The 144,179-nt window shown below is 41.8% G+C and overlaps 2 protein-coding genes, 1 non-coding gene and 2 pseudogenes across 4 annotated transcripts; 2 read left to right on the top strand and 3 right to left on the bottom strand.

The window, feature by feature from the left end:
* Nucleotides 1-39,597: 39,597 nt before the first annotated feature.
* Nucleotides 39,598-58,382, bottom strand: RWDD4 (RWD domain containing 4). The gene is made up of 7 exons (XM_050792547.1): nt 58,093-58,382; nt 55,071-55,151; nt 50,413-50,522; nt 50,179-50,326; nt 48,703-48,820; nt 45,799-45,848; nt 39,598-41,410 (listed from the first exon to the last, which is right to left on the bottom strand). Exons 1-7 carry the CDS (start codon nt 58,114-58,116, stop codon nt 41,378-41,380), a joined length of 564 nt encoding a protein of 187 aa, XP_050648504.1. The 5' UTR covers nt 58,117-58,382; the 3' UTR covers nt 39,598-41,377.
* LOC126955824 (U6 spliceosomal RNA) lies at nt 52,769-52,874 on the bottom strand. The gene has a single exon (XR_007726115.1). It is a non-coding gene; the product is annotated as a U6 spliceosomal RNA (small nuclear RNA).
* Nucleotides 58,383-58,432: 50 nt separating the features above from the next.
* Nucleotides 58,433-112,867, top strand: TRAPPC11 (trafficking protein particle complex subunit 11). Of its 2 annotated transcripts, none has more exons than XM_050792545.1 (30): nt 58,433-58,609; nt 62,627-62,851; nt 65,392-65,561; nt 66,176-66,246; nt 67,113-67,227; nt 73,456-73,555; nt 73,909-73,982; nt 76,224-76,320; nt 78,110-78,243; nt 78,888-79,035; nt 81,171-81,264; nt 82,429-82,508; nt 82,599-82,677; nt 82,758-82,812; nt 83,147-83,292; nt 83,542-83,603; nt 83,727-83,859; nt 85,065-85,195; nt 89,837-89,992; nt 91,523-91,710; nt 92,165-92,313; nt 92,493-92,614; nt 93,183-93,302; nt 96,125-96,190; nt 96,301-96,457; nt 100,039-100,150; nt 104,307-104,398; nt 105,838-105,971; nt 107,431-107,598; nt 111,566-112,867. In XM_050792545.1, exons 2-30 carry the CDS (start codon nt 62,648-62,650, stop codon nt 111,608-111,610), a joined length of 3,402 nt encoding a protein of 1,133 aa, XP_050648502.1. In that variant the 5' UTR covers nt 58,433-58,609; nt 62,627-62,647; the 3' UTR covers nt 111,611-112,867. The 2 variants fall into 2 exon arrangements, with proteins under 2 accessions (XP_050648502.1, XP_050648501.1); XM_050792544.1 differs by lacking the exon at nt 58,433-58,609 and adding an exon at nt 61,843-62,172.
* On the bottom strand, nt 74,357-74,469 carry LOC126955772 (uncharacterized; annotated as a pseudogene).
* LOC126955817 (uncharacterized) lies at nt 105,268-105,368 on the top strand (annotated as a pseudogene).
* Nucleotides 112,868-144,179: the final 31,312 nt, after the last annotated feature.

The raw sequence follows: 144,179 nt of genomic DNA, 5'->3' as shown, positions 1-144,179 counted from the left end.
ACTGCATCTTTTTATCATTGTTAAAAATTATGTTCGCATTAATAAATATTACCAATCTGATCATAATAATTCATGGCTTGGAGTTATTTATTTATTCTTCAACAAATCTTTATGATCCCATTATGCGCAAAGTGCATGGGGCTGAGTGCTGTGGACACACAGGGGAGGAAGAGGATTGCCCTGATAATGCTCTTTAGCTGGGCACAGTGGTTCACGCTTGTAATCCCAGCGCTTTGGCAGGCCGAGGCAGGCAGATCACTTGAAGTCAGGAGTTCGAGACCAGCTTGGTCAACATGGCAAAACCCCATCTTTACTAAAAATACAAAAATGATCTGAGTGTGGTGGCACACACCTGTAATGCCAGTTACTCAGGAGGCTGAGGCACGAGAAACACTTGAAACTGGGAAGCAGAGGTTGCAGTGAGCCGAGATTATGCCACTGCACTCCACTCTGGGCAACAGTGAGACTTTGTCTCAAAAAAAATAAAAATACAAAAATACAAAAAGTAGCAGGGCACAGTGGTGCATGCCTGCAATCCCAGCTACATGGGAGTCTGAGGCAGGAGAATCACTTGAACCCAGAGGTGGAGATTGCAGTGAGCTGAGATCACTCCACTGCACTCCAGCCTGGGTAACAAAGAGAGACCCTGTCTCAAAAAATTTAAAAAAAAAAAAAGCTCTTTGATCTTATAAATCTGCATGGGTTTATTCCTGTTTTCATTGTCATAACCATTCCTTGGATAATAGATGAAATCATTAATGAAGATTAATACAATTTACTATAGATTTACTTTAAAAAATAAAACCTTTTAGAAGTTTTGTCTCTGATCTTCAAACCTATCATTTTTTTTTTTTTTTTTTTTTTTTTTTTTTTTTTTTTTTTTGAGACGGAGTCTCGCTCTGTCGCCCAGGCTGGAGTGCAGTGGCGCGATCTCGGCTCACCGCAAGCTCCGCCTCCCGGGTTCACGCCATTCTCCTGCCTCAGCCTCCCGAGTAGCTGGGACTACAGGCGCCCACAACCGCGCCCGGCTAATTTTTTGTATTTTTAGTAGAGACGGGGTTTCACCGTGGTCTCGATCTCCTGACCTTGTGATCCGCCCGCCTCGGCCTCCCAAAGTGCTGGGATTACAGGCGTGAGCCACCGCGCCCGGCAAACCTATCATTAAAGACAGTAATATGAACCTTGAAAACAAACTTGGGCATGTGACCTAAACTTTCTGTGCCTTAGTTTCCTTACTATAAATGGGATATTGGTGATAATAACACTACTTCATGTAGGATTGTTGGAAATAATAAATGAGTTAAATCACTTTAAGTGCTTAGGCTAATACCTGACACCCAGAAAGCACAAATAAATGTTAGTTATTGTCATTCATTTGTGAATTCACTGAGTACCTACTATGTCTTTCCTATTCATATGAAAAAACATACAAAGACTTTATGCTTTGCTAATTGTTTCCATCATTTCCAGCAAAATTTCTAAAAAACAAGTCTTCCATAATTGCCATCTCTGCTTTCCTACTGCTGGTTCTCACTTAAATCCTCTATACTCTGGATCCTGACTTTGGTCCCCTTCAGGACCTGTATTCCTGAAAGTCCTTAAAGATCCCCAAAGTCCCAGCTGGGCTCGGTGGCTCACGCCTGTAATCCCAGCACTTTGGGAGGCCTAGGTAGGCGGATCACGAGGTCAGATCAAGACCATCCTGGCCAACATGGTGAAACCCCGTCTCTACTAAAATACAAAAAATTAGATGGGCATGGTGGTGTGTGCCTGGTGTCCTAGTTACTTGGGAGGCTGAGGCAGGGGAATTGCTTGAACCCAGGAGGTGGAGACTGCAGTGAACTGACTGCAGCCACTGCACTCCAGCCTGGCGACAGTGAGACTCCATGTAAAAAAAAAAAAGATCCTCAAAGTCCAGTAAGACATTCACGAGGACCTTCTTTGTCTGGAAGTCCGAATGGAAAGCATCTGATGTCTGACATGTATCATTCTTGTGGTTTCTCTGATGCAGTGGTGGCAGTTTTTTTTTTTTTTTTTTGAGATGGGGTTTTGCTCTCGTTGCCCAGGCTGGAGTGCAATGGCTTGATTTCGGTTCACCGCAACCTCCGACTCCCAGGTTCAAGCGATTCTCCTGCCTCAGCCTCTCGAGTAGCTGGCACTACAGGCATGTACCACCATGCCCAGCTAATTTTGTATCTTTAGTAGATGGGGTTTCTCCACGTTGGTCAGGCTAGTCTCGAACTCCCGACCTCAGGTGATCTGCCCACCTCGGCTTCCCAAAATGCTGAGATTATGGGTGTGAGCCACTGCTCCCAGCCTAGAGTTCTTTTATCTCTTACTCTTTTTCTGTTTCCTTTGATCTTACTTTTCTCCCACTGAGGCAGGGAACCTAAGGACTTCCTACAACTAAATCAAATGGAAACACTTCGGCTATGACAGGAAATGTCCTCTTCATTTACATAGAGCATACACCGAAGAAAAACGAAGTGGTATTGGAGTGTTATAGGGTTATGGAGAATACCTTCAATTATCAATTACAGGTTTTAAATTTACCTTGGCTTTTAAAGGAATAGGGTACACTGTTTTTTTCTTAACTAGTTGTATATCTCTCCCTTTTTTTTCTTTCTTTTTCTCTTTGACTTTGTCTCTCTCTTTGACTTTCCTTTTGCCTCTGTCTCTTCCTCTCTGTCTCTGTCTCTCTCGCCATCTCTCTCTCTGTCTCTCCTTGACTCCCTCTTTGTCTCTGTCTCTTCCTCTCTCTCTGCCTCTTTTTTCTCTCTCTCTGCTGGTCTTTCCTTGCCTCTGCCAGCCACTTATGCTGCTGTTCTCTCAACCACTGTGGGAGGGGTCTAAAACCAGCTGTAACGAAGTATCTATGTACGGGAACTGGTCTGGGTGCCCTGGCTTACAGGTTACCCTGTCCCATACCTTTGAAACAAGGGACCTGTCCAGGCTTCCTTCTCATGGCCAACATACCTTTAATGCTGGCCAGTCTATCTTACACAAAGTTTCAAGTTTTCCTGGTGTCATAGTAGTCCATAGTCTCCCTTAAATCCTTTCTTGAAAATTTTCAACATAATTCCTAGTGGGGTGGGCTTACTTTGTGCCTCACCCATGTTTCCTCGAGACAAAATACCGCGCTCACACCACATGCACACCACAAAAGAAAGAACGGGTAAAAAGGGCACACACACACTTTTACAGTTTATGCCAAACCAGAATCAAAATCGAAATCAGAGTATCAAGAAATCCAAGCCAGGTCAAAATCAAAACCAAAGCATCAAGCAATCCAAGTCAAGTCAAAAACAAAAACCAAAGTGCCAGTACAGGCACACCGTGGGTGATCAGGCCACGCTTCCCCTCAAATGGAGTAGGCAAGTTCCCAAGACCAGTCCTGTCAAGCAATTCAAACCAAGTCAAAACCAAAACCAAAGTGCCGATAAAGGCACGCCGTGGGTGATCAGGCCACGCTTCCACTCAAACAGAGTGGGCAAGTTCCAAAGACCAGTCTTACCAAGTTTTAGATGTCTGACTCCAAGTGCCAGTTCTTTCCCGGTGTTCAGCCACTGTGTTCATCCTGCTACACACAGCTCTGGCAAGGCGTCCCACCGGGGCAAACGCCTACCTGGAGCGCTCTCAGGATCCGCGTCACTCGGGCTGGTTGGAGTCCCCCGCAGGGATGTTCCACAGGGCAGGCCTGAGCCACCTAAGGAGCTGCCTCGACCATCCGCCATTCACCTCGCTTCCTGGTCAGGGAACAAAGAAAAGTAGCAGGACAAGCCACACACAAAACTCCTCAGACACCGAGTTAAAGAAGAAAGGGCTTTATTCAGCTGGCAGCTTCAGCAAGACTCATGTCTCCAATAACTGAGCTCCCCGAGGGAGCAATTCCTGTCCCTTTTAAGGGCTCACAACTCTAAGGAGGTCCGTGTGAGAGGGTCGTGATCGATTGAGCAAGCAAGGGGTACGTGACTGGGGACTGCATGCACCAGTAATCAGATCGGAACAGAACAGGACAGGGATTTTCACAGTGCTTTTCTATACAATGTCTGTAATCTATAGATAACATAACGGATTAGGTCAGGGGTCAATCTTTAACTACCAGGCTCAGGGTGTGGTGCCAGGCTGTCTGCCTGTGGATTTCCTTTCTGCCTTTTAGTTTTTACTTCTTCTTTCTTTGGAGGCAGAAACTGGGCATAAGATAATATGAGGGGTGGTCTTCTCCCTTAGTCCTACAATTCAATTCCATTCTGACACTAACTTCAGTAGTTAGTGTCAGATTCCACAGATTTAAGGACTCAGCCCTACCATACTGCCTCCATTTCAAACATCAGCTTCAAGTCCCAGCCACGTGTACTTCTGACAAACCAGCTGTAACTTGGGGTTTCCCAGGATCCTGTCTTCAGTTTTGACAATTTGGTAGAACAGCTCACAGAATTCAGGGAAACACTTTACTTCTGTTTACTGCTTTATTATAAAGGATACAACTCAGAAGCAGCCAGACAGAAGAGATGCATAAGTCAAGGTATGGGGTGGGGGTGCATGGAGCTTCCATGCCCTCTGGGGCAGGCCACCATCCCAGCACCCCCATGAGCTCAGCACCCTGGAAGTTCATCAACTCTTGTTCAAGAGTCTTCAGAGAGCTCGTTTTCCAGTGAGTGGGGCTGAAAGTTACAACCTCCTAATCACCTGGTCTTTCTGGTTACCAATCCCATCCTAAGGCTATTTAGGGTCCCCACCCTAAGTCACCTCATTAGCATAACTTAAAGGTTGCTAGAAAGGGACTCTTTAACATGGACAAAAGCCACTCCTATCATTCAGGAAATTCCAAGGGTTTGAAGAGCTTTGTTGCAGAAACCTGAGACAAAGAACAAATATATATATATATATATATATGTATTTTTTTTTTTTTTAGACAGAGTCTTGCTCTGTCATCCAGGCTAGAGTGCAGAGGCGTGATCTTGGCTCACTGCAACCTCTGCCTCCCAGGTTCAAGCGATTCTTCTGCCTCAGTCTCCTGAGTAGCTGGGATTACAGACACGCACCACCATGCCCATCTAATTTTTGTATTTTTAGTAGAGACGAGGTTTCACCATGTCGATCAGGCTGGTCTCGAACTCCTGACCTCGTGATCTGCCTGCTTCAGCTGCCCAAAGTGCTGGGATTACAAGTGTGAGCCACTGTGCCCGGCCAAATATATTTCTTGTTATACCATAGTGCAGAGCCAAAGGGCTTGGATATGTACTCAAGCACCATGACTTAGGAGCTGTGTGACTTGGGTGCCTTAAATAATCTCCATGAATCACAGTTTCCTCATCCGTTAAATGGTGATAATAATAAAACCTACCTAATAAGCTTGTTGTGAGGATTAAGCAAGTTAACAAAAGTATTTAAAATAATACCTGGCACATAGTAAGCAATTCGAAAGTGTTTGCTCACTATTCACTCACTGGCTCACTCCTTCGTAAGATAACATTCTAACTCTGCTCTTCCCTACAGGTTAAGTTCCCAAGGGCTTTCAAGGCTCTCTATTTTGCAAAATGTTAAATTCCATATTATTCACAGCAAGTAATTTAATAAGTGTTAAATAGAGGTGAGACTGGCTAGAAGTGATCTTCATTCTAAATGAAAACCTTGGGAAGCAGTGTGTGTGTGTGTGTGTGTGTTTGCGTGTGTGTGTTTATGAGAGTGCATGAGTGCATTTGTATTCTAGAACTCCACCTTCTGGAATATGAATATTTAGGAAGAACATATCTAGGCTTTCAGTACACCTACTGAAATGGGAGAGTTCCCTTACCTCCCTCACATTGCGTGTGACTGGCTTCTTTGGTGCCCTGCTGCTCAAACCCCTAGGGGAGCATGCAGACGGGCAGGTGCAGAGGTCGTGGGGAGCGTTTTTGGGCTCTGACCCCAAGGCAGGGTCTGGGGGTGAGTGTTTACGACTCCTGAAGCCCAAGTGGGCGTGTGTTACAGTGTGTTCCTTCAGCTTTGCTGTCTGCTGACGGCTTGTGTTAATCAGCTTGATAGACCCTCTGCCTTACTGCAAGGGCAGAGGGCTTCCTGTATCCTGAGTTCTTGCCCAGTGTACTGGAAAAATCGTATCACACGTGAGCTCAAAGGATGAGTGCAAGGTTTTATTGAGTGGTGGAGGTGGCTCTCAGTGAGATGGGTGGGGAGCTGAAAGGGGGATGGAGTGGGAAGGTGGTCTTCCCCTAGAGTCAGGATGCCCAGCGGCCCCCAGTCAAACTCCCCTCTGTGTCCACGTAGTTCCACCATCCCTGGTCTGCCGGTATCTGCTGGTGTGTTCCTCTGCTCCTCTTGATGCCCAGCCACTTGTGTCTGTGCCTGCTAAGGTCTCGGGTTTATATGGGCACAGGCTGGTGGGGGCATGTCAGGCCAGAGAGGTCTTGGAAAATGCAACATTTGGGCACAAAATCAAAACAGGAGAACCTGTTCTCATTTAGGTCTGTGAGCACAGGGCCAAGGGTGGAGCTCTCGCCAGGGACCCTGCCCTTCTCTACCCAGCACTTTCCTGCCCCTGCTCCCGTATCACTATCAGTATAGTAATATATACAGATAAGTATCAAACCCTTGCTTGAAGAATGAAAATCTTTTCAAATCAGAAATTAAGTGATTTTTGGCAGAGGCATTGAAATAAATTATGTTCCTGGTTGCTGGTGGAATGTATTTCCATTATAAATGTCAATTCAAATTCAGATGCCACAGGATGGAGTTCACTGTGTTCCATTAAAGCCTTTGAATTCAAGGATGTGTGTGCCCTGATTCCTTTCAGGTTATTATACAGTTTTCCTTGAAACATGGATAAAATTGGCTGATTCATTAAACTCCTCATGACATTATTCTAAGTAATAAATTCAAAGACAAACCCATACAGGAAAATCAGGTCGCAAAAACTAACGATCTTTCTTACACATCCACTTGTTTCATTTGCAGCCATTTTTATGTACTTCAGTTTAATTTATGAGGAGTTCAGTTTAATTTATGAGGACTCCTAGAATCTTTTGAAGGATCTGCTAGGAATTTGTTGCTCTGTGCAAGCAAAGACCTATGCTTCCTTTAAGACCCAACTCAAGTCACACCTCCCATTAATCTTACTTAACCCGAAATCTTAGGTAACTCTTCTTATGGACTGTGTGTTGTGTTCCCCAAAATTCGTATATTAAAATCCTAGCCCCCAATGTGATGGTGTTTGGAGGTAGGGTCTCTGGGAGGTGATCAGGTTATGAGGGTGGAACCTTTATGAATGGGATTAGCGCCCTCATGAAAAAGACCCCAGAGAGCTCCCTCGTCCTCTTTCTGCAAGTGAAGATACAATGAGAAGTCAGCAGCCTGCACCCAAACAGAGCCCTCATAGGAACCCAGTCATGTTGGCACCTTAATCTCGGACTTCCAGCCTCCAGAATGGTGAGAAATACTTATTTATTGCTTACAAGCCACCCAGTCTATGGTACTTTGGTATAGCAGCTTGAACTGACTAAGGCATTCCCTGGCCCAGTGTTTCCACTGGTTCATCATCATAATCACCTATGAGTTTTTGAGAAAAAAAGAAAAAAAAACCAAACCCAGGCCAGATTTCTAAAGATTCCCATAGGTAAATCTGGAATAGGCCCAGTAACAATTGTAAAAGTTCCTTTGGGGATTATGATGATCAGGCAGATTTAGAAGCCACTTGTCTATCTCAATCTTCTAGTACTTAATAGGTGTGCAGTAGATGAGTTTAGAAATACTGAGTTCTTGCAGACCTGCTTTTCTGAGAACTATTTCTCTATCCACAAGTAGTGGGTCCTGACAAGTTTAATTTTGGTACATTATTTTCTTTTGGGGCACGGTGATTTGACCAACAGAAGGTATCTGACGTAAGCTGAGCCAGACTTTTTTCTTGCTTTATTTGAATTGAGAGATTGAGCCTGAAAGAGGTGGGAACTGTGTCACTTAGAAGAGCATCAGACTGAAGGTCCACAGCGCCCCTGCTGGGCTTCTGGGGCTTTTCTGCTTCCCGCCTTTTCTGAGGCCCATTGTCATCGACTCTTCCTGGAGTTCCTGTGGAACACTCTGTATTAGGGCCCTAGGACTGCCATAAAAACTACCGCCACCTGAGTGCCCTCAAACAATAGAAACGGATTCTCTCACAGTTTAGGAGACCAGAAATCCAAAATCAACGTGTTGGCTCACGCCTGTCTTCCTAGCACTTTGGGAGGCAGAGGTGGGTGGATCACCTGAGGTCAGGAGTTTGAGACTAGCCTGGCCAACATGGCGAAACCCCATCTCTACTAAAAATACAAAAATTAGCTGGGTGGCAGGCACCTATGATCCCAGCTACTCAGGAGACTGAGGCAGGAGAATCACTTGAACCTGGAGGGTAGAGCTTGCAGTGAGCTGAGATCACGCCACTTCACTCCAGCCTGGGCAAAAGAGTGAAACTCCATCTCAAAAAAAAAAAATCAAGGTGTGGGCAGGATTGGTTCCTTCTGGGGGCTTTTAAGGAGAAACTGCCCCAAGTGTCTCCCCTAGCTTCCTTCTGGTGCTGCCAGCAATCCTTGGCACTCCCTGGTTGCAGACACATCACTCCAATCTCTGTGCCCCTCGTTTTTTTTTTTTTTTAGGACACCAGTCATTGCATATAGAGCTCATCCTAAGTCCAGGAAGAGTTCATCTCAAGATCCTCAACTAATTACATCTGCAAAGACCCTATTTCCAAATAAGGTCAGATCCTGAGGTTCTGGGTGGACTAGATTTCAGAGGGACACTATTCCATCCCCTACATGCTCATTTGCTTGAGTGAGTTGCCAAAGACAACATGCTCAAAATCTCAAAGAGAGAGGGGATCTTTCTTCCCCAACATTTATATCAGTCCCATAAGGAACTCAGGAGTCAGCTTGGGTCATGTGACCACCCTTGGACTGTATCAAGGGAGGCGGGCACTCTGATTGGCTGGCCTGAGTCACATGGTCATGTGCATTGGGGAAAGAGGAGTCACGTGACTGACAGCTTCACCAGAGTCACATGGGATGGAGAAAGGAGTTTTCCAAAAGGGAAGGAATGCTGGGTAGATATAATTGCAACTCATCTGGTTTCAGATTTGAAGGAAAAATAAAATTGCAATTGATATTTCCATAGTTCATAAAATTTATAGCAAATTGGCCCCCAAACACTCCCTCTTTCCACAGACGTAGCAAGCTTTAGTTATAGGGTTCCTACTACCTATTAATAAAAGATAAAAATTCTCAGATAAAGGACTTAAACCTTAGTCTCTCCATCTCAAAATTGTTATCCATAAAATCACTGACTATGTTCAAAGAAGTGATAGTTGTTCACATTGACACAGTACTTTGCACGTTCATATCTATTATCAAAATTGATGAGCACAGTGACTCCGGGAGACAGGCACGTGCTATTATCTCCATTTTGCGGATCTGGAAAACGGAGGGGCAGAACACGTAAGACATTTACCTGAGGTCACATGATCAGCTTGTGCAGAACCAGCCTCAGAATCCAGACCCGCCTGATTCTTGAACAGCCTCTGCACTTATTATAATGACCCGATTCTGGGATCCCTTGAAAGCCAGGAGAGCACTCTGGAGAACACTGTCTTCCTCTCAAGCAGCTTCTCCATGACACAGGGTTGCTCTTTTGCTGGGAGACAAAAGAGCTGGGAGACGCTGACAAACTTTTGATCTCACAAACACGTTTTTCTTCCTCAGAAACACACATTCTCATTCCGAAGAAATGCAAAGCTCAGAGGTTGTGGAAGAATCAATCTTTGCTCTCTTCTAGAAAATGAAAAAACACAGAGCTTTGATATTGTCTTCTCCTCCTTATAATAAAACAACAGGCCGGGTGTGGTGGCTCATGTCTGTAATCGTAGCACTTTGGGAGGCCAAGGCAGGGGGATCACTTGAGGTCAGGAGTTTGAGACCAGCCTGGCCAACATAGCAAAACCCCATCAACACTAAAAAAAATACAAAATTAGCTGGCGTGGTTGAGTGCCCGCAAGCCCAGCTACTCGGGAGGCTGAGGAATGAGAACCGCTTGAACCTGAAAGACAGAGGTTGCAGTGAGCTGAGATCACGCCACTGCACTGCAGCCTGGGGGACAGAGTGAGACTCTATCTCACACACACACACACACACACACACACACACACGTATGGCTCCATTCTCCTCTAGAACGTTGAGGACTGAGGCTTAGGGTGCTGGGCTTCAGTTGTGACAGGTGGGACTCGTCAGGACTTGGGAAGATATCTGTGCGTAGGTGTGTCCATGTACTTCGTGGGCATATGCATGTGTGTGGCATGAAGTAACAATGTTAATTTTCCCGCAGTGTGATTAGTTCCCAGGCAATAACAACAGAAACCAGACAGCATTTCTTCACTATCTGCAGAATTGCAGGAATTTGCGCCATCTGCCTCATCCCAGGCCTCCTGAACAATTGAAAAGGAACCCAGAAAAAAGGGTGGAGAAGAGGGTTAATTTTAGGCGTCAGCTTGGGTAGGTCATGGTACCCACATATTTGATCAAACACCAGTCTAAAAACAAACAAACAAAAACAAACACAAACCTTTGTTGTTTGTTTGCTTGTTTTTGAGTCAGAGTCTCACTCTGTCACCCAGGTTGAAGTGCAATGGCATGATCTCGGCTCACTGCAACCTTCCCCAACTGGGTTCAAGCGATTCTCCTGCCTCAACCTCCCTAGTAGCTGGGACTACAGGCACTGGCCACCACACCCGGCTAATTTTTGTATTTTCAGTAGAGACGGGGTTTCACCATGTTGGCCAGGCTAGTCTCAAACTCCTGGCCGCAAGTGATGTGCCCTCCTCGGCCTCACAAAGTGCTACGATTACAGGCATGAGTTCCGCACGCAGCCTCAAACACCTTTGTTGCTGCAAAGGTTTGTTTTTTTGTTTTAGTTCCTTTTACGTTTTTTGAGACAGGGTCTCACTCTGTCACCCAAGCTGGGGTGCAGTGGTGCAGACATGGCTCACTGCGACCTCCGCCTCCTGGGCTCAAGCGATCCTCCCACCACGGCCTCCCAAGTAGCTGGGACTGCAGGTGAGCATCACCATGCCCGGTTAGTTTTTGTACTTTTTGTAGGGGAGGTTTCCTCATGTTTCTCAGGAGGTGCAGAGGTATTTTGCAGATGAAATGAACATTTACATCACCAGACTTTGAGTAAAGTAGATAGTCCTCTGTGACGTGGGCGGGCCTCACACAAGCAGTTGAAGGCTTTATGAGAAAACTGACTGAGATTCCCCTGAAGAAGGAATTCTGCCAGCAGACTGTCTTGGGGTTTGACCGGCAGCGTCAATGCTTCCCTGGGTCTCCAGCCTGCCGGCCTACCCTGCGGACTGTGGGCTCACCAACAACACTGTGTGAGCCTCCAACAGGACTGTGTGAGCCAATTCCCGGGCACGAATCTCTGAATATAAATCTCTACACGTCCTATTGGCTCTGTTCCCTCCCACACATCCTTGCACACACGCTTCTGGCCACCCCGGGATGCCTGCTTCCCCCCTTCACTGGTCACATGGCTGCTTTGTTTCCCTGTCACCCACCCCGGGCACATGGGCTCTGCTCTATCTTGTCTCTTCCCATGTGGGCCGGTCCTACCGAGTACAGGGGTTGTTTTCACACATGCCATCATTGTCTCGTATCTCTCCATCCCCTGCTCAGATACACTCTGCCCCTTGGGCTGTCCTTGAGCTGATGACTACCAAGCATCGCTGCCCAGGGACGTCAGCATCACAGCTCCTTCTGGTTTCCTAACTCCTCTTTGAAAGGCATTTCTAGGGGAAGCCATCGTTTCTAATTACCTTCAGAGGTTATCACCAAAACCTCCTTTCTGAAAAAAAATTAGTACATGTATACAGTAAGTCCTCACTTAACATCACAGGTAGGGTCTTGGAAACTGTGACTTTAAGCAAAGTGTATATAGCAGGTCCTTGAATAACGTTGGTTATAATGTCGATGAGGGAAAAAAAGCTGTTTCATTATACATTGTTTTGCTTAAAGTTACAATTTCTAAGACCCTATCTATGACGTTAAATGAGGACTTCGTGTATATTCAAATGAATTCTCTGAGTCTCTAGATACAGACTACAATGTGAATTCTAATCATTACGTTATTTCCTGAGCTCCTGTACACTCAGTTATATGCCTTAGCTTTGATTTTGGATATGCTAATCCTCATGTTAAGTTCACCATCATTTGGAAAGTGAAACATCAGATCCTCTATCAGCAGCCTAGGGATGCTCACATTTAATTAAATACAACTGGGAAGATACTTCTTTAACAATTGTTTAGTCTACTACCACTTATCAAGCAAGTATATAGCAGCTCTCATCTTCAGGAATAAATGATTTTCACCTGCCTTCTTTTCTGTAAAATGCACAAATTGCCATGAGCTCTTCTTGGTATTGGAGCTACTTTTCTTTTGAGGGTGACAATCTGTTTCTTTACTACAGTACTTGAAAACTTGTCCTTGAAAATGACCCAAGAGACCAGGGAAAAATGCAGTGAGCCTCCTCTTTGAGGATGACACGGTCAGTGCTTGTCTTTACCTCCCCCCCTAGCTCCCAAGATCTAATGAAAAGGATATACAATATCTTTTCTTAAGAGAATCAATCCATTCTCCATCACAGAGATGGGAAGGAAGAAAGGCTGCCATCATTAAAGCAGAATTTGGTGGGGGGGGGGGTTGTGGTACAGATTTCTGGAATATTGAAAACAAATGGCCTCAATTTAGAAAGAAACTAAGGCAGAGAGTTCCACCACTAAACACAGGCATTGTCAGAGGCGTGCCATTCTCCCAAACAGAGACCCAGAGAAACTCCAAGCTTAGGGTCAACAGTAACGAACACAGACCTTAGTTACTGACTGTAGATTGTCATGTCTCACTGCCACTTTGCACATAAAAATAGGAAAACATAAACATCAAATAGAGATGTGTGTAAAGGATACTAATAGAGAAATACACATGGCCCTTATGCACATAAAAAGATGCTCGAATTCTCTAGTACTCTAGTAGATAAGTGCAGAAAGAATGACGACAATATACCATATTTTACTCATTTGAAATTGATACTATCCTGTTTCAGTAAGTGTATGGGTGAATGGTCTCTGCCTGTTGGTAGGAATGTAAAGGTATAGTTTTTTCTTTTTCCTTAGCTGCTCCAGAGCTAACTCCTAGGCAGTGCACCTAGAGTGAGTCTAAAAGTATAGTCTTTTGGGATAATAATTTGTCATCATCTAACAAAATGTCCCATGTCTTCATACAGCAATTCTTCTTCAACTTTACAGAAACATTGACACATGCAGAAGAATACAAGTGCAGGAATATACCACCTAACATTGTTTGCAATGGCTAATGATTAGAAACAATCTATACAGAAATGGATAAATTACAGTTTATTCATAGTAAGGAAAACTGTTTAAAAAATCTGACATGGAAAGACCCTCAAGATATATTGTTTAAAAAAATAAGCAATGTGCACCCGGGATAATCCCAGTGAACCCAAGGTACTCACAAGTGTCCTCACAAGAAGGAGGCAGTGGAGTTAGGGTTGGGGAGATGATGTGAGGATGGGGCAGTGGAGTTAGGGTTGGGGAGATGATGTGAGGAGGAGGCAGTGGAGTTAGGGTTGGGGAGATGATGTGAGGATGGGGCAGTGGAGTTAGGGTTGGGGAGATGATGTGAGGATGGGGCAGTGGAGTTAGGGTTGGGGAGATGATGTGAGGATGGGGCAGTGGAGTTAGGGTTGGGGAGATGATGTGAGGATGGGGCAGTGGAGTTAGGGTTGGGGAGATGATGTGAGGATGGGGGCAGTGGAGTTACGGTTGGGGAGATGATGTGAGGATGGGGCAGTGGAGTTACGGTTGGGGAGATGATGTGAGGATGGGGCAGTGGAGTTAGGGTTGGGGAGATGATGTGAGGAGGAGGCAGTGGAGTTACGGTTGGGGAGATGATGTGAGGAGGAGGCAGTGGAGTTAGGGTTGGGGAGATGATGTGAGGAGGAGGCAGTGGAGTTAGGGTTGGGGAGATGATGTGAGGATGGGGCAGTGGAGTTAGGGTTGGGGAGATGATGTGAGGAGGAGGCAGTGGAGTTACGGTTGGGGAGATGATGTGAGGAGGGGCAGTGGAGTTAGGGTTGGGGAGATGATGTGAGGATGAGGCAGTGGAGTTAGGGTTGGGGAGATGATGTGAGGATGAGGCAGTGGAGTTAGGGTTGGGGAGATGATGTGAGGATGGGCAGTGGAGTTAGGGTTGGGGAGATGATGTGAGGATGGGGCAGTGGAGTTAGGGTTGGGGAGATGATGTGAGGATGAGGCAGTGGAGTTAGGGTTGGGGAGATGATGTGAGGAGGGGCAGTGGAGTTAGGGTTGGGGAGATGATGTGAGGATGGGGCAGTGGAGTTAGGGTTGGGGAGATGATGTGAGGATGGGGCAGTGGAGTTAGGGTTGGGGAGATGATGTGAGGATGAGGCAGTGGAGTTACGGTTGGGGAGATGATGTGAGGATGGGGCAGTGGAGTTAGGGTTGGGGAGATGATGTGAGGATGGGCACAGAGGTCAGAGAGACGAGACGATGCTTTGAAGATTGAGGAAAGGGTCTTGAGCAAAGAAATGCAAAAGCCAGAAAAGGCAAGGAGACAGAATCTTCCCTGTAACCTATACCTCTTTTGTTGCTGTTGATTTTTAAACAATTACGAACATACCGAAATTTTCAAGTATAGTAGGACTTTTTTCCCTGAACCATGTAAGAGTAATGCTGACACAATGCCCCATCATTCTGAATTCTTTAGTTTGTGATTCCTACAAACAAGGAGATTCTCCTACACAAGCAAAAATACCACCAGCAAAATCAGGAAATTAACAATGAAATCTTCCTACCACCTAACTTTACAGATTCCACCCCAGTTTTTCCAATTGCCCCAGTCATATCCTTTATAGCCAAAGGATCCAGGGCAGGGTCTCCCACTGCGTTCACTGGTCATGTCTCTACCCACCTTCAATCTAGAGGCTGTCTTCTCATTCTATCTATCAGGTGGCACATGATTCCGATTTGTCCATTTCTGCTGATATCAACTTGATTAAGGTGGTATTTGTCAGATTTCTCCACTGTGCATGACTAGTCTTTTGGAATCAATAAGGAAATGTGAGACTATTTAAATATCCCATTTCTTTCTTTCTTTTTTTGAGATGGAGTCTTACTCAGTTACCCAGGCTGGAGTACAGAGGCGCCATCTCAGTTCACCGCAACCTCTGCCTCCTGGGTTCAAGCAATCCTCCTTCCTCAGCCTCGTGAGTGGCGGGGATGACAGGCGCCTGCCACCACATGCAGCTATTTTTGTATTTTTAGTAGAGATGGGGTTTTGTCATGTTGGCCAGGCTGGTCTGGAACTCCTGACCTCAGGTGAGTCGCCCACCTTGGCCTCCCAAAGTGCTAGGATGACAGGCGTAAACCACTGTGGCCGGACTCAATATCCCATTTCTTATCAAACATTGACTCACTGATTTTAGCTTCCATTGATATTTTTGGATGAATTAATTATCACCCTATTAATCACCGAACAGTGCTTTTTCTAATTGCACCATTTTTTTCTACATTTACTTGTTGCCACTTGCTTGAGTGTCCTATTGTATGTCATATTGCATTCATGCTGCTATAACAAACTACCATAACCTTAGTGGGTTAAAACAACTTAAATGTATTATTTTATAACTCTGGAGGCCAGACGTTCCCCATCAGTTTCAATAGGTTAAAATCAAAGCATTGGCAGGCCTATGTTCCTCTTGAAGGCACTAAGGAAGAACCCATTCCCTTGCCTTCTAGCTTCTAGAGAACGCCTGCATTGCTGGGCTGTGGCCCCCTCCTCTACCTTCAAGCCATCAGCGTAGCACCTTCTCTCCTCTCTGATCTCTGCTTTCATCCATTTATCCTCTCTCTTAATATGCTCCTCATGGCTGCCTTGTGTAAGGACCCTTGTGACCACATTGGGGACCTCTCCCCCATAATCCAGGACTATACACACTCATCTGCATTTAAATCTACATATTATGCATAATATAGACATATATTTATATATGTATTATATCTATATTTATCCATATAATTTTTTTTGAGACAGGTGTCATTCTATCACCCAGGCTGGAATGCAGTGGCACGATCTTGACTTACTGCAGCCTCAACCTCCTGGACTCAAGCGATCCTCCCACCTTAGCCTCCCAAGTAGCTGGGACTACAGGTATGCACCACTGTGCCTGGCTAATTCTTAATTTTTTTGTAGAGAAGGGATCTCACTATGTTGCCCAGGCTGGTCTGAAACCCCTGGCCTCAAGTGATCCTCCCACCTTGGCCTCCCAAAATGTTGGGATTAAAGGCAGGTGTGAGCCACTGCACCCAACCCTTATCTATGTATTCAAAGTCATGAGTTTGCACCAATGCCTTTAATTCCAATCCAACACCATAAGGTTCAGATTAGTTGTCTTATTCACCCTGCAGGTCATTTCCAACAGTGAAAAGTCTGACTCCTACCACTTTCAGTATCTTTCACTATTGGACTAATCCCTCTTGTGTGTGTTCATTCTCCCTTCCTGGCCAGACTCCTCCACTCTCCTTACCCTATGCGGCCTGCCCTGGTGAAAACAATACAGAGACTGCCACTAAGCCCTACTTCTTAAATTTTATTTTTTTCCCTCCCTCCTTCCCTCCTTTCTCTTTTTCCTCCCTCCCTCCCTCCTTCCCTTCTTTCTTTCTCTTTCTTTCTTTCTGTCTCTTTTTTTTCTTCCTTTCTCTTCCCCTCTCCTCTTCCCTTCCCTTCCCTTCCCCTCCTCTCCCCTCCCCTCCTTTTCCTTCCCTTCCCATCCCTTCCCTTCCCCTTTCTTTTTTTTCAAGGTTGGTCTGGCTCTGTCACCCAGGCTGGAGTACAGAGTGACCCAATCTTGGCTCACAGCAGCCTTGACCTCCCTAGGCTCAAGCTATCCTCCTGCCTCAGCCTCCCGAGCACCTGGCACCACAGGCCCGCACTACCACACTGGGATAATTTTTGTGTCTTTTGTAGAGACAGGGTTTCACCATGTTGCCCAGGCTGGTCTCGAATTCCTGAGCTCAAACGATCTGCTCACCTTGGCCTCCCAAAGTGCTGGGATTACAGGCATGAGCCACCGGGCCCAGCCTGTTTTGTTCTTAAATAATACTACTTATTTAGAACTAAATATGAAATCATCCAAATTTCATAGTATCCCAAATTAGATGAAGATGATTACTGTTGACTGGAAAAGGTAGTATTACATGTGGCTTAATTCCTTTACTGTGTAGTCCACAGAGATTGAGACTTTAATCTTCACATTGAGTGGAAAATAAGAGCAAATATGTTCAGATGACAATAAAAGAAAGATTAGACTTTCAGACAAAATTACATTAAATATATTTTGACATCAAAACTAGTGACCAAGAGCAGTTAAGGAATTTCCTTGACTCGTGACCTTTACAGTAAGAGTTAACATAGAATCCAGGCACAGTGGCTCACACCTGAAATCCCAGCACTTTGGGAGGCCCAGGTGGGCAGATCATGAGGTCAAGAGATCGAGACCATCCTGGTCAACGTGTTGAAACTCCGTTTCTACTAAAAATACAAAAATTAGTTGGGTGTGGTGGCACACGCCTGTATTACTAGCTACTCAGGAGGCTGAGGCAGGAGAATCGCTTGAACCCAGCAGGCAGAGGTTGCCGTGAGCCAAGATCGCGCCACTGCACTCCAGCCTGGTGACACAGCAAGGCTCCTTCTCAAAAAAAAAAAAAAGAAAGAAAGAAAGAAAAAGAAAAACTCAGCTGTTAAACATTTCTTGCTCAAATAACTTCTGTAAAATGCTTAATAGAATATAATCGTATCAGTCAGGGTTCTCCGGAGAAACAGAACCAATAGGAGATACATATGTGTGTGTGTTTGTATACATACACACACAAAGAGAGAGAGGGGGAGAGAGATTTTAAAGAATTGCTCAAGTAATTGTGGAGGCCGTCAAGTCTGAAATCTCTGGGACAGGCCCACAGGTTGGAAATTCAGGTAGGAGCTGATGTTGCCATCTTGCATCCGAAATCTGCAAAGGGGGGGGGTTGGGGGGGTGCGGGGGGGGCGGCGGGGGGACGGGGCGGGGGGAATCTACTTTCCTCAAAGTCAGCTGATTATACATATCAATCACATCTACACAATACCTTCACAGCGACATCCAAGTTAGTGTTTAACCAAGCAGCTGGGCCCCACAGCCAAGCCACGTTGACACATAATGAACCGTCACCGTAACTCTCTCTCTTTTCAAAGAAACATTGATTTTCTTTCACAATCACTTCCATAAGTTTGACTTACTATTTCCTACGCACTGTTTAACTAACATTGAATTAAGTCTTAGTTCCTAATAAAGTTTTGTTAACACAGACATACAAATCTTATTAGAAAATTGATTTGCATGTGTTAGAAAACATATTTATTGCGTTATTTTGGAACAGTTTTTAGTTTTTGCATTTTCTCTTCTGTGATCATATATTAGATTTTCTTTGATGATTTTCACTGATGTCAGCTATTTGGGGGAAAATATAGATTATTTTTACAAAACATGTCACTGAAAGGGTTTGGGCAAACAACAGTGGGTCTTTTGGTGCAGGCTGGCACTCACACGCAGAGATGCTGCAGCTCAGTCTCCAACCCTCAGACCTCTGCGGAGGGACACTTGGGTCTGGCTAGTTGGACTAACACAGCCCCGGACTGTAAGAGAAGGCCTCAGGGCCCCCACCCTCACTCAGTTGCGTTCTCTTTTTAAAGAGCAAACCCGAGTGGCCTTGCCAGGGGGAACAAAATGTCTGCTTGGGCATCGGGCAGGCTGGGCTTAGGTGACAGCTGTTCAGGCAGTTCGCTGTCTGGAGTGCCTGTTGCCAGCACCTGTTGACCTTGTGGGAAGTTCCATCTGGGCACAGCCCCTCCTGCGAGGGGAGGGGGGAGGTTCTGGTCCCATTTAGATTGTTGCCAGGCAACCCATATCTTCAGGGTCAGACTGTCCTGTTTGTCTTTCCACAAAGTATACAGACAACCATAAACAAAGCGTAGCTTAAGTAACATTTAGATTGTTGAGGGAACATAAAATAGGGCTTGTTTTTTCCGTCCCCCTCACTCATTGCCCAAAGATGTTACTGATTTGAAACAACTTTTAGATGATCTGCGTGCAAGAAAAAACACAGGGATGGCCAGGCACGGTGGCTCATGCCTGTAATCCCAGCGCTTTTGGAGGCGAAGGCAGGCGGATCACCTGAAATCAGGAGTTCAGTTCCGGCCTGGCCAACATGGCGAAACGCCGTCTCTCCTACAAAATACAAAAATTAGCTGGGCTTGGTGGCACGTGCCTGTAGTCCCAGCTGCTTGGGAGGCTGAGGCAGGAGAACTGCTTGAACCTGGGAGGCGGAGGTTGCAGTGAGCCGAGATGCTGCTACTGCACTCCAGCCTGGGTGACAGAGGGAGATTCCGTCTGAAAAACAAAACAAAACAAAACAAAACAAAAACCAAACAAGGACAAATATCCCATAAGCTAACGCTGTGATGATGTTGTCACAGATTACGAATGGCCTCAATGGAGTGTGGTAGTTTTACAATTTACTGTTTAAATAATGCAACAAATACAAAATACTTAAGTGGTGTATGTTCAATAACACCATAGAACTATTTAATTGTTTAATCATTTAGGGTTACATTTCATTATTTTATCTCTGTTATATTTTAATCCATCCTCTATCAACACCATAGCAAACCTTCCCTCTAGACCTATGTGTCCAATAAGATAGCCACTAGCCACGTGTGGTTATGTAAATGAAAATTGCAATTAACTAGTTTAAATGAACAGTTAGTTCCTCCCTCACCCTAGCCACATTTCAAGTGGTCAATAGCCACATGTGGCTAGTGGCTACTTTATCAGGTAACACAGCTAAAGGACACTTCCATCATTGCAAAAAGTCACACTGGACAGTGTTGCTGACCTTTGGCAGGAAACAAAGTCTTGAAGTGTCTGGTGTTCAGGTTTCATAAAAAAGCTTGTTTACACCAGAAATGGGCAGAATAAAAAAGAAAAAAAAATGCCTGCTTAGGAGAAGCAATATTTACGGACGATTGGTGGAAGGGTGCCCATCTCCGCAATTTATTTGAGTTTTAGCTTTGAATCAAGCAAGCCATAGCAGTGTTTCTGGATCGCAGAGTCCTGGCGCTCTAGAAAACTTTTCTTGGAGCCACATTTTAGGATTTTGTCCAAGAACTCATTAAGAAATAACCCTGTGAATATTGCTGTGCAGAAAGTAAAGAATTAAGCATGATGGGGACCTGTCAAAGGACAGATGTGCTAGCCTGATGTGGCATTTGCTGGACAAATCTGAGAGAAATTGAGCAGCAAAATAAATAATGATGAAATGGATTACAGAATTAACCCAGCAAGAAAATAGTCTGTACTGGCCGGGCGAGGTGGCTCACGTCTGTAATCCCAGCACTTTCGGAGGCTGAGGTGGGTGGATCACTTGAGGTCAGGAGTTCGAGACCAGCCTGGCTAACATGGTGAAACACTGTTTCTACTAAAAATACAAAAAAGTAGCTGGGCTTGGTGGCAGGTGCCTGTAATCCCAGCTTCTTGGGAGGCAGAGGCAGGAGAATCACTTGAACCCGGGAGGCAGAGGTTTGTAGTGAGTCGAGATCACGCCATTGCACTCCAGCTTGGGCAACAAGAGCGAAACTCCGTCTCAAAAAAAAAAAAAAATTGTCTGTACTGACGTAAATTAATACGTGGAGGCGAATGGGAAGTTGTTTCTAACCATGGAATGTCAACAAATGAATGCCGAGGGAATAATAGAACTCAAACATCCCCACTTGGCTATTGTTGTAGACATAATTGTTTTCTGGAAGAGTCAGCAAAGAAACTAGTGGGTTGGATATGAGACAAGAGATTTTTATGACATCAAAGTGTCTCCTTATAAGTATTTATTAATTATAAAGGTAAAAAATAGTAACTTTACAGTGGAGAAACAGCAGACGCTAACTTAACCAAGCATTCAAAGGTAACGTCACCAGTAATGGGAAAAGTAGGTATCTCATGCCCCCTGACGGGATACACTGAGGACTCACTACTACTTCTGAGATGTTCCTGCCAAAAATACTGAATCTGGATCTAATGAGGAAGCAGAGACAAACCCAAACTCGGAAATACTCTACAAAGCATCTGGCCTGTGCTGTCCAAAATGTCAAGGGCTTGCAAGACAAAGAAAGATTTAGGAAGTGTTCCAGATTAAAGACCAAAGAGACATGATAACAAATACAAATTTGAGCCTAGATAAGATCGTTGAGCAAAAAAGAACCTCTTTTTTTTTCTTTTCCCGTAAAGGTATTTAAGAAAAATGATAATATCTGAAAAGTCCTATATATTAGGAAATACTACTGTATTCATGTTAACTTCCTGATTTTAGTCATTGCACTATAGTTACAGAAAAGGACATTCTTGCTTTTAGGAAGTATGCACTGTAGTGTTCAGAAGTAAAGGGACACAGTGTCTTCAGCTACCTCTCAGATGGTTCAGAAATATGTAATCCCCCACTTACAGTCCAAGGTCTCCAGCAGATGTCTGAAACCAATCCACGTGTATACCGTATTTTTCCTATATGGGAACACCTATGGTAAAAGTCAGTTTAGAAACATGGCACAGTAAGAGATTAGCAACAATAGTTAATAATAATAAAAAAAAGAACAATTATAACAGTATACTGTAATAAAAGTTATATGAATGTGGTCTCTCACTCTCTCTCAAAATATTTTCAAACCCCTATGATGCAGGCAACTGAATCCACAGAAAGTGAAATCGCCGATAAGGGAGGATTACTGTATGTATGTACGTGTATAGAGGGAAACAGAGAGAGAAATACATTGGGAGAGAGGCAGAGAAGGAGAACAGTAAAGAAAATATATGGGAGGCCGGGCACGGTGACTCATGCCTGTAATCCCGGCACTTTGGGAGGCTGAGGCAGGCAGATCACCTAAGGTTGTTGTAACCAAGAGAGTTATAGAGAAACGCCACACTTTGAGACAAATTAAGGAGTCCTTTATTAGCCAGCGACCGAGAGGCAGCGACCAAGAGGCAGCTAACGCTCAAAATTCTCTCGGCCCCGAGGAAGGGGCTGGTTTTGTTTTTATACCGTGGTCTAAATAGGGGAGGGGGGAGTTTAGCTGAAGCAATTTTTACAGAAGCAGAACTGGCAAAAAGTTAAAAAATTAATTGGTCACAAAAGCGTTACAAAAAAATAAACAGTTTCAGGTGTAGGGGCTTAAACTATCACAAAGAGATAAATGCAGCGGCTTTGGGTGCCATCCACAACGCACATCCCCAGGAGCTGCTGGTGCAACTTACCTCAGTATCTTATCAGTAAGTGCATTCCTGGACGTGCTTTGAGTCAGTTTACACTAGTTATGCCCTTAAGGGAGGGAGGTAAAGGGCGCTGCAAGTGAAGAAACGAAAATGGAGTCTGTCTGGCTCTCTTTCTGCTAGGAGAGAGTCACTCAGGTTAAAACAAGGTAGGGTATCACAAGGTCAAGAGTTCAAGACCAGCCTGGCCAACATGGTGAAACCTCATCTCTACTAAAAACACAAAAATTAGCTGGACGTGGTGGCGCATGTCTGTAATCCCAGCTACTCGGGAGGCTGAGGCAGGAGAATCGCTTGAACTCAGGAGGCAAAGGTTGCAGTGAGCCAAGATCGAGCCACTGCACTCTAGTCTGGGCAACAAGAGTAAAACTCCATCTCAAAAAACTAAAAAAAAAAGTGAATATATGGGAAAGTACAACAAATATAACATTGGGGAATCTAGATGAAGAGTATTAGCAACTTCTTTGTACCTTTTTTGCAATTGTTTGTGGTCTGAAATTACTTCAAAAATGAAATGAATACAAGAAATAATCTTATGAAATCCGTTACTGTACTTGTGGGAGGCTTAAACCTCTGCATCCCAATTGTGAAACTTCATATGAGCAAATTCTTACAATTAAAAGCTATAAAAGCTTTAAGTTTTTCCAAAGATTGTACATTTTCTCTTTTTGCCTGTTAGAAGTATGGAACTGTTTCCCTTTCATCCTTTACGTTCAGAAAGCTCAGGGCCAAGTAGCATCTGTAGTTCCTAGGTAACTGCAGTGACCACGGAGGACCCTATAGAAAACGCTCTGTGGGCCGGGCATGGTGGCTCACGCCTGTAATCCCAACACTTTGGGAAGCCGAGGCGGCTGGATCACCCGAGGTCAGGAGTTCGAGACCAGCCTGGCCAACATGGTGAAACCGTTTCTACTAAAAATACAAAATACTATACATAAAACCCCACCAGGTGGCGACTCATGTTCCTGTCCCCACTTTACAGATGGTCAAACTGAAGTACAGACAAGTTAGGGAGCACACAAGCTCACCAGCTTAGAAAGCAGGAGAACCAACGGTGGAACCCAGGCAGCCAGCATTGTTAACAAACTGAAACCACGCTGCCATTCAAAGGTGATAATCACAGAGGGAGGGAGCTCACTTCATGTTTGCATGAAGATCTCAGAGCAGATCTCAGCGCAGAGTTGACAGAGGCAACAGTTAAACAGTGTTGAAAATAAATACACGTGCACATTATATTGTTAAATTTTTTTTTTTTTTTTTTTTTTTTTTTTTTTTGAGGCAGCATCTTGCTCTGCTGCCCAGGCTGGAGTGCAGTAGTGTGATCTGGGCTCACTGCAGCCTCAACTTCCTCAGGCTCTAGTGATCCTCCCACCTCAGCCTCCTGGGTAGCTGAGATTACAGGCGCGTGCCACCATGCCCACTAAATTTTGTATTTTCACCATGTTGGCCAGGCTCGTCTCGAACTCCTGGGCTCAAGCCATCTGCCCACCTCGGCCTCCCAAAGTGCTGGGATTACAGATGTGCACCACCGCGCCCGGCCTATTGTAACAATTTTTAAATTAGCATGTGGAAATGTCTAATAAAATAAGAATTTTAGCAAAATACAGGGTATTTTTCCTGAAATTTTCTTATAAATAATTGAAACCCATTGCATTTATTTTGGGGGTTTTATTTATTTTTACAGAGTCTTACTGTCACCCAGGCTGGAGTACAGTGGTGCGATCAACCTCTGCCTCCAAGGTTCCAGTGATTCTCCTGCCTCAGCCTCCTGAGTAGCTGGGATTACAGGTACCCATCACCATGCTCATCTAATTTTTGTATTTTTAGTAGAGATGGGGTTTCACCATGTTGGCCAGGCTGGTCTCCAACTCCACCATGCCTGGTCTCCCGTATATTTACTTTACTGTTCTCCTTCTCTCTCTCCCTCCCAATGTATTTCTCTTTCTCTCTTTATACATGTACATATATTACAATAATCCCCTCTTATCGGCGATTTCACTTTCTGTGGATTCAGTTGCCTGCATCCACCCATCTCGGCCTCCCAAAGTGCTGGGATTACAGGTGTGAGCCACCGCGCTCTGCCCCCATTACCTTTATTGATGATGCTCTCACGTATGATCCCAGAGAAGAGCTGGGCCTGGGAGGGGAGGACTTCCAGGCTAGAAAAATATTGTTTGGGAGTCGCAGAGAAGGCAAAGGTATGTGGGGGAGTGGGGGTGTGTGTGACTGAGGGGGAGTGTGAGCAGGTGGGAGTGAATGGGGGTGACTATGAGTCACCCGAGGACAGGAGGGTGTTCTGGCCAGGGGGGTCCCACCTGGTGCCCTAAGCTGCTGTGAAGGACTGTGTGGCCACTCCCGACCCTGAGCTGGAATAAGCAGGTAAGTTTTTATCTGACTTGTTTCGATGAATCCAAGATGTGAAAGGAGTAGGAAAGCTGGCTGTTTCTCTCCATTATTGTTGTGTAGGAAAAAAGAAAAAAAAGACCAATATAGATATAGTAATCCCTCAGTATCCACAGAAGATTGGTTCCAGGACCCCTTCAGATACCAGAATCCAAGGATACTCAAGTCCTGATATAAAATGGCTTAGTATTTGCCTAGAACCCATACACATCCTCCCATATACTTTAAATCATCCCTAGATTCCTTATAATACCCAATACAATGCATTGCTATGTAAACAGTTGTTATATTCTATTGTTTAGAGAATATTGACCCTCCCAAAAATGTCTGTACATGTTCAGTACCGGCACAATTTTTTCCGAGTATTTTCGATCCACAATTGGTTGAATCCAGCAATGCAGAACCCGTGAACATGGAGGGCTGACCATATACGTATGTGTGTGTGTATATGTGTGTGTGTGTGTGTATATGTGTGTGTATGTGTGTGTGTGTATGTGTGTGTATATATATGTTTTTAAACATACATATGTATATATGTAAAACTGTTTAAACTGTTTTTAAACATATGTATATGTATATACATATTTAAACATATGTATATAAATGTTTTAAACATTTGTATATATGTGTATATATGTATATACATATGTACATATATACATATATACACACACATATGTGTATATACACATATACACACATTTAAAAACATATACATATATACACACACACATGTTTAAATATGTACATACATATATATGTTTAAAAACAGTTTAAAAACTGTCTGCGGGGGAGAGGCTGAGTAGAGAAATATGGTCTTTGGGCCAAACACAAGTACTCACCAATGATAATAAAAAAAGCAGGAGTAGGCCGGGCACAGTGGCTCATGCCTGTAATCCTAGCACTTTGGGAGGCCAAGGCGGGTGGATCACTTGAGGTCAAGAGTTGGAGACCAGCCTGGCCAACATGGTGAAACCTTGTCTCTACTAAAAATACAAAAATGAGCTGGGCGTGGTGGTATGTGCCTGTAATCTGTAATCTCAGCTACTCGGGAGGCTGAGGCAGGAGAATCGCTTGAATCCAGGAGGTGGAGGTTGCAGTGAACCAAGATTGCACTCCAGCCTGGGCGGCAGAGCAAAAACTCCGTCTCAAAAAAAAAAAAAAAAAAAAAAGTATTTACTAGCTGACTTGAATGTCTTACGTACCATCCCAGGCTGGCCTGGTCTGGCCCAGCTGGAGTCCCAGAGGCCTAGGCAGGACGCTGCCTGCCTGGAGCAGGGACGGGGGATGCAGAGGTTGGCTACAGGCACCTGGCTCCCTTTTCTTAGCATGAATTGTACCTACCACCTGGCTACTGCCAAACAAGTGTGGGTTCTTCCCATCAATCTAGCTCATAAAACCCTGTATTTTCCTTCATAAAATCTACTGTAAGTTGTAATTATAAGCAAATGTACTTCTACTTAACTTTTAACAGAACAGCTTGCACAGATCCATCAAAGAAATTAACCAAAGAACCAAAGAAATTAACATCATGAACAGAGGCTGGGCACAGTCATGTTGAGGGTGACCAACTTGTCAGTAATTTTCTCGTTCTATCACTGAAAGTCCTGTGTCCTGGGAAACCCCTCAGTAGCCTTACTATTGGGTGGTTTATCTTGGCTGCAGGATAACTGCTGGGACACACAGGCAGCTTTGTGCAAACTGGGAAAAGAAGACCCATCCTTTTGGCAGACCAACCAGGAAAAAGGTTTTCTTTGTCCACATTGAGACTGTCTCAAGCCTGGGCACACAGCTCGGTGATTCACGTGAGCCCCTTGAGCAAGTACAAACACAAAGTACAAAAAGGATGGCCTTGCTTTGCTGGGATCACAAACTCATGGTCCAGGGGCTGAATTCTAGCCCATGGCCATATTTTTTTAGGCCTGTTTTTACAAATATTTTAAGTATACCGGTGTGTAAAATTCAGGAGAGTCTACATAAAAACACAACTTTTAGGCCAGGTGTGGTGGTTCATGCCTGTAATCCCGGCACTTTGGGAGGCTGAGGCAGGTGGATCACCTGAGGTCAGGAGTTCGAGATCAGCCTGGCCAACATAGCAAAACCCTGTCTCTACCAGTAATACAAAAACTAGCTGGGTGTAGTGGCACATGCCTGTAATCCCAGCTACTTTGGAGGCTGAGGCAGGACAATCGCTTGAACCTGGGAGGTGGAAGTTGCAGTGAGCTGAGACTGTGCCACCACACTCCAGCCTGGGAGACAAGTGTGAAACTCTGTCTCCAAATAAATAAATAAAAATAGAAACACAACTTTTTGTCTACTCTTTAAAAGATCTAGTAATACTCTACTTTTCTTTTTCCATGGCACCAGCAGGCTGGAGTCACATAGCAGCGGCTAACTTTGAACTCCACAAATCACCATACTCCGCATTACCCCTGACTGTCACTGACTTGGAGGCTGAGTAGAAACTCATCATTCCTTAGTCCTTTGTGTTGTTTTTTTTTTTTTCTCTAAACCGAACCTGCTTACGTTTTGTGACAGCCCAGCCCCTGTAGGCTTTGTGGTTTTCGTCTGTTTGAGACAGGGTCTTGCTTTGTCACCCAGGTTGGAGTGCAGTGGTGTGATTATACCTCACTGCAGCCTCAAACTCCTAGGCTCAAGTGACCCTCCTGCTTCAGCCTCTTGAGCGGCTGTGACTGTAGTTTGAGCCACTGTGCCCAGCTCCCGGGCGTTTTTGTAGCATTCAGTCCCTGCTACTATCTGACTCTCCACGGATGACAAGGTGAGGCTACAGCAAGTTCAAACCTTACAGCCTCTTGGCTTAAGCCAGAAAGCAAGAGCATCCTCCTTGGAGTCCTGCCAAATCTCATCGCATACTACTGGTTCGTAGTAAGTCCAGACCAAACCTTCCTTGTTGGTTTTTGTTGTGGCGGTTGTAGTTGAGACAGAGTTTTGCACTTGTTGCCCAGGCTAGAGTGCAATGGTGTGATCTTGGCTCACTGAAACCTCTGCCTCCCGGGTTCGAGCGATTCTCTCCTGCCTTAGCCTCCTGAGTAGCTGGTGTTACAGGTGTGCACCACAACGCCCGGCTTATTTTGTATTTTTAGTAGAAACACAGTTTCACCATGTTGGTCAGGCTGGTCTTGAACTCCTGACCTCAGGTGATCCACCCACCTCGGCCTCCCAAAGTGCTCGGATTACAGGTGTGAGCCACTGCACCCGACCCAGACCAAACCTTCCAACAGCACATGAATGTTGTATTTTTGCACTTCCATTTGTTTGCAATCTCAGATTTGTCATGCATGTCTTTAGGGTTCTGGTGGCTTGGAGGAAGGATCACATATCTACTGTGTTTGTGTTTAGATTTCAGGGAGAGTAAGGCTTCCAGGAGGACATTGCTCCGGAGCCAGATTTTGAGGAAGGTAAAGGACAAGAGGAGCGGGATGAGTATTTCAGATTGAGGATGTGGGCCAAGGGAGAACCAACCGCCCATAGCGAGGGAGAACAAGCTGCCCTGGGGCTCCTTGCAACTTTCCCGGCTGTCTTTCTCCCCCTTTCTGTAGAGGCTGATGCTATTTGTGATGCCCATCTTCTATAAGCTGTCAGCCAGAAACATCTGCTGAAATAAAAGCCATCTGTTCAGAATGCTGAATGCGAGGTTGTTGGGATCTCCCAAGAAACACACACACACAAATGAACTTACTCCAAGGAAGCCAGACTTGACATGGACCCTCTGGGGCTTTGACAGCCCTTGGCCTCCAGTGGATGTCCAGAATCAGGGAAGACATTGCTGTGGCCTTCTCGGTACACCACGGGCTCCCATCAGGCAGAGGCCGCGCTGTGTGAGCTGGTGTCTCCCTTTGGACTCAGGGAACATGCTTGCTTGTCTGCACTGTAGTGAGTCCCCAGTGAAGTGAAACGGCAGGTCTTCAGAGGCACAAAAATGCCAGCCGTTGTGTGTCATGGAAAGACACACCAGCCTAGGCGAGTCAGAGACAACCCAGAATAAATGGATCCACTGTGAAATGGGATTAACACCGGTTTCTACCCCATGTGGAGATCAGAGACTGGGCAGTTACATTAAAGTGGATCTTTGCTGTGCAGGTCAGCAGAAAGAGGGGTAGTGAGCTGGGACGGGTGGGAGATCAACCAAGGGCTTCCATTTTTGTTAGCTGAGAGATACTAGAGCATGCTTGTTTGCTGAAGGGAATGATCCAGTAGATAGAAAGTGGATACAAGAGAGAAAAGGTTGACTTGTGGAAGCCTTTTGAGAACATTAGAGGCAATGGGGTTTAGAACCCGAGTGGGCCTCAGGTAAGAGCAGAGGCGTTTGATCCTGTGCACCAGGAAATCGAATATGGGTACTCTTATAGCCAGGATGTAGCTGTGGTGCTGGGCGGATGAGTTACTTAAAGCAAAGAATTTTCCTCCAAACATAGAGTGGCACTTAATTAGAGGCATTAATATGAGTTTCATGGGGAAAGGGGACGTGAACTTAGGATATGGTTGAGAGAGGCAGGTAAGGGGATGGGACATGAAGTTGGAACTCTGGGGTTGTACCGTAGCATGTGGGCTCTGAGCGTCTATGGAACAGTGCATCTATGCCGGGACAGGGAAGAGAGATGGGAAACAGAATTGCCATTCTTTACAGTTTTGCCTAGGCTGTCTATGGTAGTGCCGCAAGTTTTGAGTTAATGACTCTTCACCAAAATCTTTTACTTAAGTGTCCACTGATCTACCTATTCCTGATTTAAGCTGTAAATCCAAGAAACCAAATTCTGTTGAGCCAGTCAATGAAGATCAGTTTCAGCCGGGCGCAGTGGCTCACACCTGTAATCCCAGCACTTTGGGAGGCCCAGGCAGGCAGATCACTTGAGGCAAGGAGTTCAGGACCAGTCTGGCCAACATGGCGAAACCCCATCTCTACTAAAAATACAAAAATTAGCCGGGTGTGGTGGTGTGGTCCTGTAATCCCAGCTACTTGGGAGGCTGAGGCACAAGAATTGCTTGAACCTGGGAGGTGGAGGTTGCAGTGAGCCAAGATCATGCCACTGCACTCCAGCCTGGGCGACACAGCGAGACTCTGTCTCAAAAAAAAAAAAAAAAAAGTTTCCACCACAGGGAAGAGTTAAGAAAATTGCTAGGGAAGCTGCCCAGCCCAATAGCCTCAGAAGAGGGACAGAATTCCCTGGAGTCAGATTTAGACATGGGGTCAAGTGTTTACTTTGCAGCTAGACCTGGGCCCATAGTCTAAGTGGAGATGACTGCCAGGTCTTCCCTTCTGAAACACTCACTCAGCATTTCTTTCAATAACAAATAAAATCACTGAATGTGCGAAAGGGAAATGATTTAAGGGTGACATTTAGAAAGATGAGGAAATTTTAAACTGATTATCAGCTTCTTCAGAATGATGTTTTCTCCTTTCACATAAAGAATCACAACATGGAGGCTGGGTGCGGTGGCTCACACCTGTAATCTCAGCACTTTGGGAGGCCGAAGTGGGTGGATCACCTGAGGTCAGGAGTTCAAAACCAGCCTGACCAATGTGGTGAAACCCTGTCTCTACAAAAAATATAAAAACTAGCCGGGTGTGGTGGCATGTGGCTGTAATCCCAGCTATTTGGCAGGCTGAGGCAGGAAGAATCACTTGAACCCGGGAGGTGGAGGTTGCAGTAAGCCGAGATCATACCACTGCACTCTAGTCTAGGCGACAGAGCAAGACTCTGTCTCAAAAAAAAAAAAAAAAAAAAAAAAAAAAAAAATCACAACATGTCAGTTAATAGGATTGCAAATAAAAGAAAAAAAATCACAACGTAAGTGTAGAAATTGAGTATCTTTTTGGTTTTTAATCACTGACACAATGCAGAAGTAAAGTAGATGTTCTGATTTCAAGCATGATGCAGTTGGAGTGACAGGTACAGCTCAGGAGGGAAACAGTGTACAACAAATTCTGCAGCTTATTAAGAAACAGCAGGCTTGCCGGGTGTGGTGGCTCATGACGGTAATCCCAGCACTTCGGGAGGCCGAGGCGGGTGGATCACTTGAGGTCAGGAGTTCGAGACCAGCCTGGATCAACATGGTGAAATCCCGTCTCTACTAAAAATACAAAAATTAGCTGGGCATGGTGGCGGGTGCCTATAGTCCCAGCTACTCAGGAGGCTGAGGCACTAGAATCGCTTGAACCCCAGAGGCAGAAGTTGCAGTGAGCTGCGACTGTGCCACTGCACTCCAGCCTGGGCAACAGAGCAAGACTCAGTCTAAAAAAAAAAAAGAAAGAAAAGAAAAAGGAGGCTTAAGTAAAATGCAGGATTTTGCTCTATATTATACTTTGCTCCATTGTATAGGTAGAAAAAAAAATAAAATTTTAAAGATGTTATTTACTAACAGTGGAAAGTGGTCAGGTTTTTTTTGCGTGTTGTTTTGTTTTTTCAGTCTCAGACTGGACTCTCTAGGACATTTGCCCTGTTAAATGGGTTGGTGCTAGAGATAAAACACTCTGGACACTCCAACTAGTGGATTGTTAGAATTCACCAGACTGACTCCCTGCCACCTTTGGCCCAATCTAAGCACTGTTCTGGTTCAATTCAAGGTCAGCTGATTTGATTCCACTGAAACCCTCGCAACCATTGAAGTCAAGCAGCAACTTAAGATTTAGAAAAGTGGTTTTCAATTTTTTAAAATAGAACTCACAGATTTTATGTCACAACCCAGTACTTAAACATACACACACTCATTCTAAAGCAAGCCAAAAATGTTTCACAAACAATATCTACTCTTAGACCACGTATTGCATTCTGATCAATATATTCTATTCAACTCTATTCTGTTCATTAAAAAAGATGTTGCTAAAAATCTACTACATTGACATTGATTTTTTTTTTTTTTTTTGAGATGGAGTCTTACTCTGATGCACAGGCTGGAGTGCAATAGCACTATCTGAACTCACTGCAACTTCCGTCTCCTGGGTTCAAGTGATTCTCCTGCCTCAGCCTCCTGAGTAGCTGGGATTACAGGTGCCTGCCACCACGCCAGGCTAATGTTTGTATTTTTAGTAGAGACGGGGTTTCTTCATGTTGTCCAGGCTGGTCTCGAACCTCTGACCTCTTGGTGATCTGCCTGCCCCGACCTCCCAAAGTACTAGGATTACAGGCGTGAGCCACCGCGCCTGGCCCTAAATTGAATTTTTATCCACTAATGGGTTACAAACCAGCCTGCCTGAAAAACACAGGTTTAGAAAATGTATTTTTCTCTAGTTTAATCATTTATGTATTAGAATAACAGCCAAGATTTTATAAACTGGAAAACATTTGATATTAATATTCAAGGACATCTGATTAGAACCAAGGTGACAAAGGTATTTATTTTAAAAATAATGACCACCACTTATTGCCTACTCTTATAGTATTAGGCTCTTTACAATATAATATTTTCTCGAATCTCTGCAACAACCTTGTAATTTAGGGTACATTCCCACCAAGGGATGAACCCCAACCTCACAGAGGATAGCCAGGAGTAACAAGACCCCAAAGGAGACGACCAAGCAAGCAAACAGAGGGTCCTGCCACAGCGCATGGTTGCTGGCAGTAGATGAGACTCGGTGGATCCGAGCGAGACAATTCATGACTCTCAGCACAGCACGCGACAGCAGCTCAGCGTGACAGAGCTTGGTCTCCTGACCCCAAGTCCCGTGGCATAGGCCAGGCTCTGCACCTTTGATAGCAAGTGGGAAAAGCCTGTCTCCTCTCCGTGGGGCAAGCAGTGGCCTGGCAGTCATGCTGTGGTTGCCTCTATGAGTAGCTCCACAAATGGCTACTGGCCAGAGGGTGGAGGGCCTTGCAGGTTGGCACAGTCTGCAAAGACACGCAGGGTCCCGGGGCCCGTGTGGACTGACTCTCTCAATAATTCTCCATTTTATAGTGGAAAGACACCATTTTCTTCTTTCTTTTTTTTTTTTTTTTTTTTTTTTGAGACCGAGGCTTGCTCTGTCGCCCAGCCTGGAGTGCAGTGGCGCAATCTCAACTAACTGCAACCTCCGTCTCCCAGGTTCAAGCGATTCTCCTGCCTCAGCCTCCCGAGTAGCTGGGATTACAGGCGTCTGCTACCACGCCCTGCTAGTTTTTGTATTTTTAGTAGATACGGGGTTTCACCATGTTGGCTAGCCTGGTCTCGAACTCCTGATCTCAGGTGATCCACCTGCCTCGGCTTCCCAAAGTGCTGAGATTATACAGGCGTGACCCACCTTGCCCGGCCGAAAGACATCATTTTCTTAAATCTACACAAATAATGTGGCAGGGTATCCATTCTCATACATTCCCCTTACTCTGATGCAAATGCTTTTCTTTGATCCCCTATCTAATCTGACGCCTTTGACCCAGGACATACCTGAAGATACTGATGAGTCTGGGCAAGTAATGACACAAGACTTTATCCCTTGTACATGGATCACTTCACACAGACAAGCATAGACGTGGAAACAATTTCTAGAAGTGGAATTTCTGGACCAAAGGCCTTTGTGATTTTGATGGATATTGCTAAATTGTCCTTTTTCAAGGTTGCATCAGCTTACACTCAAAACAACTTGTGAGAGAGAACCGGTTTCCCCACACCTTTGATACGCCATCAAGCTAGTCTGTCTTCGCCAATGTCACAGGAGAAAAACAGAATCTCTCTGCAGTTTTAATTTCTCTTGTGATGAGGGTGTGTCCTTTTGTTTAAGAGAAATTTACATTTCCTTTTCTGAAACTGTCACATCTAAGAGTTTGTTATGTATAAGGATACTAAAAGTACTTTTTCTTAGGTTTATTTATGCAATCTTTTTCCACGCACAATTTTTTACATTTATGTCATCAAACGTAACATTTTCTTTATGGCTTCAGAGTCTTGTGTCATACTTTGGGAAGGTTGTCTCATCCTGAAACTATTTTTAAAATCTCCTTTTCTTTTTTTTGAGACAGGGTGTTGCTCTGTTGTCCAGGCTGGAATGCACGGGCGTGATCACAGATTCACTACAGCCTTGACCTTCCCAGCTCAGGCGATCTCCCACCTCAGCCACCTGGCTAGCTGGGACTACAGGCGCATGCAACCACACCAGGCTAATTTTTTAAACTTTTTGTAGAGATGGGGGTCTCACTGTGTTTCCCAGGCTGGTCTTGAACTACTAGGCTGAAGTGATCCTCCCATCTTGGCCTCTCGAAGTGCTGGGATTACAAATCCATTTTATTTTAAAAGTTTTTTTCAGCACTCTGAATTTACTGTAATGTTAAGAGTGAGATAGAAGTACCTTTCCTTTTTCCCCCAGTGGTTGGTTGGCTGTCCAATACCACACACTGAAGAAATTGCATATTAAATTTTCTCATTTATATATATATGTCTATTTCTGGGCTCTATTTTCTTTCAGTGATCTGGGCAGGTGTCAGCACAGTATCATTTTAATTCCTGCTGCTGGAAATGTTTGACTAATTTTTTTTTTGAGACGGAGTCTTGCTCTGTGGCCCAGGCTGGAGTGCAGTGGTGTGATTTTGGCTCACTGTGATCTCTACCTGCCGGGTTTAAGCAATTCCCCTACCTCAGTCTCCCAAGTAGCTGGGACTACAGGTGTGCACCACCACACTCAGCTAAGTTTTGTATGTTAGTAGAGACGGGGGTTTTTGTATGTTAGTAGAGACGGGGTTTCACCACGTTGGCCAGGCTGGTCTCGATCTCCTGACCTAGTGATCTGCCCACCTCGGCCTCCCAAAGTGCTAGCATTACAGGCTGAGCCACCGCGCCCGGCCATGTTTGGCTAATTGAAAGAAATAAACTCACATCATAACTGTTTTTGAACTTTTTTTTTTTTTTTTTTGTCTATTCTGGTATGCTTAGTTTTCCTTAAGAACTTTGGAATCAGCTTTTCTTTCTTTTAAAAATCCAGTTGCATTTTTGCTGGGATTACCTTATTTATAGGATTGCCTTATTTCTAGGATCAGTTAAGCAGAACTAATGTCATTATCAATTGATTTTTTTTTCAATTGCTTAGGCCAAAAACCAATTTGGAGTTATCTTTGATACCTCTAGCTCTCCCATATCCTTCATCTGATTCACCAGCAAGCCCGACAGCCATTCTTTCACTATATATCCAGAAACTGACCGCTTCTCACCCACTCCCACCTCCCACCCTTGTCAAGGAATCGTCATTCTTCACCCACTTCCTCAACAGCTTCCTAACTGGCCTTCCTGCCTTCCCTCTTGCTTGACTATTCTCAATACACAAATCAGATCCCCTCACTCCTCCGCTCAATACAGACACTCTGGAGGCTTTCCACCTCACTCAGTAAAAAGCAGAGTTGGAGCAGAGGACACGGCCAGAACAAAGGCCACAGGCAGGATCGTGTTGAGGAAGAGCAGGAGGGGAGGGCTAGAGTTGGCAGGAGTCTACACGGCCTTAGAGACCGGTTCACCCTTAAAGTAGCCGAAACTAGTTACCCCCGCAGGGTGGGGACTGTGATAGGAGGCAGAGATCTTCTTTCACAAAATTAAAAGCCTTGCAGAACTACTTGCCTCTAAAACTATCTGCATGTATGACTTTGATAAAAATACAAAATAAGAAATTTTAAAACACTGACATGCGAAAAGAAAAATATAGAAACCAACAGAAAAATGTAACAGATGGTATTTGTCAGCATGCAGTGGGCGTTCAGCTTTCCTTTAGCAGATGGATGGACATTCTTATAACCAAACTGCATGATTTCTCAGTTATCATGAGGATTTCAAGCAGAAAAACTAACATCCATCAATTTAAAATTTAATTTGTGAGATGCCCCTGGGGGCTAAAGAATATTGTGTTAGTGTAATTTATCAAGTGAAATTGCAAAGTCACAATGGTAGGTTTAGCGATCTTCAGAAAAACAGAAGGGGGAGGAAAAGGTTTTATAGTTTGTTTTTTTTGTTTGTTTGGTTTTTTTTTTTTTTTTTTTTTTTTTTGAGACAGAGTCTGTCTCTGTCACCCAGGCTGGAGTGCAGCGGCACGAACTCGGCTCACTGCAACCTCTGCCTCCCGGGTTCAAGCCATTCTCCTGCCTCAGCCTCTGGAGTAGCTGGGACTACAGGCCACCCAGCTAATTTTTTATTTTTAGGAGTGATGGGGTCTCACCATGTTGGCCAGGCTAGTCTCAAATGCCTGACCTCAGGTGATTCTCCTGTCTTGGCCTCCCAAAATGCTGGGATTACAGGCGTGAGCCACCACGCCCAGCCAATTGTTTGGTTTTAAAAATAGTCATACTGTTGGGTAGATATTTGAAAAAAGTGTGATTCTAGGAATACACAGGATAGTGAAGAGAATAGGAACGCTGAAGCTTCCTGTGAAGAAGCCTCAGAGATGAAAATCTCCCGTAGGCTCCGGGGTCCGAATCTTCGTATGTTCCTTCACAAATGAGATTGACTGTAAGCGACGCAGAGTACCTGCTCCCTCCGTACAAACAAGCATATGGCACATGCAGCTTCATCTCGCCGCAGGAGCAGAAGAATGAAGAGCCGGAGCGGTTAGGAGGAAAAGCTTCCTCCTAAGTCGATTCCACAGCTACATTAAACACAAACCTTCTCCCCGATTGCTTTGTGTACTCTAAAAACCGTCCCAGTGTTAAAACTCTTAAGGCTGATTTCTAATCACCCAATTATGAAGCAAAATATTTTAAATCTACATCCCCTTCCACTCCCCAACAGTTTCCTCCTTTTCTAAGTTGGATTCCCTTTCACTAACAACAGAGCATAGATGTGGTTTGGTATTTAAAATATCAATAATAGTTTCCCAACAGGCCAGACTTCGTGGCAGGCCCAGAAAAGGACCTATTATAGCTCCAGAGGGCTGTAGCCAAACAGGCAAGAGCACTTAAAACTTCCCAGGTGCCAGCAATAACAAACGGAAAACAGGCAGGGGTGGGGACGCTTCCTGTCTACTGTATCACCACCATCAACCTATTACGACAATTTATTCTGGAAACTAGACTGATACAGGAAGCTCAGCAAGCAAAAATGGTATTCCACTAGAAATGAGAAAGTTAAACTAATTTTCTTATTTTAGGTTCACATTAGTGAGAAATTAAGGCTATTAAAATTACTTATCTATTTATTCAAGCATTGCCTCTTAAAAATGTTCTCAGCTCTTCATATAAGCAAAAATTATCATGCAAGAATTTTCATTATTCAAATTTACGAAGTCATTAAAGATCTCACTCTCAATCAAACACCTGCTCCTCTCCTCATACTGGGCAATGTAGCTTCACTTAACTGATCTTCAGGAATAATGCAAAAATCAATGATAAAAGTCCTTAGCACTTTGAAAGGCACATTTTGTGCCTCTGAAAATTAAGTCTTCATATAAAAGTCGTTTCATCTTTCGCATGCTCTGATCAGTGGCTTTCACACCTTTTTCATGACTCATTTTAGTAAATTTTACATAGTGATTCAGTACCCATACATGCACACCCCAAATTAAAGTTTTCACAGTGGGATAAAAACCTCTTACAACACGTAGTGCATGCTGGTATTTTCTGTTCAATTCTATTGCCTCCCATTCCATTAAAAAATGCTAGTAAAGACCCCTAATTAATTTCCTCACTAAAGGAACACAAATTTGAAAATCACTCTAGGTTACATATTACTTATTTTTTTGTCACATTAACTGAAAATACTGAAATTTTGAATCTTAGATGACCAGGCAATCCCTCTTGTTCTGTTTTCACTATGGAATATCCAAAGGTAAAAACGCGCAAACACAAATCTCTATTGTTACTACATAGCATCACTCTTATATTTATTATTTTTGAGACAGGGTCTTGCTCTGTTGCCCAGGCTGGAGTGCAATGGCGCAATCTCTGCTCACCACAACCTCCACCTCCCAGATTCAAGCGATTCTTGTGCCTCAGCCTCCTGAGTAGCTGGGATTACAGGTGCCTGTCACCTTGCACAGCTAGTTTTTTTTTGTATTTTTAGTAGAGATGGGGTTTTGCTGTGTTGGCCAGGCTGGTCTTGAACTCCTAGCCTCAAATGATCTGCCTGCCTTGGCCTCCCAGAGTGCTGTGATTACAGGAGTGAGCCACCACACCCTGCCAAATTTATTGTTAAAGCAATCACAGACAGCCTTCCGGAAACACTGGCCGAATCCTCAAAACTGCCCTCTTGTGCGAATCTGGAGTCCTAGTTACTTGGGAGCCTAGGTCCTGGAGAGGCTGCAGTGACTTACGATCATGTCACTGCACTCCAGCCTGGGTGACAGACAGGGCAAGACCCTATCTCTCTACAAAAAAAAAAGAAAAAGAAAAAGAAAAAGAAAACTCTCCAAAAAAAAATCCAAGATCCAGGGTTAGGCCTATCTATAGAACCAAGCAGGGCTTGGTGAAAGTTTGAATCAACCAACAAATAAAAAAAGTTGTGGCCTGTGAAGAAATGATGTGGAATGATTCTAATGCTGCAATCAAAAGGAGAAAATCCAAAATGCTGGCTTCGAACCAGTTTCATTCCGTAGGATATTTATACGTATCAGAGTGGTCAAGGTTCACTGCAAGTGTATTTGTCATCTTTAACTTCAATTTCAATTTTTTCATTTCAAGAAGTTCTCTTTGGTTTTCAAATCTTGTCTGATAATTTTCTTGTTCCCTATTCAGTTTCTTATTTATCTGAAACACACTGTACAGTATCGCTATACCCTTGCAGCTCCCATTCCCCTAAGATTTTTTTGGCAGGCTCTCATGCTTTGCTTTTATGTATTGTGATTTTTGACTGTGAGGGCACATTCCATAAACTCTTTATGGGGCACCTGGTTGGTGGTCTGGGTTCAAGTTGAGTTCTGAAAGAACAGAGCAGATGTGTGTTCATTTCTCACAGTCACCTAGAGCCCCTAGCGATTTGGTTCTTTCAACTAAAATATTGGCTTGAGGGTTTGTCTGTTTTAAAATCACACGTGGGGGAGGAATTTGGGCTGAAATCCAAGTGTGAGGTAACCTGGGGGCACAAACTGTCAGGAGTGTGTGTACATACACTTACATATGTGTATATATATGTATATACTTATATTTTACTCTTCCATTCAGAACCACAGTTCAAGCCAGAAATGTCCTCAGGGTTCACACTGCAGGATGGGCCTCAGTCTTACAGATGTTTCAGGGGTGTGACTCCCTAACCTAGGCTGATCCTGGCCTTCATCTCGTGTCTTCTGGACCCTTGAAACTGAAAACTAAAGCCGTTCTTAACCTCTAGGTTCCAACTTTCACTGAATTTTTTAGCCTCTAGGCATTCCTTATCGTCTGTGAGCTCATTTGAAAAACATTTTTTAGGCCGGGCCCGGTGGCTCACACCTGTAATCCCAGCACTTTGGGAGGCTAAGGCGGACGGATCACAAGGTCAGGAGATCGAGACCATCCTGGCTAACACGGTGAAACCCCATCTCTACTAAAAATACAAAAAAATTAGCCGGGTGTGGTGGTGGGTGCCTGTACTCCCAGCTACTCGGGAGGCTGAGGCAGGAGAATGGCGGGTGAACCCGGGAGGCGGAGCTTGCAGTGAGCCGAGATCGCACCACTGCACTCCAGCCTGGGCGATATTGTGAGACTCTGTCTCAAAAAAAAAAAAAAAAAAAAAAAAAAATTCTTTTAATCCAACATTTTGAATAGTTTCTAGTAGGAGGGTACATCTTGTACCATAAGGCCATGCAGATTTATAAAATCAACAATTCTCTCTGAAGTGATATGAAATAAAATGTGAAGAAAAATCACTGTGTATAATTCAGACTTTATTGCTTATTAATTATGTCACTCCACAACATTTTAAGTAAACAGACATTGCGAAAATATACTGGGAGTGTTAAACAGATGACGGCAATATTGATGAGGCTGTTCAAGTGTTTTACATAAGGTAATAAGAGGCACCACCATCACCATCACTCCTAGAAATTTGTACATTTCATATAAAAAGAGTAAAAATAGTTCATTGGCATGTAACTAGCATCATTCTCTGTAATCTATGAGCCATAATAAGCCTGAACAGTTTCAGTCTCCTCAGAGCAAAACAAAGTATTTTATTCCACCAGCAGATGTTTCTTCCAAAACAAAAAACAAACCAATACAACGACAAATACTACCCACACACAACCCTGAAACATAAGTTGCCATATTCCAGTGGTCCTGAATTTTAACACGTTTTACTCTACATTAATTCAAGAAATAAAATGTGAAACAGCTTTTGAAAATGAGATTAACTCCTTTGCTGTCATTATACTTACTCTATAATTCAAACTATTTAGCTGAAGTCAGTTAACGAGTGAAAACTGCAGACACAGCTCAAACTACTCTTAACTTCTTTAAACGTTTATTGTTCTATCAAAACTCAGCCCCAAGCTGCACAGGTGTAACTTGAGGCACTAACAATCTCCCTACCAGACATAACAGTTTTATGTGTTCTTAAAGCTGGGCGCATATACAAAATCACTGTACAAACACATAAACATCAGAAACCTTTCCTGGTACAAGTAGACAATAGTTTCCTCTACTATTATTATTTTTAAATCAAGCATGTGTAATGATTCAGCATATAAAAGACTCCCATGTACATGATTAAAAAGATGCTCAGGTTGAGAAATACATTTGAATACTTGAAAAGACACTCCAAAAAAGAAACAAGACTTGAAATGTGGTTTTATGTTGAACCATTTAGGAGACCTCAGTTACCAACAACTAAAAGCACACAACAGCAGATAAATAGGATTTTATTAAAATCAATGTCTCCAACAATACAAAAATTAAACATTAAGGCATCTTTTACTCCCATCCTGGTATATGCAAGAGAAATGTTTTAAAGAAGGGCCAGTATTTCTTACTGAAATGCTTTCTAGTGTATTTGGCAGGTTTGTTTTTATATTCTCCTATTCCGCATATCACTCAAAGCACTCAGGATCAAACATCTTGAACCAAATCAAGAGAAAAGTATAAAGGGAAGCAGTTGACCTTTCAAAAATTAAAAGAAACTACAGAAAGTATCATGTATAAAGTTCAAATACCAGCATTTAAATTTCTCTGAAGCAATTTACAGTTCAGTAATTAAGCAAAAGAAGAGATGAAGATTTTAAGATGAGAAGCCTATTAATATGGATTGCACTATGGAGTAACTGTTCACTGAGTACTCTGCTCCACTGGGATGACAGTTTGAAAAGGGCTTCATCCTCCTTTAAGAAAATAGCACATCCACCAGGATAAGATCATATAAATTAACACTGATTCTTATTCCCCATGCCTGTCCATTTACAAAGCTCAAGAGGCTTCATAAAGTATACTAAACATTAACATTTTCACCTTTTATTAAGGCAAGTTTGTGAAAATAATTTAATACAACCAGATCTCTTCATGAACTTTCAACTTACAACCTTTTTAATGTAAGAAACATACAAAAAATTGTTTTATAAAAAGCCACCTCAATACCAGAAAATAGTAATGAAAGATTTTGAACCCAGTTTTACTTTTAAAAGAATGCTCTTTCCTTGTCTCAAATTCCAAGTGCTACTCACTCATCATCCTTAGAGCCAGTTTTGCTTAACTATAAAAAAAGAGAAAATATAGTCAACAAGTTTAAGCGATGTTTTCTGAGCTTCATTATTTCCATGGAGTATCAAAATTAAACTATAGGCAACAAGGTTCAAGTAACTTAAATCACCTGTAGCTTTTATCACATGTAGCTACTTTTCAACTTCAAGCTCAGCTACTTCAAACAGGTTTCAAAATGTAACCTCGACAAAAATCTAAACAGAAAGAGGTGGTGGGTGGGTGGGTGAGTGAGACACTCTTGAAGCTTTCTAGGAAGTAAACTGGAACCAAGAATATACAAATAGAAGCACCATCTATAAAATGAATGACATTCTTCAAGTTCTTGTTTTCTATCACACATTCTTTTTAAAATTTTCTAAAAATAATTTTAAATTGTGATCAAATTTAAAAAATACGTAATATAAGATTTACCATCTTAACCAGACAATAAATTCTTATGGTTTTGAAAATATAAAAGTCTTATTTTTGCATTGCAATTTTTTTTCTAAGAAAAATCTTTGGCAGGGGTTGGCAAATTTGGGGTAAGGGGGGCAGATAAAATACAAAGACGATTCTGATCAGACTAGTGCTCCGACTACTGAGAAAGGCCACTGCACCTGACAAGAACGCTAGCGAGTGTAGGAAGTTGTGAAAAGCAGAAACTACTAACGGTGCTGGTTCTCAAATATTTCGGCCTGAGGACCTCTTCCCATTCTCAAAATTTTAAAACTTTTTGTAGAGAGGGAGTCTCACCAAGTTTCCCAGATGGTCTTGAACTCCTGGGCTCAAGCAATCCTCCTGCTTAGGCCACCCAAAGTGCTGGGATTACAGGCGTGAGCCACCACGCCCCACCCCAAATCTCTTTATTATCAAGCTCAGTGGAAGACAGCTGGCTTCTCACAAATATGCTTCAACAGTAAATCAGGTATAATGGAAGACAGCTAACAACAACACAGTAGAAGTACTAAGAACCTGGGTTAATATGCACATCCTCAACCTACTAATTGAGAAAATTCTGGTAAACACAAGAAAATACAAGCATACGTTCTCTTAGTGCTTTAACAGTATTAGTGATGGCATCATCAAATGTCATGTAGCCTCTGGAAAACGCCAGAGAAGTTTCATAAGAAAATGGGTTAAGGCCAGGCGTGGTGGCTCACACCTGTAATCCCAGCACTTTGGGAGGCTGAGATGGGCGGATCACTTGAGGTCAGGAGTTTGAGACCAGCCTGGCCAATATGGTGAAACCCCCATCTCTACTAAAAATACAAAAATTAGCCGGGTATGGTGGTGCATGCACATAGTCCCAGGCTGAGGTAGAAGAATCGCTTGAACCTGGGAGGTGGAGGTTGCAGTGAGCTGAAACTGCGCCACTGAACTCCAGCTTGGGTGACAGAGCAAGACTCCATCTCAAAAAAAAGGGTTAAAGGGCACACATCATCTTAGTATTATGATGCAAATAGTTTTGACCTTGCCTACCCTCCGAGACAGTCCCTCAGGGACATCCCAGGGGTCTAAAGCCCACAGTTGGAAACTACTGGCTTAGCATAATAGATTCAGAGACCAAATTATGTCTAAGTGGTAACCTCCTTAAAAATACCTTCTTTCGGGCTGGGCGTGGTGGCTCATGCCTGTAACCCCAGCACTTTGGGAGGCCGAGGCGAGTGGATCACCTGAGGTCAGGAGTTCCAAGATCAGCCTGGCCAACATGGTGAAACCCCATCTCTACTAAAAAATACCAAAATTAGCTGGGCGTGGTGGCAAGCACCTGTAATTCCAGCTACTTGGGAGGCTGAGGCAGGAGAATCACTTGAACCCGGGAGGTAGAGGTTGCAGTGAGCTGAGACTGCGCCACTGCACTACAGTCTGGGTAACAAGTGCGAAACTCTGTCTCAAAAACAAACAAACAAGAAAAACAACAAAAAACTTCTTTCATCTCCCAAGATTACTGGATAATTTGAATTTTACTCTTTGTAACAAATTGGAGTTCTATTTATATTAACAGGGACTCTTAAAAATAAAAACTTCCGGAGCTAGGGAAGGAGGAGCACTATCAACACCTTTAGATCAGATTCTTTTTCTTCTCACTTTCGGCTTAGAGCCACACTGAGAGAGGCAACATTTTCACTAAGAAAATTACTCATTCTGGAGCACAGTATATTTGGAGGAAAGAATGAATTTAGCTGGTTAGGCTTTACGTTGGTACACGTAGGACACATGAGTATCCATCGAGCATCAGTGAAGAAGGGCCTGGGAAAATGAGAGAATGCCAGAGGCTTCACTCATACAGCTGTCTTATATAGGGGAGGAAGAAATACTGCGTTTCTTCCAATTGTAAGTTAGGGCCCCACTCCCAGGAAATAATTTTGTGCTAGCTACTGGGAGCACTAAGATTATTTTAAAGTTTCAATAGAAAATGCATTCCATGGAACAAACAGCTGGCTTTCACATGAAGTTTAAGAAGATGGCCAGGGCTGGGCACCGTGGCTCATACCTGTAATACTAACACTTTGGGAGGCAGAGGTGAGGGGGATCGCTTGAGGCCACGAGTTTGAGACCACCCTGGTCTACATGGCGAAAGCCCATCTCTATTAAAAACACAAAAATTAGCCAGGTGTGGTGGTGCATGCCTGTAGTCCCAGCTACTTGGGAGGCTGTGGCACGAAAATTGCTTGAACCCAGGAGCAGAGGGTGCAGTAAGCTGAGATTATGCCATTGCACTGCAGCCTGGGTGACAGAGCGAGACTCAGCTTCCAAAAAAAAAAAAGCCAGGAGCAGTGGCTCATGCCAGTAAACCCAGCACTTTGGGAGGCCAAGGTGGGAGGATCACTTGAGCCCAGGAATTCAGAACCAGCAGCCTGGGCAAGAAAGTGAGACCCTGTCTCTAGTAAAAATAAAAAAGTTGAATGCAGCGGTACATGTCTGTGGCCCCCGCTACATGTGACGCTGAGGTGAGAGGATCGCCTAATCTGGGGAGGTCAAGGCTGGACTGAGCCGTGTTCACGCCACTACACTGTAGCTTGGGCAACAGAACCAGACCTTGTCTTCAAAAACAAAACAATAACAAAAAGCCCAAAACAAAAAACAAAAAGGTTTAAGAACACACTGCTTGTAAATTACCTGTATTTGTGGGTCCTCACTAAAATCCTAGTCTTTAACTAACCTTGCATCACATTAAACACTTCTCACAGTATTTGTGGCACTAAATGGAATGCAAAATTTATTTCATTAAGTCCTACAAAGAGAATTAATTTACTGTGTTAAAAATTAGTTTAACGTATTTGAAACTACAGCTAATACAAGAAAAATTTGAGACATGTAGGCAGATAAATTCAAAATGAAAGCAAACAATTTTAAACAAAAACAGAAAATTGTTCTTGATATGATGAACAACTATGTTTAAGATCTGTCCTTAAAAAAACCCGCAAAAACTGGGGCCAGGTGTGGTGGCTGACGCCTGTAATCCCAGCACTCTGTGAGGCCGAGGTAGGAGGATCACCTGAGCCCAGGAGGTCGAGACCAGCCTGGGCAATATATCTATCTCTGCAAATAATAAAAAAAAATTAGCCAGGCATGGTGGCACATGCCTTTGATCCCAGCTAGTCAGGAGGCTGAGGCTCACTTAAGCCTGGGAGGTCAAGGCTGCAGTGAGCTGTGATCATGCCACCAGCTAGCCCGGGTGATAGGGCAAGATCCTGTCTCAAAAACAAAAAACAAAAACTTAAAAGTAATTTCTACTAAGAAAGCAAAACATTCTTTTCCATATCTGGTTTTCTTCAGTTTCCATATATTGTTGATAACTTGGAGTCATATTTAAGAATCTGCATTATTTTTTCTTTTCTTTTTTTTTGAGATGGAGTCTCACTCTGTCGCCCAGGCTGGAGTGCAGTGGCACGATCTCAGCTTACTGCAACCTCCATCTCCTGGGTTCAAGCAAATTCTCGTGCCTCAGCCTCCTGAGTAGTTGGGACTACAGTCGTGTGCCACCATGCCCAGCTAATTTTTGTAGGGTTTCACCATGTTGGCAAGGCTAGTCTCGAACTCCTGACCTCAGGTGATCCAACCACCTTGACCTCCCAAAGTGCTGGGATTACAGGTGTGAGCCACTGTGCCCTAAGCATCTGCATTCTTAAGATGTACTTACATAGTCATACTATATTGTAGTTGTAACTTCTGCAAATTTTCCATTATTAAAAAAAAAAAAAGATCTAAAATTGAGAGTGTAAGGAAGAGAAGAATGTAAAAGGTATTTCAAAAATACTTACATGCTGAATGTAAAAAAGAAACAGACATCCCAGTAAATTTCAAAGGTTGTGAAGGGGAAAACAAAAAATAAGAATTTCATTATTTGCTGGTAATAATCATAACAAGTTTAAAGACTAGAATATAAATGTTATATACCTTCACAACATCAACCCAGTTCCAGCCTCGAGGAAGTTCTCCTTTGTGATCTAGAAGATAAAAAATAGTAATTTTATTTCTAAGACCAACCAGTTAGCTTTAAACTAATATTCTAAATAATATATAATAATATAAGATTTTATATACTATTGCACACAAATAGGTTAAAAATTTAAATGACATATGACTAAGTTGGAAAAAGAGTTTATCATTATGAATCGATACTGTTCTCCTGGGAATACCTGCAAAATATTTTAGGTATACTCCGTTTTTACATTTATGGTATTGCTATCCAAGACAAAACCTGATATCAAGGAAAAAATATGGAGATGGGTTGGTAATGCCAGGAAGAGCAGTTAATCCATTTATTAGTTTCATGCATCTGCATGAAGCTACTGCTTTATATAAGGCCACTGTTTATTTAAGTAAGAAGTTGTATTGTTCTGTTTAATAAATCAGTGTTTCACGCCCAGAAGCTTGGCTTAAGACAGGAGGACTCACAAATATATGCTGGGCTTGGCTTCAAGACTAAGAGGAGGGCTGGCTAACTTATGTATTAGTTGCTATGCTCTGATAAAAGATTCATTATTTAATCTAACATTCTTTAAAAAGGGCTTTAATCTGTTGGGATTGCTTGGAAACTAGCTTATAATTCATAGTTTACAAAGTGCTTTTATTCTTTTAACAGAATATTCAAATTTAAAGAATAGTTTAACAAATACTATCTAAAAATTCTTCAATTTAAAATGGCTTGATTTCCTTCATGCTTGATGTATTAACACACATGTCTCAACTTTATGAAACCTTCAAAATTGACACTCAAAACAAGTACATTATATGAATTTTCCAGCTAGGGAAAAATAAATTAACCCATGATACTTATAGGAGAGAAGCAATATTACTGGAGCTCAATTTTAGATGCTATTCGTTCTTTTCTCTTTCACGCCAAGAAGAATTGTATCCCACTGGTTACTGGTTATAGGGGGGCACATCACCAGTTTTGGTTAACTAAAACTTAGCCACAGTGCCGTGGTTGTCCCATTAAAATTTTATTTAGAATGAAAGCTCCAAGTCACAAACTCCTATACTGTCATTATAAGAAGGCAATGGCTTTAGGTGGGCATCATCAAAGAGATGAAGGTAGGGAGATATTAACGAAACAGAGTGATCACAGGTCATCATGTATGAAGGCAATAGTACCTCACTGACATACACGCTACAACATTCAAAGAGAGATAAACCAAACTCTAGACAACAGACTGTAATGGCTAACAACTTACTGCTTCAGTTGTTTTTATACTTTAATGCTGCTCTGACATTAGGTAGAATGAATTCCTACTTTTTTTTATTTTACAAACCATTACCATTTCAAAAACGTATTTTGGGGACAAACACAGAGTTGCTATTTACCATAGACAAACATTAAACAGAACATAAACCACAGAAAACCTCCCATTCCATTACAAAAGAAAGGGCATTTAAAAGGCCCTCACCAGGCCGGACGCAGTGGCTGAAGCCTGTAATCCCAGCACTTTGGGAGGCCGAGGCGGGCAGATCACGAGGTCAGGAGACTGAGATCAGCCTAGCCAATATGGTGAAACCCCATCTCTACAAAAAATACAAAAATTAGCCAGGTGTGGTGGCACATGCCTGTAGTCTCAGCTACTTGGGAGGCTGAGGCAGGACAACTGCCTGAACCCAGGAGGCGGCAGTTGCAGTGAGCCGAGATCCGGCCACTGCACTCCAGCCTGGGTGATAGAGTGAGACTCTGTCTCAAAAAAAAAAAAAAAGGCCCTCACCACAATAAAAGGGTCTGTTCTTCTCAAGAGAAACTTTTAACCTCACATAGTAGCACACACATAGATACAAATGACAATGTCCTCATTTGCCCGGTGAAAAGGTTTACAGACTATTATCAATTTGCAAGTTTTCAGGTTAAATAAAGAAAAGCAATCAAATATTATTGTTGGTATGGCCTGGAGTTTATAATCTTCTTCTAAAGAATTCTTGTTTAGAACATATGAGAATTCTATTCTCAAATATTATGGTTGTATAAATAAGTTAACTACAGGCAAAAATGTTAAATTATTTATCACACTAACACCTAATGGTATACCAGTATTCATTTCAAATGAAAGCTGTATTTCAAAAAATTTTTGATAACACACAGCTAATAAAGAGGTAAACAAAATCCCAAACATGTAGGTAGGACATGTTTTTGTAGACTATTTGAATGTTCCTCAACCTCTAGACTCATTTATACTTTGCCACTCAGTTACCTTTTTTTTCAAATGGCGACCTCTTGTGATGAAGTAGTAGTAATTTTTTCTTTTTTTTTTTTTGAGACAGTTTTGCTGTTGTTGCCCAGCCTAAAGTGCAGTGGCACGATCTCGGCTTGCTGCAACGGCTGCCTCCTGGGTTCAAGCGATCCTTCTGCCTCAGCCTCCCAAAATATTTTCAATATACATATGTGACCCAAAAGTTCACTGGCCCAAATGCTCCAAGAAAGAGTAGAGAATTAATCTAGACATATCCACCAGATCACACTAAAAAGCAATCCATTTATCTAGGTTATAAAAGAAAAAGAACAGCTGGGTGTGGTGGCTCACACCTGTAATCCCAGCACTTTGGGAGGCAGAGGCAGGCAGATTACCTGAGGTCAGGAGTTCAAGAGCAGCCTGGCCAACATGGTGAAACCCCGTCTCTACTAAAAATACAAAAATTAGCCGGGTGTGGTGGCGTGTGCCTGTAGTCCCAGCTACTCGGGAGGCTGAGGCAGGAGAACTGCTTGAACCTGGGAGGTGGAGGTTGCAGTGAGCTGAGATCATGCCACTGCACTCCAGCCTGGGTGACAGAGCAAGACTCAGTCTAAAAAAAAAAAAAAGAAAAGAAACACATACAAACCTGTTTTGTCTGCCAGCTTACGCTTCTGGGCTTTTGAAAGTTGTTCTTTTTTGTCTTTTTTCTTACTTGATGGGGCTGTATTAGGAGTTTCAATTGAGATGCTATTGCTTATCGATGTCTAAAAAAAAGAAATAATTATCAGCCTCATACCTTACAACTTGTGTTACACTAAATACAGCTACACCCTGAAGTGGGTTGATAATTTTTACACTTATGAAATAAAAGAATCCTGTATTAGTATGATTCATTTTTAAAATCAAGTGCCCTTAACACATTATTGGTTTCACTCTTTTAAAAGTTCAGATCGAAGGACGTAATATTAGTTCAATTGTTATAACCAACATCCTGGGAAGGAAGATCTGATTATCAGCATTATGTTAAAGATCTGAGGTTGCAAAGTAGTTTTACAATTCAGTTAACTTGCTGTTATTTGGAAATTCAATTAAAACCTTTTTTTTCTTTACAGAGCTGTTTCTCAGTGTGAATATTTGACAGTTTAAACATGTCTTTAGAAAAATCACATGTGCCTACTTAGAACATCCTGGTTTCCAGAAGAAAAAATTTAAGACATTTGGGTTAATGCAGTCAGGGTATATGATAGCTAAAATTTAAAACGCTTACTAGGTCTAAGCACTGCTGCAAATGTTTTCCACATACCACACATTTGATCCTCACCACAATCTTAGGAGGTAGATACTATATAACCCCCATTTTACAGACGAGGAACTGAGCACAGAAAGATTAAGAAACTTGCCCAAAGTCACAGAGTTGGTAAGTGGTGCAGTGATGTGAACCCAGGCAGTCTGGCCCAGAGTCCATGATCTTAGCTACCACCCTCCACTGCTCCTCCAGTTGCCTCTTGGGGTTCTGTGCCCTGTTGGGAATGTGAAAGCCAAAACCACTCAAACAGAAGACAGGCCTTGCTGCCAAAAGCTTACCACTGGGTTCACAAGACAACACTAAATTACACTGAACCACTCAAAGTCTTTTAGTGCATGACATGGTGCAAAGGGGTCTCACACACAGATGTTTAAGGTCATAAAAGAAATATTTCCTAAAACTATTCTAGAAATAATAATAAAACAATTTTTTCTATTCAATAAAGTTTCCACATGCTGCAACTTCTGCAAATTGAACCGTGGCAAGACTACTTACAACAAAACAAGCCTCATGGAGAAAGCAATTTCATACTTATTTTAGCACTGCATAACAGATCCCTTAGCTGTCTAAGCTTTATGAAGATATTAAACAAATACTGGTCTTTGATAAAGGATAAAAATCTAGATAATATAATATCATTTTTTAGGTTAAATAGAAAAATTCTGAAATTCATTGTTCTTATTTAACTCAGGGGTAACTCTCACTTTAACAAAGTCTTCTTCCAATTCTGAATAGATATTAACTAGTGCAAATGTATTACTAACAGCAAAACCAAAACAACAAAAGAATCTGGCAAAAAAATAATCACACACTCACTGCGGAATTAACGGGATTGTGATTCTCCATGAACTGCTCTTTATTGTCTTTGGCATATTCAAACAATGTATAGGTCATCGCGGTTCCCAGGTTAGCTTCCACTGCTTCCTGCAGCTTGGCTAATATACTCTGCTTTACAGCAGACGATCTACAAAGCACAGCAAAAATACCTTGCTGAGAGAAAAGTGTAATAGAGCGTGAAATGAAAAGCAGTAAAAACAAGACACTACTCACATGGTGTTGTTAAAAAAAGCGTTCATAGATAGAATTGGAGGTGTTTGGGGATATGTTTCTGTCCAGGAAATCTCTATTAAGAAGGCTTTGGGATCGCCATTTTCACCTATCTGAAGAGAAGGGGAAATCTTAGGCTTGTAAAAAGTGATACAAAGACAGAAAACTAAATTATAATCTTCAAAATGGTGAATTCTTTCCAATACTCACGCTCAGATCAGAAATGTAATATTTTGAAAAGTCCAGGGATACAGGCTAGGACTGAGCAGGGGTGCAGGGAGTCACAGGACAGTCTGATTTTAATTTAGTCCTAGCATGCCTTTATACGTTCCGTTTATGCCCATGTCCTGTCCCTAACCAGCCTATCAGCTTTTCCAGTACCACGCCTACATCTCAGGGATTTTTTAGTGTTTTCACCAGTTTTCTGAGGATGAAAGTAAGACATCAACTTATCCGTGGGATACAGAAAGAGAAGGGGCAAAAGTAATTCACAAACTCGACACACCTCATCTTTGTTTTAAGTTATCCAACTGCTAAATCCCAAGAGGCACAATCCCAAGAGGTAAGAAAACGAAATTTAAAACTGAGAGAAAGAAGGAAAAGGCAAAGGATAAGGGAAAGGAATGCCTTCAGCTGATAATAATTTCTGAATAAAGACGCCCTTCTTTTGCTCTGCCAACTTTTTATTTAAACATTTTTAATCTTAAAGAAAAATTGAAATAGTATAATGAACACTCACTGACATTGATCCCATTCACCAAATACTTTTTGCCCCATTTACTTTATCCGTCCCCCTTTCCACCATAGCATCAACCCCTACTCTCCCAATGTGATTTTTTCCCCCTTTGGTTTTTGCTGAAACATTTAACAGTAATGAAATTTCCTCAATATTTGAGTAAAGTATCTTAAGAAAAGGACAATCTTCTTCATAACCACAAGATCATTATTACACCCCAGAAATTCAACATTGGCACAAAAATACTACCTAATGCATAAACTCTATTAAAAACTACCCAATCATATCTAAAGTGTCCTTTAATAGGCATCATCCCAATCCACAAATCCATAATCCATTGAGGGATCATGGATTGCACTGGGTTGCTATGCCTCTTTATTCTGCTTTAATTTAGAACGGTCTCCAGCCTTCTCCCCTGCCTTTTTTTTTTTTTTTTGAGACAGGGTCTCACTCAATTGCCCAGGCTGGGGTGCAGTGGCACAATCACAGTGGTTGCAGTGAGCTGAGACTATGCCACTGCACTCCAGCCCAGGCGACAGAGCAAGAGTCTGTGGCAAAAGTAAAAAAAATAAAATAAAAAAAGAAATCTGCTGGGTATGGCGGCTCATGCCGGTAGTCTTAGCACTTTGGGAGGCCAAGGTGGGCAGATCACCTGAGCTCAAGAGATCTAGACCATCCTGGCCAACACAGTGAAATCCCGTCTCTACTGAAAATACAAAAATTAGCCAGGCGTGGTGGCGCATGCCTGTAGTCCCAGCTATTCGGGAGGCTGAGGCAGGAGAATCGCTTGAACCCAGGAGGCGGAGGTTGCAGTGAGCTGAGATCGCACCACTGCACTACAGCCTGGCAACAGAGCAAGACTCCATCTCAAACAACAACAACAACAACAACAACTTCCCACCTCAGTCACTCAAGTAGCTGGTGTGTGCCCCATGCCAGACAAATTTTAAAAAACTTTCGGTAGAGATAAGGTCTCCCTATGTTGCCCAGGCTGGTCTCGAACTCCTGAGCTCAAGTGATCTTCCTGCCTCAGCCTCCCAAAGTGCTGGGATTATAGGCATGAGCCACTGTGCCTGGCTTCCCCTGCCTTTTAAACCAAAAATAATACAGGCTAGTTTTCTTATATAATGTCCCCAGATCTGAACTCATTCAAATTAAACATTTGTGGTAAGAAAGCTATAGAGGTGATGTGGCATCTTCCCACAGCATCATATAAGGAGGTACACAAGATCGTCCAGAATCATCATTGGTGACACTAAGATTGATCACATGGTTAAGGTGATCTTCTCCAGATCTCTTCAACGTAAACCTTTTCATTTTGTAATTAAGGAATAATCTCGCTGGGTGAGGTGGCTCATGTCTGTAATCCCAGCTCTTTGGGAAGCTGAGGTGGGAGGATTACTTGAGGCCAGGAGTTAGAGACCAGCCTGGGCAACATAGCAGGACCCTGTCTCTATTAAAAAAAAAAATCATCGTCATCTGTGGGGCAGCTCTACAAAACAAGGTATGAATACCTTGTTTCTCAACAACCTTTCACCCAAAGGCTTTAGCCTTCATTAACAGTCCTTAACGGTAACTGAATCAACTATTATACTGGTGGTTGCAAAATGGTGATTTTCTAGTCAAACTATGGAATGATACATGAATCAACATTCTCATCCTTGCACAGGGCTATGCTAATCTCCTCTGTATTGTTATTAAAATAAATGTAGGGATCTACTGATAGACCTGGATAAGGATTATCTGCATAATAGATGTCATTGGTTTATGTTTATGTTTTAAACATAGATGATAAAAAGTGATAAAAGTTACCTGCTTCATGCAATCACTACATCCTTTCTCATGGTGCATTTAGGAATAAATTATCACATGCCTCACACTGTGCTGGGTACTGAAGATACAAAGATAGAGACCAGGCCATTCCTATCTTCAAGACAGATATTTATATAACTTACAAAACTGCAATATGAATAATAACTCAAAAGTAACAAAACAAAGTATGAAGAAATGGGGAATGGCTAATTCTGATCCAAAGTCAGAGCTGACACAGGAGACATGGCCCAAATATTAATGTGTCGCAGAGGAGGCCTGAGCTAGGCCTTAAAGGAGAGGCAGGGGGATAATGGACCTGAGGTGAGGGAAAGATTAAACAATGTGTGCAAAAGCACAGTACTAGAAAAAAATATATGGGGGAAAATCTAACAACCCATTATGTCTAAGGCATGTGAGTGGTGGGAAAAGTTTGGAGAGACAGAAACAAACAAAGATTTGGAGTGTCATGTGAAAAAATTTAGTCCTCATTTTATAGGCAAGAGGAGCCCATGGAGAAACATTTTTGAACAAGAGAATGGGATGACTACTTGAATGTTTCAGAGAGCCAGCTAGTACCGTTGGAGGACTAATGGTGGAGTATAAGGGGGAAGCTAAAGAAAGTACTAAATCAGGGAAGTCAACTAGGAGGCTACCAGACTATTCTGTGCAAGAACTGAGTGGTGTGACTTAGGACACAGGCAGAACTTTACCGCTGACCCTTTGACTATCAACACGCTGTCTCCTAATCTCATGTCTCATTCCTCCTAAATCCATCCTATGGGTCACATCAGTGTCCGTCTTATAGTACATATAAATGTCCTACAGCATTCTGTAGTGTGCTCCAAATCACTGCCATGGTGAATGAGACATTTAGGAAAGTACAGGGAAATTCTCAACCTCCCATTTGCTAAGGAGAGAGTAGCAACCGGATTCAAATAGAAGGGCCTAGGACTTAGCTCCACTGTTAATTTTGGACATTTGAGGTTCCTGGTCATTATATACTTGGAGATGGTGTAAGGACTGTTAAGCTTGAAAGGGAATTGAGAACAGAAACTTATTTTCTGTGACGGCCATCCATCCATCCTGCATAAGGATCATTTCTCATAGTTTAAACTGTGACAGTGTTAATAATAACTGTAAACCTTTTCCAAAAAACTTTCCCATTCCACTACTTATAATCATTTGCTTTTTTTGCGTCCCGCTCTGTCGCCCAGACTGGAGTACAGTGGCACAATCTCTGCTCACTGGAACCTCCCCCTCCCGGGTTCAAGCGATTCTCCTGCCTCGGCCTCCCAAGTAGCTGGGATTACAGGCGTGCACCATCATGCCTGGCTAATTTTTGTGTTTTTAGTAGATACAGGGTTTCACCATGCTGGTCAGCTCGTCTTGAACTCCTGACCTCAGGTGATCCTCCTGCCTCAGCCTCTCAAAGTTCTCGGATTAAAGGTGTGGGCCACTGTGCCCCACCTACTTATAATCATTTGAATAAAAGGTTTATATGACTTATTGATGAAAAAAAATACTGTTACTATTTTTTTTTTTTTTTGAGACAGGAGTCTCGCTCTGTCGCAGTGGTGTGATCTCGGCTCATTGCAAGCTCTGCCTCCCAGGTTCACGCTATTCTCCTGCCTCAGCCTCCCGAGTAGCTGGGACTATAGGCACGGGTCACCACGCCCGGCTGATTTTTTGTATTTTTAGTGGAGATGGGGTTTCACCATGTTGACCAGGCTGGTCTTGATCTCCTGACCTCGTGATCCACCCACCTCGGCCTCCCAAAGTGCTGGGATTACAGGCGTGAGCCACCGTGCCCAGCCCTACTGTTACTATTTTATGTTAAAGATAAGATCACATAATTTTTAAGGTTTTTTCCATTTCTAACAGCTTATGATTCTGGTACAATAAAAACAAGTTTATCCTGGTTTTTTAAAAGTTTCTGAATTAAGTTTTCAAACGTTAAAAATGACTGATGTTTGGGTGATATTTCCATTTAAATGCTATAGAAAATACAGACATAATAAATTTAAACAAGTTTAAAAAACAAAATAAGCATTTTTAGCCACTTTTAGACTTTTCTAGCAAAGTTCTAAGTGCTCTTACTCATGCCATGTCTTACCCTATATTGAAAAGAAACTGGACTTAATTCCCGGAAACTTTCATCTCCTTCGTAAATAGAGCGTAATGCTTCTAGTTCCATCTGAAATAAAGAACTGAATGAGTTTTGTTCAGTGGCATAAATGAATTAGAAATAGAGGGTCTTTACTTTCTCATTCAAGCCCACTCAACTATGTAAAGCTTGACCAACTTACATAACCTTAGATACTTACCACATAGGTGCATGCAGCAACACATGACAATATTACTACCAATGATACTTTCAAACTCTGTGTCAGGCAGTGCTAAGCACTGTACAATGTATTATCGCACAGACTTCTCAAATCAACCCTGTCGAGAGGCTCCTACTATTTTCTCCTTCCTACGGAGGCAAGGAAGTCTAAAGCCACTCCAGAGCAAGTGCTCTTAGCACTCTGCTGAAGAGGACCCTGGGTGCAAAGAGCATTAAACCTGAAGACAAGAACTATGAAAAACAATACTTTCCCATTATTGACATACATTTATTTTATATGTAATCCTTCCCACAGTGATACAAAGCTTTAAAAAACACCTAAGGGCAAGAAAAATAACTTTAAGAAAAATGCTGACAAGTATCTACCCAAGACGAGACAGGACTGTCAGAGAAAATGTAACTAGTAATCCTTGCTTGGACATAGTTCTTAGAACATTTTGGTATTACAACTGAGAAGTTCATCACTGTGATCACTGATGAATACCCGAGAAAATAAGTAAAGAAAGATTGCACTTGGGTACATGTTTGAGTTTTTCAAAAAGATGCAAGTCATGAATTCTACAAACTAAAGATGGTGAAAGTGGGCTTGATCTACAGTCAAAATTTTAGAAAAGAAATTATTGAACGGGCGTGGTGGTTCACGCCTGTAATCCCAACACTTTCGGAGGCCGAGGCGGGCGGATCACCTGAGGTCAGGAATTCGAGGTCAGCCTGGCCAACGTGGTGAAACCCCATCTCTACTAAAAATACAAAAATTAGCTGGGCATGGTGATGGGCACCTATAGTCCCAGCTACTCAGGAGGCTGAGGCAGGAGAATCGCTTGAACCCGGGAGGTGGAGGTTGCAGTGAGCCGAGATCAGGCCACTGCACTCCAACCTGGGCTGCAGAGCGAGACTCCGTCTCAAAAACAGCAACAACAACAACAAAAAGAAATTACTGAAGAAATAGTGTGTGAGGAACCGGGAGATGAAGGAGTAGTCCCTGAGACCTAGCAAGCATATGAAAAACAAGATATACCCTTCTTAGAAAGGGAAACTTGATTGGCACAAAGAAGAAAGGCATAAAACACCCACTATACAGATTTCAGCCAGGCTCCATAGGTTTCTCTTGCTACCGTTACAGAAAAAAAAAAAAAAAACACAGAAATTCAAGCTGGATTAAAGAATAACTAAGATTAGATTGGAACAAAAACCTTACTCAAGATACAGTACTACTCCTGCCCCTAATCCTTTCCCATATTTTAATTAATGACTTGGACAGGTACAAAAATAGAAGGCAAGTTTATTAAATTTGTGGATGACAATTTGTTGGGATAGTGAATAATGCTGATAGCAGAATAAGAACCCAAAAAGTCTTTGAAAAGCAAGCTAATGATGAAATTTAGCAGGGTAAGTAGAACTTGTATTAATACTTAGATACCTAAATATAGAAGTTGAAGATGAAAGACAAATTGCTTTGTAAAAAGCACTTAAAAGATTTTAGTTGACAGTAAATTTAACTAGACAAAACAGCATGATGCCACAATTTTGAAACAGGACATTTAAAAAATTAAAATCTGTCCACAGACATGTGATTCCAGGAGAGTGAAGAAATTAACAAAGAATGGATATATGAAGACAAGCTAAAAGGAACCACTTCATCTGAGAAGAGGTCTGAGAAACTGGGCAGGAAACTATCTTCAAAGATCAGAACATCGAACATCTGAAAGAAGAATGAAATTTTCCTGTCAAACTGGAGATTCCTGGGCCCACCACAGAAATTCTGATTCAGTAGGTCTGGGGTGGAGTGCAGGCATCTGTTTTCTAGCAACCATCTAAATGGTTCTAAGGTAGGGGACTCTGGTCAAACTCTGAGAAATATTACACTGTATGTTCTTTGCTTTGCAGGGAGACAAAGCTATTAATGCATTCACTTAGAAATTTACCTGGCAAGAATATTGTAGAAGAGATTCAGATACCAGCTAGCTAGCTTGTTGAACTTTGGGTTCTTTAAAGGTTACCTTCCAATCCAGAGATTCTATTACATTTATCAGGTAAAAGTAGTAAGTTTCAAGCATTATACTTTAAATTAACAGTGAACTTATCTACCACCCAGTAAAACCTGGTTTCTAGTCCCGATTCTACCACATACTTACCGTGCAGCCCTGCGGCTATCATCTACCTACCTATCAAAGTTAGAAGGTTCCCCTACAGATGGCCTGTGGCACCCACCCCCAACTCTAATATTGCATGATTCAATGTCAAAATGGCATCTCACCAGGAAATATCTGAGCATAAACTGTAAGTTCAGGTGGTACATGAATGCTCAAAACACACGGGTAAAAGATTTCCCCAAACAATATGGACAGAAGCACCATTAACGTCATTTTCTTCCATGAGAAATGTAACTAACTTAATTAGCCCTCTACTAGCCAAGAGATTTAAAAAGGTGACCAGACTAAAATTTAAAGGTGATCAGCCTAACTCAGTAAACAGGCACTGAACACATGGGATTCAAGCAGAGCCAAGAGCACTGGATCGTGCACCAAGGACGCTCATCCCTGTTATCAAGGAAACTAGGGGAGACTCTAGGATTTGCAAACATGAAAAATGAGGGGGGAAGAGAGGCAGAGGCGGACTCCTGCCCATTCACGCGCGCTTGGGTGGGACCCCGGTGAACTCGGGGCACCCCGGCCGGCTCCGAGGGCGCAGGGCACGTGCCGGGCAGCCCGTCCGGGCACCAGGTCTCACCGGTGCCCGGGGCTGCGCGCCGCGCCCGCGCTGGGAGAGGGCCCTGAGCCGGGTGGCTCACCTCCTGGTCCTCGTTGGCACTCATCGCGCCGGTCGCGGGGCGCCTCCTGAGCGGACGGCTTTCCCAACAACGAAGAGACAGCGGGGGCAGCGGCCCACAGGCCGGGCGTCCCCCTTTGGCGCCTCGGTTGTGGCGGCGGCAGTCTTCGCACTGGCAGACGCCAATCGCGTGCGCCCCGGGCCTCGGCAGCGCCCAGCCGCCGGCGGTGGGCTGTGGGCTCGGGGCAGGAGCCGCGGCTGGTGGGGCCTGGGAAGTGCAGCGTCTTCCTGACGCTCGGAGGAGCGGCGTAAAGTTCCGGGACAGCGATTGGTGTAGAGCGCTGTCACTCAGGCCCAGAAAGTGCTTCCTGTGCTGGGGGAGGTGGGTACAGGGAAGTCTCGCCTGTTGGAGCTGGCTGTGGGGCTGCAGCGGTGGGGACGGGCCCCGGCGTTCTGTGACATCCCCCCGCCTCCCCTCGTCTTGTCCCGGCTGGCGGCGACAGGCCTTAGCTGCAGCGGGCCCGGGGCGTGGGGCCTGGGTGAGTCCGGGCCGGGAGACCCGCGGGGCCAGGCGGGATCGCCGAGGAAGAGAGCTAGCTCTTAACAATGCTGGTTTGGGGGCCTGCGTTTTGCAATCCCGTCGACGAGTGCAATCCTGGCACTTCTCTTTTAGACCCAAGGAAAGACGCACCCATTTCTGGGGCCTCCCAGGTTTAAGACAGGGGAATAAGAGGAGGAAGATATCTGCCTTTAGGGACTGCAATGTTATTCCTCTGCCTTTCCTCACCGGAGCTACCAGAGCAGATACTGCGACCAGGGGGGCGGTGTTTCTCCTAGGTTGGGTTGTTTTCTTCTCATCCTTAACATCGAAATATCATTTCGTCCCCACACTGTCGTTCCTCCTCTGTTCGTTTTGTAGTTGAACATCTCTCAGTCCCATTCTCAGGAGCCTTGTGTCCTACACCCTGAACTTCCAGTTAGTTAAAAGGAAAAAAAAGCAACCACATTAGGTTTTAGGGTTTTTTTAGTTCCCAGTTTGATTGGGCCACTTTTCTTACCTCTCACGCTAGTTTCCAGTTTACTTCCCTTGCATTACTGGATCTCCCATTCATTATTCACCTTCTATAGTTGCGCTTCCTTTCATGTATAGTTTCGTTGGTTGCTCCACTGGCTTCTTCCAGGATAGCTGAAAATTTCTCCTTCCAGCCTGTCATTGAGATCCTTTCAATCTGCGCCTGTGAGTATCGGTGTTCTCATTCAAATTCCTTTGCTGCAAAATAAGCACGACCATTTCAAGTGCCATGGGAGAACGTGGCAATAATTTCTGTTACAATTTTCATGCCGTGATTTTGGAACAGATTTCCCATAATTTAGATCTCTGCTGTCCAGTTCTGTAGCCGGTAGCTACATCAGGCATTTGAAATAGGCTAGTCTGAATTGAGTTGTGCCGTGAGTGTAAAATACACACCAGATTTTGAAGATTCAGTGCAAAAAAAGGTAAAATATGTCATTAACTTCTATATTAGTGTCAGTATGATAATATTTTGGACATACTGTACTGCCTTAAATTGAATATTATTAAAATGAATTCCATCCACATTTTACTTTTTAATATGACTGCTAGAAAATTTTAATTTATTTATGTGACTCGTATTTGTATTGGATGACACAGTCATTTTTAGTTCCTCTTATTTCAGCTCCATATTCAAAGACCACAGCTATGTCTTTTGGGCCTCTGGAGTTATTACAGGAAATGGCCTCTAGTCTAGACTCATATTAAGCAAAGGTGCCTGTATTGTATTTTGGTCACCTGCTTTTTGTTGTCGTTGTTGAGACGGAGTCTTGCTCTGTTGCCCAGGCTGGAGTGCAGTGGTGCGATCTCGGTTCACTGCAATCTCTGCCTCCCAGATTCAAGCAATTCTCCTGCCTCATATTCCTGAGTAGCTGGGACTACAGGCGCGCTGTCACCATGCCTAGCTAATTTTTGTATTTTTAGTAGAGACTTGGTTTTACTATATTGGTCAGGCTGGTTTTGAACTCCTGACCTCGTGAATCGCCCTCCTTGGCCTCCCAAAGTGCTGGGATTACAGGCGTGAGCCACTGTGCCCAGCCTGGTCACCCGTTTTTAATTTTCATTCCCAAATTACCCAGAACTAGACTGTTTCTTTCTCTGAACATGCAATCCTTTGCCCTCATAACTTAATCCTGTCCTAAAAATATTTAAACAATTCTAAAACTATCTGTTGTAGACATTTCTGGCAAGCTTTACAAATCATTTATTCAATACCTATTGTTCTCTCAGTACGTAAACATGAGAAAACTAATAGTCTTTCCTAAATTAACCTTTCAGTTGAAAATATTCCATGTTTTGGGGATCAGGTATTAGCCTAAGTGTGCCTCACTTTTCACAAAGATTGTATTAGACTTCTCTATAATATACTGGTGTAGATTACCTTTTAAAAGAGCCTCATGACATATTCGTTTTCAAATAAGATTAAATTTAAAATATAGTGATAATATTGTTTGGAATAACTTTTTTTTTTTTTTTGCGACACAATCTTGCTCTGTCACCCAGGCTGGAGTGCAGTGGCACAATCATAGTTCACTGTAACTGTAAACACCTAGACTCAAGTGATCCTCCCATCTCAGCCTCCCAAGTAGCTGGGACTACAAGTGTGCACCACCATGCCTGTCTATTTTCTTTTTTATTTCTTTTAGAGACAGGATCTCACTGTGTTTCCCAGACTGGTCTCGAACTCCTGGCCTCAACAGTCCTCTGGCCTTGTCCTCCCAAAGTGCTGGGATTATAGGCATGAGCCACTTGTGCCTTACCTGAATTCTCTATAGTATACTGGTATAGATTATCCTTTAAAAGAACCTCATTTGGGAGGCCAAGGCGGGCAGTCACCTGAGGTCACGAGATCAAGACCATCCTGGCCAACATGGTGAAACACCGTCTCTACTAAAATACAAAAATATTAGCTGGGCGTGGTGGCACATGCCTGTAGTCCCAGCTACTAGGGAGGCTGAGGCAGGGGAATCACTTGAACCCGCAAGGTGGAGGTTATAGTGAGCTGAGATCATGCCACTGCACTCCAGCTTGGTGACAGAGCGAGACTCTGTCTCAAAAAAAAAAAAAAAAAAATATATATATATATATATATATATGTATATATAATATGACAGTCTTGTTTGTGATAAACATAGTTTTATATACTTACAAAGTCAGGGCATACTTTAGATTTATTATGGACTGATTCTTAGCTAAAGAATGCAATGGAAACATCCTCTGAGAAGTTTCCATTCATTGTTAGTTTTTCCCTTACAGATTTTTCTTTAAAGAGTACATTTTATATTGTGGCAAATGAGACAACATAGCTACTATTTAGATAATTACATAAATTAAAGGCTATTATTTTAATAATATCCTAGGTATTCAGAAACTCAATATTAGCAATTACAGAGAAATTAGAGGAAGTTTATTATATGTAAGTCAACTTTTTCTTTTATATTTTTCTTTCAATATATTTTTCTTTTATAGATGAAATAGATCATATAGATCTATTTTAATTTTATCACCTTCTTGCTTTCTTAGTCTACTAATTTCAAAGTTCTGTGCGCATTTTGAGACATTACTGAAAATACCCATTTGTCTTGAAGTTGACTTCAACATTTTTAACATGAAAGATTTTTTTTTAAATGTCATATAGTTATCACATTTTAATAGATCCAATTCAGGAATTGAAATTTTCCCTTTTTCTCTCTTCTGTTTGCTTGACAGTTTGCAGATACTCAAATCCTTTTGACTTTTTGTAATGATTATTTATTTCATTTTTTTTGAGACAGAGTCTCACTGTCACCCAGACTGAAGTGCAGTGGCGTGATCTTGGCTCACTGGAGCCTCTACCTCCTGGGTTCAAGCGATTCTCATGCCCCAGCCTCCAAGTAGCTGGGGTTACAGGCGTGTGCCACCATGTCCAGCTAATTTTTTGAGTCTCGCTCTGTTGTCCAGGCTAGAGTGCAGTGGCGCGATCACTGCAACCTCCGCCTCCCGGGTTCACGCGATTCTCCTGCCTCAGCGTCCGAGTAGCTGGGACTACAGGTGTGTATTTTTAGTAGAGATGGGATTTCACCGTGATAGCCAGGATGGTCTTGATCTCCCGACCTCATAATCTACCTGCCTTGGCCTCCCAAAGTGCTGGGATTATAGGCGTGAGCCACCATGCCCGACCAATTTTTTGTACTTTTAGTAGAGACAAGGTTTCACTGTGTTGGCTAGGCTGGTCTCAAACTCCTGGCCTCCAGTGATCTACCTGCTTCGGCCTCCCAAAGTGTTGGGATTACATGCATGAGTCACCATGCCTGGCCTTGTAATGATTTTTTTTTGTAATGATTTTTAAATAGAGATTTATATATTGGAAATGAATATGAGGTTTTTTTTTTTGTTTTTTTTTTTGTTGTTGTTGAGACAGAGTTTCGCTCTCGTTGCCCAGGCTGGATAAATGAATATGAGGTTTTAAAAATTAATTATGTATATATTAACCTTTGTATTTCAGGTTTTTTGTGACATCGTAAACATGAGCCCCACACAGTGGGACCTGCCTGTGGAATTGTGTTGCCGGCCTATGGCCTTTGTTACTCTTACGGGCCTGGATGTAGTTTATAATGCAGTGCATCGAGCGGTCTGGGATGCCTTCTGTGCCAATCGGAGAGCTGATCGAGTACCAATTTCTTTCAAGGTGCTCCCAGGTGACCATGAGTATCCCAAATGCAGACCCAAGGTAATGGCACTGTGCTGGTATGTGTTCTCTCCCTCTCTCTCGATGTGTGTGTGTGTGTGTGTGTGTGTGTGTCTTTTTTGTTCTGTTGTGTGTGCCGAGTTTATCAAGACAGTGGTCACAGTGGTGCATAAAGAAAGCCTTAGGCATTTTCATGTAATACACTGCATGTATATTTAATAATAGTTCTTTTTTTTTTAACTCAGTAATAATTACTTCGTAAAGCTTCTATCCTATGAACTTAGGTTTTCCCTTTTTTGTTTTTAGGAAAAAAACCCAAGTCTCCATATTTTTAACATAGTCCCCTCTAAAAGGAAGGTCTTGCAGTCCCCACTGTCATTACTAATGTCGTTTTTGAATCCCATGGTCTGTGTAATTTGGCTCAGTTTCACAGATTTCTTGAGCACTTGCTTTGTGATAGGCACCTGGAACCGTGCAACAAGCCAGTGATACGAATTTAAGACAGATTCCCTATTCTTGAGGAGTTACACATAAACTAAGGCAGTTTCTTCATTGCAGAATGAAGAAAGGTATTAAGTTCAAAACTGACTTTTAAGGTGAACGACATAGTAAAGACTACTTTACCTGAGGTAATAATTATTATCATAATGATAGTGTCACTAATAGCTAACATAGTTGTAAAAACAACAGTAAAACAGTTTGCTGTTTTATGCAATTTATGTATATTTATGTATATTGATTATTTGTTATTTATCATAATCTTATGAGGTTGGTTTGAAAATTAGATGATGGCCGGGCGCGGTGGCTCAAGCCTGTAATCCCAGCACTTTGGGAGGCCGAGACGGGCGGATCACTAGGTCAGGAGATCGAGACCATCCTGGCGAACACGGTGAAACCCCGTCTCTACTAAAAAATACAAAAAACTAGCCGGGCGAGGCGGCGGGCGCCTGTAGTCCCAGCTACTCGGGAGGCTGAGGCAGGAGAATGGCGTAAACCCGGGGGGCGGAGCTTGCAGTGAGCTGAGATCCGGCCACTGCACTCCAGCCTGGGCGACAGAGCCAGACTCCGTCTCAAAAAAAAAAAAAGAAAATTAGATGATAAAACCCTTTTAGTTCTGAACCATACCCTTTTTTTTCCTTTTGCCCTAGAGCAGTGTCTCTGACACAGTAATCTCTGGACCAAGTATGTCATCATAACCTGGGTTATTTATTAAAAATGTAGATTGCATGCCTCCTCAGTTGGTCTCTGGGAATACAGGACTTGGTCACCAGCTGATTATTTTGTGTGTGTTTGAGAACCACACACAGGAGACACCATTTCATATATCCAGCCCTGGAAACTGAGCTGTCTGAAATTGTGCAAGTAATAGCATCCCAGCCCTCACCCTTACACGATTATTTTTCTTTTCTTTTCTTTTTTTTTTTTGAGATGGAGTCTCGCTCTGTCCCCAAGGCTGGAGTGCAGTGGCGCGATCACTGCAAGCTCCGCCTCCCGGGTTCATGCCATTCTCCTGCCTCAGCCTCCCGAGAAGCTGGGATTACAGGCGCCTGCCACCACGTCCGGCTAATTTTCTGTATTTTTAGTAGAGACGGGGTTTCACCGTGTTAGCCAGTTTGGTCTCGATCTCCTGATCTCATGATCCACCCGCCTCAGCCTGGGTGGTGGGATTACACCCAAAGTGCTGGGATTACAGGCATGAGCCACTGCACCAGGCCTATGCAATTATTTTTCTTTAGTGTCATGTTTGTGTCAAGAAGGCAGGGGGCCCAGCACAAGCCCTCTTTTCTCCTCTTTTAATGCTTGAATTCAAGCTGCTTTTCATTTCTCTATTCCTAGCTCTTGGCTGAGTCCCCATGTTATTTTGTGTCAGCCTTCCTTATAGACTTCATCTTTCCTTAGCGGAGGCAGACATTGGATCAACATGAAGTGGAGTAGTCTGAGCTAGCGCAGGTGATTTGGAAGGAATGTGAGGTTTCAACTGCATCCTTCAGGGCTAACACTCAAATCCACAGCATCCTCTTCCCACTGTGTGGCACTTAGTGCTCAGACCCAAGTGACTCCTGTAAGGCTTCTGTTTAAGAATTGTTCTCTGCTTTTTACTTCATCCACAAGTGAGGTGAAATGCCATCATAGCAGTATGTCTTTGAAATAAACAAAGCCATATGGGATTTTAAGTAGTATTTTTTTTTGAGCAGTTTTATAAGAACAGAAGCTGGAATGGTGAATAATATAAGTAGAACTTACCTGGAAATGGACTACTTCTTTTTTTTTTTTTTTTACAAAGTATTTGAGACCCTTGACATCATTAGACATGCATCATCATTTTATGCATTCAGTTATGGGGCTGATAGAAACTCTTTGGCTTTAGTCATTCTTTAAATGGGACGTATAGCTTCTCCAGGATTGAGATTCCACCTTCAACACTTACTAGTTCTTTCTGAATCGGTAAGCCTGAGTTTCCTAATCAAAAATGGGAGGTGTGTATACTGAATGAGATCAATGCCCGTAAAGTGCTTGGCACTCAGTAACAGGTGGTTTCTGCTGCTCTCAGGTAACTTTTCAATTTCTGCCAATGTTTGCAGAGAACTTCATATGAGTGGTACATTCCCAAAGGGATCTTAAAGACTGGCTGGATGAATAAGCATCTGAATCTGGTGCCAGCCCTGGTGGTTGTGTTCTATGAACTGGACTGGGATGAGCCTCAGTGGAAAGAAAAGCAGTCTGAGTGCGCCACCAGAGTGGAGATAGTCAGGTATGATCTTCTGTGTCAGGGCGGCTATTTCAGTTTGCACATGTGTGTTATTCACTAACATTTCTTGAAGGCTGCAGTGGTCACTTGGGGATTGACCTCCAATTAATCTTGTTCTCTTCCTCACAGGTAGCATAATTATTGACTGTATTTAATGCTGGGTATGTGAAGAAATTTAAAAGACTAATTGGTCTCAATTTCCAAATGTTTTTCTTGTATTTATTATCTTTTTTGGAGACAGTAATTTACTGTTTAGTCTCTTAAAACACTTTGCTTTATCACTATTTAAGTTTCAAATAATTAATTCTCTTGGATGACTACTCTGCAGTGTATCACCATAAAGAAGTAAGTTGCATTATAACTTTTACCTAAAAGTGTAAGTTAATCTGTTCCTTTTAAGGAAGATTTTTAAGATTAGAAGATGTGAGATCCTACTTTTAGAATTTAAATCATTGTGACGTATATGTGCTTTGTGTACAGGAAAAGATTTCTTCTGATCTTGGTTTTTTTAGTTGAAATTTATCTTCAGTTGAATTACCAAGGTTGTATTTTATGTGAAGTCGTGAATACATTTTTTTAAGTTAAAATAATGTGTTATTATTGCTTTTTCACTGCAGGCAAAGTTTACAAGGAAGAAACACAAAAGTTGCAGTCGTTCTGATTCAGAAGAAAACCCCTTTGCCCCCAGGTATCAAAAGTTTATTTAATTAATTAATTGTTTTATACCTCCAATTCTTATTAAAGGGAAATAGGAGTTTTTTGGATGTTTAAATCTTTTATGCATTCAGTTACAGGGCTGATAGTGTGTTAACTTTAAAAAGCACCAATGATACATGGGCAAATGCTTATTGTAAAAAATTAAAGATAGTAAAGAATGCAAATCTTAAGTCCTCTTCCCCTAGTTCCACTTGTCTTCTTATATAGGGGATATAGGAAGACATGTTTAATTCACAAAACAATTAATTCACTTGAATTTTTTTACAAGAGTATAATTTTTTTGGCTTCCAAAGCTTTCCAAAAAGGAATATAATTTACTTATCTAAGATAGATTTGAAACTGTATTCCTTATATGAAATTTTTTCATTAATTTTCTGTAAGGCAAAGAAAAAGGCTGGATTTGTAGTTTTCTCTTGGAAAATGTCTTAGTTTCAGATTCTTATTTCCCCTTTCCCAGGCTTTTGTAGACCAAAATATATTTTTGTTTCTATGTTGAAACTTACAGCATCCAAAATGGTTTTGGAGACTTCTTTCATGAATTATTGTTTTCAGTTTTAGTTATGTTTTTTGAAATAGTTAAGCGGTATATCTGTTGGCATTACTTGGCCACCTATCCTGGCTCCGTAGAAAATTCTGCAATGTTTTCCTAAAAGGCATATACTGTGTAACCTCTAAGAACCACACAGAGCTCTCAAGGAACCCGTGAGTCCTGTTGATGTGATAAAAGCCGTTTGGGTTTTTATTCCTAATTCTATTGTTCAGACTTGGGGAAATATTTATTTGGGAAGCACATTAGTTATTTTATTTCTCATTCATCTTGATGGGGATTATCAACAGGAGAAGACGTCATTGCTTCAGAAAGGGCTGCAGCTTTATGCAATGCATGTGAGCTCTCAGGAAAGTCTTTGTTCGTACTGCCGCACACTGACCACCTTGTGGGTTATATTATAAGGTAAGTAGAGGTCTTTTAAAGTTTTGTTTTTTTAGATTATTAAGAATTGAGAAATTGGTAGCTTAGACCCATTTATGTTTTTAAAAAATCATGTTCATGGAAAACATTGATATGATACAGAGGCTATGGAGTAAAAATAAAAGTCTCGTCAAATTCTCAATCCTCTCCAATTCCCGGAGGTAACCAATATCAACAGTTTCTTAAGTTTCCTTCCAAAAAAATGTCTTTTTGTATAGGAAGAAATGTATGTATTTCTTTATAGTATCCACGCCGCACCCACAAACACAAAACCATAAATGTGCTCATACAATACACAGTGATCTTCCACTTAACCTGTCCTCATTAACACTCTTCCATATGTGCATCTAGGTCAACTTTATTTAAAGAAACAAAGTTTGTATGTTTTTCCATTATACTTTCCAGTAATTACCTAATGTCCTTGAGTGACATTCTGTCCTCTTTTGTGAGAGTGTCTCCATTCCATTCTGGCCTCTTTTTGCTTCATTCTTGAGATGTCGATGTATCTATGTAAGTAGTTTTTTAGGAAGGGTCTGAGCCCTATCATATCTTAAATATCTTTATAAAGCCTTTGTGTGTAAAGGGCAGATTACCTGGAGACACAACATTACCTCAAAAATTACGTGGCCCTTATTCATTGTTTTGTAGCATTTATTGTTACACCGAAGTTTTGTAGTAGTACATTTTATGCTAGGATGTATTTAGATATGAATATTTTCATTGATTTTGACTGTAAAATGGTTTTCCTTTTCATTCTGCATGTGTCTTTTGTTAACTCGAAGAGTTTTATTTATTTTTGATTATTGCTTCTCTTGCACTTGTTTCTTTCTCAGAAGCAAACCTCTGAAAATGATCTGCTGCAGGAGGTTACCTGGCCTTCTCACTGGTATATAAATGACCAGGCTTCTAAGAAAGAGAAGCGTATATTTAGCAGAGAACATGCAGAGGAATGGGATCAAATGAAAAGATGAATTGCAAAGAAACTTAAATGCAGTTAGCAAAATAAACCTTCACACTTGAAGCAGTAAACAGTAGAATTCACACCACAGGAAATCAAGTCAGTGGTGCCGAAGATAACATTGAGATAATTACTTGGAATTCAGAGGAAAAGAATAAATGAGTTTGGTTCCCTAAATGCAGACATATTACCATTAGGGAACAGAGAGAAGAGAGGGGCAGCTGGTAGCACACGCAGGCAGCTTTTCTTTCCACTGAGGCTCATCCCAGCATCACACCTGGTCTCAACTCTCCAGGCCTGGACAGCTCCCCCTTGACTCTGCACTTCAGTGCTTTCCTATTCGCAGTGCTGTTCCTTATCAGATGCTTTCATAGTCATGCCCACTTGCCAGCTCTCTTTTTCTGGGCTCTCTCTTACTCAACATTTAAGGCTTCAGTGAAGCCTTTGTTAGAAAGCCATTGTCCTCTGTGCTGTACCCTGCCATACTGACTCTTCACCGAGCAACATTACCTTCCAGAGACTATTTGGCAATGCCTAGAGACTTTTATGATTGCCACAACTGAGGGGGTTGCTGTGTTGGGTTCTAGTGGGTAGAGGCCAGGGATGTTGCCATACACTGTACAGTGTACAGGACAGTGCTGCACAACAAAGAATTACCTGACTGAAATGTCAGCAGTGCTGAGCTTGAGAACCCTACCTTAACCATCAGTGATCTTGCCTGCCTCAGCTTTCAAATTTAGGTGGTTATGGATTCAAGACAAACAGAGGATGGGGCCCTGCCCTTAACCACTTGTAGTTTTGTTGTGGATAATGAAACATCTACATAAGGAGTACTTTGTCAAAATAACAGAGTAAAAAGCAAGTTCCCTGGGTTCATAGCCTCCAGTATGTGGATACGAGATGGGGAGTGCATAAGACAGTCCATTGGAGATAAGGAAACACATAGACCCTTTCTTCAGATTTATATTTTATCTTCAGAGGGAGAGTAAAGCTGAATATTGGGACATCTTCATCTCATTGATCTGGGAGGGAAGTAGCAGAGCTACTGATGGCACACTTACTCCTGTGCTTTCAGAGCCTTTTGAGGTATTACATATACATGCTACAATGATTTCATTAGTGTTTTTTTAAGTGTCAATATGTTATAATCTTTATAAAACTTCTGTAATGCATTGGGAGTGATTGTGAAAATCTTTTGTATTGGAGAAGTTTGCTGATCATTTCAAAGCAAAATACAGGAGTTGTCCAAGTTAATGATTCGAGTAAGCATTTTTCTTTTATTAAAAAGTAAGTTTTTCCAACGTTCAGACCTTTCCTCTTAGGACAGTAGGCTGCCTGTGTCATGCTTACTAGCAACTGTTTAAAAACCACACACTTACTTTGCCTTTCAAAACAAAGGTGACAGTTGAATAATGAGTAAGAAAGCAAATGCTTCTCAGAGGAAAGTTGTGCTATAGAGAAAATATGCCAAAAATGGCTCTGGAAAATATTGGAAGCAGTTTTCTTTTCTTTTTTTTTTTTTTAAGATGGAGTCTCATTCTGTCACCCAGGCTGGAGTGCAGTGGCACGATCTCAGGTCACTGCAACCTCCGCCCCCCAGGTTCAAGTGATTCTCCTGCCTCAGCCTCCCAAGTAGCTGGGATTACAGGCCATCTTGACCAGGCTGGTATCGAACTCCTGACCTTAGGTGATTCGCCCACTTCGGCCTCCCAAAGTGCTGTGATTACAGGCGTGAGCCACTGTTCCCGGCCTTGAAAGCAGTTTTCTAATTAGTTTAAAATTATTTGAAGCAAAGAATTTCAATGGGCCTGAACTCCGTTGTTAAAAATACAAAACAATGTATGCAGATGTACAGATCCGTGCAGTTAGATTTTTGTCTCTGATCTTCGTCTTTCCATAAATTAAAAATCGGAACTGCTGTAAGCATTTGGCTGGGCAGGACGGTATTGAAGCAGTATTTCAGTCCCCCTTCTGTCCCCTTTTACTGAAAAGGCTGGAGGGGAAAGGAAGAAAGGATGTAAGGACCCCACCCCTCATTCCCCCCAGCCCCAACTGCTGCTCCTGCTTCTGCTCTTGTGCCTTTTATTTGCAGTTGTTAGCATAGGATCTACCTTCAGTATAACTTCCTTTTACGTACACAGTAGTTCCTCCTTTTGTCCTCCAAAGTTGTGTGAATATTTTTGCCTCTTAGGTACTTTACAAAATTCAAGAACACCCCTTTTAGATATAAATTTGCATCTATAACTTAGAAGCTAGAATAGTGTCCTTTACCTGAAAACTGGTAGCTCCTCTCTCCTGGAATCAGTGCTAGTTTTTCAAAGTTAGTTGCAGTGGCTAAAATATATGTTTGTATGCTCTGAAAAATGTGCTTGCTTGATATGCTAGTGCAGTGGTAGCAGAAAATGAACTCCAGGTGATTTTTATATTATTATTGCTAAGAGTAAATATACATGTTTTCTAATAAGTTAGAATAGGGAGCAGTTTGTAATTAAAAGTTTAACCTAATTATCTGGTAGGATAAATTCTATTTCAGGACAGGTCAAACAATAAAATATAGATGACTGTGTGCGTATTTGTATATAAGTATGTACGTGTGCATCTTGTCCAGCTAAAACAAGTTGATCAGGTTCCTACCTTCATAAAGAAGCTGATTTAATTGTGGAGACCGAAAGCATCCATGTTAAATCCCACAGAGCACTGCAAGTGTAAATTCTGTAATATAGTTTGTAAGCTTTACAGGATTTCAGAGAAGAAATGAATAGGTGTGATCTGGAAGGTTTAAGGAAGAGGAAGGTCTGCACCTTGCTTGAAGGTGTGGATTAGTGGGAGGAAGTCGTGTTTATTTCGGACAGGGGAATGTCATAAAAAAGCATGGACATTTGAAGTTCAGCTGGTTTAAATCACTTAACGGGAAGACTGAATCAGCTGGATTTTTTTTTTATTGTAGAACAAAGAACACTCAAGGTCTCTTTCCTTAAAAGAGCATTCTTAATTGTTTGGTGTTGCCTTAAAAGCGTAATGTTTGAGTATCTGGTAAAAGAATTAGTCTTTTCACCAACCCCCTTATGTCTTGACTAGATTTGTCATTTCTTTCTTTATGTTTGTGAATTATAAGGTTATAAGGTTTTCTCCAGATAAAGCTCAAATAATAAAGAAGTGTATGAATTAAAAAGTGGAAGTCTTACAACACTTATGCTCTATATTCTGTGGTGTCTCTGTAGCCTGTCACGGTTAACGCGAGGGAAAGATTTGACTCTGTGTCCCTCGGTTTAGAGGAAATAATAGCACTTACCAGGCTACTTACTCTCAGTCTTCTGTATTGACTGTTTAACGGGTATTTTTTCTCTTAAGTGCACATTCAGCTTGAAAACTAAAACCACACTTATCTTCGGTATTTACTGAGACGATCTAGACTAATACCGATTCCCTGTTGAGAAGGATTTTTTGTTTTTGGTTTTCTTTTTTTAATCATTCAGAATAGCCTGTAGACATATTTCTGGCTACCATAACATTAGACATTCTAGTCAGTGCCTTGTTGCTGTTTGCAATTTTTTTTTTTTTTTTTTTTGAGACGGAGTCTCACTGTGTCGCCCAGTCTGTAGTACAGTGGCGTCATCTCCGTTAATTGCAAGCTCCGCCTCCGGGGTTCACGCCAGTCTCCTGCCTTAGCCTCCCGAGTAGCTGGGACTACAGGCGTCCGCCACCACGCCTGGCTAATTTTTTGTATTTTTAGTAGAGATGGGATTTCACCGTGTTAGCCAGGCTGGTCTCGATATCCTGACCTCGTGATCTGCCCGCCTCGGCCTCCCAAAGTGCTAGGATTACAGGCGTGAGCCACTGCGCCCGGCCCCCATTTGCAAAATTTAAAGGACAACTTAGGTTAATACATTCCTTCACACATTATTTGATTCAAGGTTGATTCTAATTTTGTCATATTTTAACATTTTTAAAACTACAGTTTTGAAAATAGAAAAATCTTAAAAGGCCGGACATGGGGGCTCGTGCCTGTAATCCCAACAGTTTGGGAGGTTGAGGCAGTTGGATTGCTTGAGTCCAGGAATTTGAGACCAGCCTGGGCAACATGGCAAAACCTTGTCTCTACAAAAAATATAAAAATTAGCTGTGTGTGGTCATGTATGCCTGTAGTTCCAGCTACTCTGGAGGCTGAGGTGGGTGGATCACTTGAGCCCAGGAGGCTGAGGCTGCTGTGAGACCTGATCCCACCACTGCACTCCAGCCTGGGCAACAGAGCGGGACCCTGTCTCAAAATACATAAATAACATTTTAACCTAGAAAATCAAATTTAAAATATAATATCTGATATTTAAGTTCGTCTTTTATCTGGCTATGAGTTCTGCTTTCTTTCATGCCCTAGGCAGATAACTCCTGATGACTTCTTTTCACCAAAGAAAACTTGAGTTGTGTATCCATCTCTGGTCAAATTGTCTTGTTCCTGTGTAGGTTATAGAATGATGGACGATTTAAATCACACAAATGTTTCCACCTTATTTGCCAGTTCTCATTTTTGGTTATTTGCCCATTAGTTTTCTTATTCCTTTAAATCCTAAATACTAAAATCACAAAAAAAGTGAAATCTAATTGAGTAATAATTTTTTTCAGACTTTTTATAAAAATATAAAATAGTAGGGCAAATGTACTTTTAGAGATTCCCACCAAATTTTAGGCCGGGAGCGGTGGCTCACACCTGTGATCCTAATCCCAGCACTTTGGGAGGGCAAGGTGGGCGAATCACTTGAGGTCAGGAGATCGAGACCAGCCTGGCTGGCCAACATGATAAAACTCACCTCAACTAAAAATACAAAAATTAACTAGGCGTTGTGGCACATGCCTGTAGACCCAGCTACCCGGGAGGCTGAGACACAAGAATCGCTTGAACCAGGAAAGTGGAAGTTGCAGTGAACCAAGATTGTGTCACTGCACTCCAGCCTGGGTGACAGAGCCAGACCCTGTCTCAAAAAAAAAGAGATTACCAAGTGTTTATGAATCAGAAAAAGGTATTTTTATTTGTTGTATCCTGTATTATAAATAATTTTAAATGGCTTTTGGATGGTCTTGTTTTTAGACTCTTTAATCTGAAAATTCAGGTTATCTTTTGCTTCACTTTGTCTTATTCATAATGTAAAATAGAGATTTCTGTCACCGTTTTACTTTCAGGTCTCACAAATATGATTCTTGAAAAGTTTGGTTTAAATTAACTGTAATATTTAAATGCTGGTTTGGTTTTTTAACAGATTGGAAAATGCCTTTTATGAACATGCACAGACTTATTACTACACTGAGATCAGAAGAGTGAAATCTCATAAAGAATTTTTGAATAAAACAACACACCAGGTATGTGATTTTTTGCAATAATAGAAGCATTCTAGAGTGGATTATTACTATTTTTGAGGTGATTATTACATATTCTTAATACTTTAATGTTTTCAATGGTTTCAGCATTTCTAAAGATTTTTTTAAAGCTTTTAAAAATTAATTTAATTTTAAATTAGACTCTGCTCTTAAAGTTCTTAAAGGTAGATTTTTGTAGCCTTCTTAACTGTACCCTTGCTTGTGGGAATAATTCTTGGATTTCAGTTTTGAATATTTTTCTTCATTCTTTTATGTTTCCTTGTAATACACATTATTATAATTTTCACATTTTAAATAAAATATGTATAATAGTGATTTGTTTTGTCTCTTTTTAGCTTTTATTTGTTAGGCATCAGTTCAAAATAGCTTTCTTCAGTGAGTTGAAACAAGATACACAAAATGCGCTGAAGTAAGTTGTTAAGCTTTCAAACTAAATGTTTCCTATTTTTATATTAACAACATGAAATGGCAATTTCTGAATCTCAACCAAACTATAATTAATTTTAAAGTGTTCATATTGCTTAGATTTAGGAATTAGTCTGGAGATGAATGGAATATAATATTTTAGGATTTTAAAAAATTTTCATTTTTATTATTGGAAGTAAATTTCATTGTCTCATAAAGCTTTCTGGTTTGATTAATTAAATTTTGTGAGCCACAGAAATGTAATATTAAAATTTTCCCCATCTTCTTGACTATTTTTTATGTGTATATTCAGTAAAATTCTTGTAAGAGACTGATTTAAACATTATCTAAATCAGACTTGACTTTTTTTTTTCCAAAATAAATTTTTAAATGTACCTCTTCATGAATTTGCATGTCATCCTTGTGCAGGAGCCATGCTAATCTTCTCTGTATTGTTCCAATTTTAGTATATGTGCTGCTTAAGTGAGCATCAGACTACTGATTTTTACAGGTTTATATACTAGTGCATTTATTGAATTCAATTATTTTTTAGTTTAACAAATTTTAATAATATCAGTTGCTTCATTTTCCATTTGCAGTCTCTGCTTAGAGCTTTGAAGATTTAGTTGCAGATGTGTTGGCAGTGGTTAAACATTTTAGTCCTTTGCTTTTACCAAGGAGAATTTAATGAAACTTGACCTCTTTGTAGCTTTAACTCCGTTTTTGAAGACAAAGGTATTAAAAACAGCTATTTATCCCAGAATTGAGAAGGGGAAAGAAAAATAGAAATAAATAAAAATAATTTTAGTATTCACAGGAATATTGCAGAAATATCTAATCTTTGTTGTTTTGAGAGGTTTAAGGACCAGAGCACCAAGTTGTGTTTCCTGAATCTCAACAACTTCATATAACTGGCTTTAATGTAGTTTATTTGTATTGTTTCGAGACAGAGTTTTGCTCTTGTTGCCTAGGCTGGAGTGCAGTGGCACGATCTCGGCTCACTGCAACCTCTGCCTACCGGATACAAGTGATTCTCCTGTCCCATCCTCCCGAGTAGCTGGGACTATCGGCACCTGCCACCACGCCCAGCTAATTTTTATATTTTTAGTAGAGACAGGGTCTCACCATGTTGGCCATGCTGGTCTCGAACTTCCAACCTCAGGTGATCCGCCCACCTTGGCCTCCCAAGATGCTGGGATTACAGGTGTGAGCCACTGCGCCTGGCCTGTAGTTCATTTTTATGGATGGTATTAGTTTAAATCCTTCCATTTCAGTTCTGTTCAGAAGTAATTCTGGAAAGAAATACTTTTACCTGGAGAAGTTATGAACAGACTTTTTCTATGAAAAGCCTGTTTTGAGATTTTCTCATTACCTTCCATGTGCAAGGTAGGCCCTGTTCCTACCAGGCCCTCCGTTCTCACCATGCTTCTCCTTCAGCGTGAGCTGCCCTGAGGACATTCTTCCCTCCTCTGTAGACTTTCCCTGAGGCCAGTAATATTCACTTAACCAATAGAGGTACTTGGGGTTAAAAAGCTGTTAACCTGTGCCTTTTTTTTTTTTTTTTTTTTTTTTGAGATGGAGTCTCGCTCTGTCACCCGGGCTGGAGTGCAGTGGCACGATCTCAGCTCACTGCAACCTCTCCCTCCTGGGTTCAAGGGATTCTCCTGCCTCAACTTCCTGTGTAGCTGGGATTACAGGCATGTGCTACCACACCTGGCTAATTTTTGTGTTTTTAGTGGAGACGGGGTTTCACCATGTTAGCCAGGCTGATCGCAAACTCCTGACCTCGAGTGATCCGCCCACGTCAGCTTCCCAAAGTGCTGGGATTACAGGTGTGAGCCACTGTGCCTGGCTGACCTGTGCTGTTTGATATCACCTTTGCTAATACAATTTCTATTTGTTTGAGAGCTTGTAATGGTACTTTAAAATACTTAGTTTTTTAGCAGAATGCTGATTTTTCTGAACAGTTGTCCAATTTCCTTTTTTAAGTTACCTGTTTGTTACTGACAGATGTTGATGATGAAAATAACAATGCACATGTCATGGTTCTGTTCTTTATGAAATCATTGATTCCTCTCACATATATTTATTAATAGCTCGTTTATCAGGAAATCAGAGATTGACATTATTGAGCTCTTGAGCACTAAGAAATGTTGAGTAAATATTCTGTTATTTCTAGTGATTTGGTTGTAGAAATTGTTTATTAAACTAATTTATATCATTATTAACCATCCTCCCCATTTAGGAATTATAGGACCGCCTATAATCTTGTACACGAATTGAGAGCCCATGAAACTAATATTCTGGAAATTAAGACTATGGCAGGATTTATAAACTACAAGGTAATAGTTCTGCTTCCAAATACAGGGAATTAGTGTTTAAATATTAAATGATCTTTTAAAAATTTAACATCAAAATTAGTTTTTGCTCTGAAAAGTTAGTATTTGATTAATTATGATCTCTCCTTTTATATCCTTTTTCTCAGAAGGGCCTTGATTCTTAGTAGCCTATCTATAGTAGTTGTGTTTTGAATTGGTAAGTTCTAGAGGTTTCTAAAGTTTGGAAGGTTTTTTAGTTTTTGTTTATTTGTTTTTCAGTGGGAGCAAGGAGGAGTTGAGAAGAAAGCTGCCTGTATTACTGAGTTTTAAAAGATAAAATTATTCGAACTATGTGACTCCTTCTTGGTTTAATGGCACAGAAAAGGTGTATCTATTCACCTTAGAGGAAACTTTTTTTTTGAGACGGAGTTTCACTCTGTTGTCAGGCTGGAGTGCAGTGGTGGGATTTTGGCTCACTGGAACCTCTGCCTCCCGGGTTCAAGCGATTCTTCTGCCTCAGCTTTCTGAGTAGCTGGGACTACAGGCAGGCGCCACCACACCCAGCTAATTTTTGCGTTTTTAGTAGAGATGAGGCTTTACCATGTTGGCCAGGATGGTTTCGATCTCTTGACCTCGTGATCCGCCCATCTCGGCCTCCCAGAGTGCTGGGATTAGAGGCGTGAGCCACCGCGCCCGGCCAGAGGAAACTTTTATACCTACTGTTTGAGCATTTTATTTTGAGATTGGGCATCACAGGAATAGGTGCCCTCAGAAGTCAAGCAACAGCTATTTGGTTTGCTTTTAGTTTTTTCACATTCATATTGAAGATGCCTGACACTGTGTTGGTGATGTATGTCCAAATAGATGCTTTAATTCACGGTTTTTTTCCTGATAGGAAAAGATTAGAAACAACCCAATTATAAGTGATTGGTTATGTAAATTATAACTGTAAACAAAGGAATATTAAAAGCTATTGAGAATAAGGCAGCTCTATGTAGTGATATGGAATGATACCCAAAATATATTGCAAGATGAATAAAGTCACAGATTAGCATATTTAGTGTGATGTTGTTATTTGTATAAAAACAATAGTTTTATAGAAAGGCACACACATACTTATCTGTGTGTAGAATATATCAGGAAGCATATGGCAGAAACTGCCTCTAGAAAGGGAAATTAGATGGCCGAGGGACAGGAATGGATAAGAGACTGACTTTTCATATGTTCCTTTGTACTTAAAAAATAAAAGTGAAAATTGTAACAAGCATATGGAAATACATTTAGGCTTTGTTTCTTTTTTCCTTTTACCCCACGTACGTAAATATTAGTACTATTTTGAAATAGCATACCAGACACAAAATTTTCAAGAATTTCTGTAATACTTGTTTGATATAGAGGTAACTTTGCTTTAATTATGCTACAGAAAATCTTTAGCTTTACGGCAAATCTAAAACTTAAAATCGATCAGTCTTTTCTGTTACCTGTTGGACATCATTTATTTTAGTCCATCTTTGTGTTCTTCATTGGGGATAATTTTAAAATTCTATTCCATATTTTTTAAAAGCTTTTCTAAAGTTTAGAATAAATTATGTACAAATACTGAGTTATTTTCTTTCATTTCTAAAAGGGGTATATAACCTTTGGTTTTAGCATAACCATTCTGATGAGGAAAATTAATTGTATTGCAAAGAGCTTCAGAGAAGGAAATTTCATAGTCTTTTTTTAATGTTATTCTCAAAATAGTTTTTAAATGAATATGCCTTTTGACTTTCTTTTTTTCCCTTTATTTTGGGATCAATTTTACATTTTGCAGATCTGTAGGCTGTGTTTTCAACACAACACCCCATTGGATGCCATTGCTCAGTTCCGGAAACACATCGACTTGTGTAAGAAAAAGATTGGAAGTGCAGAGTTGTCTTTTGAGCATGCTGCATGGATGTCTAAACAGTATGTTTTACATTGTACTTTTAGAATATTTTTAAAAATAATATATAGTATTTGGAGAAATAGCATGGACTCTGGTTCTAAAACTGAACCAGGTTTTTGGTCACTAAGTAGGTTTTTGATGATGTAGCATAAGTATGTTTGTATGTTTCTGGTAATACTGTAGATTGATATTGTATACAGTTCCTTAATGGCAATTATTTAGTTCATGGTACCATCTTTTTCATTCAACATATATTTATTGAGTCTCTACCATGTGTCTAGGTCCTAAGGATATAGCAGTAAACAAAATTCCTGCTGTCTTGGAGCTTACTTTTTGAGAATGAAGTTTAAAAATTGCTAAAATGAAATTGTTCCCAGGAACTTGGGTGTATTTGTTTGAGTAGTAGGAACTATATTGAGATGTAGTTTGATGGTATGTTTATGAAGACTTGTTAGAAGAGATGACTTAAATATAGAACCTATCTGTAACCTATAGTTAGTGTGTATTAATCTTTACAAAGAAATTACAACAAATATTAACTGTTCATCACTAGCACCATTTTAATACAATCTGCTGAGGTTAAGGTTCCCAGAATGAATTACCAGAAATAAGCTTCTTTTTCTTTTCATTCCTTTTTATTTCTTGATTTTTTTTTTTCTTTAAGATTCCAGGCCTTTGGAGATTTATTTGATGAAGCGATTAAGTTAGGGTTAACAGCTATTCAAACTCAGAATCCTGGTTTCTATTACCAGCAGGCAGCATACTATGCCCAGGAGCGGAAACAGCTTGCAAAAAGCCTCTGTAACCACGAAGTAAGTTACTGACTCCGTATTATCTAGCACGTAGAAAAGTTATTCTTCTTTTGAAAGAAGCTAGAACTGATTGGTGTCGATAATTTTTCCAAGTCTTTAAATTTAATGAGTTTTATTTTTTATAGTTTTAGGAATTACACTGATGTTTGGTTTTAGCCCGAGTACTCTATTTTCACCTGTGAATTGAGCAGACATTTTTCTTTGAAGAACTAATTTATTTTTGGCAGTAAGTTAGTGACTATTTAGACAAGAGAAAATTACTTTAAAGTAAAAGCCGCATTTTCATCCTTGTTACACTATAAATCCATTGTTTTGTTTTATGATCACTGCTGTAAGAGTTTAGAAATATGTTTTGACCCACTGGAGGGGATAACTTTTGACTTCTTTCTCTTCCTGGGGTTTCCTGTATGGAGACTCTTTTTTGGAGACGGAGTCTCTCTCTTGTTGCCCAGACTGGAGTGCAGTGGTGCAGTCTCGGCTCACTGCAACCTCCACCTCTCGGGTTCAAGTGATGCTCCTGCCACAGCCTCCTGAGTAGCTGGGATTACAGGTGCCCGCCGCCATGCCGGGCTAATTTTTGTATTTTATTAGAGATGGGATTTCGCCATGTTGGCCAGGCTGGTTTTGAACTTCTGACCTCTGGTGATCCGCCCACCTTGGCCTTCCAAAGTGCTGGAATTACAGATGTGAGCCACCGCGCCCGGCCTCCTGCATGGAGACTCTTTAAGAGTCTGAGGAATAGTGTTAATTGCATAGTTTCTTAAACTTGATGTTTCATTTTGCCTTTTTCTTGGATGATTACGTTTAGATATCAGTTTTCCTATAAACACCTTTAAAATAAGAACGTGGTATACATATTTAATACATTTATTTTTATAGAGTTACATCAATTTATTTTCACTTAAAACCTGCAGTTCTCTGAAGATGAGTGAATATTATCAGTAGTACTATCGTTAAAACTGTTCCAAAAACAAATAGATTGTATGTTAATACTTAATGAATTTTTTCTCTGAAATGATGAGTTAACTGTTTTTACAATGTTATTTGTATGATTTATAATTTTATTGTGTGTATTATATTTCTAAAGTTTGGCATATTCTAATTTGAACACAGTATTTTAAAAAGTGATTAAAACTAGATTTTATAAGAATGTAAGGAACTGGGCATTAATATCATTGGTTAAAATGTAAAATAATATTTCCATCAAATAATAATTTGAGAAGCTTTAAAACTATGCATATCTTTTGACCTAGAATTTAATTTTTGGAGATACTAAGGCAGCTAATAAATTCTGAGATAAGTACCAAAATTTATTTATAAAGTTGTTCTCACAGATTTATTAATTATAAAATAGAAATAAGATGAATGGCTGTAGGGAATTCATTAAAATATGCACTAGCAAGCAGCCATGAAAAATAATGTTTTAGAAGAATATTTAATGCTGAGTTAAATATACAGAATATATTTAAATGAAAGAAGCAGGTTGAAAATTAATCATTAACAAATTTTTGCATGTGAAATCTGGAAGAATGATAACATACTTTCTTAATAGTGGGAGTTGGTAGTAGGTTTATAAGTAATTTAGATTTTCATCCTTTTCCTTTTGAATGTTTTCTACATTTTTCATGTATTACATTTTGGTTTCAGAGGGAAAAGTTAAAAAGAAGAAAAAGCACTGTAAATCTGTCAGTTCTGGTGCCAGAAATATTCCCCCACAATACAGCACTTAATACAGAAGTGATAAAGAGGGGAGATAGTGTCTTATGTGTAAAACTCCTTGTAACATTGTTTTCATTTACACAAACAGCATGTATGCATGTGGAATAAATATAGAGCATAATTTGTAATATATTTTTACTGGTTTATTAGAGCAAAGATTTAAAAAAGTGAAGAAATTACTGTGAAATATTCGTCAGAATCAGATTGATTTTTATAAGACTACCTAAATATTAAATGAAACATTTTTAGCTTAATTTTTGTTAAAATTTATGTTAAAATATTCACAAATTTGATAATTGAATGTATGTTTGTTGGTTGTATTTATGAAAAGTTTTTTGTTCAGTCAAAGATTGGGCAAGAGTTGATTTGCAATGAGTTCCATAAACTATTATTTAGGTTTGTGTTTTAATTTACAGGCTTCTATAATGTATCCCAATCCTGATCCCTTAGAAACACAAACAGGCGTTCTTGACTTTTATGGACAAAGATCATGGCGACAAGGAATACTAAGTAAATAATTTTTCCCTCCATCCTTTCCTGTCAACCTCAAAAGGCAGCAATAGCTATAATAGATTTTCCATTGGCTGCACGTGCATAAGAAATTATGTTGAAGTAAAAATGTGTGCTTTTTAAACATTGTTTTCATTTTTAGAATGCTTTGTATGTATCACTACATCTTAGAGTGACTTTATAATTAAAGTCGTTGATGTGATTAAAACATTTATGTGGGTGTGGTGGCACATGCCTGTAGTCCCATCTACTTGGGAGACTGAGGCGGAAGGATAACAACTGTGAACAGCCACTGCACTCCAGACCGGGCAATATAGTGAGACCTCATCTCAAAAAAAAAAAAAAAAAAAGTACAACATTTGAACATCTTTTGTTTTAAATGACACATGCCACTGCTGTCTTATTTCAATATTTTAATTCCAGTTAACTGTAACAATTGATTTGACTTTTTAAAACAGCATTAACTTGTATTACCCTAAAAACAATTTCTCTGCATTTTTTTTAATGCTTTATACATAATTTAATTCAAGCAATTGAACTAGAACTGTTAAATTACTCAGTAATTGGCTAGGCGAAGTGGCTCATGCCTGTAATCCCAGCGCTTTGGGAGGCCAAGGCGGGAGGATTGCTTGAGGCCAGGAGTTTGAGAGCAGCATGGGCACCATAGTGAGACCCCATCTCTACAAAAAAATACAAAAATTAGCCACACATAGTGGCACGTGCCTGTAGTCCCAGCTACTTGGAAGACTGAGATGGGAGGATCACTTGAGCCTAGGAGGTTGATGCTGCAATGAATTGTGATTGTACCGCTGCACTCCAGCCTGGGCAACAGAGCGAGACCCCGTCTCAAAAAAAGAAAAAAAGGAAATTATTTAATCTCCAGTGAGTGTATCCTCTATAGAGGATGATATTGACATTGCTTTTCAGATCATTGATTCCAGTAGGTAGAAGAACATGGAGCTCAATAATGTTCCCATCAGAACAGAACACGGAAGTTTCCATGTTAATAAAGCTGCCTCTTAGCATGTTTAAGATTCTAGAATGTTGAAGAATCTGAACTGATTATATTAAATAAAGGTTTCAAGGAGTGTACACATACAATATTCATGTGAACATTTATATTAAATGAGCTATCTAGAATGGGTTGTGTCTCATCTTATGCAGGTTTTGATCTTTCTGATCCTGAAAAAGAAAAGGTGGGAGTTCTTGCCATTCAGCTGAAGGAGAGAAATGTTGCTCACTCTGTAAGTTTTGTGTCCAATATAAACTATTTTTTACACTGTTAAAAAAATATATTTGTATTGAAATGTTTTGCACTCTACTTTTTCTACTAGGAAATCATCATAACTCTGCTGAGCAATGCTGTTGCACAGTTCAAGAAGTATAAGTGCCCGCGAATGAAAAGTCACCTAAGTATGTATCCACAAACGCCACCATTGCATGCCACTTTGAATGACTTTAAATTACATACATAAATCTTCTTTCCTTTATAGTGGTTCAGATGGGAGAGGAATATTATTACGCAAAGGATTATACCAAAGCTTTGAAGTGAGTCTTGTTCATGATTTACTTTTACAAGTATTTGGATTATCTGAAGTGAAATTGAAATAGAAATCGGTGTGGAAGGAGTTCGTATTTTCACGTTTATTTCTATTGCTGTTAAACTCCATTTTGTAATGTGTTTTCAAGTGCCATTGATGGCACAATCTTTTTCAGCACTTTAAGAAATCTCACGTTTAGCTAAATATGGGAATAGCTGTTCAACCATCTCAGTAAGATTTTTCTAAACTTACGTAAAATGAGGAAAGTACTTTTTTCTCCATGAACTCTTCAAACCCTTTCTTGTGAAGCCGGTTCAGTATTACGTTTTGTCTTCTTTGAGGTTGTTGGATTATGTGATGTGTGATTATCGGAGTGAAGGGTGGTGGACTCTGCTCACGTCTATATTAACTACAGCTCTGAAGTGCTCCTACCTCATGGCCCAATTAAAGGATTACATTACTTACTCCCTAGAACTCCTTGGCAGAGGTAACCTCATGTTTTTTGAGTAAAATTCTTGATATATAAAATTATTTAGCTTAAAAAACTTTAAGCTTTTTAAAATTTAAAGAATAATTCGGTTCCAGAGAATTAGTATACTTTTACTATGTGCAAATCACTGTGCTTGGTCATCTTAAAGAGGTATTTATTGTTATATAAAGTTTTTTAAACAATAAATGGGGGTAGTAGACTTAATTATAAGTACTTACAATGTTTTTCCTTCATTCTTCATACTAGCTTCAACTCTGAAAGATGACCAAAAGTCTCGCATAGAAAAGAACCTCATAAATGTTTTAATGGTAGGTTGGAATTGTTTATATAGAGTGTGGTATTAGGAATATGTATACCTATATCTATATCAACTAATGCAAGTCGTGGTTTTTTTCCAACTAGTTGAATGAATGTTAACTCTGTTGATGCAGAATGAAAGTCCTGATCCAGAACCCGACTGTGACATCTTCGCTGTGAAAACTGCTCAGAAGCTGTGGGCAGACCGAATTTCTCTGGCTGGCAGCAATATTTTCACAATAGGAGTACAGGACTTTGTGCCATTTGGTGGGTAGCTAACATCTGCAGTATGATGTCAGAGAAATTGTCTTTTTCTACAAAATGAATAGATGCAGAATAATAAACATAAAAGTCAAGAAAGAATTTTCAAAGTATAATCATGTTACAGATAAACTGATTTTTGTGTGTGTATCCCCTCAGTGACTTATAAAGATAGTTAGGATCTTAAATACTTGATTTATGTTTTAAGATATACTTTTCTCATTTGTAGTTCAGGTGTTATTGGAAACACTTGATACTTATTTAAAAGGTTTTGCTTTACTGTCTAGGTAGGTATTTTGAAATAATAAATTATTTTCTTTTTCGTTTAAAATCTTGTCATCTACATTTCAAGAGTAACTGTATTTTTAAAATTAAAGATGGTTTTGAAGCTATATTTATTTAAATTTTATTTTATATTATTTATGTATTTATTTTATTTTTCTTTTTTGAGACAGGGTCTCACTCTGCTGCCCAGGCTGGAGTGCAGTGACATGATGTCAGCTCACTGCAACCTCTGCCTCCCAGGTTCAAGCGATTCTCCTGCCTCAGCCTCCTGACTAGCTGGGATTACTTACAGGCGTGCACTACCGTGCCCAGCTAATTTTTGTATTTTTAGCAGAGTTGGGGTTTCACCGTGTTGGCCAGGCTGGTCTTGAACTTCTGACCTTGGGTGATCTGCCCACCGGAGCCTCCCAAAGTGCTGGGATTACAGGCATGAGCCACCACACCTGGCCTATTTATTATTCTTTTTGAGATAGAGTCTCGCTCTGTCGCCCAGGCTGGAGGGCAGTGGTGTGACCTTGGTTTACCGCAACCTCTACCTCCTGGGTTCAAGTGATTCTCCTGCCTCAGCCTCCCTAGTAGTTGGGATTATAGGTGTACACTACCATGCCTGGCTAATTTTTATATTTTTAGTAGAGGCAAGGTTTCACCATGTTGGCCAGGCTGCTCTCAAACTCCTGACCTCAAGAGATCCGCCTGCCTTGGCCTCCCAAAGTGCTGGGATTACAGGCGTGAGCCACTGCGCTCAGCCTAAATTTTATTTTTATAATAAAAAGAGCTCATTTGTCTCTTGAAATGCCTTAAGTGCGGAAGTCAGGAAGAATGGTCAGTGCAGATGTATCTTTCTGAAGAATGAATTTGGTTGACAGGATGTTGTGGCTCATGGGTGTCTGCTTGTGCATAACGCAGCCCTTGTGTTTTATTTCTAGTACAATGCAAAGCCAAGTTTCATGCCCCAAGTTTTCATGTTGATGTTCCCGTTGAGTTTGATATTTATCTGAAGGCTGATTGTCCACATCCCATTAGGTTTTCCAAGCTCTGTGTCAGCTTTAATAACCAGGTAATGGTGCCGTTTCATGTGTTTTTACCACATTTACCTTATTGTAGCTTGTGTTAAATAAAATGAGCTTAGTGAATTTTATGTCTTAATGGTTTCATAGTAACAAATGAACTTTGGTAAGGTTTATTTAAAAATATATTTCTAGGGCCGGGCATGGTGGCTCATGCCTGTAATCCCAGCACTTTGGGAGGCCGAGGTGGGCAGATCACAAGGTCAAGAGATCAAGACCATCCTGGCCAACATGGTGAAACCCCATCTCTACTAAAAATACAAAAAAATTTCCTGGGCGTGGTGGCACGTGCCTCTAGTCCCAGCTACTCGGGAGGCTGAGGCAGGAGAATCACTTGAACTCGGGAGGCGGAGGTTGCAGTGAGCTGAGATTGTGCCACTGCACTCCCGCCTGGGCTACAGAGCGAGACTCTGTCTCAAAAAAAAATAATTTTATATGTATGTATATATATATATACACACACACACATTTATATTTCTAAACTTCTAGCAATTCAAGTTTACATTTTGCTTACTCCAATTTTTGTTTTCATTCTATGTTTATGAAGTCTAAGAATTCTCTGTGTTTGTGTGTATATATATGTACCCACACAGTGTATATATATATACTTTTTAATTTTGTCTTTTTTGAAACGGGGTCTCGCTCTGTTGCCCAGGCTAGAGTGTATTGATACAATCATAGCTCACTGTAGCCTCAACTTGGACTCAAGAGATCTTCCCACCTCAGCCCCCTAAGTAGCTGGAACTACAGGCACCTGCCCCATGTCTGGCTAATTTTTGTATTTTTTGTAGAGACAGGGTTTCGCCCTGTTGCCCAGGCTGGTCTCAAACTCCTGGGCTCCAGTGATCCACCGACTTCAGCCTCCCAAAGTGTTAGGATTGCAGGTGTGAGGCACCACATCTGGCCTTATATTTTTTTATAATGTATACTTGAATTCCAAATAAGATATGTTCAGAATGAACAAAATTTAAAAAATAATTTGGTTTATATTCTACTTCAGCATTATTAGTTAATGTTACTAGTTTATGGTTATGAAACTAATTTATGTTTGACATTTAAAAAATTGAAATGGACTAGATGGATATAATGTGAAAAGTAAATGTCTTCTTTCCACTCCATTCTCCCACACACCCTCTATGTTAACTTCTTGAATAACCTAGACATTTTCTGGGCACGAATATATAAGCAACTTTTTTTCTTGCAGAATTGGGATCGTATCATATTTCCTGCATTTGAATATATTTGAAGCATTATATAGTATATTGTCAAGTACTTCATTACAACTGTGTTATAAACTCACTTAGTAGATAATCATCTTTTGATTACCCAGAAAGTGTAGTGAATCTTTCACCAACAAGCATTTATTGAGAGTTAGATATTCTTAACATGCTGAATCTGAGTATAGCATATGTCGACCTCATTAAAATGTAGGCATTCTGGGGACAAGGGCCAGGACAGAATCAAAGATTGTCCAAGTAGGTAATGAAGACTAAATTACGTTTTGTAGGCTGGAAAGAAGTACAGCTGTAGCGGGGATGCCACAGAAAACGGAGGGAGTTCCAAGAATGAAGGTGAAATTACAATAGGTCCAGAAGATGGGAGGGGAGAACATGTTTGGCAATGAGAAAATGCTGCATGGAAACAGAAGTGCACCATCTGTGTTTCTGGGAAAGTGAAGCCTCACTAGATGAGAGGGTTTATAATGCTGGGTAGTGGGAAGTAAGGCCAGGTGGCTTAAAGGAGCCTTGAAGAGTTAAGCGGGGATAGGCTAGCAAATAGATGTCTGTCAAGATTTATTTATTCTTTTATCTGTGTTTTATTTATTGGATGGTGATAAAGAAACGATGTTATCTGTTTTATTAGAACTTGATTTATAAGAAATGAGAAATATCTCTGTAATATAAATGATTAGATGAAGCTGGGTCACCTGAAGATCAGTATGTTTTATTCAACTTCAGACCCTTACCCAGGGTTTTCCTCTAATCAGTTTGAGAATTTTATTTTGTTGTGTGTGTGTGCGTGTGTGTGTGGTTTTTTGTTTTTTGTTTTTTTGAGACCAGGTCGCACTCTATCTCCCAGGCAGAGTGTAGTGGCTCCATCTTGACTTACTGCAGCCTTACTCTCCCAGGCTCAAGTGATCCTCCCACCCCAGCCTCCTCTGAGGACCTGGGACTACAGGCACATGCCACCTTGTGCAGCTAATTTTTGTGTTTTTTTTTTTAATAGAGATGGGGGTGTTGCTCTTTTGCCCAGGCTGGTCTCGAACTCCTGGGCTCAAGGAGCCCACCCACTTCAGCCTCCCAAAGTGCTGGGATTATAAGTGTGAGCCATCATGCCTGGCCCAGTTTCAGAATTTTAAATCAAGAGCATGAAATTTATTCTTAAAGTTTTAAGAAACTTTAGTAGCAAAATAGAAACAATATCATGGAAGCCAAATAGAGGCTCTTTATATTAATCCACGTACAAAAGTACAAGTGTTGGAATTAAGATGCTGGTGTTGGGAATGGAGATTTAGGGATACAAGAGGCATTTAAAAATAGATAAATCTGCATTGCCGAGTACATATAGTGGCTGAAAAGTGGGGATAGCATGAATGAAGGACAGAAGCTCTTATACATGCCCTTTCCTCTGCTTGAACTGGTTTGCCCTCCTCTCCGACTAGTTCATTCCTCCTTGCCTTTTCTCACTTAAAAGCATCACTTCTTCAAGGAGGCCTTCCCTGACTTACATGACTGAGTCACTTAGCCAGGCTCTCATAGCCTTAGTGGTACTAATCACACTGGTTTCACCGTTGTCTGTGTGATTATTTGGTAAATTATCTGTTTTCCTCACTAGAATCTAAGCTCCGCAAGGGAAGAATGGCAGGGTTTTTTGTGTGTGTGTTCGTTTGTTTTGTTCATTATGAAATTAGAGGGTCAAAACAAGGACTCTTTTTTTTTTTTTTTTTTTTAAAGATACTCTGTTGCACAAGCTGGAGTGTAGTGATGTGATCATAGCTCATCTCAGCCTCAAACTCCTGGGCTCAAGTGAAGTATGGGGACTCTTATTTTACTTTTCCCTTAATAGCCTACTATTTCATTTCTTTTCTTTCCTTTTTTTTTTTTTTAACAAAAAACATAAACTACTACAATTAAAAGCTAATAAAAACTCTAAAATGGAATGTAAAGCAATTAGTTTTAAAGTTTAGATTATATTCTGAATATATCTTATTTGAAATTCAAAATACAGGCCAGGCGCAGTGGCTTACGCCTATAATGCCAGCACTTTGGGAGGCCAAGGTGGGCGGATCACTGGAAGTCAGGAGTTTGAGACCAGCCTGGCCAACATGGTGAAACTCCATCTCTACTAAAAGTATAAAAATTAGCTGGACTTGTTGGTGGGTGCCTGTAGTCTCAGCTACTTGGGAGGCTGAGGCATGAGAATTGCTTGAACCTGGAAGTCAGAGGTTGTAATGAGCTGAAATTGTGCCATTGCATTTCTAGCCTGGGCGATGGAGTGAGATTCTGTCTTAAAAGAAAAGAAATTCACAATATAAACCATAAGACAAAAAGTAGAGTAGGTTTTATAAGCATGGAATAGAAATGAAAATTAGTGGGAAAGTATAAAACTTGAACTGTGTAAGAGTTTCTATGAAGGTAATTTATATGCTGGGATTGAAGATGGCTCTTTGAAAGGTCTTGATATTTATTGAACAGGTGAGAATGGTGATTCCATAGATGGAAACATGAAAGGTGTCTTCCTTTACTCATCTGTGAGGATTGTTCTCTTCTGGGAAGGCAGATGCACTTTCACTTTGGGACATGCTGAGTTTCAGGTGGTAGTGGACATGTCCTCTAGACAGTTGTGGATATAAGCTTGTAATTAAGGAAATAAGACAGAATAGGACAAATGTATGTGAGAGATACTAGCAACAATGGTGTGGTGTATGTGGAAACAAATACATTTTCCAATGAAGTGAACGTAGAGAGAAATGAAGACGTGAAAGAAAGCAAAGGAATGGGGCTGGGCTTGGTGGCTTACGCCTGTAATCCCAACACTTTTGGAGGCTGAGGCAGGAGGATCACTTGAGCCCAGGAAGTTTGAAACCAGCCTTGGCAACATAGTGAGACCCCGTCTCTACAAAAAATAGAAAAATTAATCGAGTGTGATGGTACATGCCCATGGTCCCACCTACTTTGGAGACTGAGGTGGGACTATCCCTTGGGTCCAAAAGGTTGAGGCTGCAGCGAGCCGAGATCGTGCCACTGCACTCCAGGTGGGAAAAACAGGAAGTAACTAAGCGGTACGAGAAACCCTAAAGATTATAGCATCACAGAAGCCAAGTAAAAAAAGACTCTTCAAGAAAAGGAGGTGATAAGCAGTAGTGTCCAGCACAACAAAGAACAAACTGTTTCTCTGGGAGAGTGGTATCTAAATATTTTCAAAAAGCAGTTCATGTGTAGTGAATTGTTTTATTATGGCAGTAGTGAGTGGATAAGTGCCTCTATTTGGCATAAAAATACTTCCTGTTATTAGTAACCCTTCATAATGCTTCAGTGTTTGTGGAGTTAAAACCAAATGAGCTCCAAAGCACTTGGCATTTAGTGTTGGCAGACATCTGACATCTGATGACCTCTCTTCACCTCTTTCAGGAATACAACCAGTTCTGTGTAATAGAAGAAGCATCCAAAGCAAACGAAGTTTTAGAAAATCCGACTCAAGGAAAGATGTGCCTAGTTCCTGGTAAAACAAGAAAACTGTTATTTAAGTTTGTTGCGAAAACTGAAGATGTGGGAAAGAAAATTGAGGTTAGTTATGAAATTTGTTTATTTTTAATATTTTTTAATATAAATATTTTTAATAATAAAAGCATGTTTATATCAGAATATTTTAAATAATACAAAAGCTTATTAAGTAAAAAATGAAAATCTTCTACCTGGACTTCCTAAAGAAAACCATTCATAATAGTTTGGGAGGTTTCCTTCCAGACATTTTTCTGTGAACTATTTGTGGTATAAATTTTTTTTCAATTAAAAAATTGAGAATACATGTAATAAACTATAGCTGGCTTTTATCACTTGATAGTGTATATTAGATATTATTTCTTGTTAGTACATAAACCAATATTGTTTTTTAATGACTACATAATCAGTTAAAGAGTTTTAAACAATGTATATTGTGTAATATAGCAAATATATTTTTTATGTTATTCAGACTGAGTATCTTTTGATGTTTAAACATTACTGAGTACATATTCTTAAAGAAAAATGAGCATATATATTTTAAAGATTGATATAGTATAGATAATTGAAATGCCTTTTAGAAATATAGGATCTAGGTAATATCTTTATTGAGCATAAACTCTGGAGCCAAACTGTATGGGTTTAAATTGCAGCTCTCTAGCTTACTAGCTTGTGGCCCTGGGCAGTTACTTAGCTTCTTTGTGTCTTCTCAGTGTATTCATCTGTAAAATGGGGATCTTAAGAGTACTAATCTCTTAGGATTTCGTGAGGATTAAATCAGCTAGTTAATGTAACTTGCTTGGAATAGTGATTAGCACACAGTAAGCACTCATTAAGTGCTTGTTTTTCATGACTTGAATGGGAATGGTTAGTTAGCTAATCTAAACTTGGTATCATTGCTAAGATAAATGGTTTATAAAGTTGTACTACCAATGTTCCCATAACAGTTTCTGTGAACATGTTGATTTTATTATTCACCAGTATCCAGAATTGTTTGCTTATTTGTTAAAAAAAAAAAAAAAAAATTCATGATTTTGACTAAATGCCCTAATTGCATATTTGATTTTTTCATGCCTAAGGAAACTTACCAGACATAAATTATAATGAGTAAGCCTATTTTGAGTCCTTTGGTTAATGGTTTTAGTTGAATAGAACATGTATTCAATTAATAAAGCATTTTATTGCTAATACTATAAATATTTTCAGGAAAAATATTTGTGGAATCAGAAATTAGGTTATAATGTATCCATAGCCATCACAATATTTATTTCATTCAGCAGCCCCTAATTGAGCATTCGTTACATCAAGGACTATGCCAGATGCTAAAATCTTAACACTACTGTACAATCAGCCTCTCAATAGAAAGTCAGGTTATTGTCTCTGTTTTAAAGGTGAAACCTGTTTAAAGTTGGAACCCAAAGCGCAGTTAGCCTCTGTCCCAGCCCGAGTAAGACCTTAATAGCAGGTGTTCTGACTTCTGTCACACTGGGGGTCTCTAGATGAACTCCATGGTCTAGCAGTGGACGATGTAATTTTGGTGAGGGGATGGTGACAAGCACATACGAGATGGCATTTCTGACACCTTTTCTTTTTTAGATTACTTCAGTGGATCTTGCTCTGGGCAATGAGACGGGAAGATGTGTGGTTTTAAATTGGCAGGGAGGAGGAGGAGATGCTGCTTCCTCCCAAGAAGCCTTACAGGCAGCTCGGTCTTTCAAAAGGCGACCTAAGCTACCTGACAATGAAGTTCACTGGGACAGCATTATAATTCAGGCAAGCACGATGTGAGTCTGCTTTGCTAAGCTGGTATTAAAGGTCACCCTCTTATTTCTTTACCTATTTTTTTTTTTTTTTTTTGGAGACAGAGTCTCTCTCTTGCCCAGGCTGGGGTGCAGTGGTGTGATCATGACTCACTATACCCTTGACCACCTGAGCTCAAACGATCCTCCCACCGCAGGTGCCACCCTTGCCTTCCCCAGTAGTTGGGACTACAGCCAGGTGCCACCATGCCTGACTAATTTTTGTATTTTTTCTGGAGATCAGGGTCTTACTATGCTGCCCAGGCTTGTTTCAAACCCCTGGGCTCAGACGATCCTCCTGCCTCAGCCTCCCAAACTGCTGGGATTACAGGCCTGAGCCTCCACACCCAGCCTCTCATTTCTTTTAAATACTTTATTTAAATAATTTATTTGCTTTTTTTTTTTTAATCAGTTACTTAGCTAAGGTTTCTTTTCAAAGGATCATTTCCAGAGTTCCAAACATTTCTGTCCATCTGAGACATGAGCCCCCTGCTCTGACTAATGAAATGTATTGTTTGGTGGTGACTGTTCAATCCCATGAAAAGACCCAAATCAGAGATGTGAAGCTCACCGCTGGCTTAAAACCAGGTACGCATCCCTTTTTGTAAGTTTGATCAGTATTAATCCAACATTAAATAAGCATCAGTGATGTCAACTCTAGGACTTTTGTTTAAAAGAAGGTATGGCATAGTGCTCTTCACACAGTATTGATTATTGGGATAATGTTTGAATTCTTTGTTTTGAAGAACCAATATTAACTCTTTTAGGACAGGATGCCAATTTAACTCAGAAAACTCACGTGACTCTTCATGGAACAGAACTGTGCGATGAATCCTACCCAGCTTTACTCACTGACATTCCTGTTGGAGACTTACATCCAGGGGAACAGGTAAACTTGGTCAACTGGGATTGAAGAGGAAATCGATTAGTTTGTAGTTTTAAATATACAGTGAGTTTTTAACAGTTTAGAGCATTTTAACAGCATATTCTCGGACTGAAAAAGTGATTTAACTAATGAACATTTCATACACATTTTACACATTTAAGTATGTAAAATGTCTTAAGCAGTTTTTCTGCAAGGGAATTTAGAAAACATGCTTACCATGAATTAGTTGGCTAATAAAATAACCATTGTTTGTAACTTTAGTGCAGTAACTTCTCAGTCAACTTCTGCTTCCAAACTAGATACAAAACTGTTTTGGAAGTTGAGAGTAATAATCTCTAAAAGATGCAGCAGTAATGATCCCACCCTCATGCTCTGGCCAGAGTATAATCAGAGGGCTCTTCTACAATGGCGGCTTTGGTCAGTTACATTGTAACGTTCTGTAAAAGTGATAAGGAATTTAGCCAGTTGGTATAGATAAGCTCTAGAAGGTGGGAACACGATCCTAGAATATATATCAAGAGGAAATATCTGTAAAATGAAATATTAAATTACAACATTTATTTTGTTACAGCTGGAAAAAATGTTGTATGTTCGCTGTGGAACAGTGGGTTCGAGAATGTTTCTTGTATATGTTTCTTATCTGATTAATATAACCGCTGAAGAAAAAGAAATTGTTTGCAAGTGCCACAAGGTATTTTTTTTATAACTACTTTATGAAGCGTCGTATGTGGAGTAGTTCCATTCTGTGTTATTTTAGTGTACCTATGAAATAAGCAGCTTGGCTGCTTATAGTCTGTTATAAATTTTAAACTTTTTAAAAAATCACTTATATTGAGTTTTGTTGAGGCTGGCATTCACTGCTCAAACATTAAACAGAAAATTGGCTTATATGGCTTTTTTTTTTTTTTTTTTTTTTTTTTTTTGAGACGGAGTTTTGCCCTTGTTGCCCAGGCTGGAGTGCAATGGCACGATCTCGGCTCACTGCGACTTCCACCACCCGGGTTCAAGCAATTCTCCTGCCTCAGCCTCCCGCGTAGCTGGGATTACAGGAATGCAGCACCACGTCCAGCTAATTTTTTGGATTTTTAGTAGAGACGGGGTTTCTCCCTGTTGGTCAGGCTGGTCTTGAACTCGCAACCTCAGCTGATCTGCCCACCTTGGCCTCCCAAAGTGCTGGGATTACAGGCGTGAGCCACTGTGCCTGGCCTATATGGCTTTTCATATAGAAGATCAACAGATTTGAGATCTCAAGCAAATCACACATGAGATAAAATCTGTAAGTTGACTTATATATAGAAGGTTCTGGAGAAAAGGAGGTCTCCCTTTGAAAAAAAATTTTCTGTTATTAAAAAATACTGGTAAAAATTGTTTTTGGTAAGTGCACATAAAAGTGAAAATACGAACGATCACAGTTACAGTTCACAACTCGAAGGCAACTGCTAACTCTTTGTATTTCTTTTTGGTCTCTTTTCTATTTCTAGAGATTTTAAACAGGCCATGTTTCTAAATAGATTTAACTGTGCTGTATATAATGTTTATGTTCTCTTTTGTTAATAGAACATTATGATACTTAGTATCTTCTTGGTCCTGACAGTGATGTTGTCTTAGTTTTCTCTTAGGAATTGGGTCCTCAACCCAGCAGAGCAGAAGGCCTAGCAATGTGGGGATTTGTAGTTTTGTTACTGCACAGAGTCTGGGCTGTGGGCTATTTACAAGTCTTTAGGAAAGAAAACCATCTCAAAATTGTTAGTATTTTCCAAGTGGGAGAGAAGAAGGCATGTAATGTACTGTTGAAAATTTCTCATAGCCTGGTATAATACATAGAGTCCTATGTGGTAACTCAGGAGATAAGGGTGCCAATCTCAGCACATTATATCTATTGTCTCATCTGGTTTTTCTAACAACCCCGAGGATTATGAAACTGGGACTGAAAGAGACTGCATGAGTTGAGCATCCCAAATCTGAAAATTCAAAATCCAAAACTTTCTGGATTTTCAGATTTTCCAAAATCGGAAACTTTCTGAGAGCCAGCATGACACTCAAAGGAAATGCCCCCGGGAGCGTTTTGGATTTGGAATGCTCAGCCAGTGAGTATAATCCAAATACTCCAAAATCCAGAAAATCGGAGACACTTCTGGCCCCAAGCATTTCAGATAACCTGTATAACTTTCCCAAGGTCACATCATTAGGTTCAGGGTCTCAGAGCTAGTAAGTATGTATTGAGCCAGGATTAGAATTCGGCTCTGTCTGGCATTACAGCCTGAGCTTTTAACCAGTATGACCTTTTTTAAAGGTTTCTTACCAGGAGGTTGTGTTATTTGATTTGAAAGATGAAATAACCCGATTTTATTTTCTTTTTTCTTTTTTTTTAATTTTGACATGGGGTCTCACTGTGTTGCCCAGCTTGGAGTGTGGTGGCATGATCTTGGCTCACTGCAAACTCCACCTCTTGGGTTCAAGCCATCCTCCCATCTCAGCCTCCTGAGTAACTGGTACTATGGGTGTGCACCACCACACTCAGCAAATTTTTTGTATTTTTGGTAGAGACAGGGTTGTGCCATGTTACTCAGGCTGGTCTCAAACTCCTGATCTCAAGCAATGTGCCCACCTCAGCCTCCCAAAGTGCTGGGGTTACAGGTGTGAGCCACCATGCCCATCCCTCATTGTTTTTCTAACAGACTCTTTTAGAAAGGAGATGTAGCATGTTGGTTAAGAGTGTAGGCTCCATGACCAGTTTCAGTTCTGCTTCTGTGCCTTTGTTACCTTCCGGCTATGTGACCTCATCTTAAAGTGGCAATCATAATAGCACTTGTTTCCTTCTGTGATTATGAACATTATATAATACATGTATAGTGATGATAGCAGTGTCTGTCACATTACATTATTATTATCTTATTAGTCATTTTGAGTTGAGGTGTAGTAAGAACTTAGACAAAAGGAAGACACTAGCTTTTTGGAACATCTGATTCCTCCTCTGTAAAATGGTGACGATGCCTGCCCTGCCTACTTCATTAGATCCAGAGATAAATAATGTGTAAGAAAACACTTTAACCGGGTGCTGTGGTTCACTCCTTTAATACCAGCACTTTGGGGTTCTGAGGCAAGAGGATCCCTTGAGGTCAGGAGTTCAAGACTAGTCTGAGCAACATAGCAAGACCCCATCTCTAAACAAATAAAATATGGTAGCCGGGCATGGTGGTGTGCGCCTGTAGTCCCAGCTACTCAAGAGGATCACTTGAGCCCACGTGTTCGAGGCTGCAGTGATCTGTGATGGTGCCACTGTATTCCATCCTGGTTGCCAGAGTGAGACCCTGTCTCAAAAAAAAAAAAAAAAAAATAGTACTCAGTTCTTTCGACACAAATGTTTACAAATGTTATCTAAAAGAAAGGCCTTTACTTCTTAGTATGTATAATTTGGGATTATTATTGATCAGTGATAGATTGTGTTTTTTAAAACTTTATACAAAAAGATTTAGAAAATCCATTGAATGTGCCCTTTACATTTTCTTGCAGGATGAAACTGTAACAATCGAAACAGTCTTTCCATTTGATGTTGCGGTTAAATTTGTTTCTACCAAGGTATGTTTCTGTGAGGCAAACTGGAAATCATTTAGGTTATAGAAATGGACTGAAATGATAAAATGGATTAATGTAATTCCTGACAGACCTTTTATCTTCATTTGTGACAGTTTGAGCACCTGGAAAGGGTTTATGCTGACATCCCCTTTCTGTTGATGACGGACCTCTTAAGTGCCTCACCCTGGGCCCTCACTGTTGTGTCCAGTGAGCTCCAGCTTGCTCCATCCATGACCACAGTGGACCAGCTAGAGTCTCAGGTGGACAATGGTGAGTCTGGTTCATTCCCGCTTAAAAGAGCAGGAGAATTGTGTCCGTGCGTGTGTGTGTGTGTGTGTGTGTGTGTGTGTGTGTGTGTGTACTTTTGCAATGGAAGAGTTAATTAACTTTTTCTAAGTGAGGGAACTTGAGACCTGCACTCGTGAAAGCAAATGCATATGAAATTAGGGTGGAATTAGTGTCATTTATAATACCATTTGCTTGAGTATACCTGATTTTAAAAGGTCAGATTTTTTTCCTACTCTATGGAAGTTATACTTTGAAAATGCACTTCACCAAAAGAATTCTTTTTTCATTTTTGAATTTTTAAAATTTTTTTTCTCATTGACTCTCAATGTTTACTGTTTTTCATAACTTGAAATGAGAAAAGGTATTTATTGAAGAAACTTTGGAAAATATAGAAAAGAAGGAGATAAATGTTCTGAGTCACCCAAGTAAAACAATTTGTAAGACTGATTGAAACCCAGGACACCACCTTTCTGGTTTCAAAAAGTACTAATAATACATTTTGCTTTCACAATGTCTTCATGAGTTTTTTTCCATCTCTCCTTGAAACTTGGTTTTCGCTTGTGTGTTTGGAAATCATTGTCTCTGTCCTACTTTGTTTTTCTGTCTCCTTCCCTTTTTCCTTACTGTGCTAATTGGGAGTAATGAGCTTTAGGGTCAGACTGAACTGGATTCAGTTCTCAGCCCTACCACTTGCTCTTTTGAAAGGAACTTGGATGGTTCCTTTCATCACTTCTTAGAGTCAAAGAGGATGATGTATGTGAAATAACTAAGTAATATATATGAGAAAATATGAAATATCTTAAGTCAGTGCTCATTTTCTAACAGCTCAACAGAAGCTGGTTATTTGTCCATTCTTGCTGATTCCTTTTCTTTCAGCGTTGGTCATTTCCAGTATCCTGACGTTGGTTCTCTTGTTCTTTGTCTGCAAGTCTTCAGCTGCCACACGACCTTAGGCTGCCTGCATTCCCTCGTCCGGTTGGAGGGGTTGTTATACGTACACTTGATCCAAGCTGGAAACTGCAGGAAAAACTACACTCCTTCACACACACATCCATCCTTCACACCCACATCCATACATTTTTTCAATCCAGCTTTTCATCTCCGTTCTCAGTGCCATCCTCACCATTTCTCTCACCTCGTCTATAGAAGTAGGTCCTTAACCATTTTCTTCCTTGGCAGTCATTCTCTTCTGTAGCCTGCCTTTCATATTGCCACTAGAGTTTGTGACACACTGGACCTCACCTGGTCAGGCTCTGGCTGACCTTCCCAGCTGCCTCTACCCGAGGCTGTCTATTGCCCTTTGTTCTCTCCCAGTTTTCAACCAAGACAAACTTAGGGCATTTGTCAAACATTGCCCCCAGCTACTTTTGGACATATATTTGGAACTTTTGTCTAAAACCTTCATCTTTTTCAAGCTGTTGAACTCTGGCTTGAATCTGAGAGATTCATGAGCTCTTCAGGGCTCATGTAAACTTGAACTTCTTATTCCTCCCAAGCAGGGCTAAGTACTCTTCCTTCTTTACTCCCATGGTGTTTTGTACATACCTACGTTGTAACACTTACATTATATTGCAATTACTTATTTGTACATATGTCTCCCTTACTAGACTGTGTGTTCCCTTAGAACCTGAGCTGTGTCTTATTCATCTTCATATTGCCAGCATCGTAGTACTTAGCTAATAAGTGTTTACTAAATCTCTGGCTTGAACTTCCAGTATATTAGTTTCTTACTGCTGCTCTAACAAATGACCACAAAGTTAGTGGCTTAAAATGACACAGATTCAACTATATTAATGTTCTACAGGTTAGAAGTCCAAAAAACAAGGTGTCAGCCTGGTTGCATTCCTTCTGGAGGCTCTCAGGGAAAATCTGTTTCTTTGCCTTCTCCAGCTTCTAGAGGCCACCTGCACTCCTCGGCGTGTGGCTCCTTCCCCTGTCTTCAAAAGTAGCAGTGTAGCACTTCTTTCTCACAAATTGACCCTAATGTTAATTGTTCATAAACATCGTGATCATTTTGTTTAACTTCTTAGAATTAAAGAGAACTTTGGTAGAGTTTAATATGAATGGCCCAGGTTTTTTAAAAGGTGATCTCTAGAGGCTCAAATTGATGTGTATTTTATTTCCTGGGCTATAATATCATTTCCAAATCTTTAACATTGTTTAAAAATAATTAAAGCAAAGGTTGATCCAGCTTTTTTCCCTTTCACTGCTGTTATCTGTCCACAGTCAGAACTCCATTCATCTGTCACAACCTTCTTCATTAGAAAACCATACAAATAACCTAATGTTTAGAAACTTTGTTGTTGTTATTACTTCGGAGTTTCACTCACAGATTGCTAAAATTGCCGTTAAATGAGTACTATTGCCTGCTTGCGTTTAAAGGTGAGACATTGCAGGCTCTGAAGAGCTGAAAGGTGGAGAAGACTTGGTTTGAATGTGTGCTTATCTTGTCATCAGGGAATTTACTATAAAATTGGCAGGAGGAAAGCATTCTTGCACAGAGGTGAATAGCCATGTGAGGCAGTATTGAGGTGGTATGAGTGCTATTAGTAATACAGGCTGAGCATCTCTTACCCGAAATTCTTGGTAGCAAAAGTGTTTCAGATTTTGGATTTTTCAGATTTTGGAATATTTGCATTATACTTAGTGGGTGAACATCCCTAATCTAAAAATCTGAAATCTGAAATGCTTTAAAGAACATTTCCTCTTTTAAAAAAAAATTTTTATTTTCATTTTGGACCCAGGGTCTCACTCTGTCGCCTGGGCTGGAGTGCAGTGCCAGGATCATGGCTCATTGTAGCCTTGGACTCCTGGGCTCAAGCTATTCTCCCACCTCAGCCTCCCAAGTAGCTGGGACCACAGGTGCACACCACCACACCTGGCTACTTTTAAAATTATTTACAGGGACGAGGGCTCCCTGTGTTGCCCAGGCTGGTCTCAAACTCCCGGAGCTCAAGCAGTCCTCCTGCCTTGGCCCCCCAAGTGAGATTACAGGAGTGAGTCACCACACCTGGATGCATTTCCTTTTGGAATAACCTTTGCGTGTCATGTTGGCACTCAAAACATGTCAGATTTTGAAGCATTTTGGTTTCAGATTTTTAGATTAGGGATGGTCAACCTGTATGTATTTACTCAGAGAAAGCCACAATTTTCTGGAATGATATTTTGAGTACTTTAAGAGTAACTGAAATTTTCTATTTTCTTTTTCTCTACCCCAAAGTGTTTACTTTGGAGGCATGAAATAATCTGGAAAAAGAAAAACAATCACCATAAAATATTGATTCTGTCTCAAAGCTTTTCGCATTTATTAGTTTCCTTAGGACTTTCTCGCAGATACACAGCTGCCTAATTGGATTTTATTGTGATGGAATATTGATACATTAGCAAAAACAGTGGACTTTGTGACCTTGAAAAAGTCATTTAACATCTCTGAGCCCTACTTTCTAAGTCTCTACAAATAACATATAGTGGGTGAGATGTTCTTTGTTCTATTACTTGGATGTGAAACTCTCCTTTCATGGATGAAACCATTGCATAAAGAGTGAAAAGACTCTTCCCTGTAGTTGTCTTACAGACTGGAGAGAGTGCCAGTGAATGCTTTTGTCTTCGGTGCCCATCTCTTGGAAATGTTGAAGGTGGAGTAGCAACCGGGCATTACATTATCTCTTGGAAAAGGTAAGAATTATGTCAATCCTGTCTTTTCTTCAATGTCTTTGTTATTCTGATACCTTTCTTTTTCATCTTTGTCACTTAATATTTGAGAGTTTCTGTCATTCTGAAGAGCAGAAGTCACATGGATATGAACACAAAGCTGAAAAAGATAATTAAACCTGAATTTGTGCTTGTCACAATTTGTGACTTCTATGCTATTGAAATTTTAGCCAAACTAAATCTGTACACAAAGGGTGTGTGTATAAGAATGTGCATGGGCTAGGCACAGTGGCTCACACCTGTAATCCCAGCACTTTCGTAGACCTAGGTGGGAGGATCGCTGGAGCTCAGGAGTTCGAGACCAGCCTGGGCAACATGGCGAAACCCTGTCTCTACAAAAAATACGAAAATTAGCCGGGCTTGTTGATGCACACCTGTAGTCCCAGCTTCTCAGGAGACTGAGGTTGGGACGGTGACTTGAGCCCAAAAAGTGGAGGTTTCAGTGAGCTGAGATTGTGCCACTGCACTCTAGCCTGGGCAACAGAGTGAAACCCTGTTTTAAAAAAAAAGTTCATAGCAGCATTGATTGTAATAGGAAAAAAATGGGGGAAAAAACAAAAACAAAACAAAAATGCCCATCAATAGAAAAGAGAATAAATTGTGGCACATTCGTACAGTGGAATACTATATATCAATGACATGAATGAACCAGAGCTACACCATCACCATCTTAAGGTAAAGTGAACCATGCAAGCTACTGAAGAAAATATGAATAAATTGCATTTATATGACATTGAAAAACATGCTATATATTTCTTAGGACTACATACATAATTTGGAAAAGAATAAAATACATAGGAATGATAAATACCCAATTCAGGATAGTGGTTACCTTTGGGGTAGGGGGATACAAGCAGCTCTGCAGGAAGATTCAATTGTATCATTGTAATTTCTTTCTTAGACTGGGAAGTAGATACATGATATTCATGTGTATCCTCTTGGTGTGGCTTAGTTATTTTCAGAAATTTTGAAACAGAATAAAATGAGAAAAATGAGAAAGGAGTCAGAAGATACTAGTTTTTTGTTTCTTGTTTTTTTTTTTTGAGACAGAGTCTCGCTCTGTCGCCCAGGCTGGAGTGCAGTGGCGCCATCTGGGCTCACTGCAAGCTCTGCCTCCTGGGTTCACACCATTCTCCTGCCTCAGCCTCCTGCGTAGCTGGGACTATAGGCGCCGCCACCACGCCTGGCTAATTTTTTGTATTTTTAGTAGAGACGGGGTTTCACTGTGTTAGCCAGGATGGTCTCAATCTCCTGACCTTGTGATCCACCCGCCTCGTCCTCCCAAAGTGCTGGGATTACAGGCATGACCCACCGCGCCTGGCCAGTAGTTTTTTTTTTGTTTTTGTTTTTGTTTTTGTTGTGAGACGGAGTGTTGTTGGAACCGAACTGTCGATTCCTTCCTGGGCAGGGGTCGCCGCGAAGGATCACCGACACGAGATTCACAGCAGAGAGTTATTTATTACTAGCGCGCTAGGGTCCCAAGCTCAAAGTTGGCCCTGGGACCCTGACTGCTTGTTACAGGCTGTTTATATAGGCAAACACAAGTTCAAACACAGCTTAGGGCGCGAAATTCAAACAAAGCTTTAGGCGCGTGGTAATTGGGTCTGTCTATGGCCTGAGCAAGGTGTCTTGTTCTAATTGGTTAGAGCAGGACCTTATGAGGTTTTTTCCTGGAGTTGTTGATTCCGGGAACTTAGAGGCAGGGTGGGACCCCCGGAATTGGCAGGGTGGGACCCCATGAGGTTGTTTCCCGGAATTGGCAGGGTGGGACCCTATCAAGGTGGGACCCTATTGAGGCAGAGTGGGACCCTATCCAGAGCCACCTGGTGTTAATTTTTTTAAGTTCTTTTTTTATGAGGCCTAGTTTCTAAGTTTTATGCGGCCTAGTTTCAGTGTCACTCTGTCATCCAGGCTGGAGTGCAGTGGGTGCAATCTCTGCTTACTGGAAGCTCCGCCTCCCGGGTTCATGCCATTCTCCTGCATCAGCCTCCCTAGTAGCTGGGACTACAAGCGCCCACTACCACAACTAGCTAATTTTTTGTATTTTTAGTGGAGATGGGGTTTCACCGTGTTAGCCAGGATGGTCTCGATCTCCTGACCTCGTGATCCACCTGCCTCAGCCTCCCAAAGTGCTGAGATTATAGATGTGAGCCACCGCACCTGGCAGATATTAGTTTTAAGGGAATGTTTATACAACTCAGAATAATGATTGGAAGATCTGAATGTTATGGCTGTCACAGAAAAGTTATAAATTATCAAAATTGACTAAGGGAAAATTTTTTAACCTAAAAACCCAGTAACTGGAGGAAATTCATGAAATTACCTTCAAAGAGTATATGTTTAGTATATGTAATTACATGGTATGATTTATTGTTTTCATGTTATACATTATATGCAAAGCATAGAACAAGAAGGAAAATTCCCTGGGTTTGTTCGTGAAGAGCACCCATACCTAAACCTGACAAAGGCAGAAAATAAAAAGACAACTGTAGGGCAGCAGTTCTCAAACTTTTTGGTCTCAAGACACCTTTACACTTTGAAAAATCATTGAGAACCCTAAACAGCTTATTTATGTGAGTTATATGCATAAATATTTACCATGTTAGAAACCAAAGCAGAAACTTTTTAAGAATGGAGAAATAGGTAATTTTATTGAGAAGTAAATAAACTTGTCTTTTCCCCATTCCTGAATTTACCATATTGATGTTTAGTTTTATTTATTTGTTTGTAGGTGTCAGAACAGCATTTTAAAGGCACTGCTGAATTATTCCATCATACTACAGTATTACCACAGAGATACATTCATTTATTATTGATGAAGGCTTAGATGCTTTGCCTGTTGCTTTTGCTCTGTGATAGTTTGCACGTCATGTCAGCTGCTCCACCCTTAGACTCGCAAGGGATTTCCCTGGCACCACCCCTGTAGTTCCCACTTTAACTGTTCCACAGGGAAAATATTTAACAGTTTCATGATATTACTTCAGCTCCATAAATATTGGAGCACCACTATGTTTGTTGATAGTAAAATACTTTTAGTTCTTCAGTTTCTACCATATACTTGTAGTGAGTTACAACAGTGCTCTTCAGAGTGGTCTGGGGCCCGCCTGTAAACCTTCCTCAGTGAGTTAAGGAACTTATGTCATAACGTAAATCACTGAATTGTTCCTGAATTGAGAAAGCCTTGCTACCAAAACACTGTATTAAATGGTGTGCATCATGATTGACAGTCTCACACACCTCCTGACTTACCCCCGCTGGTAACACACAGCAGCCCTGGGTTATAACAGTTTGTTAATTGGAAATATTCAGAAGTGTGATTTTAAAAGTTCTTAACTTCACAAAACTGTTTCCATTAATAATGTTTTGGGAGGCCAGGTGCAGTGGCTCACGCCTATAATCCAGCACTTTGGGAGGCTGAGGCTTGTGGATCACCTGTGGTCAGGAGTTTGAGACCAGCCTGGCCAACATGGCAAAACCTCATCTCTGCTAAAAATACACAAATTAGCTGGGCATGGTGGCATGCTCCTGTAATCCCAGTTACTCAGGAGGCTGAGGCAGGAGAATCACTTGAGCCCAGGAGGCAGAGGTTGCAGTGAGCCAAGATTGAACCATTGCACTCCAGCCTGGGTGAGAGAGCGAGACTGTCTCAAAAAAAAAAAAAAAAAAAAAAAAAAAGGCCAGGAGCGGTGGTTCATGCCTGTAATCCCAGAACTTTGGGAGGCCGAGGTGGGCAGATCACGAGGTCAGGAGATCGAGACCATCCTGGCTAACACGGTGAAACACCGTCTCTACTATAAACACAAAAGAAAAAAGAAAATTAGCCGGGTGTGGTGGCGGCTTGTGTAGTCCCAGCTACTCGGGAGGCTGAGACAGGAGAATGGCGGGAACCTGGGAGGTGGAGCTTGCAGTGAGCCAAGATCGCGCCACTGCACTCCAGCCTGGGCGACAGAGTGAGACTCCCATCTCAAAATAATAATAGTAATAATGATAATAATAATGTTTTGGGAAATGGATAAGTAACATAGTTCCTTTGAAACTAGTTGTTGAATACACGTTTCCTGTTTTTGATGAGCTTCTTTCATAAAATGTGAGTTTAAAAAGATGACCTCTTCTGCCACAGGACCTCAGCAATGGAGAACATCCCTGTCATCAGAACTGTCATCACTCTGCCACATGTGATTGTTGAAAATATCCCTCTCCATGTGAATGCAGGTAGCGGAATTCAAATTTTACTTGATAAGAAGGACCCAGTAACAATAGTTATTTTAACTTCTAAGAGTTTAGTTATTTTAACATTCTATTATGAAAGTTTTTCAACATTTGTAAAAGTAGGTTATGGCCAGTCTTGTTTCATCTCTACTTCTACACACTCCTCCTACCCCTGTTATTTTGAAACAAATCCCAGATACCATTTCAAGCCATAAATACTTTCATATGCCTGACTTAAAAATAATAGCTTTTTTAAAATATATAATGACAGTACCATTATCACAACTTTAAAAATTAGCAGTAGTGTCTTAATGTCATCAAATTCCAATGTTGAAATTTTCCTAGTTAACTCTGGATGGTTTTTCAGTTTATTTTGAGGTCTATACACTGTAATTGATGGATAAGTCTTATACTATACAGCTATAACCTATATATAAGCTGGTAAGCTGACTATCTCTCCCTCCCCCATGCCCTTTCTCCTCTCCTCCTTGACCATTAACCCCTCCATCACCTCTTCCAGTACCACTTTCTCTACCACTTTGTCCTTCTCCCTCCCCCTATGTCTTCCTTGCTGAAGAAACTAAGTTATTTGTCCTATAGAGTTTCCCATGGCCTGGATTTTGCAGATTACATGGTGTTATTTTTCGATGTTTCTCTGTCGCTATGAATTGGCAGCCTGTCTGTAGGCTTGATCAGATTCAGGGTCAAGTTTTTGGCAAGAATGCTTCATAGTTAATGGTATATGCTCCCACTAGGAGGCAGGTAGGATCTGTCCATCATTCTTTCTTTACTGGAATACTTTATCAAGAGAAACTTCCCTTTATCAACTGTTTGGTTATCCTGATGTCTCTAATTTACAAAACCTGGGTGTAGTGCTCACCAGTAGCATATATGTTAGAATGGGAATGGTGCAGAGATTAGCATGGCCCCGTGCAAGGATGACACTCAGATTCAGGAAGCATTCCATACTTTTGTATCCTAGGAAAAATGAAACGGCAGAACTGCCAGAACACACACACACACACACACACACACACACACACCCCCCAAACAACAGTGTATCCACAAACGAATGAATGAAGTTTTACTTACAACTTCACTAAAACACAGCTTTTGCTTATTCTAGTTTAGGAACCATGATTGGTATTTTGGGAAATCTTTTATGGATTTAAAAAATGATCCCTAAAATATAATTCAGTTCCTGATAGCCAGGACCCTGTCTGGGCCAGTCATTTTTAGAAGGACACTTATTTCCTTAGCCTGTTTTATCATAGTCCTATTGCTGTTGTCCGATCAAAGAATTTGTCTTATCTGGCGAGAGTACAGTAACACCATTAATTTAAATGATACTATGTCCGTAGAATGAGATTCATTTACAAAACGAAGCCATAAGTGGTGAGCTATTTTTGAAACCAAGAGAAATGTGTCATCTTTGTCTGTAGATCTGCCGTCATTTGGGCGTGTCAGAGAGTCCTTACCAGTCAAGTATCACCTACAGAATAAGACCGACTTCGTTCAAGATGTGGAGATTTCTGTGGAGCCCAGTGATGCCTTCATGTTCTCAGGTCTCAAACAGGTACAGGCCATATCCTGTGGTGTTTATGTTGACACAAAACTGCAGCCACGAGACGGAGAGCTGTACCTTTAGTTCTTATGAATGAACTGAGTAAAGCTGACTGTGGCCCCTGTTGTTTTGGTAATAGTGAATTTTTAAGCACCTTAAGTACAACTACCTATAAAGGTGGGTTACCCTTGTGACATCATTGAGATCAGACATGTGGGTTCTTATAAAACAAAAGTCCACAAATCCTTGGACTGTATTATAATATGTTATAATTTCTGAAAAACTTAAAGATGTCCCCTTATTACTGATGAGTGTGTGTGTGTGTGTGTGTGTGTCAGTGTGAGGCCTGGAGACTTCACTGTACTACTAACAGTCCATTTTTCTGTCAGTGAAGTTTTGTAGAAATTTTGATTTTGCATAGACTATACTTAACCTTTGGTGTGTTTAGATACAATTTTGTTTCTATACTTTAAATTACCTAGACTTTTTTATTCATTCAGTCAAATCAGAGTTGGAAAAGTTCATCGGGTTTTTAAATGAGCGAACAAAACACCCAGGCAAAACTATGCTTCAGTGAGAGTCCAGTCCTCCACTGTCAGAGGGATAGCAGAGATGCCCCTCCAAAGTCAGGAAATACTTTGTAACGAACAAGGGCACAATTAGAGAACAGATGTGTCTTAACGCCTGGAAGAGTCCACCCTGACTAATGAGATGCTCTGCGCATTCTGAGTGCTGTGCTTGTTGTTAAACGCAAAATAGAAGTTTATATGAAATATGCAAATATGCTGTATGTTCAGGTACTGTTTTATATTTATAATATACAGTATTAAATATACCAGCTATCATATTTACAAATGAGTAAGCTTTTTTCTTGAGTGTCTTGATTTTTTCCAGGTGTTCACTTTTATAAATAGTAGGAAATATAAAGATGCTAAAATCTTACCAGTTTGTGTACTTCCTTAAAGTATTGTTGAAGATTTTCAAAATGTCTTTTTTTTTCCTCCTGCAGTTACTTAACACAAAGGTAAAATCCTTAAAAGAAAACAGAAACAACTAAATAGATTAGAAAGAACAATTTGTCTTATATTAGCATAATGTCTACAAGTAGACACTTCTACAAATTATCCCTTAACATATTGTGAACATAAAATCTACCTGGGCTAAGTCAAAGAAAATATTCACGTGCCTAGTGTTCTCATTCTTTAGGAGGTACAAGTTACTGTTGCAGGTCTTGGTAGAAACAGAAATCATGCATGTGTTTTTTACACATTTCCTGTCTGCCGTGTCCTCAACTCATACTAATTCAGCCCTACACTTTGGAATCTGTTTGGAAGGTGGACTAGAAGAGAGTGAATATTTCACTAGAAGGATTTGGTTATCCAATCTTTTGTAAATAATTGAGGATAACAACATATAGATATTGCACATATGTGTATTTGATTATCTTTCTCTGTGACTTTTTATGATGCAGATTCGATTACGTATCCTCCCCGGCACGGAGCAGGAAATGCTATATAATTTCTATCCTCTGATGGCTGGATACCAGCAGCTGCCGTCTCTCAACATCAACTTGCTTAGATTTCCTAACTTCACAAATCAGCTGCTCAGGCGTTTTATTCCTACCAGTATTTTTGTCAAGGTAAAGCTTAAAAATTTTCTGCTTTTTAAATTCAAAGTCTTAAAAACAAACCGACTTCTTTTTCATGTACACTTCACTGAACAGTATTTTGAGACCAACAGTGATAGTTTTGCCTTTTATTCTATGTATTTGGAAGTATTGCTATTCATTTCTATAAAGTTGCTTTTTATAGAATCTAATTTCAAAGATTTGTATTTCCTTAGGTAAATAATGATTTATCTTTATAATATCCTTAAGCATATTTTCTCTTTGGCTTAGTAAAGTATGCTTTAAAATTGTAATTTGTTTGTAAACTAGTCCTTCATCAAAATGAATTGACTTTAAATATTCTTAAACTTTCCTGATTCCCTGTAACTGTGTAATACTGGATTTAGCTCTCTTCTGAAAATGACCATCTCTCAGAAAGTATACACTGATTTAATGTTGTTGTTGTTTTTTTAAATTACACAATTTCCAGGTTCCTACAATAAAAGCATACGTAGGATGGGCAGTGTGTAAGAGAGTGGATTGGAGGGATGAGTGGTTCATTTAGTTCAGCAGTCCACCTCTGATTGTCCCTCCCTGATACCTAAATAAGAGCCATCCCTTCACATGCTTCTGGTGTCCCTCTAACATACATATACATGAATATACATATACATGAATATACATATACATGAATATATGTCACTGCTCTGTGCCCTCTTTTAAGTTTCTACCCTCATTTGAAATGACAGTTTATATTGCTCACTACTTCCTTTTTTGTGTCTGTCTTATGCAAGTTCAGGGGAACCATTCCTTGTTTATATAATCCAGGATTTGGTAAATTATCTGTTAATATATTCTCCGTACTCTGCCAGCTTTTCTATTTCCAGAGTTTTATACAGAGTTTTTTCTATCTGTATAAAAACAACCCTCCCAAGCTCCTATTCCACACCATACTTTTAAATTGTAAAAGAGGCTGGGCGCGGTGGCTCATACCTGTAATCCCAGCACTTTGGGAGGTGGGAGGATCACGAGGTCAGGAGATCGAGGCCATCCTGGCGAACACTGTGAAACCCCGTCTCTACTAAAAATACAGAAAATTAGCCAGACGTGGTGGCACATGCCTGTAGTCCCAGCTACTCGGGAGGCTGAGGCAGGAGAATTGCTTGAACCCAGGAGGTGGAGCTTGCAGTGAGTGGAGATTGCGCCATTGCACTCCAGCCTGGGCGACAGAGCAAGACTCTGTCTCAAAATAAATAAATTGTAAAAGAAAAATCTCGTAATTTTGGATCTCCTTGTGTTTAAACAGTGACTTTTTGAACATTTTCACCGGATCCCTTCAGTCTGATGCTTCCATTGGCTGCACACTCCCATGGTGAAGTCACTCTGCAGGGCAGGGGAGGAGTCTCATGACTGGGTGGGGGAACGGGGGAACAGGTGGCCTCTGTCATGTCCCTTTAGCTGTTTGACTTTTTGAAGTTTGCTATTTTTAAAGTTAGAAGTACTTTGAATCATTTAGACGTAGACTTGATCATATTCTAGCTGCACAGAAATAGCTTGTTTGAAATACTAGAGTAACGAATATTGAAAGGAGAGAATTTTTTTTTCTTTTTATAATCTTTTTACTCATTTACACCAAGGGAATACAGCACCTTTCATCCAAAGAACTGAAGGTGCTTTACAAACACGAGCATTTAAAAAAATGATTATATTTTTAAAACCTGGAGTCTTGCTGTTAAATCTCTTTGATTCCAGATACACAATTATCTGGAAGTGATTATGTTAGGGACAATGAAAGAGGCTCAGAAAGAATTCTGATTTGAAAAGGAGAGATTTTTGATTCCATCAATTAATTGCTTTCATTCCTTTCTCTGTTGATCAGGAGACCCACACCTAATCCCAACTAATGCTAGTTCAGTCTTTTGATTTTCTCTCAAGGTAAACCTCTTCTGGGTTGTGTTTAAATTCACAAGGAAAGGTTCCAGAAAATAAACATGTTTAAGTTTTAACATAACTAGCATGCCCTTTTTAACTGCAGGGATCCTTTTCTCAGTACAAGTACCACCTTTTAGCAACTTGACTGCTGCCAAAAATGTTGACTGGACTCCGCAGAGCCAGCTCTTTTATCAGTTAGGAAAACTTATAATTAAAAAATTGTGGCCGGGCGCGGTGGCTCATGCCTGTAATCCCAGCACTTTGGGAGGCGAAGGCGGGCGGATCACCTGAGGTCAGGAGTTCGAGATCAGCCTAGTTAACATGGTGAAACCCTGTCTCTACTAAAAATACAAAAATTAGCTGGGTGTGGCGGCGGGCCCCTGCAATCCCAGCTACTTGGGAGGCCAAGGCAGGAGAATTGCTTGAACCTGGAAGGCAGAGGTTGCAGTGAGCCGAGACCATGCCATTGCACTCCAGCCTGGGCAACAGAGTGAGACTCTGTCTCAAAAAAAAAAAAAAAATTGCCATTCCACAGTGTATATATAGTGTACATATTTCAGAACATCATGTTGTATGCCATAAATGTCTACAATTTTGTTTTACTTGTCACACTAAGGACAGTGGCTGAGGATTACCCTTTCCCACTTATCGGACAATCACTGACTAAAACTTTAGGTCCCAGTGCACCTGTATTAAACTTCAGAGCTGTGCTGTCCAGTATAGCTGCTAGCCACATGTGGCTATTGAGATCAGTTTAAATTAAATGTACTTGGTTACACTGCTGCTCTTCAAGTGCTCAATAGCTAAATGTGTCTAGTGGCTGCCATAGCGGACAGTGACATCCTAGGCAAGGTTGAATCCATACTCTTCTTCCTTTGAATAAAAGACTTTGGTTTTCTAATGTATGATGCACTCATGTTTTGCTCCTGCTTGTAAAAGCTACATTTGGCAGGGATTTCACTAGCTTGAGCCATGATTTTGTTTCTAAAATTGAGCAGCTTCCATCCGTACTAAAAAAATAGTCAAGAATCAAGGATTGGGAACCTATTTCACTCACTCCATTCCTGCCGTGAATGTCTGGAAGCTATACTTAACTGTGTTCATGTATGTATGTACACACACACACCCCCCCATATACATCTGAACAACCACAGCAGCAACACACTGAAAGAGGAGTGCTGTCTTCACTGCCTCAGGAATTCCTCAGAGTCTTTCTGCTGAAAGCATAGCAAATCACTTCTGATTGTGAACACTCTTCTGTTTCATTTCCTGATCATCTTTCTCATGCTTTCCCCACAAAGGTCTGCTATTGTATATCTGTAAAATAAAATAAAATTATTTGTAAGAATTTTATTCTTTCAGCTGCTAGATATCCCTCTGGGATGTTGTTAACCTGCCAGAAATTTTACAGCTAAAAACAGTTATGATACCTTTTATTCATTCTTAGTCTTGACTTTTCTGATGTGATGTTTTAAATTCTTTCAATCAGTGATCTTAGAGATAGGGCAGTTTTTGTTTTTATCTGCCGCTTTTATCCTCACAGCATGCGTTGGAGTTCACTGCAGAAACTTTTTCTCAAACAGGATATTAGGCAACCTTGAGTCCCCAAAAGGAACTTACCTGTCAGCTCAGGCTCTGGGCCTGCTTAAACCTTGAGACATAGGAGGGCCCTGAGCAAGAGGGAGAGAATAAAACTATCAGTTAAGCAGGAATGATAAACAAGGTTCCATTCCACATGCCGTCAGTGGGAGATGGCCTGGCAGTAGCTGCTGGAACGCAGGGTTGAGAGAGAAGTACTGACCGAAGAGGATTGGGCGGGTGGAAGTGCAGAGTCAGCTGGTGATGGCTGCGGGAGAGGGCGGCTCCCAGCCTGTGCCGTGGCCATCCCCAGGTGCAAGTGAAGAAAGAAGGAGTTGGGGTGAGAGGAGGAGAATCACCACATAACCATTTTTATTTTGATGCTTACACTTGCTTATTCTGTTTCTGTAAAACAGTTTCAAGAATTTCAAAATCCTTCCAGTTAATAGAGCGTAACTTTGTAAACACACTTTGTTTTCCCACTTTAAAGCCACAGGGTCGACTCATGGATGATACTTCTATTGCTGCTGCATGATGTTCAAGACGGGCCCTTGGCTGTTGTTACAGAGACGTGGGGCAGAGCTATACAGGTGTTCCACTGTGAACTCTAGCTTTGATCATGGTAAAAAGTTAATCTTTTCTATTTTTTAATGGATGTTATACCAACTATTCAGAGGAACCATACTTTGAAAATATTAGGAAAATCTGTCTTACAGTTTCTCTAATAAATATTTGAAATCTCAGTATGACATGAAAGGATGTCAGACCATTGTTATTGTTGAAAGTCATTTGATGGCTGGGCGCGGTGGCTCACGCCTGTAATCCCAGCACTTTGGGAGGCCGAGGCGGGCGGATCACAAGGTCAGGAGATCGAGACCACGGTGAAACCCCGTTTCTACTAAAAATACAAAAAATTAGCTGGGCGCGGTGGCGGGCGCCTGTAGTCCCAGCTACTCAGGAGGCTGAGGCAGGAGAATGGCGTGAACCCGGGAGGCGGAGCTTGCAGTGAGCCGAGATTGCGCCACTGCACTCCAGCCTGGGCGACAGAGCGAGACTCTGTCTCAAAAAACAAAACAAAACAAAAAAAACAAAAAAAAAGTCATTTGATGAATGGTAAATTCTATCAAAAGAAAGTGATTTGCATGTATAATATCAGGAAAATTCAGCATCCCAAGTATGACTGGACAAAGAGAGTAGATGCACCAATGCCTGTGCCATAAACTTCCAAATCCCCTATGTGTCTCTTTCAGAACTGGCCAGACTGGAAATAATCTATTCTCATAAATTCAGTGTGTACGCAGAATACATACACAACAACATAGGGAGTTGTATGACTGATAGGGAAAACTTCCAGAAAGTTTTAATCAAAGCAGTTTAATTAAGGTATCAAAAATATCTTTGCTTAGTATCAAAAAATGTCAAATAGGTTCAGCTTGCAGCCAAAATATGGATCATTTATGAAGCAGGTTCATATTTTAGAGGTGTTAATAAAATCCTCATCTGAAAAGATCCAAACTGCAAGGATTTTATTATAAACATAATTTCATAGACTAAAAGTTTTTGGAAAAGATGCAGGGTCTGAGTCAGACCTTTTGGTTATATTGTGCAGTTTCAAAAGAACTATTTAAAACTCTTGCAAACTCATGTAAATAAAAATCATAGGGTGAAAATTGTATTTGTTAAAATATCTTAGTAATTTAAAACTACCTGATTTCCTGGAAAATTTTATTATTTGAAAGGTGGAGGAATTGTAAAAAGGAAATAGTGATGTAAATAAACATGTTCTCTTTCAGATCTGCTTGTCTGTCTGTATCTTTTATTTTGAGCTTGTTTGATGAATGAAGAGGTTTTACAGAGCATGGCTCTTCACGTTTTTCAGAATGTCTTCACATTACTTGGAGATTCATTATTTTTGTTCAAATTCAGTCATTTCTTTCATGGCCCATGTTACATTTCCACCCAGAATATAAAAAGCCCCCCAGTTGATACTCTGAAATAATAACTGTGAAGAATTCCAAGCTGTGATTTCCATGTTGGTGTTGTAATGAGAGAGGGAGTGCTTTTAAGGAAAGTACAGCAAGTAGACAAGTGAAGCTCACCTTTTAATGGGGAGGGTCCACGCAGTCCCAGCAAATACCCTTCTGAAGCCTCCTCACTTGGCCTTAAAATTCAGAAAAAGCACCCAAAGTGTCCCAACTCAGTTTAAAAGTTAGACGTGGGTTGCATTATTTTTGGTAGAGTGGATAAATAGCAGTGATGGTAATTTTCAGGGCGGTTGTGTGCATGCAACATTAGTGATTAGAGATTGTCGAACAAATATGTGATAACCAAATAGAAATCTCGTCTCCTCATTTTTTCATGCCATGTGGATTCACCCCACAGGACTGAATCTTCTCTAGCTAAAGCATTATGAATGAATGCTAAGTAAAAGCATTCAGTTATATAAGGAAACAAATTCTTATATTATTTTATCGTCCCAGTATTCTTACATACCCTTTTTTATACTTACAGATTTGTTCTGAAACGTTTCTAATGAGTGACACTCCTGCTATTCTTTTTTTTGAGACAGAGTCTCACTGTGCTCATTCTGTTGCCCAGGCTGGAGTGCAGTGGTTCGATATCAGCTCACTGCAACATCCGCCTTCCAGTTTCAAGCAATTCTCCTGCCTCGGCCTCCCTAGTAGCTGGGATTATAGGTGTGCAGCACCACGCCCAGCTAATTTTTGTATTTTTAGTAGAGACGGGATTTTGCCATGTTGGCCAGGCTGGTCTCCAAACTCCTCACCTCAGGTGATCCACCCGCCTCAGCCTCCCAAAGTGCTAGGATTATAGGCGTGAGCCACCGTGCCTGGCTATACTCATGCCATCCTTTGGTGACCATAACCATACCCTTTATTTTAGCAAACGATGTTATTCTCAGACACACCTACTGAAGAGCTCCATAAAATTCACTAAATGAGTATAAAATTCCATGTTTTTCATGAAAAAGAAAAATGCATAGTTCAGTTATATTCAGGTTTTGCTTAAAGATCAAATTGGTGAAATAACATTCCCTTCCACTCAATTTACTTATGCCTGCAAACAAAAGAGAACGTGATCACAAGGCCTTATTGTTTCTGCTTTCTGAAGCATGTTTTACTGAGGGGGAAGTAGAACCAAGGTCAGAACTGCCATGCGTGTCCACTCAGGGTGCACGGCCTCAGTTAGCCCTGCTCTGCAAGGAGCTGTATTAAAAAGGAAAAAACTCAAACTGCCAAGTACCCCTGCATGTCAGGGCCTCTGGATCATCCAAGTTACACTCCAAGCAACTTTTTCTTCTTTTTTTACTATGCTCACTCCAAACAGTTTTTTTTTTAAACTTCTATTTTCTCTCCATTGAAAGAACATAAAACTCATAGTAACCTTGAAGTTGGTTTTTTTATTTACAGAATACACCCCTCCAAAATGTATCAACATGAGGCAGAGTGCGGTGGCTCACACCTGCAATCCAAGCACTTTGGGAGGCCGAGGCAGGCGAGTCATTTGAGCCTGGGAGTTCAAGACCAGCCTGGGCAACACGGCAAAACCCCATCTCTACTAAAAATACAAAAAAATTAGCTGGATGTAGTGGCTCGTGCCTGTAGTCCTGTAGTCTCAGCTACTTAGGGAGCTGAGGTGGGAGGATCGCTTGAGCCTGGGAAGTCAAGGCTGTAGTGACCTATGATCACATCACCACACTCCAGCCTGGGTGACAGAGCGAGATCCTGTCTCAGGAAAAAAAAAAAATAGTATCATCGTGCATGGTAAATGGAAACCTACAAATATTACCTCGTTAGGTTGGTCATGATTTCTAAACTGTCTTTCCCAAATGATAATTGCTAACATTTATTGAGTACTGTGATGTGCCACATGGGTATGTTTTTATCTCATATAATACTCATAAAAGCTCAGTGTGGTTTTAGGTACTCTTATTATTCCCATTTTAAAGATGTGAAATCTCAGTAGCAAAGACTTGGAACCAACCCAAATGTCCATCAGTGATAGACTGGATTAAGAAAATGTGGCACATATACACCATGGAATACTATGCAGCCATAAAAAAGGATGAGTTCATGTCCTTTGTAGGGACATGGATGCAGCTGGAAACCATCATTCTCAGCAAATTATCACAAGAACAGAAAACCAAACACCGCATGTTCTCACTGATAGGTGGGAATTGAACAATGAGATCACTTGGACACAGGAAGGGGAACATCACACACTGGGGCCTGTTGTGGGGTGGGGGGAGGGTTAGCATTAGGAGATATACCTAATGTAAATGATGAGTTAACGGGTGTAGCACACCAGCATGGCACATGTATACATATGTAACAAACCTGCACGTTGTGCACATGTACCCTAGTATATGTGTGATAATTTTAAAAAAATAATAAAAAAATAAAGATGTGAAAACTGAGGCGCAGAAAGGTTAAGTAACTTGCCCAGTGTTCTGGTTATCCATTGCTACAAAACAAATCTGCCCAGTGTTTAATGGCTTAAAACAACTGTCATTATCTTTATGGTTTCAGGTGGGGCAGGAATTTGGGAACAACTCAGATGGACAGTTCTGGCTTGGGGTCACTCATGTAGTTGGAGTCAAACAGTAGCTGGAGTCAGAATAGGGCCCACTGTGAGAACCAGGGGAACCGAGGCAGCTTGGAGCTAGCCAGGCACCTCTCTTTAGTTAGGGTCGCTCCATGCGTTCACCGGGATTCCTCACAGCATGGCCGGCTCACGGTGGCTGGACTGCTTACCTGGCAGCTCAAACCTCCGGTGAGAATGGAACCAGCAAGCGAAGCTGCATCACCCTTTTTGACCTTGCCTTCGGTATCACATAATGTCACTGCTAGGGTCACAGTCGGCCCAGATTCAAGGGGAGGGAACACAAACTATAAATGTCACCTCTTGAGGGGGAAATGGCCTCATCCAGAAGGTACAGGACAGGAGGTGTTATTGCATCCATCTTTGGAAAAGAGAATCTGCTGTACCTAGTGACATGGCAAGTGGGAGAAGAGCTGGGACTAATCAAGGCACTGTTCTGTAGAGGCCGTGACACTATACAGCCACCATTCTAATGCTGCCAGGGCTTAGTCCTAAATAAATCTGTCTTCAGCTAAGTTATGTATGCCTGAAGTCCTATGCATTTTGTGAATTAAGACCTATCCAAGCCTGGGTCTCTGTGGCTCAAGCTGTAATCCCAACATTTTGGGAGTCTGAGAGGTAAGGATCGCTTGAGGCCAGGAGTTTGAGACCAGCCTGGGCTAGCAAGCCCCCGTCTCCACATAAAATAGAAAAATTAGCCAGGGGTGGTGGTGCCCACCTGCTACTCTGGAGGCTGAGGCAGGAGGATCACTTGACCCCCGGAGGTGGGGCTGCAGTGAGTCATGATTGCACCACTGCACTCCAGCCTGGGCGACAGAGAGCCTGCCTCAAAAAAAAAAAAAAAAAAAAAAAAAAAAAAAAAAAAAAAAAAAATTTCCTTCAGGCTATGGCAGTAAATCTATTGCCCTGAATTACACAAATTTATTCCAAGTATTTACTGTGGGCCTACTGTGGGCCAGCTTGTGGGCTGGTTGCTACTGTGGGCCAGCTTGTGGGCTGGTTGCTGTGGCCATAAAGGAATCCCTATTCCTGAAGACCAGTGGTCCAGCAGGAGACCGCCACGGCAGCGGGCTCTGACACAGTGCGGTCAGTGCGGTAGAAATGAGAAGACTGGTGAGTGACGGGATGTCTGGGATTTCCTCTAACATACCTGAAAACAAACAAAATACTCAGATTGGAGAGAAATGGATGAAACAAGATTTGGAAAAGGTTGATAACATTAAAGATGGGCGGGCCTGGGGGCTTTACCATTCACTCTCCTTTTGCATATGTCTGAAAATTTCCACAATAAAAACATAACAAAGGATACAAGGTAGAAAGGAGCCCCAGGGAAGGATTAACTTTACAGAGTATGAGGAGGAAGCTGCAGGGAGGTAGGGCTTCCTCAAGGAGTGACATTGACATTGACATTGGAGTTGTTTTTGTTTTTGTGTTCATAATAAAATGATTCTGTGCTTTTGTTGTGTGGGCATGCATTTCCATCATCCATGAACAGATAATATGTGAACTGGATTTTGGAGGACATAGAAACGTTTGTAAAATAAACAGATCAAGGAAGAGCTTTCCAGGTGATGAAAGGGACTGTTGGCACGCACCCCTGCGGCACCCTGGCATGCCAGTGCTTTGAACATAGACAGACTTGTCCACTGTTGAGTAAACCTAACTTTTATTTTTTCTACCTTAGATATTCAGTGATAAGAGAATGGTGGGTGGGGGATGAAACTCATTTAAGAATGCAAGAGCGCCTGCTGCGGTCTCCCTGCCGCCTCTGGGGAGTAGGGCTTCTCTCCTGGAGCTTTTGGGGGAAGCTGGTCTTCTTTTTGGTAATGCTCGTCAGATTGAAGAACTGTAGTCTGAAAAAATATTTGATCTTGGAGAATAATTCAAAATCACTATCTCAACAAGGACTGAATTCCAAATGCCAAATTTAACAGGGACAATTCAGAAACCCTTAATTCAAGATGAAATAGGCCGGGCGCGGTGACTCACGCCTGTAATCCCAGCACTTTGGGAGGCCGAGGTGGGCGTATCACGAGATCAGGAGATAGAGACCATCCTGGCTAACACGGTGAAACCCCGTCTCTACCAAAAATACAAAAAATGAGCTGGGTGTGGTGGCGGGTGCCTGTAGTCCCAGCTACTCAGGAGGCTGAGGCAGGAGAATGGCCTGAACCTGGGAGGCGGAGCTTGCAGTAAGCCGAGATCACCGCACTGCTCTCCAGCCTGGGTGACAGAGCAAGACTCTGTCTCAAAAAAAAAAAAAAAAAAAAGATGAAATACGGAATTATTCAGTCATAGGATAGGAGGAGCTCCGAGGAGCTATTTTTAAAATCAAATAGCTGATTTTTTTTTTAATCAAAGGCGTTAGTGACACAGTTGGTCAGACTACATTTATGATATTCTCTCCCCTTCTGATTGCCATCCTTTATTTCATTTTACTTTTTTATTGTGACCATTTTCAAACACTGTAACACGCTTCCATGCTATACTCAGCTTCAGCCATTAATGCCTTGCCCTCTACCATCCATCCTCCCTAACTCATTTCACCAGAAAGAAAAGGACTTTTAAAATTACATAACCACAATGCATTATTACATCTAATCAATTATTTCTTTACATTGTCTAGTATAATAACATATTCAATTTTCCCTAAGTCTTTTTACAGTTTTCTTGTTTGAATATGGATCCAAACAAGGTCCATCATTATATTAAGTTTCATTTAATGTAGAATCATCCCTTCTCCCTTTATATCCCCTATTGACTTGATGAAGAAATGGGTCAGTTCTTTTGTAAAATATCCCACATTCAGGGTTTGGTTAATTGCAACCCCAGGGTGTTTATGTAACTTGTTCCTCTATCTATCCAATGGACCAGGAGTTAGATCTACAAGATGGCCTGAGTTCAAATTCTTTCTCCCTTTCATCTGCCCTCCAGTTCTTCTCTCCTCTACTTCCTTCCTTCTACCCTCCTTCTCTCTCTCTCACTCCTTCCTTCCATCTTTCCTTTTTTTTTTTTTTGATAAGACTATTTCATAGGTGATATTTCCTATTGCCACACTTCATGTCTAGTTGTCTTGCTTTTCATGATAAGATTGATCAATGGGTTTAGAAGGTGGCAGCCTAATTCCTTTATCATAAGGTTCAGCTAAACAGCCATTGATGCAGTTGTCTGAATTGAATGACGTTCATTGCATTGACGCATCGATCGCTGTTTAGCTGAACTGTATATTTAACTTAAATATGTTTTAAAATTAGAAGTTATTCAATTAGAAGTTGCAAAATGTAATTAAAGAATGCTATTCTGCATTCATTGACTGGAATTCTTAGAGATTTTTTTTTCCTCATCCACTAGGTCTATTTAATTACCCTACAATATAGTTTCCACAGCAAAGAGAACTTTTTTTCTTATTTCTTATTTCAGCTTATCAGACAAGGAAGCAAAAGATAGTTTTTAATAATCTAATTCCTTCTCTTTATTTGTAATTTTCTTCCTTTTTTTTTTTTCAGAGCCTAACTCTGTCACCCAGATGGGAGTGCGGTGGCATGATTTTGGCTCACTGCAACCTCCGCCTCCCGGGTTCAAGCGATTCTCCTGCCTCAGCCTCCCAAAAGTAGCTGGGATTACAGGCACGCACCACGAAGCCCCGCTAATCTTTGTATTTTTAGTAGACACGGAGTTTCACCAGGTTGGCCAGGCTGGTCTCCAACTCCTGGGCTCCAGTGATCTGCCCGCCTCAGCCTCCAAGTGCTGAGATTACAGGAGTGAGCCCCAGCGGCAGGCCTCTTTTTAATTTCAGTGTAATGAGTTGGTGGCCCTCCTATCTTATCCCAGAGCTTCGGTGTTTGTGCTTGGTGCCCTCTCCGTTTCTCCCCTGTTCTTATGGAATAATGATGTAAATTAGGCGCCTGGGGTCAGGAATCTCAGCTTAGGGTGAGGGCTTTCCGGTGGCGTTGGCAGCAGCTGGCGCCTGCGCCCTCCGTGCAGGAGAGCAGCTCCCTCCAGCGGCTTCCCTCCTGCTTTGTGCCTTGCCTACGCTCAGACGCTCTGCTCTGAAATTCACAAGGTATCTTCAGCTGCAAGGATAAAATCAAGACGGCAGCTTCAAACACAACCTTTAGCAACTTAAAATCAGTATTAATGTAAGGATGGTCCGAATGCTCACCTTGGGAAATCAGTGAAAGGGCCTGACATGGAGAAGAGTTTAAATTATGTTTAATAAATGTTCACTTTATGTTCATTCTTTGAAAACGGGTACTTATTGAATGATCTTTTACCACACACACACTAACAGATACGCGTAACTGCGCCCTGCAGCATTTTATTTTCCGGCTGCTTCCCCCCAGCCCGCGGTCAGGTGGCAGTGTCCGCGGTGCTTACGGCGAACGCAAGGGAACAGGAGGGGTTCCGGTGCTGCCTCCCTTCCGTACACAGAAAATTCACCCAGGCCGGCGCGGTGGTTCACGCCTGTAATCCCAGCACTTTGAGAGGACAAGGCGGGTGGGTCACTTGAGGTCAGGAGTTCGAGACCAGCCTGGCCAATATGGTGAACCCGCGTCTCTACTAAAAATACAAAAATTAGCCGGGCGTGGTGGCGGGCGCCTGTAATCCCAGCTAGTCGGGAGGCTGAGGCAGGAGAATGGCTTGAACCCGGGAGGCAGAGGTTGCAGTGAGCCAAGATCGCTCCACTGCACTCCAGCCTGAGCGACAGAGCGAGACCTCATCTCAAAAAAAAAAAAAAAAAAAGGTAAAACAAAAAACCCACACCAGCCCTGCCTCTCTAGCTAGGCCTGCCTGCCCGGCTCCCGCTCCCGGTCCCGGCTTCTCCGGCCAGGCCGCCGGGCCGTTCGGCGTGGGGCGGGGCGTCGGGGAGTTTCTGCAGCGGTTAGACCGGCCCGGGGACCTCGGGACAATGAACCTTTCTGTTTTAAAGCCGGAACCCAGCGGGGCCACGCCGCGAAGAGGCTCCCCTGCGCCTGGCACGAGAGACCTGCAGGAACTTGTGCGCGCCGAGCGGGGTGGGCGCCGTGGGGCTAGGGGACGCGGCCAGCGGGGGCCGCCAGGGAGCGGCCGTGGCGGGACCAGGACTCCGGTGCGCTCCGCCGCCAGCACCCGCCTGGGAAGCCCGTCCGACGCGCACGCTGCAGGGGCCTTCTGCGCTGTCGCCACCTGCAACCGCGCCGCGGCCGTTCGCGGGAAGCTCCTGTGGCTTTTCGGAAGCACAGTGCAGAACGTCCGGTGAGGGTTTGCAAAGCCGCCCTACCTGGCCTCTGCCACACCTGGCCTCTGCCACACCTGGCCTCTGCCGCACCTGGCCTGTCTGCTGCACCTGGCCTCTGCCGCATCCGGCCTGTCTGCTGCATCTGGCCTCTCTGCCACACCTGGCCTCTCTGCTGCATCTGGCCTCTGCCCCACCTGGCCTCTCTGCTGCACCTGGCCTCTGCTGCACGTGGCCTCTGCCGCGCCTGGCCTCTCTGCTGCACCTGGCCTCTGCTGCACGTGGCCTCTGCCCCACCTGGCCTCTCTGCTGCACCTGGCCTCTGCTGCACGTGGCCTCTGCCGCGCCTGGCCTCTCTGCTGCACCTGGCCTCTGCTGCACGCGGCCTCTGCCCCACCTGGCCTCTCTGCTGCACCTGGCCTCTGCTGCACGTGGCCTCTGCCGCGCCTGGCCTCTCTGCTGCATCTGGCCTCTGCTGCACGTGGCCTCTGCCGCGCCTGGCCTCTCTGCTGCATCTGGCCTCTTGGCTGCACCTGGCCTCTCGGCTGCAACTGGCCTCTCAGCTGCACCTGGCCTCTGCAAACTCGGGTGCCCTGGAGCTTCCTACCCAGAAGTGAGTGCGTGCACACTGCAGGTGCTAGGTGCTCCTGACCCCATGCCCCTCCTTCTGTCTGTTCTGTTTTGTTTGGCAGATGATAGTGCTCTCAGTGGAGCCTGACACCTTGATAATCATGGCTTTCTTTGTAAGAAGGACCTTCTTCCTTCATGAAATAACTTTTATTCGGATTATAGAGATCTGTCATAGAGAGATTCAGTACTTAACAATAACGTGGGGAAATGATCACTAGGTCCTGTCGAAGAAAAAAAGCAAGGACAGAACAGTGTCTATGGTAATGATCCTGTTTTGTAATGCAAAACAAAACAGACACTGCACAAATACAAACCCAAAGGAAAATGATCATGCATAAAAATATTGTTCTGGGGCTGGGGGCTGTCGCCCGTGCCTATGATCCCAGCACTTTGGGAGGCCAAGGCAGGAGGATCATTTGAGCCCAGGAGTTCAAGATCAGCCTTGGCAACAAAGCGCGACTTCTTCTCTACAAAAATTAAAAAGAAATTAGCCAGGCTCTGGTGTGGGCCTGTAGTCCCAGCTACTCAAAAGGCTGAGGTATGAGGATTGCTGGAACCCACGAGGCCAAGGCTGCACTGAGCTATGATTGTGCCACTGCACTCTAGGTGGGGTGACAGAGCTGGGCCCCATCTCTCTCTCTCTCTCTTTCTCTAGAAAGAGTTTTTGGATTGTTGGATTGTACAGGTGATAATAATTTTATTTTACTTATCTGTTGTGAATGGTTTACCACAGTAAGCATGTTTTTTTTTTTTTTTCTAAGAAGGGCTAATAAATGCTTATTTTTTGAAAGGAACATAGATCTGCCGGGCATGGTGGCTCACGCCTGTAATCCCAGCACTTTGGGAGGCGGAGGCGGGCGGATCATGAGGTCAGAAGTTCGAGACTACTTGGGAGGCTGAGGCAGGAGAATTGCTTGAACCCGGGAGGCGGAGGTTGCAGTGAGCCGAGATGGTGCCACTGCACTCCAGCCTGGGCATCAGAACGAGACTCCACCTCTAAATAAACAAACAAATAAATGGAACAGATCACAGCACAGAGGGAAGAGGCCCAGCAGATGGGTCCTATGCACAAACTTACTCCCCAGTGATCACAAGTCACCCAGGAGGCAAAATATATGAAAGCTACATCAATGTTCCAGGATGAGGGTTGCCATTAACAAGTTTGTTTCCAGCCCTGAAATCTGTTCCCATTTGAACAAATACTACTCTTAGGAATAGTATAGGGCTCCCCACCAAGATGGTTTAAGCAAAGGTCATGGGCCCTGCATGTCTAAAAATGTAACCCTGACGTTCTCTTTGGGTGAAAGCATTGTTACGTGTCTCAGACAAGGAGTGTTCTATTCAACACTGAAGCACACATGTTTGCTTGTGAGCTGTTACTACAGACTTGCCTGAGATGCATCCAGCCCAGAAGGGCAGGCACAGTGGGCAGCGTGTGGATGGAGGGGGCCCAACCAGGAGAAGACACAAACATATGTTTTTGAGGCTTCATTATTTCCCATCTAAAAGTCCACCCCCATTCTAGTGGCCAGAATTGACTGTGGAGAAGGCAGGGTGCCCAGGAAGGGGACTGTGTGGTGAACATAGCATTATCACTGCCACAGGAGCCTTGCAAGGCTCAGCTGAAACTCCACCTCCCTCCACAGCCTTCAGGGGTCCTTCTGGTTCTATGGACTCTTTTGGCATTTCCTGTATGGATGCCCATCTCGTACCTTTTAAGTTTTAAATTTTTAAATTATATTGATGTATTTATTTGAGACAGAGTCTTGCTCTGTTGCCAGGCTGGAGTGCAGTAGCACTATCTGAGCTCACTGCCTCCCAGGTTCAAGCAATTCTCCTGCCTCAGCCTCCCAAGTAGCTGGGATTACAGGCACACGCCACCATGCCCTGCTAAGTTTTGTATTTTTGGTAGAGGCGAGGTTTCATCATGTTGGTCAGGCTGGTCTCGAACTCCTGACCACAGGTGATCTGCCCTCCTCGGCCTCCCACAGTGCTAGGATTACAGGCATGAGCCACTGTGCCCAGCCCATCTTGTATTTTTTAAATGCTGCATTCTGTCTCTCGACTAGCTCTTTGTCCTATACCTCTTTTCTCCCTAGTGACCAAGGCAGGGCTCAGATGGGGTTGAACACAGCCATCAATGGCCAAGGGATGACTTAGATGCTCAAAAGTGTGCAATCTGGGCTGTCTTGTTACTGAAAACAGTTCTGTGAAATGCCACAGTCAACAACCACTTGCTGGTTTAACTCAGTGACTGAACTGGATACAGTGACTAGAGAGAATCCAAATAGCATGGAGGCCCAAGGTCAGCTGCGTTATTGAGTCAGTCAGCAGGGAGAAAGCTCGCCACCAGAGTACCCAGAAGTGTAGCGGGCTGCCTTCAGGACCTACGTCATGGATAGCTACAGGATGTGGTTCTAGGTGTTCTGTCAATCATATTACTTGGTGCAGTTAAATAAGGATTTATTCACTGATCAAGCAGAATTTTTAAAACTGTGTACTTCCCGGATGCTAAAAATGGAATTAAAAGCAGCCAATTCTTGTAGAATTGCTGACTTCCCTTTCTCTATTTGTGAGACAGATATGGAGAGATCCCGACCTTAACAGAATCTTTTTTTTTTTTTTTTTTTTTTTGAAATGGAGCCTCACTCTGTCGCCCAGGCTGGAGTGCAGGGGCGTGATTTCGGCTCACTGCAACCTCAGCCTCCTGGGTTCAAGTGATTCTCCCACCTCAATCTCCCCAGTAGCTGGGATTACAGGTGCCCACCGCCACGCCTAATTTTTTTTTGTATTTTCAGTAGAGAATGGGGTCTCGCCATGTTGGCAGGCTGGTCTCAAACTCCTGACCTCAAGCGATCCACTTGCCTCAGCCTCCCAAAGTGCTGGGATTACAGGCATGAGCCATTGTGCCTGGCTAAATTTTGTGTTTTTGCAGAGATGTTTTCACCGTGTTGGCCAGATTGGTCTCGAAATCCTGACCTCAGGTGATCCACCCGCCTCGGCCTGTCGAAGTGCTGGGATTACAGGTGTGAGCCACCGCGCCCGGCCTAGATCCCAGACCTTAACAAGATCTACTGTTTAAGGGCACATCCCCAGTTGGGCCAATGCTAAGAATACCATTTTGCCAAATAGTAGCTTGTTCTGCCTTCTGCACAGCTCTCCACTGGATTCTGTTCAGTCGAAGGGGATGGCACGTGTGAACGCCTCCGAACTGTGTGTGTAAGGAGAGGGAGGGGCTGGCAGACATCTTGTGATTGACAGCAACCCAGTGTCGGTCCATCCATCATTCATTGGTCTCTGACCCCAGCACAAATCCCACCGAGGCTGTTGGAACCTGGGTAGAGGAAGCTGGGGTCTCGCACCAGAAACAAACGTTCCTTACTTACAAAGGGGCAGCTTTCCCTGGAAGTTGGCCGGGTCCTGCATCTGCTCACATATGCCTTTCCACTGCCTGGGAAGACAGAGTGGGAAACTGGCTGGGCATTTGTAACCATCTTATCCGGAGTCCTATTTGCACGTGGATGGAGACTTTTCTTATTGTACTCTGAACTGTTCATTCTTTCACTTAACAGATATTGTTTGTTTGTTTTGTTTTTGAGATGGAGTCTCGCTCTGTTGCCAGGCTGGAGTGCAGTGGCACGATCTCTGCTCACTGTAACCTCCGCCTGCCGGGTTTAAGCAATTCTCCTGCCTCAGCCTCCTGATTAGCTGGAACTACAGGTGCACGCTGCCACACCCAGCTTTTTTTTTTTTTTTTTAATTATTTTTATTTTTATTTTTGTATTTTAATAGAGACAGGGTTTCTTGAACTCCTAAGCTCAGGCAATCCACCCACCACGGCCTCCCAAAGTGCTTGGATTACAGGCGTGAGCCACCGTGCCCAGCCACTTAACAGATGTTTATTGAACACTAAAAATGTGTCAGGTGCTCTCTCAAGCCAGTTCAGGTACATTGGTGAACAAAACACACCAAGACTCCCACTTCCAGTCTAATGTGGCCAGGAGGGGTTCTCATAGCAGACACTCTGAGGTGTCTCAGCCTTTAGATTGCGGGAGATAGATCTAGACTTAGGCCTCTGGCTTAGGGGATGCCGCCAAGTGACCTAAAGCGTTTCAGAGCCCTAATTAAACCTGAGGGCATAGCTTCAGTCTTGCCACAGCTTCCTAAATGGGTCTTCCAGCAGAACCATTAGACATGCCAAACAGACATGTTGTATTCACCGCCTCATCTCCAGCTCCCCCAGAACCATCCATGGTGCATTAGAAGAGAAGAATATTTGTTGCATATATAAGTGAATTTAGGCCTACTCTTTAGAAATGATTTATTCCCCAGTTGCAGATTCCTCTTTTTTTTTCTTTCCTATTCCTTGTTCTTTCTTTCTCGTCTTCTTTTTATTTATTTATCAATTTATTTATTTCAGGGACTTGCTATGTTCTGCAGGCTAGTCTCAAACTCCTGGCCTCAGGCAATCCCCTCACGTCAGCCTCCCAAAGTGCTGGGATTACAGGTGTGAACCACTGCACCCGGCCTTTCTTCTTCAATTTCCACATTTACGTTTACATTTGAGAACTCCCCTCTCACCCCACCCCATGTCCATTTGTCATTTGCTCAGAATCAAACCACAGAGGCCCAGGCCAGGCACGGTGGCTCACGCCTGTAATCCCAGCACTTTGGGAGGCGAAGACAGGTGGATTAACTGAGGTCAGGAATTCGAGACCAGCCTGGCCAACATGGTGAAAACCCATGCCTTCTAAAAATACAAAAATTAGCTGGGCGTCATGGCACATGCCTGTAATTCCAGCTACTGGGGAGGCTGAGGCAGGAGAATTGCTTGAACCCGGGAGGCGGATGTTGCAGTGAGCTGAGATCATGCCACTGCACTCTAGCCTGGGTGACAGAATGAGATCCTGTTTCAATAAATAAATAAATAAATAATGGGCCCATATGAATGCCCGTAAAAGCACTGGCCATAATCTCATCTAATACCCTAATACCTGGAAGCTTCCAAGTCCCATCACAGCAAAGTCCTGGTGCTTTTGAAAGCAGAAATCGGCTCATGCCTTTAATCCCAGCACTTTGGGAGACTGAGGTGGGCGGATCATGAGGTCAAGAGATCGAGGCCATCCTGGCCAACATGGTGAAACCCCGTCTCTACTAAAAATACAAAAATTAGCTGAGCATGGTGGCGCACGCCTGTAGTCCCAGCTACCTGGGAGGCTGAGGCAGGATAATCACTGGAACCTTGGAGGCAGAGGTTGCAGTGAGCCAAGATGGCACCATTGCACTCCAGCCCAGTGACAGAGTGAGACTCTGTCTCAAAAAAAAAAAAAAAAAAAAAAAAAAAAAAAAAAAAAGAGAAAGCGGAAACCAAAGCACAGTGATTTTGACTGTACCCTTTATTCTCACGGCTAGTTCCAGGTAAGTTGGAGATGTACCGCGGCCTACATAATGTGCCTAAGGATACCGAGAATTTCTGTCGAAGTGTAAAAATGAGAGTTCTATCAGACGCTGCAGGCTGATGGCCGTGTCGTTCATTCACCATGGGCGCTCTAGCCCTAAATCTCTTTGCAAAAGTTTTTTTGTCTTTTCCCAAGCCACGTTTCTTTGTCCTCCCACCAGGGACAACCCCAGCTGGCATCTTTTCTTCTGGAGACAGTAGAAGATGGCGTCTTTGGAGGGCTCTTCAAATAAAATGTGAGGCAGATAATAACAAGATTTTGCCTTTTGGACACTTCCTCAGAAACCCCTTATGGTATTTCATCAATCACAAAAGTGGGAGTGGAGTCACCTGCCCAGCCCGGTAACCAGGACAGTTGTAGCAGACGCGGGACGATGGCCCTGACAGATGTGACTGAGTCTCCCTCGCCTTCTCTTTTGTTTGTGTGTCCAGAACTCCTATTTGTGAGAAAATTGTATTCCCTGCGCTTGAGTCCCAGTCTTCTGTGCTGACACAAGGAATTGTAAGCAGCAGGGCCGGGGCTGCCGCGCAGCGGGGCTCCATCCGCCCCAGGTCTCTGTGCCTGCTGCTGGCTGGGCAGAGGCCCTGGGTGATCAGAGGCTGTACCGGTGAGCCTGGGCAGCCCGGCGCATCCCAACAGGCCGCGTGTAGTTTCTGCCTCTCAGTGAAATCTGCCTGCGAGATTTGCTCTTATTTTCTCTGCAGCAAACACTAGGATGAACTTTATTTTCTCATTGAAAACAAGGTACCGGGAAGGGATTGCGTCCCCACAGACGTACAGAGCCTTGGGCTTCAGACTCTCCCTTGAAGCCCAGGAAGCCACTCTCATTGACCACATGTACTGAGTGCCCATCTGAGCAGGACTGCAGGAGCCGCTGGACTGTCCACGATCCCTAACAACCCACATGTCCAGAGAGGGCGTTTCTGTCTTCTTGGGAGGGAGGCATGTTGAGCTGCATCCACACTTCACGATGCCAGCAGTGGCACGTGGAGCTACACCTGCACACTTGGCCTCTGGCTGCAGGGGTGCCCAGGGCGTTCACCATCAGATAGCACCCCACTGCCTGCCTCTCCTCTGCCCTCCTGAGGGACACTCCTCGGCTCCCGTGACCTCTTGGAGCCCACATCTGCCCTCCTGCTCACCTCACCTGGCCCCGGAAGCTGCAGGCTGCAGGTGGGCAGGGGAGGCTGCCACCTCTGCTTGGGATCCGGGCTCCTGGTGGCTGCCTGCAGAGACCACCCAGATAAGGGGACGAGGAGTCGGTGTCCCATGAGACAAACTTCAGTCAATGGCAGACAAGAGTCAGCGGATAAAGTCCGCCTTCCTTCATGGACGGTTTCATGATACTGTTTACAGTTTAGTCAGCCTCTCCAGAGACATCCTGTAAGGCAGAAAAATCATGGCTTTGTGAGGAGCTCAGCAGTGCGCTTGTATTTGCTCTTCTTCCTTCCCTCCTTGCTCCTTCCTTCCTTCCCTGCTTCCTCCTTCCCCTTTCTTCCTTTTCTCCTTCTTCTTTTTCCCCTTCTCTCTTTTTTCTTTCCTCTTTTCTCCTTCCTCCTTCCCTCCTTCCTTCACTGATACTTTTTGGGATTGCTCTCCCTGGTAAAGCATAAGCACAAATGCCTTGTCCTTGGTTCTGGTTTCCAGAGAACCTGGGCTAAGATAAGTTTATTCCAGAATATCTTGATCTTGAATTTCCTTCTTCCTTCCTTCCTTCCTTCCTTCCTTCCTTCCTTCCTTCCTTCCTTCCTTCCTTCCTTCCTCCTCCCTCTCTCCCTTCCTCCCTCCCTCCTTCCTCCTTTCCTTCTCCCTTCCCTCCCCTACCCTCATGTCCCCTCCCCTCCTGTCCCCTCCCCTCCCCTTCCCTCTGTTCTTTTGACAGGGTCTCACTCTGTCGCCCAGGCTGGAGTGCATGGCGCAATCTTGCCTCACTGCAACCTCTGCCTCCCATGTTCAAGTGATTCTCCTGCCTTAGCCTCCCGATTAGGTGGGATTATAGGCACGCACCACCATGCCCAGATAATTTTTGTATTTTGGAAGAGATGGGGTTTCACCATGTTGGCCAGGCTGGTCTTGAACTCCTGAACTCAAGTGAATTGCCCACCAAGGCCTCCCAAAGTGCTGAGATTACAAGTGTGAGCCACCACTCCGGGCCTTGAATTCTTTTTGCAGTTTAAAACAGTGTTTGCAAAATTTTTGACCTAGGCCATTCATTTTCTTATTTTTACTATGTTATTTATAGAAGGAATATATATTTATAGTAGAAAATGTGGAAAATGCAGCAAAATATAAATAAGAAAATGAAAATAATTCACCGGCCATTACTGAATGATGAAGACCTTGAACTTTCTGGAGAATTTTCTTCCAGTTTTTATTCTTTGCATCAAGAGTGCTTATTTTCTAAGTAGTTGTCCTCAAAACAGCCAGACCTATTATTTTTAAACTAGCTCTCATGCCTGACACTAAACACATTTGCAGATTTTTAATTTGTATTTGTTAGAGACAGGATCTCGTGCTGTTACCCAGGCCAGAATGCAGTGGTGCAATCATAGCTCACTGCAGCCTCGAACTCCTGCACTCAAGTGATCCTCCTGCCTCAGCCTCCCGAGTAGCTGGGACTACAGGCAAGTGCCAGTACACCTGGCTACTTTTCTTAGCTTTTGTTTTTGTCTCGCTCTGTTGCCCAGGCTGGTCTGAAATTCCTGGGCTCAAGCTATCCTCCCACCGTGGTCTCCCAAAGTGCTTGGATTACAGGCATGAGCCACCATGCCCAATCTTATTTGCGGTTTACATGGCCAACTTAAATTGGAGTGATACAAACCCATAGGGTAAGATTCCTAAGAGTATTCTCAGGAATTAATGGACATTGCCACAGTGGCTAACATGCTTTAAAAATGCTTTAATCATTGGTAGTTTTTCTGCACACACATTAAGCACTAATAATACCCTCTCACAATGACGCTCAGAGAACAATAGGGCATGGGAGGAGGGCTGGTGATGCCTTTCTATAAATAAGAACTAAAGAACCATCCGGAGGTTCAGTTGAGAGATGTTAGGCAGTTAAAGTGATTATTGCTAAAATAAAGAATATTCGTTTTGGTTTATTGGAAGCTATGTTAGCATTTTGGGAGACTGTGATTAGTTATTAATAGCACAGTGATGAGTCAGTCTTGGCTTCTCTGCTTGTAAGTTGTTTGACCTTAGGGTATTACTTAAACTTTTTTTTTTTTTTTTTTTTTTTGATACAGAGTCTTGTTCTATTGCTCAGGCTGGAGTGCAGTGGTGCAATGTTGGCTCACTGCAACCTGTGCCTCCTGGGTTCAAGCGATTCTCCTGCCTCAGCCTTCTGAGTAGCTGGGTTGACAGGCATGCACCACCATTCCTGGTTAATTTTTGTATTTTTAGTAGAGATAGAATTTTACCATGTTGACCAAGCTGGTCTGAAACTCCTGACCTTAGGTGATCCACCCACCTGGGCCTCCCAAAATGCAGGGATTACAAGCGTAAGCCACCGTGCCCAGCCTACTTAAACTTTTTGAGTTCCAGTTTTCTCATCTGAAACATGATAATAGGTAATAATAATAAAAAATAAAAATCTTGCAGAATTGTTCATTTATTTATTCAACAATTATTTGCTTAGTGCTGTCTAACAAACAACTGCTGAGGAGGCTGTAGTGTTTGGGATATAGTAGTGAATGATACAGGCAAGGTCTTAGCTATCTTGGAGCCCACAGTAACAGCTCAGCAAAGGACAGCATCATCAGCACTGCCACCTCCACCATTGTCATCATTGTCATCAGTGAAATTTCCCTTAACGTTGAATATTGATTTAAGAACATTGGTTAGCCCAGAGCACTGCATTTTTTAAAAACTAGATTAAACTTTTTATGTTGAGATAATTATGGATTCACATTCATTTGTAAGAACTATTACAGGGAGATCTTTTGTACCTTGCAAAACTAGAGTACAAGATCACAAGAGAATATTGACACTGATATAATCCACCAGTCTTAATCAGATTTCTCCACTTTCACTTGGCGTGTGTGTGTGTGTGTGTGTGTCTCTGTGTGTGTGCGTGTATATTTAGTTCTAGGCAATTTTATCGCCTATGTAGGTTGATATACCCACCACCATAGTGAAGATACAGAATAGGCCAGGCACAGTTGCTCATACCTATAATCCCAGCACTTTGGGAGACCAAAGTGGGAAGATTGCTTGAGGCCAGAAGTTTTTGAGAGCAGCCTGCAACACAGTGAGACCTATTTTTTTTTTCTAAGATAAAAACAAAACAAAACAACAAGATACGGAAAAGATCCATCTCTAGGAGGATTCCATGTGTTGTTAACTATTGCCGCCCCCGCGCCGCCCCCACCCCGCCTGGCGCCCCGCCCCCCTCACCCCGTCCCCCCCGCCCCGCGCCCCGCCCCTCCCCCCCCACCACCCCGTCCCCCTTACACAGTTCCTCATCTCTGGTAACAACTAATCTGCTCTCCATTTCTTTCATTTTATCATTTCAAAAATGTTATATAAATGGGATAATACAATATGTAACTTTTGGGATTAGCATTTTTCACTCAGCAGAATTCCCCAGAAATTAACCTGATCCTTTTTTTGTTTTTTATTTGGAGGCGGGTGGAAAGGAACATCCCTCTGTTGCCCAGGCTGGAGTGCAGTGGCGCGATCTCGGCTCACGCAGCTTCCACCTCTGAGGTTCAAGCGATTCTCTCGCCTCAGCCTCCAGGGTAGCTGGGATTACAGGTGCGCGCCACCCTGCCTGGCTAATTTTTGTAATTATTGTTTTTTAGTGGGATCGGGGTTTCGCCGTGTTGGCCATGCTGGTCTTGAACTCCGGACCTCAAGTGATCTGCCCACCTCCGCCTCCCAAAGTGCTGAGATTACAGGCATGAGCCACCGCGCCCGGCCTAACCCGTTCCTTTTTATTGTTGATTACTATTGCGTGATGGATGGACCACAACTTAACTAACCATTCACAAATCGAAGGACATGTAGGTTGTTTCTAGTTTTTAAATACTATGAACAGAACTGCAATACATATTTGTTTACAGGTTTTTGTGAACATAGTTTTCGTTTCTCTGAAATAAATTTCTAAGAGTGCAATTACTGGGTCTTATGGTAATGATATGCTTCAGTTTACAATAAACTGCTAAATTGTTTTCCAGAGTGGCTGTACCATTTTACATTTCCACCCGTCATACATGAGCGATTCAGTGTCTCTGCGTCCTTGCTACCATTTGGCATTGTGACTGTTTTTATTGTAGCCATTTGGATAGGTGTGTAATGATACCTGTGGCTCGCTATGGTTGTAATTTGCATTCCCTTGACAGCTAGTGGTGTTGAACATCTTCTCCTGTGCTTATTTGCCATCTGTACTTCCTCTTCAGTGAAAACATACCTGTTCCATTTTCTAACCGAGATTTTGACACTGCTGTATTTTGAGAGTTCTTTATATATTCTAGATACCAGTTCTTTGTCTGACATGTTGTTTGCACACTTTTTTTCTCCCAGTCTGTAGCCTGTCTTTTCATCTTCTTTGAGGAGAACAGAGCAAAAGATTTTAATTTTGATGTGGTCCAATTTATCATTTTTTCCTTTTATGGATTTATTTTTAGGGTCTAGCCTGAGAACTTTTCGACTAACTCTAAAGCCCAAAGATTTTCTATGTTTTTTTCCTAAAAGTCTCATAGCTTTTGTTTTATTTTTAAACCTGTTATATATTGTATGTGAAATTCCAAGGGAATTTTGAGAAATGCCTTTTACTTTTGTAAAAGTTCATACCGAGATTTCCAATTCAGCTTTAAGATTACAGAGTTGTTACTTTTAAAAAAAATTAAATTTATCGGCCAGGTACTGTGGCTCACGCCTATAATCCCAGCACGTTGGGAGGCCAAGGTGGGCAGATCACCTGAGATCAGGAGTTCGACACCATCCTGACCAACACAGTGAAACCCCCGTCTCTGCTAAAAATACAAAAATTAGCTGGGCGTGGTGTCCTGCGCTTGTAATCCCAGCTACTTGGGAGGCTGAGGCAGGAGAATCACTTGAACCGGAGAGGCGAGGTTGCAGTGAGTTGAGATTGCGCCACTGCATTCCAGCCTGGGAGACAGAGCAGGACTTCATCTCAAAAAAAAAAAAAAAAAAAAAAAAAAAAAAAAAAAAGAGAAAAATTAAATTGAGTAAATTAATCTCTTATATCATTGAAAATCTTCGTTCCTAATGACAATACGCAATTACTTATTGGCTTTGTTCTACAAATACCTAAAATAGTTTTTGTTTGTTTGTTTGTCTTGTTTGTTTTTGAGACGGAGTCTCGCTCTGTGGCCCAGGCTGGAGTGCGGTGGCGCGATCTCGGCTCACTGCAAGCTCCGCCTCCCGGGTTCCCGCCATTCTCCTGCCTCAGCCTCCCGAGTAGCTGGGACTACAGGCGCCGCCACCGCGCCCGGCTAATTTCTTTGTATTTTTAGTACAGACGGGGTTTCACCGTGTTAGCCAGGATGGTCTGGATCTCCTGACCTCGTGATCTGCCCGCCTCGGCCTCCCAAAGTGCTGGGATTACAGGCGTGAGCCACGTTGCCCGGCCCCTAAAATAGTTTTAAAATAAAAATACCATTATTACTAAAATACTATTAACTGTGTTTCAGATTTCTATGGGGCTTTGTGTCCTTAGATTATACATCTCTAAGGATATACAGTAAAATTCTGTTTCACTTAATAATTTCACTTAATTTGTTAATTCACCTTATTAATTCACTTAATGGTTTCACTTAAATAATTCCTTTCTGTGTCTGCTTGTGCCACCAGCTTTATATGTACAGCAGCTGTATTTCAGTTTGTTTTTCATTTTTGGTTTTGCTTTATTTATTTATTTATTTTATTTATTTATTTATTTTTGAGACGGAGTCTCACTCTGTCGCCCAGGCTGGAGTGCAGTGGCCGGATCTCGGCTCACTACAAGCTCCGCCTTCCGGGTTCCCGCCATTCTCCTGCCTCAGCCTCCCGAGTAGCTGGGACTACAGGCGCCGCCACCTCGCCCGGCTAGTTTTTGTATTTTTTTAGTAGAGACGGGGTTTCACCGTGTTAGCCAGGATGGTCTCGATCTCCTGACCTCGTGGTCCACCCGTCTCGGCCTCCCAAAGTGCTGGGATTACAGGCTTGAGCCACCGCGCCCGGCCGATTTTGCTTTGTTTTTAATTGGTGATTTAATTTTATTTTTTTAACCATGTGAACCATGTACAATGTTCTTGAAGTTTCTAAATGACACCACAAGGTAAGTTTCACTGAAGCCTTGCTTGCCTCCCAGTTCTCCACTCCCACAGGGAACCATTTTTATTGGTTTTTGCGTCCTTTGTTTTTATTTTTGTTTTGCAAATTTAGGCAAATGTCTAATTTTATTTATTTCTCTTTTCTTATACAAAAGGTCTCAGTTCTATTATACTGCTTTAGGATAGATATGCCATATATCTCTGTCAATATATATTCTTTTACAATGTAGATTTAAAGTTTTTGGTATGTTTTAATATTCAGGAAGTTTTATATTTCTGTTCTGATTGTTATCTTGGTATTCATATCTTTGTATAAGAACTCTGAGTCCCTCTTTTTAATGCACTGTCTGTTTGCTCCCAGCTATGGGTAATAATGAAATTAACTAATACCCACTCTTTACTCTTTCTCTTCCAGCCTCCAAATTAAAGGGATAGCCTTTCAGTCACAGTTAATATCTGCGAGTTACTTACTGAGCTTATTCTGCTTTCCAAGTACTTTGTTCATCCAAAACTCTATTTTTATTAGTTCTATTATATCCATATTTTCAGAGTATGTAATACTGAAATACCTTCTTCCTTTTTTTTCTCTTTTTTTTTGAGACAGGGTCTTGCTTTGTCACCCAGGCTGGAGTGCAGTGGTGTGATCATGGTTCACTGCAATTTCTGCCTCCTGGGTTCAAGCGACCGCCCTACCTCAGCCTCACGAGTTAATTGGATTACAGGCATGTGCCACCACACTCAGCTAATTTAAAAAAGAAAAATTTTGGTAGAGACAAGATTTCACTATATTGCACAGCTGATCTTGAACTCCTGGACTCAAGTAATCCTCCTGCTTCTGCCTCCCAAAGTACCGGGATTATAGGCGTGAGCCACCATGCAGGGCCTACCCTTCTTCCGTTTTTATTCTTATTATTTTTTCTTAGTTCTACAGATAAATATATTTAAGGTTCATCAAAGACTTTGTGCTGAAGCTTCTTATGATTATTTTGGATGGTTGTTTGGAGCTCATTTTCATAGATTTATTGGAAAGGCATGTGGGAACAATATCTGAGGTCTTGTGCGTTTGTTTATTTGTTTATTTATTTGTATTTATTTATTTTTTGAGACGGAGTCTCGCTGTGTCGCCCAGGCTGGAGTGCAATGGTGCGATCTCAGCTCACTGCAACCTCTGCCTCCGGAGTTCAACCAATTGTCCTGCCCTAGCCGCCCGAGTAGCTGGGACTATAGGAGGCTACCACCAACATGCCTGGCTAATTTTTGTATTTTTAGTAGGGACCGGGTTTCACCATGTTGACCAGACTGGTCTAGAACTCCTGATCTCAGGTAATCCGCCCGCTTTGGCCTCCCAAAGTGCTGGGATTACAGGCTTGAGCCACCACACTGGGTCAGTCTTATGTCTTTATAATGGTGATCTTCATTGTTGATGAGTTTGACTGGATATAAAATCCTTCACTCACATTTTCTTTCCTTGAGTATTGTCAATATATTGTTCCCTTGTCTTCCATTATGAAGTGTTATTATTAACAAGTCTGATACAAATTTTATCTTTTTTCCATTGTAGTTCTCATTTTGTTGTTGTTTAGATACTCAGAAAATTTTTTCTTTCTCTCTAATTCTCAGTAGTTTAACAAGAATATCTCGGTGTGAGATGTATCTCAGAAGAGATCTCTGAGTGATTTTCCTAGGTACATAGTATATCCTCTTAAAGGTAGATTCAAGTATCTTTTTTTTTTTTTTTTTGAGACAGGGTCTCCCTCTGTTGCCCAGGCTGGAATGCAGTAGTTTGATCTCAGCTCACTGCAGCCTTGAACTCCTGGGCCGAAGCCATCCTCCTACCTCAGCCTTCTGAGTAGCTGAGACTATAGACGTGTGCCACTATGCTTGGCTACTTTTTATATATATATATATTTTTTTTTGGTAGAGATGGGTTCTCATTATGCTGCCCAGGCTGGTCTCGAACTCCTGGGCCCAAGTGCTCCATGCCTCAAAATCCCAAAGTGCTGGGGTTACAGGCATGAGCCACTATGCCCAGTTCAAGTATCTTTTTATTTGTCAAAAGATTACTTGCATTATTATTTGTTCAGATCTATTTATTTGATTTCCTTTTTAAGGAACTCCTATGTCATATTGTCATAGACTTCCTTTGCCAATCTTCTATATCTATCTTTTCAAAAATATTTTTTAAAATTTTCTGTTTGGGTTGGGTGTGGTGGCTCATGCCTGTAATCCCAGCAGTTTGGGAGGCCGATGTGAGAGAATCGTTTGGGCTTAGGAGTTTGAGATCAGCCTGGGCAACATGGTGAGATCCTATCTCTGTAAAAAAATAAAAAGATTAGCTGGGTGTGGTAGCGAGCACCTGTAGTCCCAGCTACTCAGAAGGTTGAGGCAGGGGGATTGCTTGAGGCTGGGAGATTGAGGCTGCAGTGAGCCGTGATCGCGCTACTGCACTCCAGCCTGGGTGACAGAGGAAGACCGTGTCTCAGAAACAAACAAGCAAGAAACAACAACCAAAAAATGTCCCATTTGATTTTTGTTTCCTCCTTTCTAATCTCAATGTCCTTGCTATGCTTTCTGTGATGCCTTGTGTAACTTCTAGCTTAGTCTTAATTTATAAAATATTATTTTCTATTTTTTTGAGCTCTTTTGACACATTTCTATTGTTCAGCTATCTAATTTTTAATGTATTTATGATGTGTTTCTGTAGCTTCTGCAGTTTTTAGAATTATTTTGGGTTTATTTTATATTAGGACATATTTTTCATTTGCTTTGTGGACATATTTTTCTTGCCTTTCCCGTGCCTTCTTATCTGTTAGCACAATCAGTATCCTTTCACTTTTTTCTTAAAATATCTTTGGGGTTTTATTACATTTCTTTTTTAATATTTTTGTTTTGTTTTGTTTTGTTTGTTTGTTTGTTTTTTGAGACAGAGTCTTGCTCTGCTGCCCAGGCTGGAGTGCAGTGGTGCGATCTCAGCTTACTGCAACCTCCGCCTCCTGGATTCAAGCAATTCTCCCGCCTCAGCCTCCGTCGTAGCTGGGATTACAGGCGTGCACTACCACGCCTGGCTAATTTGTGTGTGTGTGTGTGTGTGTGTTTTTTTTTTTATTTTTTTAGTAGAGACGGGATTTTGTCCTTTTGGCCAGGCTGGCCTGAAACTCCTGACCTCAGGTCATCTGCCCACCTCGGCCTCCCAAAGTGCTGGGATTACAGGCGTGAGCCACCGTGACTGGCCATAATGTTTACACTTATATGAGACAGTTTTTTCCTGTAATTTGAGGGCAGTATTGTCACATAGAGAGTAGGAGATAGGCCCAGGTAGCTTTCCGGCTTAAAAACTCCCTTCTCTATTGTTACTTCAAAGTTTTCCCCAAAATGGCTATTCTCTGTCTTCACCTCCACAGCTACGAGATCTTTCTCCTTTGTATTGTCTCTCTCTTTATACCCAGTACCCTGATCTGATGGATTTAGATTCTACTACCAGAAGTCTTCTTTGTTTTTCAGTTTAGGGTAGGTTCTTTTCCTTCTAGCAGAGGGGTTTTGTTGAGTACGTCTGAGGTCCTCCAGGACCTAGGTCATCCTAGTTTCCTCCGAGCTGAGCCCGCTCATGTAGGGTGAGTTGCTGTTGGCAAGGGCTGTGTTACGAGGCTCTCAGGCTGACTAAATTCTCAGCTTACTCTGGCCCGAAAGACGTGATCATGCGCTGCTCGCTTCAGATCTGCAGCCAGTGACGAGCTGTATTGGGAGAATTTAGACCACAAACCCCAGCCAACGCTATGAGTCAAGGTTGGTTGTGCTGCGTTTATTTGTCTTGGAGAGCTGATTTCACTGGCTTTTAGCCCCATCAGAATTTCCCTTCCTTTCTTCCCCTAGGTTCTTCACACAGGTGTTAATGCTGCCAGGGTTCCGAGCGGATTTTGTTGATAGTGGTGGTTTGATCCTCCTCGCAGTTATTCTGGAGTTCCTGGGGAAAGTTTGTCACCGAATTTTATTTAAAATACTGTCTGAGAGTTGTCTAAATGTTGTCATCCTATTGCTGTGGGTATTTGGAAAAGCTGATGATGGTCTTACCTGGACTGGAAGCCCCCAGAAATCCTTTGGAAGGTGATTGGTAACAACAGTGCTCATGTGTTTATGATACAGTAGTAAGTAACATTGTCACGTTTTTATAGCAGCACTTCGTGGTTTACTTAATCCCTTTATGAGACAGACAGGGCAGGCGCAATTTCATTTTGTGGACCAGGGTCTATAAGAGTTAAATAATTTGTCCATTTATAGCTAATAAATGGCAGAGCTGGAGTTTAAACTCAAGTTTCTAACTCAAATCTAGTGATGTATGCTAAAGTATAAATAGATTTGCAAAGAATGCTTAATCTGAGCTAATATGTTATCAAAATCTAGGGTAATATTTAGAATTTTGACCTCTAATGGACTAAATATCCCAATATTTGAATTGCTCAATTAGTCACCCTTGCACTGAAGCATCTTCTCTCTCCAGTCTCTCCCTTTTTGTAAGTAGTACCCCACTTTCCTGGGTACTCAAGCTGGAAACCAGGAAGCAGGGCAAAGAGGTATTCCTTCCACATTGTAATTCAGGAATGCCAGAAATTTGTCTTCTCTTTTCCTCATGCCCTTCATACAAATTCCTCATGGCTCACTGATGCCTGAAATTCCATCATTTATTGCTTTGGCTCACAGCCAGGAGAAGGGATGCCAGGAAGCCATGCACATGCCTTCCTTCCTAGTGTTGACTGGGTGCCAGGCATCTGTTATTGACTCTCCATCATTCTTCTGCATTACACCTTTTTCTAAGTGAGGTAACCAAAGCTCAGAGAAGTTAAGTAATTTTGATAGAAGGCAGGTTGATAGAAGATATGACTGAACCCAAGTTGGGTTGACTCCCAGATCTGTGATTTAGTTACTATTCTAGGCTAATATTTATGTGGGCCTACCACTGCATTAAGTATTTGTCTTACTGGATGCTTATTCTCAGGGCAAATCAGCACAGCACCTGATGAAAGTGCCCTACCTGTGTCAATTTATGCCTCACCACTGCAGTGCACTCGCAAGATTTCTGACGGCCTGAGGTCATCCTCTGGCTTCTGCTCTTTCCAGCAATGCTAACATGGTGGACTAAAAAGCAGCAATGCTAACATGGCGGACTAAAAGTGTTATAGAAACACCGGAGGGCTCAGTCTAGGTCCTGCTGCTCGCTGCACAGAAAGCCAATCACTGAGACAACAGTATTACCAAGGAAGAAGGCTTTAATCGGGTGCTACAGCTGAGGAGATGGGAGTTCAGTCTCAAATCCATCTCGTTGATTGACTAAATCTAAAGGTTTATATAGCAAGGAAGGAATGTAACAATGTGTGAGAAAACAGTAACTGGGGAGGGGCAAGGAAGCAATCATGAGGACTGAGGGGCCTGGCATCTCATTGTCTGGATGTGGGTAACTGATGAGTTTCAATTTTTTGATATATTTTTTTGAGAGGTCTGAAGGTCATTTCCTGAGGAAGGAACTCACAGAAGACAAAAGTAAGTTTCAAGCTTTTTAAGACCAGAAGGGTCAATTTCTATGTTTATGTTAAAACTATCCATGGGACTACTGGGTCAGTTTCAAAAGCATGGGAAAATTAACTCTCCCACCCCAACCCCGGCAGCCATCAATCAATGACTGATGGGAATGGCTGTATAAAAACCGCAGCTCCCTTGCTTCTTGTAAGGGAAAACCCTGCACTGACTCTCAGAATTCTACACTGGGATTAGGCTCCAGTTGTCCACATAATGACACTTTTGATAATACATCCTTTATCAGCTGCCCTTCTTACCCTGTCTCAGTTCCAAGCTTACCAATAGATATTTCCTGGGATCCTTTCCAAAATAATCTAATCCACTTGCACTTGAATATTGGTGTTGGGGTTCCCAAGGTCTGCTTCTTTGGAACCCAAACTAAGGCAATCAACATCATCTAAAATACAGATTTTCAGGAGGAGAAGGATTGGTGGACTTTGAGGTCATCAGGCATTGAAGTGAACAGAAAAAGAGCTGGGCCACTCTCATTTGTTCCCAAGTCATTACTACATCCACGTGTTCCTTAGTCCATCAGTCATAGCTGGGGAGATGGAGTCACACATTCGTCCATGAACAGATAGTATGCCAGTTCTAGGGAACAGGGATAATGCAATGAACAAAATGGATAAAAATCTTTGCCCTTATGGAGGTTATAGTCTAATGGCTACCAAGAGATTCTTTAAAAGAACCAAATGGATCTTCTAGGATGGAATAATACATATCTGAAATAATTTTAAAAATTGTACAGGCTTAACTTCAGGAGAAAGGACATGAATTTGAAGACAGATGAAAAGAAATCATTCAAGCTGAAGCACATAGAGCAAAAATAAATATTTTTTAATGAGCAGAGCCTCAATAATTGTGGGACAATATCTGACATGTAATTAGAATCTTAGAAGAAGCAGAGAGAGAGAATGTAGCAGAATATTTATTTGAGGAAAATGATGACAGAATTTCCAAAATTGAGAAAAAGTAGTTCAACTTGTAGACCCACGAAGCTCGGCACATCCCAAACAGGATACATTTAAAGAAAATTACTATTAGACAAATCATCAGCAAACTGCTCAAAAACAGAGATAAAGCAGCCAAAGAAAAAAGACACACTGCATAGAGGAGAACAAGATCAGAAACAAGGCAGAAGATAATGGAAAACCATCTTTAAAGTGCTTATAGAGGGAAGAAAAACCTGTCAACCTAGAATTTCGTAACTAGTAAAAGTGTCCTGAATTATCCCAAATGAAGCCAAGTGAATTGCCTGGATCATCTGATCTGTGGAAGCACTGGTTTGGATAAGTTAGGCTCTAACATGTGTCAGAGGGATGGCAGAGTGTGATCAGGACCCAGCCTGCCTAAGTCCAATTTGTGACTCCAGCTCTCACTAGCCGAATGAAATTGGGCAAGTTCCTCAGTTTCTTTCTGCCTCACCTTCTCATCTCTAACATGAGGATAACAATAATATCCACCTCACATGGGTATTTTATGGATTAAGTGAATTATTTAATTTCCAACAGTCTGAGGATTTTCCCAGTATCTTTCTGTTATTGATTTCTAGTTTAATCCCATTATGGTCCAAGAACATAAGAACATATTTTGTATGACTTCTATTCTTTTATCTTCATTTTTAAATTTATTTTTTTTTTTTTTTTTTTTGAGATGGAGTCTAGCTCTGTCACCCAGGCTGGAGTTCAATGGCACAATCTCGGCTCACTGCAACCTCCGCCTCCCAGGTTCAAGCGAGTCTCCTGCCTCGGGCTCCCGAGTAGCTGGGATTACAGGTGCCTGCCACCATGCCTGGCTGGTTTTTGTATTTTTTAGTAGAGATGGGGTTTCACCATGTTGGTCAGGCTGGTCTCAAACTCCTGACCTCAGGTGATTCACCTGCCTTGGCTTCCCAAAGTGTTGGGATTACAGGGTCTCACTCTGTCACCCAGGCTGGAATGCATTGGTGTGATCATAGCTCACTATAACCTCAAACTCCTGGGTTCAAGCAATCCTCCCACCTCAGCCTCCTAAGTAGCTGGAATTACAAGCACACACCACCATTCCCAACTAATTTTTAAAAATTTTATGGAGATGAGGTCTCACTTTGTTGCCCAGCTTGATCTCGAACTCCTGGTCTCAAGTGAGCCTCTCACCTTGACCTCCCAAAGCCCTAAGATTACAGGTATAAGACACTGCACCTAGCCACAGGTTATTTTATTTTATTTTTTCTTATTTTTCTTTATTCCCTTTGATCTATACAATTAACACACAAATTCTTTTGAATTGTAAATGTTTGTTTAATGACTCAGGATATAGTCTATCTTGGTAAATATTTCCTATGCAGTTGAAAATAATGTGTATTTTGTTGTTGGGTGGAGTGTTCTATAAATGTCAACTAGATCCAGTTGATTGATAGTATTGGTCAATTGTTCTAAATCCTTGCTGATTTTCTGTCTGCTGGTTGCATTACTAAGAGAGGCATGTTAACATCTCCAACTACAATTGTGGATTTGCTCAAGTTTCCTTTAAGCTCTGTGAGTTTTGCTTTATGTATTTTGAAGCTCTGTTGTTAGATGCATATGTCTTTAACCACACCATTGCATGTGAGCTGTGACCTGAAAGATAAGATGCAATTTTAAAATGCCAAAGCCAGGAATAACATTCCAGGAAACAGGCATAACTATTTTAAAGGCACCAGTGAATTAGAGGGCCTGGTATGGTCAGGGAATGAATGACAAGCACCATATGAAGACAGCGGGAGAGAATCACCAATGAGACATCAAATCCACTATATTTTGTTGTGCTAACCTGTGACCTGAATTATCCACAAGGATGCTAAGAGAATTATCTGGATCATTTGCTCTGTGAAAACCACAAATCTGGATGACTTAGGCTGCAAAGTGTGTCACAAGGGCAGTGCAGCGTCATCTGCAGTCAGCCTGCCTGAGTCAATTTCTTTTTCCAAAATGCACTAGTTGAGTGGACTTGAGCAAGTTCCTCAACTTCCTTCTGCCTTGTGTTCTCATCTGTCACAACAGAGTTTCAAAAATAGATGAAAATATTCTCATCTGATAATAGTGATATCCAGCTCAGAGGGCTATTGTAAGGATTAAGTGAGTGGACCCATGGAAAGTGCTTAGAATGGTAACCACTCAACAAACAAAATCTACTGTTTTCAAAAGCAACTGTCAGAATTAATTGAATGAACTAGGCAGAATAGCACCTTGCTGTCTTAGTCTCCTAGGGGCTGCCAAAACTAAGTACCACAAACTGAGTGACTTTCAACACATAAATTTATTCTCTTACAGTTCTGGCGGCCAGAAGTCTGAAGTCAAGGTGTCCACAGCCTAAGCTCTCTCTGAAGGTTCTTGTGGGCAATCCTTCCTGACTCTTTCTAGCTTCTGATAGTTGCTGGCCATTCTTGGTGTTCCTTGGCTTTTGGCAGCATAACTACAATCTCAGCTGTCTTCCCTCTATGTGACTGTTTCCAAATTTCCCTCTTCTTAAGGGGACATCAGTCATTAGATGAGGACCCATCCTAATCCAGTATGGCTTCATCATAACTGGAAATACATCTGCAATGACCCTATTTCCAAATAAGGTCATATTTGCAGGCTCCAGGTGGACATGAATTTGGTGGGAGGGGACAGTCTTCAGCCTAGTACACATCTTAATTGCCCACATTCCTTGACAACGTGCTCTAGATAGCCAATTTTCTAGAAGGCGCAAATTGTTTTTCTTTGACCCTTTGGCCAAAAATATTTCCAAATTTCTTTGCTCACTTTTTAATTTTTTGAAATCAAAGATAACAACTCCAACTGCACTTCCTTTATAGACCTAGCCCATCAGTCATCTGTCACCGAGGTCTGTGACGAGGTTTTAAGTGCCTGTGCTCTCTGGTTCTCGGGTTGGCACACTGGAGTTTGTCTGTTTTCTTTCCGTTTATGGCTGTAACTTGTCCTTTCTTGCTGCTGTGGGCATTTGGGTTAGTGTGGAGCTTCTCTCTCATTTCTCAATTTCTGTGAGTTAGAAACCAGAACTCCATGTTTGTTACAGCTGTAGAATTTAGCTTTAGTCTTTATGATAGACCACGTGACTTCTCTTGAATGGAGTAAAGTATATTTTAGGCAAAGGTTGTATGCAGCACACACAGAAGTAAGCCAGAATCCTAAAGGTTTACCACTTTGGAATTTGCTGAGTAAACCTGAATTAAACGAGACAATATTATAGCTCATTTAGAGAGGGACATTAACAATTCTATATTTTGATATTGGTTTCCTATCCCTTGTAATGAAGGATTAGCTGATTGCATTTCAGCATTGCAGCTTAGGGCACAGCCCCTGTCTCAGT

Source organism: Macaca thibetana, chromosome 5, assembly GCF_024542745.1.
Source record: "Macaca thibetana thibetana isolate TM-01 chromosome 5, ASM2454274v1, whole genome shotgun sequence".
NCBI classification, from domain to species: Eukaryota; Metazoa; Chordata; class Mammalia; order Primates; family Cercopithecidae; genus Macaca; species Macaca thibetana.
Note: the sequence above shows the minus strand (reverse complement) of the source record. Positions and strands in the feature narration are given on the sequence as shown.

Coding starts and splice junctions, on each gene's coding strand:
- RWDD4 (XM_050792547.1), bottom strand. CDS start 58,116: ATGAGTGCCAACGAGGACCAGGAG. Junction 50,523..55,070: donor CAGTTTCTTTTCAATATAGG/GTAAGACATGGC, acceptor CCTTCTCTTCAG/ATAGGTGAAAATGGCGATCC. Junction 41,411..45,798: donor ACTGGGTTGATGTTGTGAAG/GTATATAACATT, acceptor CTTTTTTTATAG/TTAAGCAAAACTGGCTCTAA.
- TRAPPC11 (XM_050792545.1), top strand. CDS start 62,648: ATGAGCCCCACACAGTGGGACCTGCCTGTGGAATTGTGTTGCCGGCCT. Junction 79,036..81,170: donor AAAGCCTCTGTAACCACGAA/GTAAGTTACTGA, acceptor TTTAATTTACAG/GCTTCTATAATGTATCCCAA. Junction 104,399..105,837: donor CCCTCTCCATGTGAATGCAG/GTAGCGGAATTC, acceptor CTTTGTCTGTAG/ATCTGCCGTCATTTGGGCGT.